The sequence below is a fragment of the Gorilla gorilla genome, chromosome 11, assembly GCF_029281585.2.
Source record: "Gorilla gorilla gorilla isolate KB3781 chromosome 11, NHGRI_mGorGor1-v2.1_pri, whole genome shotgun sequence".
Lineage (NCBI taxonomy): Eukaryota > Metazoa > Chordata > Mammalia > Primates > Hominidae > Gorilla > Gorilla gorilla.
This window is the reverse complement of record NC_073235.2, coordinates 32,601,842-32,743,085: the sequence shown is the minus strand read 5'-3', so window position 1 is coordinate 32,743,085 and position 141,244 is coordinate 32,601,842. Positions and strand designations below refer to the sequence as shown.

At 48.3% G+C, this 141,244-nt stretch overlaps 6 protein-coding genes and 4 pseudogenes across 13 annotated transcripts in view; 7 read left to right on the top strand and 3 right to left on the bottom strand.

Annotated features, from left to right (window-relative positions):
• The window catches only part of LOC101134642 (sphingomyelin phosphodiesterase 4), a 29,360-nt gene extending 1,038 nt beyond the window's left edge, over positions 1–28,322 (bottom strand). The window contains exons 1-20 of one of the 7 annotated variants that reach the window (XM_031008725.3): positions 27,813–28,322; positions 23,046–23,129; positions 21,407–21,493; positions 20,025–20,167; positions 19,790–19,865; positions 19,301–19,409; positions 19,140–19,192; positions 18,864–19,015; positions 14,975–15,107; positions 11,917–11,988; positions 8,730–8,816; positions 4,795–4,940; positions 4,131–4,221; positions 3,578–3,678; positions 2,645–2,808; positions 1,828–2,033; positions 1,253–1,486; positions 870–1,001; positions 594–722; positions 1–439 (exon numbers count right to left, since the gene is read on the bottom strand). The exon at positions 1–439 is cut by the window's left edge and continues 1,038 nt beyond it. In XM_031008725.3, the coding sequence (XP_030864585.1) occupies positions 110–439; positions 594–722; positions 870–1,001; positions 1,253–1,486; positions 1,828–2,033; positions 2,645–2,808; positions 3,578–3,678; positions 4,131–4,221; positions 4,795–4,940; positions 8,730–8,816; positions 11,917–11,988; positions 14,975–15,107; positions 18,864–19,015; positions 19,140–19,192; positions 19,301–19,409; positions 19,790–19,865; positions 20,025–20,167; positions 21,407–21,493; positions 23,046–23,129; positions 27,813–28,118 (2,835 nt within the window). In that variant the 5' untranslated portion in view covers positions 28,119–28,322 and the 3' untranslated portion in view covers positions 1–109. Of the gene's footprint in view, positions 440–593; positions 723–869; positions 1,002–1,252; positions 1,487–1,827; positions 2,034–2,644; positions 2,809–3,577; positions 3,679–4,130; positions 4,222–4,794; positions 4,941–8,729; positions 8,817–11,916; positions 11,989–14,974; positions 15,108–18,863; positions 19,016–19,139; positions 19,193–19,300; positions 19,410–19,789; positions 19,866–20,020; positions 20,168–21,406; positions 21,494–23,045; positions 23,130–27,812 lie in introns of those variants that run through there. The other 6 variants (XM_031008727.3, XM_031008728.3, XM_031008726.3 and 3 more) reach the window with 6 other exon arrangements.
• Positions 28,323–28,657: 335 nt separating this feature from the next.
• Positions 28,658–37,556, top strand: LOC109025979 (mitotic-spindle organizing protein 2B). 2 transcript variants are annotated; one of them, XM_019022431.4, is made up of 4 exons: positions 28,658–28,989; positions 29,168–29,316; positions 30,328–30,507; positions 37,312–37,556. In XM_019022431.4, the coding sequence occupies exons 1-4, from the start codon at positions 28,658–28,660 to the stop codon at positions 37,467–37,469; spliced, it is 819 nt and encodes a 272-aa protein (XP_018877976.2). In that variant the 3' UTR covers positions 37,470–37,556. The 2 variants fall into 2 exon arrangements, with proteins under 2 accessions (XP_018877976.2, XP_030864591.1); XM_031008731.3 differs by lacking the exon at positions 30,328–30,507.
• A 1,021-nt stretch (positions 37,557–38,577) lies between these two features.
• On the bottom strand, positions 38,578–45,340 carry LOC101135000 (tubulin alpha-3 chain). The gene is made up of 5 exons (XM_031008724.2): positions 45,192–45,340; positions 42,992–43,214; positions 41,921–42,069; positions 40,628–41,308; positions 38,578–38,960 (listed from the first exon to the last, which is right to left on the bottom strand). The coding sequence occupies exons 1-5, from the start codon at positions 45,192–45,194 to the stop codon at positions 38,664–38,666; spliced, it is 1,353 nt and encodes a 450-aa protein (XP_030864584.1). The 5' UTR covers positions 45,195–45,340; the 3' UTR covers positions 38,578–38,663.
• A 2,959-nt stretch (positions 45,341–48,299) lies between these two features.
• On the top strand, positions 48,300–51,639 carry LOC109025943 (uncharacterized). Its single transcript, XM_019021950.3, has 3 exons — positions 48,300–48,595; positions 49,180–49,294; positions 51,021–51,639. Exons 2-3 carry the CDS (start codon positions 49,262–49,264, stop codon positions 51,225–51,227), a joined length of 240 nt encoding a protein of 79 aa, XP_018877495.1. The 5' UTR covers positions 48,300–48,595; positions 49,180–49,261; the 3' UTR covers positions 51,228–51,639.
• A 6,240-nt stretch (positions 51,640–57,879) lies between these two features.
• On the bottom strand, positions 57,880–60,467 carry LOC129532216 (rho-related GTP-binding protein RhoQ-like). The gene has a single exon (XM_055380750.2). The coding sequence runs from the start codon at positions 60,347–60,349 to the stop codon at positions 59,972–59,974; it is 378 nt and encodes a 125-aa protein (XP_055236725.1). The 5' UTR covers positions 60,350–60,467; the 3' UTR covers positions 57,880–59,971.
• Positions 60,468–75,389: 14,922 nt separating this feature from the next.
• On the top strand, positions 75,390–78,167 carry LOC115933763 (nucleolar complex protein 2 homolog). Its single transcript, XM_055380720.2, has one exon. The coding sequence runs from the start codon at positions 75,429–75,431 to the stop codon at positions 77,655–77,657; it is 2,229 nt and encodes a 742-aa protein (XP_055236695.1). The 5' UTR covers positions 75,390–75,428; the 3' UTR covers positions 77,658–78,167.
• Positions 78,168–94,610: 16,443 nt separating this feature from the next.
• Positions 94,611–98,630, top strand: LOC115933753 (mediator of RNA polymerase II transcription subunit 15-like; annotated as a pseudogene).
• Positions 98,631–121,760: 23,130 nt separating this feature from the next.
• On the top strand, positions 121,761–122,421 carry LOC129532215 (cytochrome c oxidase subunit 2-like; annotated as a pseudogene).
• Positions 122,422–123,692: 1,271 nt separating this feature from the next.
• LOC129532088 (NADH-ubiquinone oxidoreductase chain 5-like) lies at positions 123,693–133,090 on the top strand (annotated as a pseudogene).
• A 5,266-nt stretch (positions 133,091–138,356) lies between these two features.
• LOC109025846 (large ribosomal subunit protein eL19-like) lies at positions 138,357–139,038 on the top strand (annotated as a pseudogene).
• The last annotated feature ends 2,206 nt before the right edge of the window (positions 139,039–141,244 follow it).

Sequence of the window (141,244 nt, the reverse complement as noted above, 5' to 3'; positions counted from 1 at the left end):
CCCGAGGATGACCGTGTTCCCTCCTGGAGGGGCTTCCCAGGTCTTCTCAGCCCAAGGGTGGGGCTGTGTGGCAAATCCCTCCAGCCTGCTCTGAAGGCAGCTGACACCTTCAGGGCTGGTGCAGCTTCCCCCGCTCGGTCAGCAGTGTCATGGCAGAGGCGTAGAGGACGTAGCCCAGGGTGAGCAGCAGCGTGCATGGGAGGGGCCCGACGCAGAACAGAGAGGCCACAAAGAAGGCCAGCAGCAGCGAGACCAGCGTCCGGTAACTGCCCAGGAAGCGCAGGCTGAGCCTGGGGCCGCGGGTATGGCCGGCCACCTGCCTCCGCCCCACAGGACTCAGCAGGTGCCTGCTGGCCAGCCCAGGTTCTGTGAGGTGGTAGCGACAGAAGCTGCCAAGGAAGTCATCCCGGGAACACAGAGCCGCCATCTGTCCTGCAAACTGAAGCACAGAGGCACGGGGGTGTGGGGTGGTGGCACCACAGGCCTCAGGACAGCAGTACCCCACCCTCACAGGCCACCCCAGGACTGCACCCCAGGCAGGAGCATCTAGAACCCTCTCTGAAGACGCCAGGCCAGCCCTCCTGCCCACTCACTCTGTGGTTGATGGCAGACGACAGCCTGAAGAGTGTGCGGACCAAGCTGGCGATCTCATAGCTCCGGATGGGCTGCAGCTCCGGATCCCCCTGGTACTCAATTTCAAACCTTCGCAGCCCATTGATGATCTAGAAAGCCAGGCCATGGGGATGGGTCAGAAAACACAGCCCCGCACACAACTCAGAGGAGCCTGATGGCCTCTGCTCACGAGGGAGGAGGGAGCTGGGGACGGGTCAGGGCCCAGCCCATGCGCCTCTGAGACACGGGCCTCTCACCTGGTACCGCCCCAGGGGCGTAAGGATGAGTCCGTCCTCACCCACGATGCAGTCGGGGAGTTGCTTTTTTCCATTCTCATCCTGGGTGGTGCCCAAGGCTAGTGTGAACTGCCTGAGCTGCGCTTCGCTGAGCTGCCAGAGAGAAATGCCACTGCCCTCAGCATCAAGATGAAGAGAGGGGACCAGTCTTCACCCCACCAGCCTACAACAGTGGCAACAAGGGGACCCAGATATGACGCTCGGGGTGTGGGCCTGCCTCCCACAACACTGGGTCCATATGTGTGGGGCCTGGGACTGGTACGTGGCTGACCACAGGCTGGGTGGAGTGGATCCTTCAGGGAAGGGGACCCTGATGGTGGTGGGGCAGGCCCCATAGCTCATACCCGGAATATCTGGCGCAGGTACTCCAGGGCCTTCTCCAGGTATTCATCTGTCTTCCGGACACTGTCTTGCCCCATCTCGTCCAGGTCGTTGGCTGTGTAGGAGCCATTGGTGTCCATGGAGCTAAAGCCCAGCCATGAGAGGAAGGAGTGGCCAGCCGGGCTCTCCGCACACTGGTCGGAGATGGACTTGGCTGTGTGTTTGGCCTGTGTGATGAGCTGAGCGAGGCGCAGGACCTGCAAGGGAGGCGTGGGCAGGTCACCAGCAGGACAGGCCTGTGCTGCCACCCAGGCAGCCCCAAGAGCAATGCACAGCCAGACTGCTGAGCATCAGGAGGAGTGGCTTCTGCCAGAGGACTTTTAAAGACTAAAGGATGATCTTCTACATTTGAAATTTCCCAACAAACACTGCCTTCGTTATCAGGAAAAAATTAGACTTTACTAAAACGGGGGAAGGAGATATGGCGTCAAATCTACACCCAGCCTCCCTCCTTCCTGCCGGATCACAGCACTTCCCGGGTTCTGCTCAGCCCCATGGCTCCAGGGGCCCTGAGGACAGGCACCGCCCACCCACTCACCAGGGTGCGGGCCTCGGGCCCAAACATCGGGGTGTACTTGCAGTCCTGGCCCTCCAGGCTGTAGACGTGGCTCTTCACCTTGAAGGAGGCATCAGTGACCGCTGGTGGCCAGGGTGACAGGAAGCTCCCAGTGAATGTGGGGGCCGTGAAGAGTCGGTGCTGGCGGTGGGGGATGACCAGCTCTGGCTCCAGGAATAGCTGCTCACCTAGAAGGCAGGAGACGAACTGGCACCCACTTCCCGGGGGCAGAGTACCCGACTGCTGCCCTTAGGATTCTGGGGTGTCTCTGAGGTGTCTGGGGAGCCCTGACCCAGGGGTGTCCTCCTGAGGCCCTGCCTGGCAGCATCTCCCACACAGTAGGTGGCTGACATGGGGAGGGCGGATGGGGGAGCTGCTGGCTCACAGAGCCCCTAGCAGTGTCTGCAGGAGGTAAACAACAGGAGGATCGACAGAAACCAACGCCCAACCCAGCCAGGATGAATGCAAGGCAGAGACCAGGCTCACCTCCTGAAGCGGCCACCAGAGTTGCCAGGGAGAAACGGCGGGGTCACGGGGCCGCAGCTTGGACCGTGCCGGCCCGCTCTGTGGGCACACCTGCGATCCCCCACCCAGTGCCTGGTGGCTGCAGGGCAGGCAGGATCCAGCCAGTTTCAGACTTCACTGCACAGATGTGTCCCAGGAGTCTCCACAGCACCCTTTGCCGGGGCCCACTCTGGACGTGTGGGTCCCTCTTAAAGACCAGCCACCCCCAGCCAAGGGCCTGGCCCTGGTCTGGCTGGGTCGACGTCTACCCGGCTGGCCCAGGCTGAGGACTTACCTTTCTGAATCATCTCAGCCAGGTTGGGCTGGGCAAAGACTTTGGCCACTCGGAACACCATGAGCGCGTGCTTGGGGCTGACCAGGTCTGTGCGGAGCGCGCGGTTCAGGAAGCCCACAAACAACTTGGTGTACATCAGCAGGTTCTCCTGGACAAAGGGCGCCCTGGGGACCGAGGTGGCAGGTTGGCGCCAGCCTTCCAACTGGAAGCAGGGTCTGTGCCGGTCCATGCCCCTAATGCCCTTGCTCACCCTTGGGCTTTCAGACTCTCCCTAGCCAAGGTGACAAGCTGTCACAGATGACAGCTCAGGGGGCCACAGGCAGGCAGGGAGGGCAGGACAGAGGCAGGTAAGACCCAGGCCCTCTGAGGACGCCACATCCTTAGCAATGCTGAGGCCCCTTTCCAAGTGGATGGAGGCCACCATGGCAGAGGCCAGCCCAGAGCCTGAGGGGGCTGAGGGAGGATCCCCCAGAGGGTCCAAAGGGGAATGCCTTGGGCAAGGAGGGGAGGGATCAGTGGCCATGCCAGGTGCCACGGAAGCCTGGGGTCTGCTGTGAGGATCAAGCAGGGGTGAGGGGAAGACAGCCTCCCTCATCCCCTGCTTGATCACCGCTGCTCTGTTCTGTGCTGATGAAGGTCAAGGGATAGTTTGGGGGTGGCTGAACACTCGTCTGGGACAGAAGGGAGAGGGGACAGGGCAGGATGGGTCACCCACAGCTTCCATGAGAAACCAATTCTAGGGCCTGGCAAAGTTGAGCCTAGGAAAGGCTGGTCTGTGTTCCGCTCGGCAGGGGCTGGGAGAGGACTTCAGGAGGCCACGGGGGCCAGGGCCAGGCTGGCCCCAGCACAGGCCGCTGGCTTGGCCTCCACCCACTGGAACAATATCCACCTGGGGGAGCCAGTGGCATGTCTGTGAGAGGGGCTGAGGCTCACCATTTCTCAGACACACACCGGGGCTGGGAGTCGCTGCCTGGAGCCTGTTTGTCAGGCGCGTACCGCCACGGCTGCAGGTAGCTCAGCCACATCTCCAGGACCTGTGGGGGAGGTATGTGCTGAGGGCTCAGTGGCTGGGGGCCAAATCCTCCGGTGGCCTGGAGCCCAGATACCAGGCGGCAGCTGGGTGGGACTGACTCTTCCCACTTCCCCCAGAGGGCGCAGGAGAGACATGCACAGCCCTGTGAGGTTTGGCTCTCTTGCTGGCCCTCCAGAAGCCAGGGTGGGCTTTTCCCAGCCCAGGGGTCAGAGTACTCCCTGGTCAGGTAAGGGTAGGAACCTGCCCTGCACCAGACAGGTGGGACAGGGCAGGTCTTTCCTGAGGGTTGGCTTTGGAAACTCAAACAGAAAGAACAATGTGGCCCTCCAAGACCCCCTCCTTGCCAAGGCCTCTGTGATAACACTTGCTCTCCTCCTTTATCTGCCCCAGAGGACCTCCCACCTCAAGGCACACAGAGGACACAGGCACACGTGTGACGGGGCCAACACTCACAGCTCTGAACGATGCGTCCAGGGGCCAGTGGCCAAAGCAATGCTGCAAGAAGAGGTAGAGTTTCTGCTGGACGAACCTCGGGACAGCAGCCCTGCAGGGGATGGGGAGGGTCACCTGCTGCTTGCCCAGTAAGGAGGCCCTGCTCACAGATGACCCCAGGGCTCCCATCAGTGAGGGTAGGCTCTGCCGGGGGAGAGCACTGGGCACCTCCGGGAGGTTCAGCCCCATTCTTCAGAGGAAGAAACCTAGGTTCAGAGAGGTTAGGGAACATCCCAAGGACACACAGCACGCAGGCGGCCGAGTCAGCACAGCTCCTGCACACACCTCACCCTCCGTGCCATACAAACAGCCCACTCTGCTGGCCCTGGTGGGCCTGGCAGTCAGGGCCACCCCAGCTCTTCTGACAGGGTTGAAGAATATGAGATGCAAGAGATGGCAGCACAATGGGGCCTCTCTGGCCAGTCTGGAGAGAGGATCTGGGAGCCAACTGGGCGGGGTGAGAGGACACCTGCCTAGGCCTGGAGAGGCCTCACGTGCTCTGTGAACAGAAACGGACTCCCCTCACCCTGCCCTCCATGCCCTGGGGAGAGGTCACTGTGGGCGACACCTTAGGAGGGGAAAGTGGGGAAGACGGCAGCGGTGGGAAGCCGCAAGGGCCACCCACCGTTTGAACTCCTCCAGGGGGCTGGTGGCGTGGGAGTGGGCGGAGGGTGAGGCCTGCTCTGGCTTCAGGCTGTTGGCAAAAGCGTGCAGGTGCTTCAGCAGCAGACGCACCACCAACACATGCTCCTCAGTAGGCGTGAACGACTCCTGGGTGGAGAAGGAGGGGTGAGGGCCTGGGAAGGAGCACGGCACCCATAGCACTCGGCCTCCAGGTCTGACCACATCCCGCCCCGAGCCAGTTGCTCTGCTTCCCCATGGGAGGCACGAGCCAGGCCGGGAGTGGGGCCACCCCCTGGGGCACCACTGTGTCTGGCACCCAGCGGACGTGCCTTGCACTGCTTGGTCTGAACTGTGACCAGCTTGTGGTAGGGAAGTGCTTGGCCCAGCGCCCACACAGCCCACCCTGGGGAGGCCTCACTAAGACAGACACATCTGCAGAGGGCCTCCCAGCCCTGCTTCTGCACCGCTGCAAATCCGCAGCGGGTGGCACAGGCTGTGCCCTTGGGCACTGGTGCCTGTCTTGATCCCCAGGGCAGGAGAAAGCCAGCATCACCCACAAGCTCTGGATCCAGGGTCTCCCACCTGCCTCCCAAGTGTGTGCAGAAAGCACATGGAACCCAGGTGTGGTGCCTCGGACCTGTAATTCCAGCACTTTGGGAGGCCGAGGTAGAAAGATCGCTAAGAAGTTCGAGATTAGCCTAGACAACATAGGGACACCCTGTCTCTACAAAAAATTTTTAAAAGCTGGGTGTGGTGGTGCACACCTATAGTCCTAATGACTCAGGAGGCTAGGGTGGGAGGATCACTTCAGCCCAGGAGTTTGAGGCTGCAGTGAGCTAGGATCGTGCCACTGCACTCCAGCCTTGGTGAGAGTAAGACCTGGTTCAAAAATAAGAACCCCACGGCTTCACTTTCCTCCCCAATTCCTTCCACCTGCTCCTCATCCTGGACACAGCCAGATGAGAACTCGGCCCAGTAGAAGCCCCGGGCATCACTTCCTCTGTTGCCCAGGGACCTGTGGTCAGGAAAACCCCAAGACAAAAGCACAGTCAAGCATATTAGGCCAAACTTTTTTTTTTTTCTTGAGACAACGTCTCCCTGTCGCCCAGGCTGGAGCACAGTGGCGCAATCTCGGCTCACTGCAACCTCCGCCTCCAGGTTCAAGCGATTCTCCTGACTCAGCCTCCTGAGTAGCCAGGACGACAAGTGTGTGCCACCATGCCCAGCTAATTTTTATTTTTCATAGAGATGGGGTTTCACCATGTTGGCCAGACCTCAAGTCTCCCAAAGTGCTGGGAATACAGGCGTGAGCCACTGTGTCCAGCCTAGGCCAAACTTTTGATTTGTAACATACAAGCAGGATCCTGGAGATCTAGCCGGAGAGGAAAGCCTTTTTGGTGGCCATGGGCTTCCTCTGGTTGCTTAGCATTGGGAGGGCAGGTGGGCGCATCGAGAGTAGAGGAGGGCAGGGAAGTGGGGGTGCTGAGGGCAGGACCCTGAGTCTGAGTGGACATGCTCGCCTCTCCACACTTGTCCCCTAGCCCTTTGGGCCTTAACACATCTGTGCTGCTGAGGCTGGTGCAGGGCCCGGCCTCCAGGTATATCCTGGGATGCTGTAGACCCCGCACGGGCCACTGCCCATATCGCTACCCACTCAAGTCTCCCCGTCAGGAAACTGTCCCCACAGGTCCAAGTGACACACCCCAGAGATCAGTGGCTGAGTCTGAAGCTGGAGCTATGGGGTGGGAGGCATTTTCTTTTTTTTGAGACAGGGTCTCACTCTTGTCACCCACGCTGTAGTGTCGTGGTCTCGGCTCACTGCAGCCTCTGCCTCCAGGGCTTAAGGGATCCTCCCATCTCAGCCTCCCAGGTAGCTGGGAACACAGGCGCACACACCATCACACCAGGCTAATTTTTGTATTTGTAGAGACAGGGGTCTCGCCATGTTGCCCAGGCTGGTCTCAAACTCCTGAGCTCAAGCAATCCGCCTGCCTCAACCTCCCAAAGTGCTGGGATTACAAGCATGAGCCATCGTGGCTGGCTATTTTTCTCTATCTGTATTGTTAAGTCTTTGGGCAATGAATTTGCATTGTTTTGGAAGAAAGGGCCAGGTGCGGTGGCTCACGCCTATAATCCCAACACTTTGGGAGGCCAAGGCAAGCAGATCACTTGAGGTCAGGAGTTTGAGACCAGCCTGGCCAACATGGTGAAACTACGTCTCTACTAAAAATACAAAAATTAGCCGGGTGGGTGACACATGCCTGTAATCCCAGCTACTCAAGAGGCTGAGGCCGAAGAATCACTTGAATCTGGGAGGTGGAGATTGCAGTGAGCCGAGACCATGTCACTGCATTCCAGCCTGGGCAACGGAGTGAGACTCCATCTCAAAAAAAAAAAAAAAAAAAAGACAGAAGGAGAAAAGTATGAGACATAATACCTGTACCTATACTGCCCAACTAGAAGGGCACCAGTGGGAAGTTAAACCAGGGTCTTTCTCCTCCTCCAGTCTCGGCCCAGGCCCTCCCTCCAATCCTGGCCTGGGATCCTGAGCCGTAACATCCTTCCTGCAGCTAAGGGGAGGGGAAGACCTCCACATGCGAACTGGAAAACTGCCTTCCCCTGCTGGTGCACTTGACCCACCTCACCTGGTCCTTCCAAAGGGTCTGGAGGGCCCACTGTCCGCCCCTGCCCCCGGCAGTCACATGGAACCCTCTCAGGCTATTTTCCCATAAGTTTGCTGAGCCAAACTTCTCCCTCAGCTCTGCACCCCCACTGGGCCATGTTCCCACATGGAGTCCCTGGTCACAGTCACCTGCTTGCTTCTTAAGGATGTGTCCCCAAAGCCGCACATTTCCCACTGGGCTGAGACTCACAGCACCTCAGCTCACCCCACCTGGGTCTCGCTGGTCACCTTCCCACCATGGGGTTTGCCAGATGCTTTCTGGACACTGTCCTCCCTCCCTGGCACAAGCCCTCAGGTCCCTCCTCTCCTCTGCAGTGGCTCCTGCGGAATGAGGTGCCCCCGTGTGCTGTGGCCACCATCCAGCCCACCAGCGCTAAGGGGCCAACACATTTTCTCATCTTGTGCTCAAATTCCTGTTCAATCATGTGTGCTCCTTCCCAGGTGAACGGGACAGATCACTGGCTGTGAGCAGAGCATAGCCCGTCTCCCCCGGCTCTCACAGATTCCTCTGTCATCCCTGAAGTCCCCTACAGGTCTGAACTCTGCTTCACTGACCTCAAATCCATCCACACACTTGTCATTTCTGCCTAGGCAGCTGCAACCTCTATGAGGTCACCACCCACTCTAATCTGCCTCTGGAGGTGTGTATGAGTGGCCAGGGCTCCCCAGGTGAAGGCCGGGTCCTGGCTGGGCTGTCAAGGACTGACAGCTTCTGTGGGCTATAGGGTCAAGCCCCAGGTCCTTCCCACCCCCCTGCCTCACACGCAGGCTCTGGGTCACAGCACCTCCAGGCTGGGTGACAGCTCTGAACAAGGCAGAACCCACACCACCCGTAAGTCCCAGGCCTCTGCGTCTTCAGCTCCTTCCTGAGCGCCAGACCCTGCAGAGTGCAGTGAACCCAGCCACTGCTGAGGCCTGAGGACTCCAGCTCTTCAAACCAGGGCCAAGCACGGGGCCTCCAACACTGGAGAGCTTGTGACACCTCCACTGGCCGGGAACCTGGACAGCCAGGGCCACATGCCCACATGCCTCGTTCTGCCACACAGTCACCACCCCCACCCCCAACCAAACTAGTCTACAAAGCCAGGGGCCAAGCCAGGCTGGAGGCTGACCCCTGCCTCCCCCCGACACAGGGGCTTCGTTCTGCTTGGAAATAGCCTCTGGGTCACCAGCGGCCGGCCCCGGCGGCCCCTTGCTTTGCCAGGCATGGACATGCACTCTGGGCAGGAGGAAGGGAACGAATGAGCCAGTACTTGGTAGGCGTGGAGGGCCTGGAGGCTGGGTTGGGCGGGGCTGTAGAGGGCGCTGGAGACACTGAGTCGGTAGTGCAGAACCTCCAGCTGAGACAAGGAACAGAGAGATGCCAGAAGAGGCAGAAGAGCAGAGGACAAGAGGATGGGGTGGGGAAGGGGAGAGATAGGACCAGACACGGGAGGGGGAAGCGGAGAGAGAAAGAAAGCAATGAGAACGAGCCCAGGAGTGAGGAGAAAAAAACAAAAACAAAGCACGGTCAGTGACAATCCAAATAATTGCAGTCCCAGCAGCCGCGGGCCAGCGCAGCACCCCCCTCCACAGCCAGGCCAGGGCTGTGGCCATACTGTCCTCGCTTTGGAGGCCCGGGCAGAGGGGCCTCCAGGTCACCTGGGTGGCCCCTCAGTATTGCTGGGGCCTAAAGGCCTCTCTAGCTCCTTGGAAGGGCCCAACTCACTGACCTTCAAGATGGGACCCACTCTCCCCAGTGACTCTGAGGTCACACTATGTGTGGCACATGCAAACCAGAGCCCTCCAAGAGCCCAGGGCCCTCGCTGGGACATGCTGCCAGCCACCAAGACCTCAAGATCCTGAGGCTCAGAAAAGAAACCAGCGGAGCATGTTCCAGGAGGAGGACTCTGCCCAGAAAACACGTGGAATTGACTGGATTTCCCTGGGTTGTCTTAAGAAATTTACCAAATTGGTATAAGACATGATTGATTCCTATGTGTCTAAAACTCAAATCAATGTCCCCTCCATGACTGGCTCTCTGAGAACTGAGGGCGAGGACAGGTCCCCAAGGGTAGCACAGAGACGAGGAGCACAGGCTCAGGCCACCAGGCCCTGCCCTCCACCCTCATAGTCTGGACATCAGCTAAGGTGGTGTGCACATCAGCTCTGACTCCTAGAGGCAGCCTCTCCTACCGCACCAGAAACTCCCACCCTCCAGATACAGTGGGTTCCCAAGGGCGGGAGCCCCTGAGGATCTGGCCACAGCCACACACACCCAGAGGCAGCAGGAACCTGAGGCTGAGCTGGCTCCTAGCCAGGACCCTCCGACCTGCTGCCCTGCAGCACCACGGACTGCCGAAGCACCCCTTCAGCCCAGTGCAGCCACAGCCGGCCTGGTGCACATCCTGCCCCGCCAGCAGCATGCCTCCTGCCCAAGCAGCACACCCACTGGGCTCCACACAGGAGAAATCAGAACACACGCCAGTCGCCATGACACACAGAGCAGGGAGTGAAGAAGCAGGGCAGGAAGGTGTTGCCCTCCACAGCCTTCCTCTGTGCCAGACCTGGGGCTCAGGGAGGAATCAGACACATAGTTCCCCAGTGTGGCTCTGCCCTTGCTTGCAGGAACACAGTGGCCTACAGCGCCATGGCCATCCTTACTGCCCACAGGGCCACTAGGGAGCAAGCACGCATCCTGGACTCAAGCAGGGTGAGGAGGATGACCCCAGGAGCCTCACTTCCTGCATCTGAAAATAAGGGCTAGTGGGGACGGGCAGGGATTTCTGCATGGCAGTACGTGTAGCACAGGCCTGGACAAGCGGCAAGAAGCCTTGGGAGACACAGACCTCCACAGCTGCCTTTCTCTGACTCCCACCCACCAAGTTTTCTTGTGTTTTGTGTTTTGCCTGAACTGGAAGAGGCGAAGAGTGGAGTGTCTCTGGGTACTTGGTCCGGCTACTGCAAGGTATTCTGGGCAGGCCCACCTACCCCAACGTCTGGCCAAGAGGAAGCAAACGTGGGGAAGAAGGGAACTGCACCTCCTGCCCTCCACAGGGACAGCCCCCTGCCCTTCCTCTGGCCCGTGAGGACACAGAATCCTCACAGGTGACAGCCTCAAAGAGCCTTTCTGGCTGACTCTTGAAAGTAGGTGTGCTTACTACACTCCCTCAGAAGGCAGAAGGAGCAACAGAAACACAATGCAGTGCAGTGGCCCCTGCCCCTGCCAGGCCACGCCACGCCACATGCACGAATGCTGAGTGAGTGTCCCAGAGCCCTGCGGGAGGAGCGGGCCCGGGGAATAACCAGGCCCCCAGGCACCAGCCAGGAACATGCAGCAAGTCTGCTTTGGAAGCAGGAAGGGCACTGCAGGCTCTTCGTGACTCAGGAGGCCCAAGATGGGGTCCTCAGCTTTTCCCCACTCTCCGCCCATGTGATTCTGAGGGTGAGGATTTGGGGGACCCTATGCTCTGAGAGAGCCTCCATATGGCAAAGCATGGGGACATGGAACTGGCTGCAGAGACTGTGGCAGAAGCAGACCCACAGCTCTTCGCCAGAACCAGAGGAAAAGTGACAGGATGCTCTTCTGAAGTTTAACTCCATCACCCACATCTGGAGGAAGCCCTCAATAATTCTGTCAGTGACAAAGCCAAAGTTTCCCAAGCATACTGATGCACAGACGCCATGGGCACCAGACTACGTGGCTGATGCCACTTCAGGCAAGGGCACGGATGGGCATGAGTCAAGCTGCTCCATGGAGATGACTGACTGGAGATCTAAGGTTCACCTAGCTGCTTTCTCACTCTGACCGGTCCAGGGGTGGTGCTAGCTCCAGGAACGGCAACAGCAGGAACGACCCAGGGCCTCCGCCACCTCCATGCATCTGAAGGCAGCGTGCTGCCCAGAGAGAGAGTGGGGAGAGGCGAGGTGGAGGGAGAGGAGGCAAGCCAGGCTGCATGCAGGGGGGCACCAGGTGCCACTCGCCACGAGAAGGGCTGCTTGCTCATGCTCTGGAGGAGGTGGGGGAGTAGGGGGAGCAGGCAAAGAAGGCTCCAGGCCACCCCTTCGTGGGAAAGCACAAAGACACTGCTGATGGTCGAGGAGACAGACGAGAAAGTGGCTCCCAGAGGCATCACAGCTCCCCCACCCCCAGAGCAAGAGCACCACAACCTCATCTGTTCCCGCTGCCAGGGAGGGGGCTCAGGACGCTGCCCAGGGAGGGCCCCGGAGAGGCCAGACTTCCAGGCCTCAAGTGTCTACACATCAGGGTGTAACGCCCCCTGCCCCCCACCGGAAACTAGAGAACGATGCCGACTTATGCGGCTTCTGAGTGACAGGTGGGTGGTGGGTTTCTGCTTCCCACCATCCTGCCTGTGAAAACTCACTCAGAGGCAGGATAAGAAGCAGCAGGCTGAGCAGGGTCAGAAGCAGGAGGTGGGAAGAAAAACTGTGGAAACATACCTTGGCATGAGGGGACTGCATTTTTTGATACATCTCCAAGGAATAGTGATGAAGCCACATTTCAACAAAAACCTGCAAAAAAGCATTAGCTAGTCAAACCATTCTTGACAATGGTGTCAGACCATCCAGTGGGGAAAGGACAGTGTCTCCAACAAGCAGAGCTGGGAACACAGAATACCCATGTGCAGAACAGTGAAGCTGGGCCCTTCCTTCACACCATCACCAAAAAATAACTCAAAATGGGTAAGCGACCTGAGGATAAGCACTAAAACCATACACTTCTCAGAAGAAAACATGGGAGAAAACTTCATAACACTAGATTTGGCAATGATTAATTAGATATGATGCCCAAAGCACAGGCAACAAAAGGAAAAAAAATAGACAACTAGACTTCATCAAAATCAACACTCTTGAGCATGAAAAAATACTATTGATAGAGTAAAAAGGCAACCAACAGGCATGGTGGCTCAACCCTGTCATCCCAGCACTTTGGGAGGCCGAGGTGGGTGGGATTACCTGAGGCCAGGAGTTCCAGACCAGCCTGGCCAACATAATGAAAATCTGTCTCTACAAAAAATACAAAAATTAGCTGGGTGTGGTGAGGCATCACACCTATAATCCCAGCTACTTGGGAGTCTGAGGCGGGAGGATTGCTTGTGCCCAGGAGTTTGAGACTGCAGTGAGCCAAGACTGCACCACTGCACTCTAGCCTGGCAACAAAGACAGACTCTGATTTAAAAAAAAAAAAAAAAGGGGGGCTGGGCACAGTGGCTCACACCTGTAATCCCAACACTTTGGGAGGCCAAGGCAGGTGGATCACCTGAGGCCAGGAGTTCGAGACCAGCCTGACCCAACATGGAGAAACAGCGTCTCTACTAAAAATACAAAATTAGCCGGGCGTGGTGGCGCATGCCTGTAATTCCAGCTCAGCTACTCAGGAGGCTGCGGCTGGAGAATCGCTTGAACCCAAGAGGCAGAGGTTGCGGTAAGCCAAAATCGTGCCACTCCACTCCAACCTGGGCAACAAGAACAAAACTCGGTCTCAAAAAAAAAAACAGCAACTCAAGTGTCTACTGAGAGATGAATGAATAAACACAATGTGGTACATCCACACAATGGAACACTATTCAGCCTTAAAAAGCAAGGAAATTCTGACACATGCTGTAACATGGATTAATCTTTAGTCCATTATGCTAAGTGAAGCATGCTAGTCACACACAAATAAGTACTATGTGCTACGCATACTCTGGGTATGAGATCTAGGAGTCAAATCCATAGAAACAGAGAGCAGAATAGTGGTTGCCAGGTGCTGGGTGGGGAATTGTTTAATGGTTTGATTTGTTTTTCATTAAAAGAGATGGGGTCTCACTATGCTGGCCAGGCTGGTCTTGAACTCCCGGACTTGAGCAATCCTTTCCTGCTGGGCCTCCCAACGTGCTAAGATTAGAGGTGTGAGGCCCCTGCGCCCGGGCTGGTTCAGTTTCAGTTTTGCAAGATGAAAAGCATTCTGGAGATTGCATGCACAACAACATGACTGTATTCAACACTACTGACTGTACACTTGGAAATGGTTAAGACAATAAGTTTCATGTTATGTATATCTTATAATTAAATTTTTTTCTTAATTAAAAAAACAAAAAGGGCCGGGCACGGTGGCTCACGCCTGTAATCCCAACACTTTGGGAGGCCAAAGCAAATGGATCACTTGAGGTCAGGAGTTCGAGACATGGTGAAACCCCATCTCTACTAAAAATGCAAAAATTAGCTGAGCATGGCAGTGGGCACCTGTAATCCTAGCTACTCGGGAGGCTGAGGCAGGAGAATCACTTGAACCTGAGAGGTGAAGGTTGCACGGAGCCAAGATTGAGCCACTGCACTCCAGCCTGGACAACAGAGGGAGACTCCATCTCAAAAAAAAAAAAAAAAAAAAAATGCTTTGGTCCAGGGAACAGCAGAACCTTCCAGTTCTGCCCTATAAGCCCTGTGTCATGATCTTCTGCCCTCTTCATGGCCAGCACAGCCTACGGTCCACACAGCCAAGAGCCATCTGGGCATCATGGTCCCCTCTGTGAACAGGGGCAACGGTTCTTACCATTCCACCCTGCGAGGATGCTGTGAAATGGTATGGAGGCTTCAAAAAGTGCAGCACCCCAAATACTAGGAGTTACATACAAGATGGGAGATAGAATCCTATCTTATCTACATGCCAGGCTGTAAAGCAAGGCTGTGGCTACCAAGTCAGCCCCAGGATCCAGCGTCAGAAGCAGCACCTGCTGAATCTCTCTGATGTGTGCCTAGAAGACACAGCCAGGACCTGGGAGTTGGCCAGCACTCAGGAAGTGAGCCAGCCCCTACCATCCTGACAGGCTGGAACCCCTCTGGGCAGACAAGGAAATCTGTCACCTACTACTTGGATCCCCTGAATCAATGGAAGGCCTGTGGAGGCTGCACAGACCCCTCACCATTCAGTGTCATGGAAACCAAAAGACTCTGCAACAATTATATCACCACAGGCAAAACGAAACAATTTCCATGGACAGGGGATCCTGGGATGAAAAGCACTATCAATGACATTCAAGTTAAAAGGGTGGGCAGATTTATTTTCATGTTGTCTAAATGTCACAGCAGGAAAATACCAACAATTTAGAATCAGCCCCAGGCTGAGGGGCCGCCTCTGGGACTCTGCCCCACATAGTGGAAGGTGGCAACAGTTTCTTTTCTTTTTCTTTTTTTTTTTTTGAGATGGAGTCCAGTTCTGTCACCCAGGCTGGAGTGCAATGGCACGATCTCAGCTTACTGCAGCCTCCACCTCCTGGGTTCAAGCGATTCTCCCGCCTCAGCCTCCCGAGTAGCTGGGATTACAGGCGCCTGCCACCATGCCCAACTAATTTTTGTGTTTTTAGTAGAGACGTGGTTTCACCATGTTGGCCAGGTTGGTCCCAAACTCCTGACCTCAGGTGATCTGCCCACCTCGGCCTCGCAAAGTGCTGGGGATTATAGGCATGAGCCACCGTGCCCGGCTGGCTGAACAGTTTCTTTTGACCAGCTCAACTCTCACCTGGAGCAGAGTTTCTGACCTCCAGATCTCGTGGGAGGCGGGGTCTGCATTCACAGACGTCTGATGAGAGATGTGTCGCTTTAGGAGGCTAGTGTGGTGGAGGCCATAGGAAGCAAAGGGTATGGCTGGTGTCCTGAGGGAGACACAGAAACAGGCTCGAGTTACAGGCTCCCGCTGTAACAGGGGCAATCTGGATATGCCTGGCTGATGTTTTTCTTTTTAGTAGAAACAAGGTCGTGCTATGTTGCCCAGGCACTCACTATTAATTTTTTTTTTTTTTTTTTGGTTGAGATATGGTCTCACTCTGTAGCCCACGCTGGAGTACAGGGGCATGATCTTGGCTCACTGCTACCTCCGCCTCCTGGGTGCAAGCAATCCTCCCACCTCAGCCTCTCAAGTAGCTGGGATTACAGGCGCACACCACCACACCTGGTTATTTTTAAATTTTTGGTAGAGATGGGATTTTGCTATGTTGCCTGAGCTGGTCTCACACTCCTGAGCTCCAGTGATCCGCCCACCTCAGCCTCTCAAAGTGCTGGGATTACAGGCAATGAGCCACCACGCCCAGCCTCATTACTATTTAATCTGGGCACAAAGTAATAATTTTACAATGGAAAAACCTGACCGGCACCTTTTTAACCCAGTGATAAAAGGGCACCTGGCAAGGACCAGGTGTCCCACTACGGTGCTCCTCCCAACAAAGCCCATGCTGGGCCTAGTCACCAGCAAATACCAGACAGCCTAAGGGGTGGCCGCATGCTCTGGAGGGGTCAAGGTCAGGAAAGACAGAAAGGCAAGGGACCATTCCTGACTGAAGGGGACTAGAAATATCACTATATACAGTGGGTGAGCCTGTGAAACATCACTGCACACAGTGTGAGGCCTGGTGGCAATACGAACTTCCTGGTGTGGTTACAGGCACTGTGACTATATAGGATAATGCATTCGCTTCTAGGAAATACACTGAAATATTAAGAGGTCAAGGGGTGCCATATCCTGTAGCTTACTCATATTGGCTTAGAGAAAAAAAAACACATACAATAGAGGTGGAAACCAACACATGCAGCAAAGTATTAACAGTTTGGAAATCTGGGTGAAGGGTCTATGAAAGTTTCTTTTTTTTTTTTTTTCCCGAGACAGGATCTTGTTCTGTTACCCCAGGCTAGAGTGCAGTGGCACGCTCACAGCTCATTGCTCCTGGGCACAAGTGATCCTCCCACCTCAGCCTCCTGAGTAGCTGGGACCATAGTTGCACATCACCGTACTTGGCTAATTTTTTTTTTTGTAGAAATGAGGTCTCCCGACGTTGCCCACACTGGTCTCGAATTCCTGGCCTCAAGTGATCCTCCTGCCTTGGCCTCCCAAAGTGTTGGGATTACAGGCATGAGCCACCGTGCTCAGCCTGCAAGTTATTTTTATTATGCGTGGAAACTTATCTGTAAATCTGAAGTTATTTCAAAATAAAAAGTTAGGTGTGGTGACTTGCAACTGTAATTCCAGCTACTTGGGAAGCTGAGGCAGGAAGATTGCTGAGGCCAGGAGTTCAAGACCAGCCTGGGCAACACAGCGAGGCATCCCCATATCTCCGCAAAAAAAAAAAAAAAGTTAAATTAGCTGGCTGTAGTGATGCATGCCTATAGTCACTGACGTGACAGGCTGGCTTGAGTGATGATTGTGCCACCAAGTGATGATTATGACACTGCACTCCAGCCTGTGTGACAGAGTAAGACCGTCTTTAAAAATACACAATGGCTAGGCCAGGAGCGGTGGCTCACACCTGTAATCCCAGCACTTTAGGGGGTCGAGGCAGGCAGATCACTTGTGGTAAGGAGTTCAAGATCAGTCTGCTCAACATGGTGAAACCCTGTCTCTACTAAAGATACAAAAATTAGCTGGGTGTGGTGACAGGCACCTGTAGTCCCAGCTACTTGGGAGGCTGAGCCAGGAGAATCACTTGAAGCAGAGACAGCGCCACTGCACTCCAGCCTGGGCAACAGAGTAAGACCTTGTCAAAAAAAAAAAAAAAAAAAAAAAGCACACAATGGACCAGTGTGGTGGTTCATGCCTGTAATCTCTGAACTTTGGGAGGCTAAGGCAGGAGGATCGCTCAAGCCCAGCAGTTCTAGAGCAGCCTGGGCAACATAGCAAGACCCATCTTACAAAAAAATAAAATAAAAGCTAGGTGTGGGGGTGCATGCTTATAGTACTAGCTACTTGGGAGGTTGAAGTGGGAGGATCACTTGAGCTCAGGAGGTCAATGTTGCAGTGAGCTGTGATCACAACACTGCACTCCAGGCTGAGCAACCCAGCCAGGCCCTGTCTCAAAAAAAAAAAAAATGCTGGGCGCAGTAGCTCACACCTGTAATCCCAGCACTTCGTCTGAGGCCAAGGTGGACGGATTGCCTGAGGTAAGGAGTTTGAGGCCAGCCTGGCCAACATGGTGAAACCCCGTTTCTACTAAAAATACAAAAATTAGTCGGGCATGCTGACCTGTGCCTGTAATCCCAGCTACTTGCGAGGCTGAGGCGGGAGAATCACTTGAACCTAGGAGATGGAGGTTGCAGTGAGCCAAGATCGTGCCACTGCACCACTTCAGCATGGGCGACAGAGCGAGACTCCATCTCCAAAAACAAAATAAAATAAATAAATAAACCCAAACCATATATATATAATTTTTCTTTTTTTTTTTTTTTTTTGGTGTGTGCAGTGGTGCAATCTCAGCAACCTCCGCCTCCTGGGTTCAAGTGATTCTCCCGCCTCAGCCTCCTGAGTAGCTGGGATTACAGGTGTGCACCACCATGCCCAGCTAATTTTTGTATTTTTAGTAGAGACAAGGTTTCACCATGTTGGCCAGGCTGGTCTCGAATTCCTGACCTCAGGCGATCCCTCCACCTCGGCCTCCCAAAGTGCTGGGATTACAGGCATCAGCCACCACTCCCAGCCTACGTATATAATTTCTAATAGAAAAAATTAAAACAACCCAAAAAGTTAAAACAAGCAAAAAAACCAGGCATCAAAAACTGCTTGGCAGCTGAATTCTGCATCTAAGAGGGTGTGAATCTGCCCCACCTCCAAGTCCTCCACAGGATCAGCAACATTTCAGGGTCACTGATCACTGCCGCCACCTGGGCAGCGTCTCCTCCTTGCCACTCCCTTTCTCCCCTCCACCCTCTGGGGAATCTGTCCACACGTGAATTGTAGGTAAAGGCCTGGCCTGCCTTACACATGCCAGCAGATCTGGGGTGGGCCAGCATCTGCAGGAAGGGGCCTGCATGCAGCTTCCTGGGGAAGGCGATGGGCCAGTGAGATTAAAGAGGGTCAGAGGTGCACAGGCAGCTGCTGCTGGGGCAAGAGGGTCTCCTGGGAAGTCGGCCTGCATTAGTGCCCACTGAGGACCCAGGACAGCCAGGCATGAGAGCCCCTGGTTCACACTCCCGACCTGTGCAGGCACGCATCAGGCTCAGCCTGTTTGGACTGGCAAAACAGGCTCTTTGGCCCAGGGCCTCCCCTTCAAGACCTGCTCCTGGGGCCCATAGAGATTCCTATTTTTTTTGCTCATAGGACAACCTTTCCACCCTGCTCACTGCCTCAGACACCGCCTGTGGAGACGGCTGCTCCATGCACAACACAGCCCATTCCCATGCAGGCCGTGGAGGCCTCCAGGGACCTGATAGCTTCAGTGATGGCCAAAGACACTGAACAGTAAGGATAGACTGCCCTCCACACCCCAATCTCCAGTCTGTGCTAAGACAGCTGGGGATGGGGAATGAGGCATAAGAAAAATTGGGGAACCCTGGACAAAGGGTGGCAACATTGTCCCCGTGGGCGATGCAAGTGACCAGGCCACTCCCTTATGGAAGGGCCAGGTCTTAACAAAGGGCAGCCTTACCTGGGAGGTGGTGAGGGGCTGGTCCCCCCTGGGCTGGAGGAGAGTGGTGGGGGCACACTGCCTTCGGTGGGCAGGAACCATGACAGGTACCTATCCACCAAGATGAAATAGGCACAGTCTGAAGTACGGACGTGGAGGGACACAGGAAGTGGCTGGAAAACCAAGCTAGTTGTTAGCGTGGGCTCTGGACACTGCCAGGCCACCAAGCACCGACAAGTGCAGGGAAGCCCTGGGCCGTGGCCCCACCTCTCCCAGTAAAAGGCATCCCTTCCTTACCTTCTGAGTGATGAGGCTCAAGGCAAAGAAAAATATGTAATACTCGAACGGATCTGAGAGCAGCGTCAGGGGCAAACACGCAGGGTTGATGAGCCACCCCCCGCAAGTGTCAAGTGCTGGGCCACCCACAGCCTCCCTACCTCAGGGCCACCAAAGGATACTCAGGGCCAAGTTCAGACCAAGGCCCCCAGTAGGGGTGAACTGGACCTTGTTGTGGTACAGAGGACTGTCAGGGAGGATGCACTCCTGGATGGACGCCTTCACAGGACCCTGCAGAGAGAGGCAGTGAGGCTTGCGGGCAGGTGCTGGTGCGTAGTGCCCAATGCACAGTGCCCCACATGCACAGCAGCACTTTGGGAAGGCTGCTGGGGAAGAGACCCACACACAGAACCCACCTGTGGGGACAGTGCCCTGCCTCTGAGCAGTGCCTGAACAAGAGTCTTTGCTTAGAACTTCTCCTACCATCTCATAAAAAGCTGCAGACAGCAAGGGTAGCAGCCTTGCAATACCCATTTCCTTTGCCTCTCACACCCCTGGAACGAATCGCTCCTCAATTTGCCCTCAGAGGACTGGAGGAGATTGCCCATCACCACAGGGCTGTGCAAGGCCCACTGCCCCGAGCACCACTCTCACCACTGTGGTTTACTTACAGGCAGGTAGGAGACAGGAAAGTCGAACTTATAGTCTTCAGCTTGAAGCTTATAAACCAACTTCATCATTGGGCCACTGAACACAAAATTGAACAAACAAACAAAAACAGGGCAAATGAACTGCGAATTATCTTGCTTTGATTGTTTCTTAATCTTGAGAAATTCAGAGAGTGCTTTAAAGGTGGAATCACCATGAGGAATCACCCAGCCTCTCTCCGGTGACCAACCTACCTACCCAGGGTCGAGAAATTCCATCACGATGCTGTACTCCACAGGATTCACGCGCCCCTGTAAGCAGCGGAGGTTCCAGCCAACGAGGACACCATCTAGGCTGCCAAAAATGCTCTCTACCAGCCATGGGAAGATGGTGTGCAGCTCCTGAAACAATGTGTGGTGAAGCCGCGGGCAGGACCAGCACCCACTCCTGCCCCGGCTCTAGTCCTGCACCACCTGCTGCCCAGCTCCCTCTGAGGAAGCCACTCCCTGGCTGAGACCTATGGGATCAGCCCTGCACCCAAAGGAAGCCTGGTGCCATGGTGCCAACGACAAGAGCAGCTTTACGTTCTTCCAGTGGGGTACATGGCATACCAAGCAGTGTTGCTTTAGACTTGGGCCAGTTAAGTAAGTCAGCCTCCGATCAAAATACATTTTTTGTGTGTGATAGAAGATTAAATTAAGAAAAATAAATTTTTAAAAAAAACAGAAACAAGAAAATAAAAAAATAAACAAAATACATATTTTTTGAGACAAGGTCTCACTCTGTTGCCCTGGCTGGGGTGCAGTGGCGCAATTATGGCTCACTGCAGCCTTGACTTCCTGGGCTTGAGCAATCCTCCCACCTCAGCTTCCTGAGTAGCTGGGACTATAGGCACATACCACTACACTCAGCTAATTTTTAAATTTCTTGTAGAGATAGGTTCTCAGTATGTTGCCTAGGCTGGTTTTGAGCTCCTGGGCTTAAGTGATCCTCCCACCTCAGCCTCCCAAAGTGTTGAGATTACAGGCATAAGCCACCACAAAAAAAGATTCTTTAAATAGTGATGGAAACTTCTGACTTGAAGGATGCTCTATCAGAAAGGAAAGCAACATCCTTTCCAGAGTGAAGCCCCTGAAACCTAACTGACCTATTGCCATTTGGTATTAACTCCTTGTCTAGGCCAGCTTCCTGGGCTTGACAATTCCAGGTGTGATTTAAATACATATTTTTAGTATTTACATCAGGGTTTCTCAATCTTGGTGCTGTTGACATTTTGGGCTAGATATTTCTTTGTCGCAGGGAGCTGTCCTGTGCTTTGCAGAATGTTTCCAGCAACCCTGGCCTCTACTTCTTAGATGCTAGTAGCACACACTCCCCATCTACCTCCAGATGTGACAACCAAAAATGTCTCTGACATTGTCAAGTGTCCCTGAGGAACAGAGCATCTGTGGCTGAGAACTCCTGATCTACAAGTTCACATGTTTAAATGTGTCCATAAACATAATGGTCATGATAATGGCCAGGCCTCTGTGCCAGGCAGTGCTCGGGGTTGGGGCAGGGAGGGAAATTAGGAATTATAATAAAGTTCTTCAACGAATGTATAAGACATGCTCCAAAGAGAGATGTTAGCAGAGCTATACCTTTGCTGGAAAGTCCTCAATGACTTTAACCAAGTCTTGGCACTGCTGTGCAAAGGGCTTATTTATAGAGTCAGCTTTCAGGCTAGCCTAGAAGACAGAACAAAGCGAAAAAATCACGAGGACATTCACTCTGCAGCTTTTAGTGGCACTCTGGCTTGAGTCAAACAGAAATCCAAGCAATAGGTTATGAGTCAGACCCATAACCACTGGCCTGGTTCCCCAGCCCCTCATGTGTGTCAGTGGCCCAAAGAGTACTACTAGGAGAGGCCGTAGTTCTGTGCTCTCTGGACCAGGAACTATCAGCCTTGTTTCCCAGTACCCCCTCAGAGTGCTGCACATGATCAGAACAGGATTGACTTCCACCAATCCATAAGTAGGGGTTGGTCCCAGAGTCAGCCCCAGAGCCAGAAGAGGATCTTGATTGTGTAAGGGCACCCCTCACAAACCACAGAGTACCACTGAGTTTGTACGCATCAACTGGAAATTTCCAGCCTGATGGACCACCGTGATTACACCATTGTGATCATCAGTAAGAACACCCAACAACATCACGGCTATGGCAGAAGCTCTCTTAAATGAGCTGTCCTTTATTCAGTAGACACTGAACCACTAAACCAATGATCTTAAAACACAGGGCAGACAAAAATTATAGACGGCTTCAGCCAAGTAGACACTAATCATGAAGGCAATGGAGAGGCCAGAAAAGACTCAGGACAAGGACTAATGAAATCTACCTAGTCGTAGGATGTGAGGAAAGCACCCTGACTACAAGGAGAAAAAGGGCGTCTGTGCGAATGGATTAAGATCAGGAGAAACAGCTAGAATTTCAACCTAGAGAGCTTTGCCAAAGGATATCTAAGGCCTTGTCTACCTCCAAACGAGGGTGGATTTCACAGTGATTGAGACAGAGATGGAGACCTGAGCTATCTGGCCATGGGCCAGACCTGTTGACTCTAGTGGGGTGCACTGAGGAAGAATGTCCTTCCACACAAATGTTTACAAAAACACCTCCTAAGAACTAAAATTAGGAACTTTTATCACCAATACTTGCCTCATATCTAACTTCTCACTTCTCAGTATCATTTTTTTTTTTCTTTTTGAGTCTTTACTATGTTGCCCAGGCTGGTCTCAAACTCTTGGGCTCAAGTAATCCTCCTGCCTCAGTCTCCTCAGTAGCTGGAACTCCAGGCATGAGCCACTGCACCCAGTTCTCAGCATCATGTTTAATAAAGTGCAACCTAGCAGCCCCCCGCACAACAGTGTCTCCATTTTTCACTGATGACAGTTATGACTGATTATTAGAATGCTTCGTATCTATTTAAGAATTTACAAGTTATGAACATTCTGATATACATCCTTCTCACTTGCTCCTCCTCCTCGTACCCTTGGGAAGTAGAGAAAATAGAATTTGAATGAACTTGTCTTGTATGAGAAAACCCAGAGCCCAGAGGTTGAGTAACCCCAAGGTCCTGTAGTAATAACGAGGCACAGTCAAGTTAAGGAGTCTTCCATTGTTTCCATCACATGCCCCTAAAAAACAACCACTACAGAGTTCTTCAAGTCAATGGGAAGAACACTCAAGTCCCACAGCTACAGAACTATGGCCACACTGACACTCATGCAAGCAGTTGATATTTACCAGTAGAAAGCTGGGCTGCTGCAGGTGAGGGAACGCCATAGCAGCCTCCAGTGGAGAGTTGAAAATGGCCTTCTTAGCAAACCACTGTGGAAAAACAAAGACAAAATCTCAACATCTGCAACACAGCAGAATCTTTTTATATTTTTCTTTAGAGACAGGGTCTCGTTCTGTTGCCCAGGCTGGCATGCGGCAGCACGATCATAGCTCACTGCAACCTCAAACTCCTGGGTTCAAGCAATCCTCCCACCTCAGTCTCCTGAGTACAGGCACGTGCCACTATGCCTGGCTAATTTTCCTTTTTTTTTAGAGACAGGGTCTTGCTATGTTGCCCAGGCTAGTTTGTCAGGCTGTGATGCCCAGGATCCTGGCCTCCACTGATCCTCCTGCCTTGGCCTCCTAAGTGTTGGGGTTACAGGTGTGAGCCACTGCACCTGGCCCTAACAAAATATTACATAGTTTCACAACACCCAGGAGAATATCACACATTACATTACCAATTCGCAACACACATTACATTGCCAATTCTCATGTCTTACTTATTGATTAGAGACAGGGTCTTGCTTGCTCACTCAGTTTGCAGCACAGTGGTGTGATCATAGCTCATTGCAACCTCAAACTCCTGAGCTCAAGTGATCCTCCTGCGTCAGCCTCCCAAGTAGCGGGAACTACAGGCAAACATCACCAAGCCCAGCTAATTTTTGCACTTTTTGTAAAGATGGGGGTTTCATCATGTTGCTCAGACTGCTCTTGAACTCCCAGACTCAAGTGATCTATCCGCCTCAGCCTCCCAAAATGTGGGATTACAGGCGTGAGCCACCACGCCCGGCCAGCAATTCCCATCTTTTATACAAATGCTGTTCTCAACCGGGCACAGTGGCTCCCGCCTGTAATCCTAGTACTTTGGGAGGCTGAGGCAGGAGGATCACCTGAGGTAAGGAGTTCAAGACCAGCCTGGCCAACATGGTAAAACCCCCGTCTCTACCAAAATACAAAAATTAGCCGGACATGATGGTGGGTGCCTATAATCCCAGCTACTCAGGAGGCTGAGACCCGAGAATCACTTGAACCCAGGAGAAGGTGGTTGCAGTGAGCTGAGATCACGCCACTACACTCCAGCCTAGAAGGCTGAGCAAGACTCTGTCTCAAAAAAAAAAAAGAAACACTGTTCTCCTGCAGCCCATAGTGGCCAGCTTCAGAGCCAAGTTTGTGGTACTGAATCCCTGGTAATGCTTGTACAGCATTTGTTATATACCAGGACTCACTCTAAATGCTCTCTATATATCTCCTCATTTAATCCTCAGTGGTAGGCAGAATTCTAAAGATAGCAGCCCAAGATTCCCAACCCCTGTTTGTTCAATCAAATACTCATCTAGGTACTGCTGTGACGGCATTTTGCACATCCAATTAGAGTCCTAAGTTAGTGGACCTTAAGTTACAGAGTAGTCCCCAGCTGACAGCCAGCAAGGAAACAAAGACCTTAGTTCTACAACTCCAAGGAACTGGATTCTGCCAGCAACCTAAATAAACCTGGAAGCAGCTTCTTCCCTAGAGTCTCCAGATAAGAGCAAAGCTGCCAACACCTTGATTTTAATCTTGTAACGCACAGCTGAGCTTGCCTGGACTTCTGCACACATAACTATGAGATAATAAATGCATGCTGGTTTAAGCTGCTAAGTTTGTCATACAAGAATAGAAAAACCAACCTCACAACAACCCAATGGGTACAGATGTACTATGACTTCAGGTCAGTACAGATGATGAAGGAGAAGCAGAAATGGGATAATTCACTTACCCCCACCCAGCTAGTAAGTGGCAGAACCAAGATTCCAATACAAAGACCGCCTCACAAAACTGAGACGGGGCAAATCCCCTCCATATTACCTGTGCACTATGCAATGAACGGAGGGGAAGAGCAAGCTCTGCCAAGGGAGCCTTTGAATAAGCCATGAGAAAACTAGGATCAAAGGCCAGGCACCACGGCTCACACCTGTAATCCCAGCACTTTGGGAGGCCACGGTGGGCAGATCACTTGAGGCCAGGAGTTCAAGACCAGTCTGGCCAACGTGGCAAAACCCCATCTCTACTAAAAATATAAAAATTAGCTGGGTGTGGTGGCGGGCACCTGTAGTCCCAGCAACTCGGGAGGCTGAGGCATGAGAAATGCTTGAGCCCAGGAGGCGGAGGTTGCAGTGAGCCAAGATCACACCACTGCATTCTAGCCGGGGTGATAGAGGGAAACTCTGTCTCAAAAAATGGAAAAAAAAAAAAAAAGAAAAAAAAAGAAAGAAAACTAAGATCAGCTTTCCAGATTCCTACCTCTCAGCTCACCCAGGTCAGAAATGAAAAATGCTCAGACCTAGACTTCACAGACAGGAAGTCTGCCAAGTCCCACTGTTGGGCTAGTTACAGTTTTCATGGCCCAGCTCTGCCCACTGCACAAGTAAAGGCACTGGGGTGACACCTGGCAGTCTGTGGAGGAAGAGAGGCTGGGTGTAAAGAGGCCATGTAGGCAGTTGTAGAGTGAGAGGAGACAGGAATCTCTGCCTCTCGGCAATAGGAACATCTCCCAAGTTTTTTCAATTCTTTTTTTTTTTTTTTTTTTTGAGACGGAGTCTCACTCTGTTGCCCAGGCTAGAGTCCTGTGGCGCTATCTTGGCTCACTGCAAGCTCCGCTTGGGTTCACGCCATTCTCCTGCCTCAACCTCCCGAGTAGCTGGGACCACAGGCGCTGGCCACCACACCCGGCTAATTTTTTTGTATTTTTAGTAGAGACAGGATTTCACTGTGTTAGCCAGGATGGTCTCGATCTCCTGACCTCGTGATCCGCCTGCCTCGGCCTCCCAAAGTGATGGGCTTACAGGCATGACCCACCACGCCCAGCCTCTTTTTTCTTTTTCTGACTGAGTCTCACTCCATCATCTCACTGCAACCTCCACCTCCAAAGTTCAAACGGTTCTCGTGCCTCAGCCTCCCGAGTAGGTGGGATTACAGGGGTCTGCCACCACAGGCTGCCTAATTTTTCTATTTTTAGTAGAGGCGGGTTTCCCTATGCTGGCCAGGCTGGTCTCAAATTCCTGGCCTCAAGTGATCCGCTGCCTCAGCCTCCCAAAGTGCAGGCTTTTTCAATTCTTTTTTGAGATGGAGTCTCGCTCCGTTGCCAAGCTGGAGTCCAATGGCATGATCTCGGCTCACTGCAACTTCCGACTCCCTGGTTCAAGCAATTCTCTTACCTCAGCCTCCCGAGTAGCTGGAATTACAGGCACATGCCACCACATCCAGTTAATTTTTGTATTTTTAGTAGAGATGGGGTTTCACTATGTTGGCCAGACTGGTCTCAAACTCCTGACCTCGTGATCAGCCCTCCTCGGCCTCCCAAAGTGCAGAGATTACAGACGTAAGTCACCATGCCCGGCCGCTTTTTCTTTTATTTCCTTTTTTTTTTTTTTTTTTGAGACGGTCTCGCTCTGTCGCCCAGGGTGGAGTGCAGTGGCGCGATCTCGGCTCACTGCAAGCTCCGCCTCCCGGGTTCACGCCATTCTCTTGCCTCAGCCTCCCTAGTAGCTGGGACTACAGGCGCCCGCCACAACGCCCGGCTAATTGTTTTTTGTATTTTTAGTAGACAGGGTTTCACGTGTTAGCCAGGATGGTCTCGATCTCCTGACCTCGTGATCCGCCCGCCTCAGCCTCCCAAAGTGCTGGGATTACAAGCGTGAGCCACCGCGCCCGGCCAGCTTTCTCTTTTTCTTTTTTCAGACGGAGTCTCGCTCTGGGCTCTGTCGCACAGGCTGGAGTGCAGTGGCGCGATCTCAGCTCACTGCAACCTCCGCCTCCCGGGTGCAAGCAATTCTCTGACTCAGCCTCCCAAGTGGCTGGGATTACAGGCGACTGCTACCACGCCTGGCTAATTTTTGTATTTTTTACTAGAGACGAGGGTTCACCATCTTGGCCAGGCTGGTCTTGAACTCCTGACCTCGTGATCCACCCGCCTGGGCCTCCCAAAGTGCTGGGATTACAGGCGTGAGTCACCGCTCCCGGCCTCAATTCTTAATCTAGCTATCAATTGCAGTGTTAAAGAAAAACGCCTCAGTCCTAAGGCACTTGGTCAAGAAAACGCTGCACTACTACAAAATGATCAAAGCAGCATTAAACTGTGGACTGTTGGGTAAGTGCGGAGCTCTAGAGACGATGAAGGGGAGAGCATCTCTGCTCAGAAGAAGCTTTCATGGGCAGCGACTGAAAGAATGAGGCCCAGAGGAATTTCTAGGAAATTTCCAAGAAAGGAAATTCAAACCCGAGAATTCCCAAGAGGTGTCTCCCACACCCCTGTTATCTGACTCTGCCATGGCCACCCTCCCCCATCACAGGTCTCTGCGTGCCATGAACCTAGAGTCCACTTCATGGCGACTCTCCAACACCTATTTTCTCCAGGAGCTGCTTCGGACCCCGTTTGTTTTTTGTTTTGTTTTGTTTTGTTTTTCTAACAGCGACAGCCCTTGGGCAACGCCAGTCATTCCAAGCAAATTCTGTCATGCCAACACCTCCCTTAGCAGCACGCGCCCACTTGTTCCCAACTCTCCTGCCAATTGGGCTTCGGGAGCCTCCAAAACCAAGGCTCGGAGATGTGGAGTACACAGGGGAAGGGTCGAGCTGGGACCCACACCCGGCTCTTCATCCCACACCGCCTGTCGAGCCCAAGGCTCAACTTCAACACAAAGCTCTCCTTCCCTCAATTCCTTCAACGACGGGTAACCTTCAACGAACACTTACCGGACCGGGACAGAGTGTACGAGCCGCGCGGGAAGGTGGCACAAAGGCATGGCCCAGAGGGGTGGCAGGAAGACTCAGCCGGGGCCCTCCACTCCCCAGCCTGCCCGGCCTGGGCAGAGCCGCCGGGCCGCCCGAGTCCTGGGGCTCGCGGAGGAACGGAGATGGCCTCCGCAGGGGCTCGGGGAAGCCCCCAGGGCGCCGGACCGTCTCACGCGCGCGTCCCGCGCCACTCACCTGTGGGATCCATAGCGTCGCTCGCCTCAGAGGTGGAAGCCGCCATTCCGCCACGGCGCCGAAAGTCGTCATCAAGCTGCGCGCAGAGCCACGCCCCGCGGCCGGGCGGGAAAAGCGCTTCTACCTCTTTGGGCCGTTACCTCAAAAGGCGCGTGCGCAAAGCGAAGGCCGGCCGGGCGGGAAAGGGAAATGCCGAGGCAGGAGTGCGGGAGGAGGGGGTGGTCCACAGCTGAATGCGCCTGCGTTTTGGCGGCCTCCGGCGCCCCAAGGTAGGGCTCACGCACTTTCTCCCCAGCAAGGAATCCGCGTGCGCGTAAGCAGCATTGTTGATTAGTGCCCCCCCTTCCCCCCGCCCGCCCCGAAAAGCGACACCTAGTGGTGCACTGGTGCGGACCAGAAAATTGCACGCTTTCTTGAAAGAGGCATTTACCGAGCGCCCAATGTATGCCTGGCACTGGGCTGGGTGCTGCCACCTAAGCGAGCACGACCAATGCAGTCTATCAGGGAGGCCCAGATCGCCAAGCAGCGGACCCCTGCAGTCCGCCATGCCACTCCCGGCTCCTAGAGCGCCGCTCAGCACACCGTGAGCGCCCAATAACTGTTGGGCTCCAATGACGCCGCGGAGGCGGCCCCGTCCCCGCGCTCCCGCAGCTCCCGCCCCTCCCGCCAGGGCAGCCCGGGAGGCCAGACGTTGGCGCTGCAGGGAGAGGGTGGTGGGCGCAGCCGCTAGGGGGCGCGGCGGGGCGGGGCGCACCTTTCCGCGGGCCGCGGGGATGGCGGCGCAGGGCGTAGGGCCTGGGCCGGGGTCGGCGGCGCCCCCGGGGCTGGAGGCGGCCCGGCAGAAGCTGGCGCTGCGGCGGAAGAAGGTGCTGAGCACCGAGGAGATGGAGCTGTACGAGCTGGCGCAGGCGGCGGGCGGCGCTATCGACCCCGACGTGTTCAAGTGAGCGGAGCGGGTGGGGGCCGCATGCTAGCCAGACACCCCCCGACCTCTGTCTGCTCTCCGGGTACGCCCGGCCCCCTGGTCGGGAGGAGCCCCCGCCCCCGTCCTTGTCGGGTCTTCAGGGAGGTGGCCGCGCCGGGCGGAGAGGGCTCACCGGCCCCGCGTCTGTCCCCGCCAGGATCCTGGTGGACCTGCTGAAGCTGAACGTGGCCCCCCTCGCCGTCTTCCAGATGCTGAAGTCCATGTGTGCCGGGCAGAGGCTAGCGAGCGAGCCCCAGGACCCTGCGGCCGTGTCTCTGCCCACGTCGAGCGTGCCCGAGACCCGAGGTCAGAGCTGGGCCCGCTGTCCCTGCCCCAGTGGCGGGGGTGGCGGGCGGGGAGGGGGCAGGCGCGGCACAGCGGCGGCGTGGCCCTGAGTGGCCAGGCCTGTCTGTCGGTCTAGCCCCAGCACCTGCAGGGCCCATCCGTGGGCTCTGCTCCTGGGCTTCGCTGCCAGCGTTAGGAGGCACGTCCAGGTCAGGTGGACGCAGAGTGCGTGCCCCAGGGTGGTCCAGGCTGGGTAGGGCTCCTCCGCTTAGCTCCCCTCCACGTCTTCACTCAGGCCTTCATCCTACAACGTCGGGAATCAAGACGGTTTGGGGCTGGGCGCCGTGGCTCACGCCTATAATCTTTGGGACCCCAGGGCGGGAGGATCGTTTGAGGCCATGAGTTTGAGACCACTCTGGGTGACAGGGTGAGATCCTGTCTCTAAATGTTTTTCAAAAGACAGTCTCGATCTCTGTCCTGTGGTATACAGCATCCAGGGAAGTGCCCAGGGACCAGGGCAGGCAGACGTCTTCCTGCCTTTACCCCACCTGGGCCCAGTTCCTGCGCAGGGGCTTGGCCAGTCCCGGTCAGCTTTCCCTCTGATGATTGCAGGAAGAGAGTCAGACGCGGAACTCCCAGGGTGCAGAGGCCTGCGGGGTCTGAAGGGCCTCCTCCCTCTCCAGTGTGGTGACTGGGCTGAGGAGATGCTGGGACTGAGAGTGTCATGGTGGAGCCTCCGTCCCTGCTCATCCTTTCCGCATGTTGCTTCTGCTCCTGATGGCTCTCTCTGAAATGCAGCACAACCCCCCAGGCCAATGGAAGGAGGCCCAGAGCTGGCTCCCTGCCTGGAAGCACGAGGAGACCTGCACAGGCATCCTGAGAAGGCGTGGAGAGCAGGCTGCCTTCATGGGGGGAGTGCCAGGGCCTGGGCACCCACACCCACTGACCCAAGAGGGCCCGGGCACCTGCGTGCTGGCCTCTTCACTGACCCTCGCTCTGTCTGCTCTCTTTGTGTGTCTCTCTGACCTCCAGAGGCCTCCTTTCTCTCTGCCAGGAACAGTAGCCCCCCTGCAAGGCCCTCCTTTTCCTCCAGCCCGCAGCCTGCGGCCTCTCCGGTTCTGCTCCACAGCCCGGCTGCCACACACTCGCCTCTCTCTCCAGGCCCCCCGGGTTCCCTCCGCCTCTCTTGCTGCCTGTTCTCTCCTTTTGCAGGTTGCGTTTATTGGCTTATCTCTGGGGGTTGGTGCTCTCCCTTGTTTCCATGGAAACTGCCTGGCCCCAGGAGGCCCAAGCAGCTTTGAGCTGCAAGGGCAGGACCGTGCAGGCCACCACTGCCCTGCCGCTTAGCCACAGGGCATGATTTCTGACTCGGTTTATTAGAGACATGGTGTGGCAGTCTCTAGACCCCACAGTCGGGCTGGCATCCGGGGACAGGACCAACACCCCCACACCCCAGAGGCGAACTGTGGTGAGTGTAAAGAGCCCCTCTCCAGGGGAAGACAGCCGGCCAGAGTGCGGTGTGCTGTGCTGGAGAGCACAGCCCCAGGCGTGACAAACACCTCGGCCTCTTAGAAGTTGTCCCTTATCTGGACAGGATGTCTGGAGGCTGAAACAGAGACTCCCACCTTCCCAGAGTCTCCTGGGCAGTGCCACACAGATGCCATGTGCTGGTCCCATGGCCACACTCCAGCACTCAGCCCCCTTGCCCACCTCACTCCTGAGTTAGCACACTTTCCAGGTATCAGCAGGTGTGATCAGGGGCCCAGAGCCAGGGTCCTGTGAGAGCCCAGGGGTCTTTGGTTGCACCTCCTGCATGCGCCTCCTGACAGCGCCCACCTCACTGCCACCCAGAGCTCAGGCCCAAGGGAGGGTGGAGAGGGGCTGAGGGACAGGCCTGGAGTAGGGGTGTATGCACTGCAGGCTGAGATGAGCAATTGAGGGGCAAGTGTCCAGCAGGAGGGAGAAACTGGGAACAGAGTCCTTGTCACTCCAGGGGATGTTGCTGCTCACTCAGCACTCACTCAGGGCTCTGGGTGCCAAGCCCAGCTCTCAGGGCAGAGGGCATGGCAGGGAAGTGAGATGATCACACTCAGAGCCCAGTGAGAGGCAGTAAGGAAAACCACCAGCGAGACCAGTGTGGTGGCTCACACCTGTAATCCCAGCACTTTGGGAAGTCAAGGCAGGTGGATCCCTTGAGCTCAGGAGTTCAAGACCAGCCTGGGCAACATAGCAAGACCCCATCTCTACAAAAAATACAAAAACTAGCCAGGCAGGGCTGGGCGCGGTGGCTCACGCCTGTAATCCCAGCACTTTGGGAGGCCGAGGCAGGCGGATCTCGAGGTCAGGAGATTGAGACCATCCTGGCTAACACGGTGAAACCCCGTCTCTACTAAAAATACAAAAAAAAATTAGCTGAGCGTGGTGGCAGGTACCTGTAGTCCCAGCTACTTGGGAGGCTGAGGCAGAAGAATGGCGTGAACCTGGGAGGTGGGGCTTACAGTGAGCCGAGATCACACCACTGCACTCCAGCCTGGGGGACAGAGCGAGACTCCGTCTCAAAAAAAAAAAAAAAAACTAGCCAGGCGGGCGTGGTGGTGGTGCCCATCTGTATAGTCCCAGCTACTTGGGAGGCTGAGGTGGGAGGATCGCCTGAGCCTGAGGGGGATGTTGCAGTGAGCCAAGAGCTTGTGACTGGACTCCAGCCTGGGCAACAGAGCAAGACCGTGTCTCAAAAAAAAAAAAAAGAAAAAAAAACGCTAGCAATGGAGATGGGAGGAGGCTTCAGAGCCCAGAGAGCAGCAAGGGTTACACAGGGGGGTTACAGGGGGTAACAAGGGTTACAGCAGGGGGGTAACAAGGGTTACAGCAGGGGGGTAACAAGGGTTACAGCAGGGGGGTAACAAGGGTTACAGCAGGGGGGTAACAAGGGTTACAGCAGGGGGGTAACAAGGGTTACAGCAGGGGGGTAACAAGGGTTACAGCAGGGGGGTAACAAGGGTTACAGCAGGGGGGTAACAAGGGTTACAGCAGGGGGGTAACAAGGGTTACAGCAGGGGGGTAACAAGGGTTACAGCAGGGGGGTAACAAGGGTTACAGCAGGGGGGTAACAAGGGTTACAGCAGGAGGGAGGTCGGCAGAGCCCCACACGTGTGAGCTGGGGCAGTGGGAGGGCGTGGGAGAGGCAGAGTGCTGTCCAGGTGCTGGTAGGCCGGGGGCGGGAGGAGGCAGGTAGGGGGGCACAGTTAAGATGTATGTGGGGGTTGTGGCACTGGAAATGCAGGCATAGAGGGGCCGGGAGGATTAGGGGGTGCTGTGTGAGCGAATGGGGGCTCCGAGAGAATTTACCCAAGGACAGGAGTGGCCTGGAGTGCTGGGCCCCTCAGGGTCATTTGTTCCTTGAGGGCTCTGTCCTGGAAGCATTGCCCAGGTCCTGTAGGCTGGGTGGCAGAAAGCCAGGACATGAGGGCACCGAGGCCCCGTGGGGATAGAGTGGAACCTGAGGAGGAGGTGGAGGGGAATGGGGCAGACGTGGGGCCACACCAGGAGTGTGCTGCTGAGTGAGAGGCAGAGGCCACAGATGGAATGCTGAGAGCTCTCTGAGGCCCACATGTTACAGCATCTGACCACACAGAGCTCCGGCTGCCCTGGTAATGGCAGAATCTGGGGTGGAGGACATAAGGGGGGTTGTTGGAGTGATCCGGCTGGGGGGGCGTGGAGGCCATAGGTTTCCCACAGGACTCGGGTGTGGAGTTCTCCAGGCTGTGGGCCAGGCCCTCTCAAGCTTGCCTCTGTGAGCTGCAGCAGGCACCCTGGGTCCTCTGGATGCCTGTCCCCCAGCCATCCAAACAGCCTGTGGGGACAACCACCACCAGATTCACTCATACCCACAGGGAAGGGGAAATAGAAAACCCCAGAAGCACAGAGGGGCAATGCTTGTCTTGGTGAGAATCTGGAGTCATTGAGGGAAAAATAAATTCAGTCAAGCGTTCTATTTAAGTTTAGGGAAACTATACGTTTCAAAAGTTGTCCAGAGCATGCATGTAAGATGACGTTTGGAGTGTGGAAGCCATCTCACCTGAGCTGTGCTGCCTCATACAGGAACCTCGAGCCACACATGGCTGGCATGGTCATTGCACTGCGTGTGGTATGCACAGCAGATGCCAAATGACCGGTACAAAAGGCAATGCAAAAAACCCACCACACCTTGGGAGGCCACAGCTACTGGATCTCTTGAGCTCAGCAGTTCAGGACTAGCCAGGGCAACACAGGGAGACCCAGTCTCTACAAAACACAAAAATTAGCAGGGCATGGTGGCACACATCTGTAGTTCCAGCTACTTGGGAGGCTGAGGTTGGAGGATTACTTGAGCCTGGGAGGTCGAGGTTGCAGTAAGCTGTGACTGCACCACTGCACTCCAGCCTGGGTGAGAGAGTGAGACCCTGTCTCAAAAATAAACAAAAAACCCCAAAGTGAATGAGGCTGGGCATTGGTTCACACCTGTAATCCCAACACTTTGGGAGGCTGAGGCAGGAGCATCACTTGAAGCTCGGAGTTTGAGACCAGCCTGGGCAAAATAGCAAGACCCCACCCATCTCTACAAACAAACAAGAAAAAGAACAAAGGTGAATGCAACATCTTATGAATAACTTATGTACTGATTACGTATTGAAATAATACGTTGGATATTTTAGATTAATTGAAGTATTTGAGCTAATTTTGCATTTTCTTTTACTTTTTATTTATTTATTTATTTTTGAGACAGTCTTGCTCTGTCACCCAGGCTGGAGTGCAGTGGCACACTCATAGCTCACTGCAGCCTCAACCTCGTGGGCTCAGGCAATCCTCCCACCTCCTCTTGAGTAGCTGGGACTACAGGTGCACACTACCACACGTGGCTAATTTTTTAATTTTTTGTAGAGATGGAGGTCTCACTATGTTGTCCCAGCTGGTCTCTAGCTTCTGACCTCAAAGGATCCTCCCGCCTTGGCCTCCCAAAGCACTGGAATTACAGGCATGAGCCACTGACCCCTGCTGAGCCAGGCTGTTTTCAACATTCAATGGTCATTGACTATCTTTGGCGCTTAGGAGGGCCCTCCAGGGACCAGGCGTAGGGGCATCAGTCACCCTGCCCTCACACCCCAACCTGTAGCCACACTTGGTTCAATCCCACTGTCTAGCCCGTCTGACTCAGTAGCCCCTCCCGAGGGAGCAGGGCTAAGCAAAGCTGGTTTCCCCACTGCAAGGCACTGCAGGCCATTCTATTCTGGGCCTTCTCATCCTTCATAAAGTGAGGAGGCCTGAACAGGGCTCCCCACTAGCTCCGAGAGCACGCAATTCCTGAAGATTTCCAGGATTTTCTTAGTATCAGTTATGGCTTAAAGTTATGTTGGTTTCACATTTCCAGGGTTTGTCAACCCTGTCAGATTTAAAGATAAGCATTATTAGCCAGGTGTGGCCCCATGCTTGTAGTCCCAGCTACATCGGAGGCTGAGGCAGGAAGATCCCTCCAGGCCGTGAGTTTGGGGCAGCAATGAACTGTGATTGCATCACTGTGCTCTAGCCCAAGTGACCGAGCAAGACTCAGTCTCTAAACCCCCCTCCCCCACCACTCTAAAAAAAAAAAAAAAAAGCATTATTTGCTCTTTTCTGCTTCGCTCTCATCCTTGTTTCCAGAAGGGACTGGGTCACTACTGAGGGGAGGAGAGGAAGCTCAGATGGCAGCAAGCTGAAGGGAAGCCGACTCTGAGTCAGGCCTAGGTCTGCGGCCTGCCATGCCGCATGGTGCGGGGAGCTGAGAGCGCATGGGCACCTAAGCACCCAGATTAGGCTGCGGCTACAGAAGATCTGACTCTGTCTGGCCTGGCCTGCGGAGGGACTGTGGCCTCAGAGGAGGATGCTGGCCCAGTGTGGGAGCTGCTGCAGGGTGGCGGGTCCCGTCTGCTCATGGAAGACAGAATCCTTGCCCCTTGACCAGTCAGTGGGGACTAGAATTATGGCAGTTTGTACCACAAGAGATGCGTGGTGGCTATTGTCTGCTTTGTGCCTTTTTCACGAGTCACTGCTGGGCTGAGGTGGCCAATCGTCACCCACCACGTGTTCCTGACTGCGCTCCTCCTTGGCTCAGGGCAACCCTGACTCCATCTTTGTTGAGTCAAGTGTGACAAGCTGACAGAGTTCCCAGCATGACACCGCTGTAACCCTCACCAGCACCAGGCAAGAATGAGCAAAGATCTCATTATCTGAGGAAGAACTCCCCGGAAACTCATAAGGAGGGCCATCCTATCCCTGCAGGGTATGGGGAGAATTTTGTGGTATTAGCATAGAAAGGGAGCTGGAGGTACCTCTGGAAGAGTGGGGTTCCACGGCATCTCAGACACAGGAGTCTCTGCTTGTTCAGGGTGACAGATGGTGAAACAGAAATGACCTAATGGATCTCTAGACACCCGGTTGCATCTTTTCTCCAGGAATCCAGTTTCCCATTGCAGGGTATTTGACTACACTTGATAAGAGGCCAGGGAAGGACCAGGATTGAGGCTGGGTGTTCTGTTGGCTGAACCCTTGTCTGGAGTCACCCTGAAAGTGATGGCAGGGGAGTTCCCGCAAGGGACTGCCCCAAACCTTTCCAGGATGAGAGCCAGTTGGGATTCCAAAGGAAGAAACACTTAATGCCAGGGTGGTCAGTCCAAAGCATTTGTTAGGGAGCTTACATACAGAGGGGGCTGCAGTGTACCCTCACGAGGGACAGCCAGGAAAGAGGTTGTGCCTAGGCACACCGCACTGAGGGGGTGGGGTGTGGAGTTTCTATGAGGGTGCAAGGAATTTGGCTGGGGTGGGACCAGTTTCCACGTGCTTAGCAACATGTCAGATCTTTCAGTGTTCCAGGCAACAACCTAAACGTGTATCAGTGTCTGGGAACATGCAAGCCCCAGCCAGGGTTTGAGCCTGCAGGGGGAACATGTAGCTGATTAGGTCAGAGTGGTCAAGGCACTTCCTCAGTCAGGACAAAGGAAACGCTGGGGGGATGAAATGGGGGACCCAACACTGAGTCAGGCATGGGACACATGCCCTGTTTAGAGCCCACGGGCCAGACCCCGCCAGGCCAGAGCAGGGGAGAGCCCTGGCCAAGGCACTCCGCATGGGGGGCTGTGACCCCACGGGCAAGCCTGCTACCCAGGCATGTTTGTACCTTGGAGGGTGCTCTCAGTCTTGCTGATGCTGTCAACACCCTGAGCCCAGGGAAATCCATCCCATTAAAATAAAGCTCTGGCCCAAGTGTGGTTGCAGATTTTTCTTGGCTATCTTAAAGAGTAAAGTAAGCAAATTACAAATCAAAGAAACTCTGAACCAGTGGTCTTCATCCGAGAGAGCCTCTGGTGTTCAGAAGGAAAGTCTCAAGCATTCAGACTGTGGCAGGAACCCTGTCATGGAATCTGGCAGCTAAACCCGAAAGCAAGAGGCTTGACCACTGCAGAACACTCGGGTAGGTAGGAAACAATGAAAGAGCTTCCAAAATCAAAATCAGAAACCCAATTCCAGGACTTGGTGACTGCAGTACTTCCTGCCTGTCACCATCTGGGGCAGCTCAGATGTGCAGTCCAGCGTGAACACACCTTGAGGATGAGGCAGCGCGTCCCTGCTGCTGCTGCCGCTGATGGCACCATCAGGGCAGACTAGGTTTGCTGACCAGGCTAGGTGTGGACCAGCACACCTACCTTTCCCTAAATGGGCCTGTGGCATGTGTCCTTTCAAAATGTTCCCTTGGCAGTGTGCTCCTTGCGTGGCTTCGCTCCTAGGACACATCCAAAAGGGTCCCCTGCACACTGCGAAGGGCTTTTGGGGCGTGACCTGTCTTTAGTGGTTCTGAGTCTCAGGACTTGGGGCTGATGCAGGGCCTCTAGCTGAAGCGACTTTGATGGAAATGTGTAGACACAAATGTTGCCCAAGGAGCACGAGTACAGCAGGTGCTGCAGTTACGGGGCACGCCCATTCCTAACATTGTGCTTTGTGTCTCCTCAGGGAGAAACAAAGGCAGCGCTGCCCTCGGGGGAGCATTGGCCCTGGCAGAACGCAGCGGTCGCGAAGGATCCAGCCAGAGGATGCCACGCCAGCCCAGCGCTACCAGGCTGCCCAAGGGGGGCGGGCCTGGGAAGAGCCCTACGCGGGGCAGCACCTAGGATGGGGCAGAGACTTGTCGCATCTTTGTCCCCAGCAAAGGCTACGTGTTACCTCCTTCAATTGATAATAAACCTTTCTGAGATGCAGAGGGTCCAGGTCAGATGCTCTCTACCGTTTTTTTTTTTTTATATTAAGGCACACTTAGAATGAAGTTTCTGTGCTGGTCCTGGTTGTGCCACAGTGAACTAACCAGGTCCCTTCACCATGGGTCAACTTCCTGAACCTGATTCGAGTTCTGAGAAAAGCCATCTGGATTGCCAGGTCTTTTATAAATAGACGTCAACAAGCTTCACTTGGAGTGAAATGTGGGAGGTTTTTTTGGTTTTTTTGAAACGGAGTCTTGCTCTGTCACCCAAGCTGGAGTGCAGTGGTGCGATCTCGGCTCACCACAAGCTCCACCTCCTGGGTTCACGCCATTCTCCTGCCTCAGCCTCCCAAGTAGCTGGGCCTACAGGTGCCCACCACCACGCCCGGCTGGTTTTGTTGTATTTTTAGTAGAGACGGGGTTTCACCATGTTAGCTAGGATGGTCTCGATCTCCCACCTCATGGGAGGTTTTCTACCAAGACAGTTGACAGTGCTGAGGGACAGGGTGGCTGTGTGTGCGCAGAGGGCGAACGCTGCCTTCCAGGTTACCGTGGAGCACTGGGGTCAGCATGGGTGTGTTGTGACCTTCTGTGGGTCACGAATGCTGTGCAGAACTCGGTTAATACTCTTTCCCCCTCTAAAATGTCCTGACCTTACACATTTGACCCACAGCTTTAGAGACTTCATGGACAAGCCCCATCACAGACCTCCAACACTTCTAGTCTCCCGTTTAGCCAGCATGACCCATCAATAAAGAAGCCCGAAAAATCACAGATTCAGCTGAAAACCCTGACTCAGCTTTCCTAGAGTTTAGGAAATCTATACATTGAACGCCTGGCTTTGAAGAAACACTATTTTCCCCTGGTCAGGTTACTTCCGTGGCAGCTGCTTATGTACAGTCCTGCTGCACCCAACCCCACGCCAGCAGCAGGGCAGGCTCGCACCCCACCGCTGTCCATGCAGGCTCTGGGGTCCCACCGGCTCCTGTAGGCAGAGCTAAGCTGCACGACACACAGAGGTCTTGGTTTTATACAGAATCTTTAATTGCAAACAACTTGGAAGCAGCCATCCCGGGGGTGGCAGGGGAGAACCCAGCACACCCTCCCCTCAGTATTCTTCGCCTTCTTCAGCCTCAGCTTCCACGGAATCCACGCCCACCTCTTCATAATCCTTCTCTAGAGCTGCCAGGTCCTCGCGGGCCTCAGAGAACTCTCCCTCTTCCATGCCTTCGCCCACGTACCAGTGCACAAAGGCCCGCTTGGCATACATGAGATCGAACTTATGGTCCAGGCGGGCCCAGGCCTCCGCAATGGCCGTGGTGTTGCTCAGCATGCACACGGCCCGCTGCACCTTGGCCAGGTCTCCCCCGGGGACCACTGTGGGGGGCTGGTAGTTAATGCCCACCTGCCAGAGAAGGGAAAGAAAGCAGTCCGTGAAGCTTATATCAAACCTAGAAGTGGTAGCTACTTTTCCTCAAACAGAAGACACCCTGTAGGTGACACGGAGAATGCTCAGTTCACCTCACAAACGTCACTAAGCCCTTCTCTGCACCAGGCAGGGTGATAGTTCCAGATGAGGAATAGAGAAAGGAACCTTGGAGGTAGCCACCCTGGTGGGATCCCAAGCTACCTAAAGGTCTGTGTCCTAGTACCTGTGACATGTGATAGGTGCCCAGGTGAAGACAGTCTTCCCTCTGAAAATGTATGCTGCTTGTCTTCTTTGTAGATTACAATTAAATTCTGTAGCTAAACTTTTCTCCCCCAGATAGATTCAGAGTACACAACTCTTCCCCATGCTATCACAAGGAACATCATACCCACTTCTGACCCACAGAACAAGCCACTGTGGATATGCAAAGGTAGCAGATCATGGGTCAAGAGTCATATGAATGCTGCTACCACAGCAGCAGGAAGTGGTCGAAGTGGTCCATGTGCCTGCATAAGTAGGGGGTGACATTCCAAGGTGGTAACCAAAGGGGAAGCATTCCAAGTTTCAGAACTCGGGAATAACATGACCTGAGGTCCTGGCAGCAGTGCACAGGGTCAACTAGAGCAGGGATCAGCAAACTCGTTCTATAAATGACAACATCAGGCCAGGTGTGGTGGCTCAAGCCTGTGACCCCAGCACTTTGGGAGACAGGCGGGCAGATCACGTGAGGCCAGGGGTTTGAGACCAGCCTGGCCAAGATGGCAAAATCCCATCTCTACTAAAAATACAAAAATTAGCCAGGCGTGGTGGCAGGTGCCTGTAATCCCAGCTACTTGGGAGGCTGAGGCAGAGAAGTGCTTGAACCCGGGAGGTGGAGGTTGCAGTGAGTCAAGATCGCACCACTGCATTCCAACCTGGACGACAGAGCAAGATCGTCTCAAAAAAAAAAAAAAAATTACCCGGGCATGGTGGTACATGTCTGTGTTCCCAGCTACTTGGGAGGCTGAGGTGAGAGAATCGCTGGAGCCTGGGAGGCAGAGGTTGCAGTGAGCCAAGATCACACTACTATACTCCAGCCTGGGGGACAAAGCGAGACCCTGTCTCAAAAAATAAATAAATAAATAAATAAACTCACCACAGATATATAGTGTGATGACTCAGAAAGAGAGTTCAAAAGACATCACTGAGCTGGGTGCAGTGGCTCACGACTGTAATCCCAGCACTTTGGGAGGCTGAGGCAGGCAGATCACCTGAGGTCAGGAGTTCAAGACCAACCTGGCCAACATGGCGAAACCCCGTCTCTACTAAAAATACAAAAATTAGCCGGGCATGGTGGCAGGTACCTGTAATCCCAGCTACTTGGGAGGGTGAGGCCGGAGAATTGCCTGAACCCGGGAGGCAGAGGTTGCAGTTAGCTGAGATCGCACCACTGCACTCCAGCCTGGTCGACAGAGCAAGACTGTCTCAAAAAAAAAAAAAAAAAAAATCACTGAATCAATTATCAACTCTGGTTCACTAACTTATGCCCACATGCCTAGCCCATGGAACAGGGATAATCTCCCCAAAGGATGTGGGCCTTCAGGGCCAGTGTTATTCTGTGCATCTGCTGCTTGCTGAAAGGCCTCCACATCACCCAGTCATACCTTAAATCCAGTCGGGCACCAATCCACAAACTGGATAGTGCGCTTGGTCTTGATGGTGGCGATGGCCGCATTGACGTCTTTGGGGACCACGTCCCCCCTGTACAACATGCAGCAGGCCATGTACTTGCCATGGCGAGGGTCACACTTGACCATCTGATTGGCTGGCTCGAAGCAGGCATTGGTGATCTCGGCCACAGACAGCTGCTCGTGGTAGGCCTTCTCGGCTGAGATGACTGGGGCGTAGGTGGCCAGGGGGAAGTGGATGCGGGGGTACGGCACGAGGTTGGTCTGGAATTCCGTCAAGTCCACATTCAGGGCCCCATCGAATCGCAGGGAGGCCGTGATGGAGGACACGATCTGCCCAATCAGGCGATTGAGGTTGGTGTACGTGGGACGTTCAATGTCCAGGTTGCGCCGACATATGTCATAGATGGCTTCATTGTCAACCATGAAGGCACAGTCAGAATGTTCCAGGGTCGTGTGGGTGGTCAGGATGGAGTTGTAGGGCTCCACCACGGCTGTGGAGACCTGGGGGGCTGGGTAAATGGCAAACTCTAGCTTGGACTTCTTGCCGTAATCCACTGAGAGCCGCTCCATGAGCAGAGATGCGAACCCAGAGCCAGTGCCGCCCCCAAAGCTGTGGAAGATGAGGAAGCCCTGCAGTCCTGTGCACAGATCCGCCTGAGAGAAACCACACAACGTGAGCCAATGCCCGTGGAAGCCACACCACCAACCTCCAACAAGCCAGGGCCGCTTCTCTTTGCCTCTAAAGAGTTGATATGGATTCAAATCATCCATAATAAACATGCAGTACACTTTGAAGCAAAGAAAAGCAAAGATCTACGGACAAATCACCACTGCAGACTCAGTAGGACTCAAGATGCTGGTCTAAGTTTTTGCCTGTTTGTTTGAGACGGAATCTTGCTCTGTTGCCCAGGTTAGAGTGCAGTGGTGCAATCTCAGCTCACTGCAACCTCCGCCTTCCAGGTTCAAGCAATTCTCCTGCCTCAGCCTCTCAAGTAGCTGGCAGTACAGGTGTGTGCCACCACACCCAGCTAATTTTTGTATTTTTAGTAGACATAGAGTTTCACCATGTAGGCCAGGCTGGTCTCAAACTCCTGACCTCAGGTAATCCACCCGCTTTAGCCTCCCAAAGTGCTGGGATTACATGTGTGAGCCACCGCGCCCGTCCAAGATGCTGGTCTAAGTGTTGATAAAATGACTTCCCTTTCACATTCCAAGAACTACCCCTCCCATGCAAGACAATGGCCACATGAAACCTTCTCTTCTTACCAGTTTGCGGATCCGGTCCAGGACTAGGTCAACAATCTCCTTGCCGATGGTGTAATGGCCCCTGGCGTAATTATTGGCTGCATCTTCCTTCCCGGTGATCAGCTGCTCCGGGTGGAAGAGCTGCCTGTAGGTCCCTGTGCGCACTTCATCTGCAAAAGAGACAGTGTGTGCTGTGAATTTTTAAGGCCTGTACTCACCAAGATGGACACATTCCAGGACTGTTCACTTCTACAGAGCACACGCTGTTCAAAGTACATGACCTACATGTCATAGGTCAACAGTGGCAGTGTCTGGTAGAAAATGTCTCTGTGTGATAACCAAACTGCATATGCAATTTATGACTCTACGAAGTTAAACTCAGCTTGTGGTATAAATGTCAGCACGACCAGTTCCCAGTGAAAGGAAACAAGCTCTTGCACTCCTACACAGGTACATAATTCTTTCCTACGTGTAGCTACATCAAAGGCTGTAAGTTAAAAACTCTTACAACCTGGGCAGTCACCAGGTCAGTGTGACTTCTGCAGGGCAGTCCCATCAGGGCACCCTGGATGACCTGGGTCCCACAGGCTTTCAGGTGACGCTGTCATCTCCTGGGGGGGCCACTGAAAGGTGCTGCCTCTTTGTAGCTCTCCTTGGAAACTACCTCAGGCTGCGAATCTGAAGGAAGCAAATGACTGTTCTGTACTTACCTTCTATGTCTAAGATGCAGGTCAAGACTCTCGTGCACCAGCATAAGAGAATGCACAGCATTCGGGAGGGAACCAATGCCACTGCACCCTGCAGGCAGGGCCACCTGAGCAGGGCTGAGGCAGCCATGAGGGAATCTCTTCACAGCCCATCTTACTGCTGGCAAAGCAACTTTTCCCTGTAGGTCAGGTTTTCCTAAATTAGGGGCCGAGTCTCACAGACACTTTCATTATGAACCTTTCAGTTTCTCTCCTAACAATACCATGGGCATATGCCTGTCTAACCCATCCTTTCAGCAGGAGGATTCAAAGGAGCCCACACGGGGCTTTACCAATGCTCTCCCACCCTCTCAGGAAAGCTGCCATCCAGTGCCCAGGCACCTACCAACCACAGTGGGCTCCAGGTCCACAAACACTGCTCTGGGCACGTGCTTGCCAGCTCCAGTCTCACTGAAGAACGTGTTGAAGGAGTCGTCCCCGCCACCAATGGTTTTATCACTTGGCATTTGGCCATCGGGCTGAATTCCATGTTCAAGGCAGTACAGTTCCCAGCAGGCATTGCCGATCTGGACACCCGCCTGCCCCACGTGGATAGAGATACACTCGCGCTGTGAACCGGAACATAAATGTGAACCCATTCATTTCAAGGCAACTTGAAACTATATGGCATGCAAAATATTCTAATTTAATATTTATATACTGCTTCAGTATCTGGCACTTTCACAATCGATATTTCCTAGGAGGGTTAGTGACTGATCCCTTTATCGCTGTGAAAACTAATTGCTGTAAACCATACTAGCTAGTAAGTTCTAGAGGTAGCCCTAGAACCTGTTTGCCACTACACAAAACTTAGGTTATTTTAAAACTTGGAAGCCATGTAATGTCAATAATCAACCCCACATTATAGCCCGTCACAGTAATTCTCTGAAGAATATGTAGCAGTTTTTGATTATGTCCTGATCAAAGGATAAGGTAGTCGGGTTGGGTAAGGAAATACAGAGTAGGTCCCAGGTCACCATGGTCCAAGCCCAGGTGCTCAGTGTGTGTCCTCTCTCTGCCCCCCAGTTCTACCCCGTCCATCATTCACCACCTGCTCTGTGCTCTCGAAGGCTGACCCTTGAGAACAGCATGAGAGGCCTTCCTCGCCCTCTGGCTTCTTGCTGGTTTGGTCAATGGCAGGCAGCAGTGGGATACTGGGGGGCTGGAGGAAAGCAGTGCCAGGGTACTCCGTCCTTGGCCCCTTCCTGCTCAACTGCTGTGGGTGACCTGAATCCCTCTCAAGGCCACACTTTTGGCAGGCTGCCCTCTTCATAAAACTACCCTCCCAATTTCTTATAGCCACTCCCTCTCTCTACCCCTTGAAGCCTACGGGTGTAATGGCTCCCAGACATCATCAGTGCTGGGACACTGCACCGTCCTTTGGTGGTTTCTTTAAACTCTGCCAAGCCGGGTGTGGTGGCTCATTCCTGTAATCCCAGCACTTTGGAAGGCTGAGGCGAGAGGATCGCTTGGGACCAGTTCGAGACCAGCCTGGGTAACATAGTGAGTCCCTGTCCCTATGAAAAATTTACAAATTAGCCAGGTGTGGTGGCACACACCTGTAGTACCAGCTACTCGGAAGGCTGAGGCGAGAGGACTGCTGGAAGCCAGGGGTTCAAGGCTGCAGGGAGCCGTGATCTTGCAACTGTGTTCCAGCCTGGGCAACACAGCATTTATTGAGTGCTGTCTCAAAAAAAAAGAAAAAAGAAAAAAGAAAAAGAAAGGAAAAAAAGGATAACTGACAAACCACAGCTATTCAGACTTGGGACTTGGGAATCTGCTATGTTAATAGGCTGCTTTTTTTGTTTGGTTTTTTGAGGCAGGGTCTCTGTGGCCCAGGCTGGAGTGCAGTGGCGCCATCACGACTCACTGCAGCCTCAAAGTTCCAGGCTCGGTTGATCCTCCCACCTCAGCCTCCCGAGTAGCTGGAAACACAGACCCGCATCACCATGCCCGGGTAATTTTAGTATTTTTTTTGTAGAGACTGGGTTTCGCCATGTTGGTCAGGCTGATCTTGAACTCCAGACATTAGGTGATCCGCCCGCCTCCACCTCCCCAAGGGCTGGGATTCCAGGCGTGAGCCGCCGCGCCTGGCCTAACGGTTGCCTTTAGGTGAACGAGGCAATGTTGCAGCAGCGTCTGAGCCTTAATTCCTCATCTGACCAATGTCCACAGCCCCAACCCCCGTCAGCGAAGGCTCCTGGGGCTCCTCAGTTGTTTCGAGTAGCACAAAGACGTGTGAAGCGGGAGCAGCGCCCTCCTGTCTTCAGGAGGCGACGCCACTATTTGCTTTCTGGGGGACGGGACACCGTCAATGGTCCCCGTCCACTAAAGGCCGGCAGCTTCATCTAAAACAAAAGCCGCCGTCCCTGCCCTGGGACCTGCAGATCCAGGAGACGATCCCATGTCCTCCTGTCCCGCACTAGACCCTGCGTCCTTCTCTGGCCTCCTCTCAGCGCCCAGGCCCGCAACAACGTCCCTCTGTCCACCCGAGGCCACCTTCGTCTGCCTGGGCATCTGCGGGGCGGGAGTGACCCGGGTCTTACCATGGCGAACTCCGCTGCTTCAGCCCAACGCTACTTCCAGACCTCAACCGGCTGCCACAGCTGCTGAGCGCCCAACTGCAACGCCCTGCCCGTGTGCGCCGCACAGGATTGGCCCGCCGGTGCCAGGCCGCCATTGGCTCGGAGTTCCTGGGAGGCAGGCCGAGGGCCGGATCCCAGTTCTGATTGGCCGTTGCTCAACACGTGTAGTGGGGATGCTCTCTGATTGGATGCAGGATTGGCGGGAAGGCAGCGGGGTCATCAAAGGCTGCACGGTTGCTGAGGCATTTCCGGGGTGTCTTCCGACCAGGGTTGGAACAGCTACTGCGCTGCCTCTGTGGGTCGCGGAACATTGCCTTGCTCCCAGTGTGCCACTGCCCCTCCCTGATTGCCCCAGGCCTGCTCCTCTCCCTGCCTAATTCAGATCTTTGCAAACAAGGCCACCTCTGAGAGGCCTTGCCACCATCTACCCAAGTCACAGCAGCACCGCAATTATCCTCCTCTTCCCTGTTCCCACCCAGCACCCGGGAAGTGGCAGGATTCAATCACTTTTCTGACCCAAAGGGAGAAAACGAGCCGGGCACGATGGCTAACGCCTGCAATCCCAGCACTTCGGGAGGCCGAGGCGGGTGGATCACCTGAGGTCAAGAGTTCCCGAGACCAGCCTGGCCAATGTGGTGAAAACCCATCTCTACTAAAAACACAAAAATTACCCTGGCTGGTGGTAGGCACCTGTAATCCCAGCTACACAGGAGGCTGAGGTAGGAGAATCGCTTGAACCTGGGAGGCAGTTGTTGCAGTGAGCGGAGATTGGGCCACAGCACACTCCAACCTGGGCAACAGAGCCAGACTCCGTCTCAAAAAAAAAAAAAAAAAGGAAGAAAGGAGGCAAAATTAACGTAAGTGGAGAGGTTGGGCCAGGCACACCAGCTCATGCCTGTAATTCCAGTGCTTTGGGAGGCCACGGCAGGAGGATTGCTTCAGGTCAGGAGTTCGAGACCAGCCTGGGCAACGTGGTGAGTCCCACCTTGCCTGTTTCTACAAAAAATACAAAAAATAAAATTAGCAAGGCATGGTGGCTTGCGCCTGTAATCCCAGCTACTCAGGAGGCTGAGGCAGGAGAATCCCTTGAACCCGGGAGGCAGAGGTTACAGTGAGCTGAGATCACGCCACTGCACTCAAGCCTGGGTGACAGAGCAAAACTCCATCTTGAAAAATAAATAGTTTATTTGGGCCAAGTTTGAGAAGTGCAACCCTGGAGATGCAAGTTGTCTTAAAATACTAGCAGCAGTTATAAGTGGGTTTTTAAAGGAAAAGAAGAGGCAGTTCCTAAGTTGTTTACCAAGAATTTTGAAATTAGAGAGGAAGTCTTGCTGTGTTGTCCAGGCTAGTCTTGAACTCCTGACCTGAAGGGATCCTCCCACCTCAGCTGGCCTAGCCTGAGGAATTTATATTAAAATAACGTAAGCTATTTATTGGGCCAGGCGTGGTGGCTCACACCTGTAATCCCACCACTTTGGGAGGCCAAGGTGGGAGGATCACTTGAGGTCAGGAGTTCGAGACCAGCCTGGCCAACATGATGAAACCCTGTTTCTACTAAAAATACAAAAATTAGCCAGGCATGGTGGTGAGCACCTATAGTCCCAGCTACTTGGGAGGCTGAGGTAGGATAATCACTTGAACCCGGGAGGCAGAGTTTGCAGTGAGCCAAGATCATGCCATTGCACTCCAGCCTGGGCAACAGAGTAAAACTCCATCTCAAAAAAAAAAGAAGGCAGGGCATGGTGGCTCACGCCTGTAATCGCAGCACTTTGGGAGGCCAAGTCAGGCGGATCACGAGGTCAGGAGATCGAGACCATCCTGGCTAACACGGTGAAACCCTGTCTCTACTAAAAATACAAAAAATTAGCCGGGCATGGCGGCAGGTGCCTGTAGTCTCAGCTACTCTGGATGCTGAGGCAGGAGGATGGCATGAACCCAGGAGGTGGAGCTTGCAGTGAGCCGAGATAACGCCACTGCACTCCAGCCTGGGCAACACAGCGAGACTCTGTCTCAAAAAAAAAAAAAAAAGCTATTTATTGTCTCTACATTGTCTACATTGTCTTTGGTATCACAAATTCCAGGAACAGGAAGATAATGGGTTGAGCTAGTCAGGAACAAAATGCCTTTAAACAGTCACCCCACGGCATGAGTACAAGGCGTGTGACTGAAGTCCATATTGCTGTCTCTCTGGGCCTGATAAATTCTGCACAGCCTCACATAACTCAAAGTGCTGTGAACACTTTTTCTTATTTCTTTAGTGAGAGGGAGTGGGTTTATGGACAACAGGAAAGGGGAAGGCACACCCCTGTCCCGGGAAGAGCAGAGTCAGGACCCAATACCCATTTTGGAGGAGTTTGGAACAGTCACCTGATTCTTCCTTTTTATTTATTTATTTTTTTGACATGGTTCTCACTATGTTGACCAGGCTGGACTCAAATTCCTGGGCTCAAGTGATCCCCCAGCCTCAGCCTTCCTTGTAGGGTGGGACTACAGGTGTGTGATTCTTCCCAGTTTGATTCTTCCATCCCTAAAGATCATCTTAGTGTGTATTCGGTTCTGGGAAAAGCCCTGGAGGAGACGTGCTGGCTTACCCCCAGCTCATCACCAGGATGCAGCATCCCACCATGGCATCTCCCTGGAGGGTGGCCAAGCAGGCCCTTAACTTTCCCTCCTGAGAGGAGAGCAGAGAAGAGAGAGGGAGCTCCCCCAGTGGGATGGGACTCATGAGGTCCAGGAGTTGAGACTTTTCTGTGGCCTTTGGGGACCTCTGAACAGTGCAATCAGGTCTTCCCTTAGAAAGATGCTTTGGCAAAAGGAGGAGGGGCAGGGACGGAGTTCTGCGGACAGCCGGGAAAATCAGAGGAGGCCACTGGCCCCTTCTCCCCAGGAGGGTGAATCCTTCTGTATTAGCCCCAGGCACCCTAAAAAATACCACTGACTGAGTGGCTTAAACAGCAGGGTTTTATTTTCTCACAGTTCTGGAGGCTAAAAGCCCCAGAGGCCTCTCTTCCTGGTTTGCACACAGCCACCTTCTCACCATGTCCTCCCACGGGGAGGTAGCACCCAAGCTCTCTGGTCTCTTATAAGGACACGAATCCTGTTGGATCAGGGCCCACCCTTATGACCTCACTTAACCTTCATCATCTCCTTATAGGCCCTGTCCCCAACTACAGTCACATTGGGGATTAGAGCTTCAGCGTCTAATATTGGCGGGGGGGACACCATTCAGTCCATAGCCCCCCCTTCCTCAGGGCTCCAACCACATCATGCACAGAACTCAGCTGTAGCCCGCATCACACAGTGCTCTTCAGTCCAGCCACGCGTCCTTCAGCGGCTGGGATACGTTCTCGACAATGCATCATCAGGTAATTTCGTTGATGTGAGAACATCACAGAGTGTTCTTAGACCAACCAAGGTGGTGCAGCCTACTGCACACCTAGGCCACATGGTATAGCATATTGCCCCTTGGCTACAGACCTGTACAGCGAGGATTTATGTATCTAAACACAGAAAAGCTACGGGAAAAATATGGTATTATAACTTTATGGGACCACTGTTATATATATGCTGTCTGTTGTTGACTGAAACATCATTATATACTACATGGCTGCAATATTTATTTTTCTGATTATAAAAGTAACACATATTCCCAGTAGACAGTGTAGAAAATTAGCAACAAACTATTTATTCTACTGTAAATGACAAAAGAAAAATTGAGCCTTGGACATGCCCATGTTTACTGTAAGTTATGATTCCATAATTGACTTGTAGTAAACAGTGTTTCTGGCCCCTAAGTATTGCTGCCTTGTGTATTTTATTTAGTATACAGCAATAAAAAGAGTCCTGTGAATTATTAAATCATTTCAATAAGTCAGCTAACAACATTTACATATAGTTGCTACACAGAAAGTAACACAAATTATTTCCTCTTTTGCTCATATTCAAACAGGCTTGAGTGACAACTTGAGGACAAGGCGGCGCCTCGACAAGATTTCACACAGCAGCTACAGGGGCCAGAGAAGCAGCACCGCATGGTGTGGCAGGAGAAGGAGGACCTGCACAAGGTAGGCAGTTCGGTTCTGGGTGAGAAAGGCTTAAGAGGCTTTGCAGAGTTTTGTAAGGTTCAGTTCATACGGATGTTTAAAGACCTCCTTGGGACTCCCGCTCATGGACTGTCCCTGCTGCACGCAGGACACCAGGGCCAAGCCTGGTTCTAGGGCCCCTGCTGTGCCCAGTTGCTACACAGCCCATGTCAGCTAGCTGGGCTTGGCTCCCTGCCATGGGTGCCTTTCAGCATGCTGCCTGCAGCAGGCACCCACTTCACAGTCATCATCTGCCATCTCCAGTTCAACCCCGCAGAGTAAGCAGCAACTCCCCCAGCCCCGCCCATTCTGAATGAGGAACGATGTCCAGAGGGCACTGTGTTATCTGCAGTGACACGCTGCGCCTGACACCAGTGACCTCGTCCTTCTCTCTACACCATGCCCCCTGCTCTTAGAAGGGGCATCTTAGTAAGCACAGGGAACTGCAAAAGAGGACATATGTTAAAATGTGGCTGATTCCCCCATAACTCCTTTATAAATTTGGTTTTTAGTAAGATATGTGAACTTTATATTCAAATGCCATTAAGTATAGTAATAACACAATTAGGTTCTTTTTTCTTTTCTTTCTTTTTTTTTTTTTGAGACAGAGTCTCTCTCTGTCACCAGGCTGCAGTCATGCGATCTCAGCTCACTGCATAGGCTCTGTTTTCTAAAATACATTCATTTATACACTGAAGTCCTTGGACCTGTAGGTTGTGATCTGTCCTCTAAAATGGGGCAGATTTTAAACCCAAATTGCTTCTTAAGATCATCTGTGGTATCATCCCCCTGCATGACTTGTCTGGGAGTGCAGTGTGGGCTGGGCGGCGTCTCATTGCTTGACACAGTCACAGTGACTCTGAGCTGGACCCAGAGAGGCCTGGGGAGGCCTTTCCTCCCCATGTGGGAGCCGCCCTGCCAGCTTGCTCCAGGTCTCGTCACTTCCAGTCTTAGTCCAGCAAGTGTGACAGTGACTAAACAGCCAGACTGTTGGCCAGATCAGCTGCAGGGAGGTCAGGGTCATCAGTGCAGCAAGTGGTAAGGTTGGGTTGTCAGTGCAGCTGAACTTGTGGTAAGTCCTACTTGTGGCCCTCCACCCAGGGAGTCTTTGATTTAAATCTCTTTCTTCTTAATTTTCTTTTCTTTCTTTTTTAGTTTTTTTAAGAGATGAGGTCTCACTATTTTGCCCAGGCGCTGGTCTTGAACTCCTGGGCTCAAGTGATCCTCCCACCTCAGCCTCCCAAAGTGCTGGGATGACAAGCATGAGTGCCTGGCCTGATTTAAATCTTCAGCACTTTGCCTATGTATTTTTTTCTGCTTCTGCTTCTGCTTCTTCTTGTGTTTAAGTAACTAGATTGAGTGCCCAAATGCTTTATTCACCTTTGCAATTGTGTAGAAGACCTCGGGCAGAGGTTGGCATTACAGAGCCAGCTGTCCTGCTGTAAGTTACTCCATGCAGTTGCAGGGTCTTTCTTGGTGTGGGGTTGTTGCTCAGCACCTGAGCCCAGGTGGTCTTCCCATTGAATGTTTGGCTGGGGTGAGGTGAGCACAGGGCTTTTTCCAAGCAGGGGATTTCTCCCATCTGTGGCTTTAATCTGTAACCAGCATTGGCTGTCACTTGTAACTCTTTAATATAGTGTAAGACTAAATGTGCAGCCTTCCATGCCTTTGTTAAGCAAACATAAAACATCTGTAATTTTTTTTTCAGCAATTGGTTGAAGCTTCAGAGACATTGAAATCCCAAGCCAAAGAACTGAAAGATGCCCATCAGCAGCAAAAGCTGGCCCTGCAGGAGTTCTTGGAGCTCAATGAGCTCATGGCAGAGCTCTACTCCCAGAAGCAGAAGGTGTGGGACAAGGAGGAGGAGATGGAAGTAGCCATGCAGAAAGCTGACATGATGTGGCAGGAGATCTGAAGATCCAAGAAGCTCAGAAAGAGGATGCTGTTTAGCCAGATGCGGTGGCTCACGCCTGTAATCCCAGCACTTTGGGAGGTCGAGGCAGGCGGATGGCCTGAGGTCAGGAGTTTGAGACCAGCCTGGCCAACATGGTGAAACCCCGTCTCTATTAAAAATGCAAAAATTAACCAGGCATGGTATTGGGTGCCTGTAATCCTAGCTACTTGGGAGGCTGAAGCAGGAGAATTGCTTGAACCTGGGAGGCGGAGGTTGCAGTGAGCCAAGATCATGCCACTGCACTCCAGCCTGGGCAACAAGAGCAAAACTCTGTCTCAAAAAAAAAAAGGGGGGAGGAAGCTATTTAGATATTTCAGCGATGATATTGATTGGACTTTTGTATGACCTTAATAAAACATCTTTGAAAACTTGGGCTGCATTATGTAAATTACTTTAAAATCATCTTAAGTTTTATGTGAACCCAAGTAAGTTGATCTGCCAAGCATTTATTTTATGCTCATCCCTCAATATCTATTTGTGAAATTATTAAAAGAGGTTCCTATTCCTAAGTTTTTAAAATTCCCTTTTAAGTAAGTAGAGGGTATTTATGCTGAGCCGTGATATGGCCTGGCTTAACTGAATAAGAGCACCTGCAGTCCATAAAGGGCCAATGGCAGTAGAAAGGCAAATCATAGTCTAGGACGCTTCAAGCCACTTGCTTTAGACCAGTGCTTCTGAAGCGTCTTGGCCTAAGCACTCCTTTACACTCTTGCAAATTACTGGGGATCCCAAAGAGCTTCTACTTAGGTAGATTACAGCTCTCAATATGCACCACGGCAGAAATTAAAACTGAGAATTCTTTCAATACAACAAAAACCCATTACATGTTAACGTAAAGTTTGTAATGAAAAGTAACTATTTCTTTAAAAATCTAGTGAGAAGAATGGCATTTTTGCATTTTTTTTTTATTTTATTTTAAGATGGAGTCTTGCTCTGTCACCCAGGCGGGAGTGCAGTGGCACAATCTCCGCTCACTGCAGCCTCTATCTCCTGGGTTCAAGCGATTCTCATGCCTCAGCCTCTTGAGTAGCTGGGATTACAGACATGCACCACCATTCTCGGCTAATTTTTGTATTTTTAGTAGAGATGGGGTTTCACCATGTTGGCCAGGCTGGTCTCAAACTCCCGACCTCAGGTGATCTGCCCTCCTCAGCCTCCCAAAGTCCTGGGATTACAGGCGTGAGCCACCGCACCCACCCGCATCTTTACATTTTTTTAATGTTTCTTTAATATCTGGCTTAATAGAACGTGCTCGGGTTCTCATGTCTGTTTCTGCACTCAATCTGTTTTGATACACTGTTCCGGATGAAGTACATGAAGAACTCCTGGTTCCCACAGATAGCTAATTAATTATTAAAAGAGATTCCTGTGGTACTAGGTTTTAAAAATTCCCTTTTCAGTAAGTAGAGGGTATTTATTCTCTGACAAAGTCTCAGGATCCCAAGGTTCTCAGCCCACAATTTGAAACCTGCTGCCCTAGGTATTCTGAATGTTCTGCTGTTGATGAGTGACATGTTTTAAGCAATGCTTACTCTAAAATTCGATTAAAGGCCAGGGGCTGTGGCTCACACCTCTAATCCTAGCTCTTTGGGAAGCTGAGGTGGGCCGATCGATTGAGCTGAGGAGTTCAAGACCAGTCTGGGCAACATAGTGAAACCCCATCTCTACCAAAAATACAAAAAGTTAGCTGGGTGTGGTGGCATGCACATCTAGCATGAAGTACTCAGGAGGCTTAGTGGGAGGATCACTTGAGCCTGGGAGGTGGAGGTTGCAGTGAGCCGAGATTGTGCCACTGTACTCCAGCCTGGGCGACAGAGTGAGAATCTGTCTCAAAAAAATTCTATTAAAATTTACTTAACGAATCCCACAAATGAGAAGGTCTGAAAGCACATGCTCAAGTTCAGGGCTCTTTGCTGTTTAGCCACAGGATATCTGTTTGTTTTCTTCTTAGTTTATTTTGCAACCTAAATATATTTGTAGTTGCAGCCAGTTACAACTCAAGTTAATGAAACCCCTAACTAAGGATTACCATTCCACATCGGATGCAGTGATACGTTGCCTGGGATTTGTTCTCAAGCGGTTTGTGCATAGGCAGAGATGAAGCAAGCTCAGCTCAAGCTGCTCACTGTCAGCCGACTACGGTGGCTTGCCTGTAATCCCAGCACTTTGGTGAGGCTGAGGTGGGCGGATCACCTGAGGTGGAGTTTGAGATTAGCCTGGCCAACAGGGTGAAACCCCATCTCTACTAAAAAAAATACAAAAACTAGCCGGGCGAGGTGGTGTGTGCCTGTAATCCCAGTTAAACTGGAGGCTGAGGCATAAGAATCGCTTGAACCCAGGAGGTAGAGGTTGCAGTGAGCTGAGATCACACCACTGCATTCCAGCCTGGGCGACAGAGCAAGAATCTTGTCGAAAAAAAAAAAAGTCCTCTCCTCAGTGTCAAAGCTGAGGTGCCAGGCACAGGAGGTTCATTACTCTCTCTTCTTCTGTTCTTCTGTGTGTGTCTGAAATTGTCCATTTAAAAAATGAATCAGTGTTCTACAGAAATCAGAAGTACTTGTTTTCACAAATCAGTACCCTTTCTTGAAATCTCATCTCAAAATATCAACTTAAATTTACATTTAAACTTGTTTTATTACTAACCAACCACTTCAGCTGAGCCCTGCGGTGTATTTCTGAAACTTTAATTTGTGATAAGATTGATAAAGGGTGAAAAAATACAAAGGTCCTTTAAGGTCTTGCTCTCTTACAAGTCCTTTGGGGAAGATCTAACTGGTAAGGCCGTGCTTCCTTTGTGTTAATGGCAAGTGCGTCTTCGTTTCGTAGCTGGAAGCTCAGCTCAAGGACACTGTTGCTGAGGCCTCAAAGGAGTGCAGACGTCGTGAGCACATCTCGGACTTCAAGCAACAGAAAGTGAGCCTGAAGCCCTCGAGGTGGTGCTGGGTTAGAGTCTTTACTCTTACCCCAGACAGAAAGCTCATCCTTGCTGATCCCAGCACGTGGACATTGCCCTGTGTAATGTGCTGGTCCCGGCTGAGCGTTACCCAAGGCAGCTCCAGACAAGACAGGGATGTGGGGAAGTGGGAGGGACCCTGTCTTCGTGATTGTTTTCATTTTCATAGCCAAGTGTATTAGTCCATTCTCGCACTGCTATAAACAACTACCTGAGGCCGGGCGCGGTGGCCGACGCCTGTAATCTCAGCAGTTTGGGAGACCGAGGTGGGTGGAGCACCTGAGGTCAGGAGTTTGACACCAGCCTGGCCAACATGGCGAAACCCCATCTCTATTAAAATACAAAAATTAACCAGGCGTGGTGGTGGGCGCCTGTAATCCCAGCTACTCGGGAGGCTGAAGCAGAAGAATTGCTTGAACCTGGGAGATGGAGGTTGCATCGAGCCGAGATTGTGCTACTGCACTCCAGCCTGGGTGACAGAGCAAGACTCCATTTCAAAAAAAAAAAAAAAAAAGAACTACATGAGACTGGGTAATTTACTAAAAAAAAAAAAAACCAACAGGTTTAATTGGCTCACAGTTCTGCAGGCTGTACCGGCTTCTGTTTCTGCGGAGGCCTCAGGAAACTTAACAATCATAGCGGAAGGGGAAGCAGGCACATCTTACATGGCCAGAGCAGGAGGAAGAGAGAGAGTGGGGAGATGCTACACACCTTTAAACAACCAGATCTCATGAGAACTCCTGACCTCGGGTGATCCACCTGGCTCGGCCTCCCATAGTGCTGGGATTACAGGCGTGAGCCACCATGCCCAACCCTATATTTTAATTTTCAAATGAAGTAATGTATTTGGTCTTTTACATAGGATGTTTTTACTCAGTTAAAAGATGCTAATTAGGCCAGCCCGGTGGCTCACCCGGGTAATCCCAGCACTCTGGGAGGCCAAGGCAGGTGGATCACCTGAGGTCAGGAGTTTGACACCAGCCTGGCCAACATGGTGAAACCTTGTCTCTACTAAAAATACAAAAATTAGCCAGGCTTGGTGGTGGGTGTCTGTAGTCCCAGCTACTTGGGAGGCTGAGGCAGGAGAATCACTTGAACCTGGGAGGCAGAGGTTGCAGTGAGCCAAGATTGTGCCACTGTACTCCAGCCTGGGCGACAGAGCGAGACTCCATCTTGAACAAAACAAAACAAAAACAAAAACAAAAAAGAATTAATCACCTGAAATCATTAGGTCTATCAGTTTTAGATTTAGATTTGAATTGAAATGTCACTTAAATTAGATACAATTTAAAAATCCATATCATGAACTTAGTTTGGAAAAATCTCATGACAATTAAACTTTCAAAATCTTCAAAAGAACTTCCAGTGTTAATAATGCTAGCATACCACAGGATGCCGCGTGAGCAAGTTATGTAGTGAAATTGTCTCATCTCAGCTTTGTTCCTTGTGGATAAACTCACATGCCAGAGGGTGTGGTCAGGGCTGTGAATTACAGGTGAGGCCAAGTGACCTCCCACTGCTGGTGGTCACTGTGACTTGTCAGACTCCACCTGCCCATGCAGTCACCACTTTAGCCAAGGATGCCAAGGGCAGTGGTGCTTGGGTAGGCGGCCAGCTGGGAGTGGAGTGGGGGTCTGTGTAGAGACAAGAGGGGTGATAGGATCCAGGAGTAAGAACCACGGGAACCTCTGGACCAGACAGAGTGCATTTTTTTTTCTTTTTCTTTTTTTTTGAGACAGTGTCTCACTCTGTTGCCCAGGCTGGAGTGCAGAGGCGCTGCCTTGGCTCACTCTACCTCCCAGGTTCAAGTGATTTTTCCTTCCTCAGCTTCCCAAGTAGCTAGGACCACAGGCACGTGCCACCATGCTCGGCTAATTTTTTGTATTTTTAATAGAGATGGGGTTTCACCGTGTTAGCCAGGATGGTCTCGATCTCCTGACCTCGTGATCCTCCTGCCTCAGCCTCCGAAAGTGCTGGGATTACAGGCGTGAGCCACCGCGCCCGGCCCAGAGTGCACTTTTTAAGTAAAGAACTTGTAAGTAGAGTCTGAATCCTGTGGAATATGTCTTCATCCCACTATTCATTTCTTTGTTATTACAGACCAGCTGAGCTAGTGAGCAAGAAACACAAGCACTGAAGCTGGAAGCGTCCCCATCAATTTCTGTGGCTGCCAGCACAGAACCGCAGGAAGTAAGACAGCGTTGTCCTACTGATGCTCTCACCTGGGGTCTGCCCTCATGTCCAGGTGACACAGCTGCCCTTGGTGACCAGAAGCCACTCAGCTGGTCCCGGTGTGCCAGCTTGCAGTGAGGACATCTGTCCAGGCACGAGAGCCCACCTTCCATTTTGAGAATTACTGTCAGTACCTCAGTTAGATAAGCTAGGCTTCTGCAATCATACTGAAGTGTAACATCCATACAACAAATTGCACAAATCACAGCATGTAACTTGGTGAATTTTTACAAAGTGAATATGCCCCAAAAACCAACACCCAGTTCTGGAAATAGAACATTAGCAGCCCCTCAGAAGCCCCTCAGAAGGCTGCTTTCTCCTTTCCTGACACTAGTATTCCTTGACTTTATTCTGCTTTCTAGCACTGTAGGTTAATTTTACTTGTTTTTAAACTTTATGTAAGTGGGGTTGTAAATTATATGTTCTGTGCCTGTCTTCTTTTGCTGCAACATTAGCAGTCATCCACATTATTGTATCTGGCAACACTTTGTTCATTCCCATAACCTATGATATTTTACTAGATAAATATGCTACACTTTACTTATCCATTGTACTTCTGGTGAATGTGGCATTTCAAAATTTGGGATATTACAAATAATAAAGGAATAAGCATTTTTACATGTCTTTCGGTGGACATATGCAGGCTTTTCACACACTTTTAAAAAACCGTTTAATAAACACCCTGTTTTGCAAGAAGTTCACATGCCAATTCATGTAGAGTTGCTTGAGTCTGTAACAACTGAATAGAGGTTAATTGTATGATGTCTTGTAATATGTTTCCCTGTTGGTCATTTAGTCATGTGGCAGAAACCACTAGTTGTTTGCTAAAATTCATTCTCTGTTTCCTCTATGGTAAGGACCCTCCACATTTTAAGCTAGGCAGATGGCTGCCCAGAATAAAGACTACCAATAAAGGTGCAATCATGTTCCTAAGTTCTTAGTAACAGGATGTAGTAGAAATATGGCATGGCAGATTCCAAGATCTTTCCTAAAGGGACACACTTTGCTTTCCTATCTCCCTTCCTCATTGCTGTGTATAAACATATACTGCCATCTTCCACCTTGGGGTTGCGGCTCATACAGTGGCCACAAGACAGAAGGAACCTGGGCCCTGATAAAATCAAGTGTTATATTTACCTTAGACTGCCTATGCAGGTTTTGATAAGAGCTACAATGGTTTTTCTACCACTCATAACTGACATAAATTATAACATACAAGTTAGTTTCCAATTTTTGATATTGTACACTATATAGCAGTGAACATTGTGCAATATATCTTTTTTTTGGAAATGTATAATAGTTTACTGTTGTAATTCATTTATAACATGTGTTGGACAACTTAGCTAATATGTTAATTGATTTATACAATTCCTTTCAATTTTATCTAAAAATAGCAGACCAAAATTAAATTAAGAAACTTACAAAAGATTCCATTTGAGCATACATAAGGCCATGATACTTTAATGTGAACCACCATTTCTTGGAAGAAAGAAGACATCCAAATGTCCGATTCAGAGAGAAAGTTCCTGGCCAGTCATCCAGTAGACTCTCTCCACTCTTCAGTGCGAAGGTGATGCTTATATTTTTAAAAATCTCTACAAAGCTCACATACAACAAGACAGTACATCCTAGATTTCTGACTGATATGAGCATTTAAGGCTGTCATTTTCAAGTATAAAAGTTTAGTGTTCCATTACCCAATCTGTGCAGTAGACATAGCTATAAACTCAAGTCATGTGAATTAACAGAAGCCCACCAAAGACATTTAAAAAATTATAATTTAGGCAACAGCAAGTTTACATGTAGGAAAGGCTAGAAAAAAATGTGTAGATGAGATTGTTTCTCTAAAATGCATTAGGTTGTTCACAATGAAGCTTTGTCTAACACCATTATCTGATGCATGGCATATGCAATAAGGCAGATCCACAGCAGACCAAACAAGGAAGCTGAATCAGGTAATAGAACTAGTAATTAAGATGGTTCACCACTAACACAGTTCTGCGGCCTGTTCCCCCCAGAGAAAGATTAGAAAAGGCTCCAGTGTACCAAATAAGCTTCACAGAAGAACATGAAAATTTTTCTCCAACTTTTTTTTTTGAAGCAGAGCCTGTCACTTAGGGACCAACTGCTTGTAGATGAAATAAATCAACATTAATTACTTCTAGCCTAATGTAATATGGCTGGAGAAAATGGGTCTCCGGAAGCCGGTATTTTGTTTAACTTACATTCTAGGTGTGTATGTAAGTTGTCGCTCTATAACTTCTGCTGTGGTTCCAACATCTATATCTGAAAGGTGGAAGCAGCTGCTCTGTTACAATTTTCATGTAACATGCTTGGATTCTAGGTCTTTCCTCTTTAACACAACTTAAAGAAAGTTTCTTGTGGTTTGGTCAGCATACACACTTCTCATTTCATACACAGCCAAAGTGGGAATTAAAAAAAAATTACCATCTAGTTCAGAGAGCTAAATTGAGTCCAGCATTATGGCAAAGTCTGACCCAAAATTTTTATTTGTAATTTTAGCATGTGTCTCATGCACTTTGGGGAGCGTCAAACTAAATCTACAATTGCCCGAAGCCTTGTTACAGTTTAATGCACATTAACTAAAATGTGTACATTTTTAGTGTTCATGATAAATGCAGTCATGACCTTATTACACTTTAGGCATTCTTTAAGAAAGCACATTAAGCTTTAATATAGAAATATTTAGGTTACACTTGTGCTCAAGTAATAATAAAACATTTGTTCTTTTTTGATCTCACACATTCTCTCCTCAGGTATGGCCCATCTCCTCTACGCTTGGAGCAACCTTTGGCTATGTGGCTGGCCTTGTTATTTCACCATTCTGGATATACTGGAATAGAAAGCAACTTACATACAAGAACCATTAACTGGAACAAAGGGAGATATTTCTTTGTGCAGATTCTGTAAGGGCTGTGCAGAAATGTGTATGGTCAAAGCCAAGCAGTTCCATTTACAGCTCTGTTTTTTATGTAGTTACAACATGATGTGATTGTAGCTTTTTAAACTATGAAACCCCTGAGAGATTGTACCTTCTAGTTGAAATAAAGTATTTATAATAGATTGTGGCTTCAGATACTGCTTACTGCTTCTTAAACCTTTAAGGAACATTCTTAATAAACTTTATAGAATTCTGAGGACAGGTTTTGTTTTCTTTCAAGTTTTGAACTGCTTCATTACCTATAAAAGGTCTGGGTATAACTGTAGCATTTCATTTGCTTTCTCAGAGAAATGGCCAGTTTCCTTGGCCACTGAAGATGTTTCTCACGTAAACAACAGTTTATACATCTTGATCCTATTCTTTTTTTAAAGTGTGTTTCTTTGGAGTTAAAATGGCTATGACAGCCTCATCAAAAACAGTCTTCATTCCCTTCTGAATGAAAGCTGAACATTCCAGATAGCAGCATGCTCCTATCTCTTTTGCTAGTTTCTGTCCTTGTTCCACACATATAGGTTTTTCTTTCATATCATTCAGTCTTGCTAAAGTTTTGGGGTCATCTCAGAGATCAATCTGAGTTCCTATTAATAAAAAGGGTACATTTGGTGCGTATTCCTTAAGTTCCGGTACCCACGCCTCTTTCACATTTTGAAATGAGGCTGGATTTACCACCGAGAAGCATATAAGGAAGACGTCGGTCACTGGGTAAGATAAAGGCCTCAGACAGTCATAGTCTTCCTGTCCGGCCGTGTCATAGAGTCCTAGGAGGTACTGCTTGCCCCCCACGGTGACGCTGACTGCGTAGTGGTCGAAGACCGTGGGCACGTACTCCTCCGGGAAGGCTTCGTTGGCATAGCTCATGAGTGGGCACGTCTTGCCCACCGCCCCGTCGCCGACCACCACGCACTTGAGCATCAGCGCGCCGGGCCCGTGAGCCATGCTGCTGCCCGCCGGCCTCCGGGCATGGTCCCCCCGGAGCCCCCGCCCCGGCCCCGGGCTCAGCCCCAGCCCGCCTGGGGAGTCCGCCGCCGTCGCCGCCGCTCTGCGCCGCAGGGCCGCCCCCGACCGGCCCCATGCAGCGGCTCCCCTCGCCGGAGGGGAGGGGGCGGCGGGCCCGGGGCGCTGCCGCCGCCGCGGTCGCCGCCAGGATCCCCGCCCCGGCCCCGGTCGCTGCGCCCGCCCGCTGCGCCCGCCACTCGGCGCCCGCGCCCTCTCCCCGGCCTGGCCAACCCAGGAGGATCCGCCGGATCATAAGCATCTTTTTTTTCTTTTCTTTCTTTTTTTTTTTTTTTGTGGAGTTTTGCTCTTGTTGTCCAGGCTGGAGTGCAATGGCACAATCTCGGCTCACCACAACCTCCGCCTTCTGGATTCAAGCGATTCTCCTGCCTCAGCCTCCCAAGTAGCTGGGATTGCAGGCATGCGCCACCACGTCCAGCTAATTTTGTATTTTTAGTAGAGATGGGGTTTCTCCATGTTGGTCAGGCTGGTCTCAAACTCCTGACCTCAGGTGATCCGCCCACCTCAGCCTCCCAAAGTGCTGGGATTACAGGCATAAGCCACTGTGCCCAGCCTATCTTTTATCTTTTTATATGTCTATTTTATATAAAAAAAAATTCTACAGGTGGAATTGCTAGTCAAAAACTAAGAACACTTTTGGCCAGGCACGGTGGCTCACGCCTGTAATCCCAGCACTTTGGGAGGCTGAGGCAGGCAGATCACCTTGAGGTTAGGAGTTCGAGACCAGCCTGGCCAACATGGTGAAACCGTCTCTACTAAAAACACAAAAATTTGCCAGGCGTCAGGGTGTGCGCCTATAATCCCAGCTACTGGGGAGGCTGAGGCAGGAGAATCGCTTGAACCCGGGAGGCGGAGGTTGTAGTGAGCCGAGATCGTGCCATTGCACTCCAGCCTGGACAACCAGAGTGAAACTCCATCTCAAACAAACAAAAAAACTAAGAACACTTTATAGATACAGCCCAATGTTTGTTCCTCCAAAATTACATTAACACTGACATAAGTGACATTTCTGTCTTAAAGACACTGGGTGTCAAATTGTTAAACCTCTTATATGTAAAAGAGAAACCAACAAAACAAAAGAACCAATGATCAAACCCTAATTATCTGTTTCACATCTTTGTTGTGGGAAGAAAGTTGAGCAGCTTTTCATTTGAAGAGCCTACTTTTCTCTCTTTTTTTGTGACTTGTCTGTTGAAATGCTTTGCCTACTATTCCATTGCAGAAGGTTTTTATAATGATTTTAATCAATATTTATAATATAGCTTTTCCCTTAATTTTGTTTCGATTAGCTTTACATTTTTTGATACATAGTAGAGCAAATCTTTTCACATTCTTATCGAATATAAGGTATTCATATACATTTTTCTTTCAAAAGAAATCTGAAGTCAAGCACTGACGTTCCAAAAAAAACACAATAATTTGATTAAAATTTTATTAAACATATTTAGTTTGGAGGAGGCTGAGATAATCAAGATATAAATAATGCTGGATATTCTCATCTAGTCAGATGATGTCTCTCCATTAATTAACTCTTGTAGTCCAAGTAACATTCTGTAGATTTATCTGCATAGGGAATACTCACTTTTTCTAAGTGTATATCAAGATATTTTAGAGTTTTCAATGTGAATAGAAACTTTTTGCTTGTACAAATTCAATTTGATTCAGTTTGATTCATGAGAATTCTTTTGAGTTTCATTTTATCTTTTATCTGTCCTCTTAACTCACTGTTTTTATTAATTTTTAATTTCATTTTCTGAAAATTATATCAGTGGCTGTGTAATTGATGTTTAATTCTAATATGTATATTTCATTTTTCCTGTCATATTGCACTGGGAATAAAACCTGAACAGTACTGAATACTCTCAGTGAAAGTAGTCATGCTTTTTCTCTTACCAACAGAAATTCCTTTAGTAATTCATCAAGATGTTTAATGTAGAATTCTTTAAAAAATCAAAACCACAATGAGATACCATGTCACGTCAGTTAGAATGGCGATCATTAAAGAGTCAGAAAACAACAGATGTTGGAGAGGATGTGGAGAAATAGGAACACTTTTACACTGTTGGTGAGGCTGTAAATTAGTTCAACCATTGTAGAACACAGTGTGGTGATTCCTCAAGGATCTAGATCAAGAAATACCATTTGACCCAGCAATCCCATTACTGGGATTATAAGGATTTACATTTCCAAAGGATTATAAATCATTTTACTATAAAGACACATGCACATGTTTGTTCATTGCAGCACTATTCACAGTAGCAAAGACTTGGAACCAACCCAAATGCTCATCAATGATAGACTGGATAAAGAAAATGTGGCACATATACACCATGGAATACTACACAGCCATTAAAAAGGATGAGTTCATGTCCTTTACAGGGACATGGATGAAGCTGGAAACCATCATTCTCAGCAAACTAACACAGGAACAGAAAACTAAATACTGCATGTTCTCACTCATAACTGGGAGGTTAACAATGAGAACACGTGGACACAGGGAGGGGAACATCACACACTGAGGCCTGTCAGGGGGTGGGGGGCTAGGGGAGGGATAGCATTAGGAGAAATACCTAATGTAGATGATGGGTTGATGGATGCAGCAAACCACCATGGCACATGTATACCTATGTAACAAACCTGCACATTCTGCACATTTATCCCAGAACTTAAAGTATAATTTTTAAAAAATCAAATTAAGATATTATAAAGTTTTTAGATGTTTGTCTCACTTCAATACTTTTTTTTCTTTAGTTTAGCATGTAACCATCCAAAACTAAATAATCCCCCACCTCACTTAGGCATCTTAGCGTAAGTCCAGTTACTCAGAAGTCTCAGCTTTGCTTCCTCTTCCCCTACAACCCACTTTTAGAATGTAAGCAAGTCCTCTCATGGTTTTCTTTTCTTCATTCCTACATCTTAGTTAAAGCTTTTACATCTTCACCATGCAGACCACAAAGACCACTAAAAATGAGATAGATAATAGACACAGGCTCCCATTTCTGGGTTCTGGGACCAAAGTTGAAATCAGAAGCACAGCATAATGCTATTAATTGGTAGCGTGTTTGGGCCTTATTGAAAGAGCCTACCTCAAGTGTTCAGACAGAAATTGAAAATAATCATACAGGAAAATACTGTAGAACTCAGTAGTCCAGAAAGCTCTATTACAGGCCGGGCACTGGCTTATGCCTGGCTCATGCCTGTAATCCCAGTACTTTGGGTGGCTGAGGCAGGTGGATCATCTGAGGTCAGGAGTTTGAGACCAGCCTGCCAACATGGTGAAACCCCATCTCTACTAAAAACCCCAAAATCAAGCCAGGCATGGTGGCATGCACCTGTAATCCCAGTTACTCCGGAGGCTGAGGCAGGAGAATCATTTGAACCCAGGAGACGGAGGTTGCAGTGAGCCGAGATAGCACCATTGTACTCAAGCCTAGTCGACAGAGGGAGACTCTGTCAACAAAGAAAGAAAGGAAGAAAGAAAGGAAAGAAGGAAGGAAAGGAAAGCTCTATTACAGAAAGCAATGTGAATTGGAATTGCTTTATGGTCATAAAGGAAATATTTTGGCCACTCTGAGGGATGTTCCAGGCAATAGTTTCAGTCTTACTCTAGCTATATAACCCTTTCAGGTCAGCAAAAAGGGTCAAAAAAACCAGCCAGTGTTCAGAATGAACATGCATTTGAGATTTGTGAGAAGGAGAACTCACATCTAAAGTCTAGAAGAACAGGTCCTAGGTGTTCTGGCCGTAATTCATTGGTTACTGATACCATATGATTGCAATGACATTCTATGTTGTAAGGGCAATGCTTGCTGCCAAGACACAAAACCTTGTACAAAGCTTTCTGGTTTTGGCCCCTCGTTTAACAAAGATATAATTCTGGTTATTTTCTTTCTTTTGTTTTGTTTTTTTCTTTTTATTCCTCCCAGAGCCTTGCCATTTCTTCCCTGCCCCGTCCGCTTTTTTTTTTTTTTTTTTTTTAAGATGGAGTGTCGCTCTGTCACCAGGCTGGAGTGCAGTGGTGTGATCTCGGCTCAGGGCAACCTCTGACTCCCTAGTTCAAGCGATTCTCCTGCCTCAGCCTCCCGAGTAGCTGGGATTACAGGCACACGCCACCATGCCCAGCTAATTTTTGTATTTTTAGTAGAGACGGGGTTTCACCATGTTGGCCAGGATGGTCTCAGTCTCCTGACCTCGGGATCTGTCTGCCTCGGCCTCGCAAAGTGCTGGGATTACAGGCGTGAGCCACTGTGCCCGGCGGCCATTTCTTCCTTTAATCTCCAGCTATTTCACCCCAAGATGGTCAAAACAACTTTTTTATTTTTATTTTTTATTATTATTATTTTTGAGACAGAGTGTCGCTGTTGCCCAGGCTGGAGTGCAGAGGCGCGATCTCGGCTCACTGCAAGCTCCGCCTCCTGAGTTCACGCCATTCTCCTGCCTCAACCTCCGGAGTAGCTGGGACTACAGGCGCCCGCCACCGTCCCCAGCTAATTTTTTTTTTGTATTTTTAGTAGAAACGGGGTTCCACCGTGTTAGCCAGGATGGTGTCGATCTCCCGACCTCGTGATCCGCCCGCCTCGGCCTCCCAAAGTGCTGGGATTACAGGCGTGAGCCATGGTGCCCGGCCAAGATTGCAAGAAGACAGGAAGTAACACTTTGTCCTCTAATTTATCTCATAGGTGAAACTTTACTTCTTTCTTTTTTCTAAGAAGTACCACTAGAATATAATCCTAAAATTTAATGGTTGAGAGACTTGACTATAGAATTTGCTTTCTGTTGATGTTATAGGGGCTTCCTTCTAACTCAGATGAATTTACTCTGAAAATGGCAAATGGTTCCCCCACTTACCCGAGGATGGAAGAACAAGTTATAAGTTGCATTCACTTGCTGAAGATAACTTAAGTATTTAGAATTGCGATGATGTGCTGAACTCAAATAGTTGAAACAAGTAACTTCTGGGGCAGCAGGTACTTATGTCAGCAATTGGCTTATTCCTTGACGCCAATGTTTTGGCTTTGTTTGGTGAATTGGTGGTTGACTTGATCCTTACTTGCTATTCAGACTGCCTCTGATCTTTCTGAGAACCAGAACCATCTGGATGGCTCATTTGACATTGGCCAGAAAGGTCCTTAATCTTTAAATACACCAGTTCAAGCACAGAGTCATAAGATGAGATGGGGAGATGAAAGGTGGCTCACTTTGGGAGGCTGAAGTGGGTGGACAGCTTGAGCCCAGGAGTTCAAGACCAGCCTGGGCAACATGGGGAAACCTCATCTCTATGAAAAACTACAAAAAATTAGCCAGACTTTGTGGTGCATGCCTGTATTCCCAGCTACCCAGGAGGCTGAGGTGGGAGGATCTGAGCCTGGAAGGCCGAGGCATCAGTGAGCTGTGGTTGCATCACTGCACTACAGCCTGGGCAACAGAGTGAGACCCTGTCTCAAAAAAAAAAAAAAAAAGACCAACAAAACAAAAAAAAATTCAAATAGGCCCCTCCAAGGATCAACCATTTGTGTACAAGGAGTAAGGAGATTTCTACATCTTGGCAGTACTTGAAGACGGTGGGAAATTATCACGTCACATTCTGTTACAGTTTGGGGGCTACTCCAAAAGAAATTTCTTAATGCAACACTTTCACAAGAAAAGATAATGTGCTACTAGTGCTACCATTGTATGAGTGAGAGAAGGGGAGTGATTAATGTGTTACAGCTCTTCTCACTAGTATCTAAGGACATGAAATCTATGCAGCACACCCTTCCCTCTCCCAGCCACTTGGAATCAGTCCTTCACCATGTCCTTATTCACTTCACAAATTATCCATATGCATTGTGGTTACAACAGAAAGTGTAGATAAGAAAAGATACTTTACTGATGTCATAACTCATATAATTTCAAGTGTCTTACAGGGTCAAGTGTTCTTGTTCCAGTTATAATTGCTGCATAACAAACCAGCCCAATCTCAGTGCCATACAATTGTATTAAAATAACAACATTTGTATTCCCAGATTTTATGGGTCAGGAGTTTAGTCTGGACACAGGGCAGACTGCTTATATGTCTGCTATGCCACATCTGGGGCATTTGCTTGGAAGACTCAAAGTTTAGGTGTGACAGCAGTTGGGAACAGGAATCACCTGTGTGTATCTTCAGTCACATGCCTGGTAGTTGATGCTGATTATTGGCTGGGACCTCAGATGGACTACTGGCCAAACTGCCTCTGCACAGCCTCTGCACACGGGTTATTCTGTCCTCCTCACAGCATGTATAGCAGATGGGTTCTAAGAACAAATGTCCTAAGTAGGCAAGGCAGAAGTGCAAGGTGTTCTTACCATCTAGCTTGGAGGGCACCATGGTATTACTTCCATTATACTCTATTGGTCAAAATAGTTACAAAATTCTGCCCAGCAAGACACCACAGGTTTTTCTTTGGGGGCTCAGAATAAAAAGGCAGAACAGCCTCTGCCCGTTTATCTCTTATTCTTTTGCAGGAGTTTTGTGTTACATACAAATAAATATTTAGAGATATTGTCGCCAGCTACCGAAGTCAACTGTGAAGAAGAGGCATTTACATCCCTCTATAGCAGTACCAAGAAGAAAGCTATCCTTGACTAAATAAGCAAGGCAAGATTACTCTTTCCAGACTCTGATTTGGGAGTTAGCAGATAGAACATCAGGCAGAAGTTCCTCTGTTGGTGTCACCCACAAAGCAACAAGCTTGAGAACTCTGTGTTCCAACTTGGGAACTAGTCAGTCTCCCAGATGTGGGGGTATTTGGAGAGCAGGCTTGTGAAGAAGGCCAAGGAAACAGAAAGGACAGCTCTTAGGATACACTTTACTGAAGATCTATCACTCAGACAAGATGCCCAGAAAGTTCAGGATTAACAAAGGTCTAGAGTCTTGTAACTCACTTCCTATGGAAGTTTATTGTGAACAACAACAGTAACAAAGCAGCCTCAATTCTCTAATCCTGCAGAGGGCTAAAGAACACCTATTACTCCCTGGAGCTTAATAGAGATGAAATCTTAGGACATAACTGCAGTATACATGCTGAGGATGACCAGGAAGATGGTTATAATTGTTATACCCTAGTTTAGGTGAAAACTACATGTAAGATATTGTGAGGTCCTTGAGTGGTTAGATGACTAAGGTATTAGTCATCCTGGAAGAAAATCTGGATCGATTAAATGTCAGATGAATTAGATGCACTAAAAATAAAAAGAGAAGCCAGAAAGTTGTCCTAGTAATAACCGGTCCATCCTTGCTTAGCACAGCTCCAGTATTACGCAGATTTCAGTTACCACAGTTTAGTCCAATGACACCAGTCCCCCAACAGCACAGTTCTGATATCAGTTGCTATGGTCTATTAACTATGAATAACTATGGATAAAGGAGAAACTTCACTGCTAGACCTTCAACCCATAAATTGCTGCATGTATACCGGAGGCGCATTATGATCAGTGACCAATCATGTCACTTCTTTCAATATCTATTGGTGATTGGTCACCACACATCTTTTTTTTTTTTTGAGACGGAGTCTTGTGTCTCGCTCTGTCGCCAGGCTGGAGTGCAGTGGCACAATCTCGGCTCACTGCAACCTCTGCCTCCTGGGTTCAAGTGATTCTCCTGCCTCAGCCTCCCAAGTAGCTGGGACTGCAGGCAGGTGCCACCATGCCCAGCTAATTTTTGTATTTTTAGTAGAGACAGAGTTTCACCATGTTGGCCAGGATGGTCTCGATCTCTTAACCTCGTGATCCGCCCGCATCAGCCTCCCAAAGTGCTGGCATTACAGGTGTGAGCCACCGCGCCCAGCCCCACATCTTTTATTCAATTCACACACTGGCAGCAAACCATGCAGCTGTGTTTTTTCCTTTTCTTCCAGTGATAAACCTGCATAACATTTTCAATAATGGCTAATCAAAAGAGAAAACTGGCCAACAGTGAAGTGTCAGAAAGATAAAAGCACAGCAAATAAACAAAAATAGAGAACTCTGAATGCTAGTTAATTTTATGCATCAACTTGGCTAAGGGATGTCCAGACAGCTGGTAAAACATTAGTTCTGGTGTGTCTGTGAGGGTGTTTGCAGAAGACATTACCATGTAAATGAGTAGACTGAGTAAAGATCAGATCACCCTCACCAATGTGGGCATCATCTGATAGAACAAGAAGGTGGAGGAAGGGCAAATGTACTCCCCCTGTTTGAGCTGGGATATCCATCTTCTCCAGCACTTGGACACTGGCACTGTGGTTCTCCAGCCTTGGACTTGGACTTTGGACTGAATTATTCCACTGGTTTTCTTGGTTCTCCAGAATGCAGATGGTGGAACTTCTCAGCCTCTCTAATTGTGTAAGCCAATTTCCATAATAAAATAAATCTTTATATATACTTATATAAATCTTTATAGATCTTATAAATCTTCATATATATAAGATGAAATAAATATTTATGCCTCTGTGTGTGCGTATACTGTTTTCTGGAGAACGCTGACTAATATACTCTGAAAGTGAAATTCAAATTGAATGTAAATGGAGTTATGGAAGAAATAGCTATTGGAGGTAATTTGCCACTGTTTGAGGCATTCCAGAGGAACTTAGGGAAGGCAGACTTAACAACATAAATGAAAATAGATGTGTTCATTCATTTTAGGATAAAGATGTCCCAGGAAAGTGACACTGGCAAAACAAAACAAAACAAACAAAACTCACATTAACGGAATTATCAGAGGTATTTCATGACATTGAAAGCACAAAGAATAAATAGTTGGAAGCTGATTCAAACTTAGACAGGAGAATGACAGTTTGTGAAGGTATAGCTCACTCTGCACTGTAAGTACTACAAGAAGAGGAGGGCCAGCTTCATTCAAACTATACTCCATAAGACTTTTACAAAGAAATAAAATATTGATTCGTGTTTCTGATGTTTTAAATTACACTATACTAAATATTAGTTTTACTATTTTTGAAAATGTTCCTGTACATTTATAACCTACAATAGTTTTTAATGTTTTGACAACATATTTTTAAAAGTCACAGAACAGTCAGAACATTCCCCTTTGATGCACGAGATCGCGTTCCATTCTCTGTTTGCAGTCATTTCTGTGGTCCCTCATTAGCATGCAAAGCAGGGCCTCCCTATATATCTGTTCTAGGAAGTGACTGTGGGAAGGGAAATGAAATGGTGTATGTGGAGTGAAGCAAAACTGCAAGGACCACGATTGAGTGGCTGTGAAGAATAAGGCTGGAGATGGTAATCATTGTGCCTAGCAGAGAGAAAGGTAAAAAGCTCTGAATCTTTCAGATTGTGCTGATTTATGCATGATCTTTTAAAGACGGGTTAATCCTCACAAAGGAACAGTATAATTATTTAAGAAAAATCAGATGTGTGACAAATGGGATGCGACGGTGCACCAAGATTTGATAATTGGTGATATGATCGGAGAGGCAAGCACACAGACCATTGTGGGTCTGCCTCAAAGGAACACTTCTTAGTCTCATGCCATCTCATATGCCAGTTACTCATGATCTTTTAAAGACAGGTTAATCCTCATTGAGGATTTGCCTCTGATGACAAATGTCTTCTTTAGGAGATGTTAGTTCAGTGATGTTATTTCAGCATTCAGGCCAACAAAGGCAGTCAGAAGAGGAATGCATGCCAGGTGTCCTAGAGGTCAGTAAAAAAGAAGAACTTGGTCTAGGGGAAGAATTATGAATGAGAGACTGCAGCGGAGCTAGAAGATGGTGCCCAGCAGAAGATAATTGGAACAGATAGATTCCTGCTCTTTTAGAGCTTCAATGATGAAGCCTATTGTTCTGTGGTTTGAGGAATGCTCATCATTCACCATAGCTGGTTAACATAATTTATTAAGTTGAGTCAAGTACAAAAGGACAAAGTTCTTTCTAATAGGCCAGATTCCATGAGTGGAAATTCCTTGGAGTCAAACAGGGAGAAAATACATCTCAGTGTTAAAGACTTTCCAGAGACTTCTTCCATTCCACTTTCCACCCCTCCTTAAATCACTTGCCAAAGAAATGCTTTGTTGGACACTAAAGTGGCCACAAATGTGTTCATAAGAAAACATCAGAATATAAAATTAATCATTGTCTCTTTTAGTTAACTTTTTTGGAGTGTGTGTGCAGAGTTAAAGGACAGATGCTATTAAGATGATAAACATCAGCCAGGCACGGTGGCTCACACCTGTAATCCCAGCACTTTGGGAGGCCAAGGCAGATGGATCACCTGATATTGGGAGTTCGAGACCAATCTGACCAACATGGAGAAACCCCGTCTCTACTACAAATACAATATTAGCCGGGCGTGGTGGCACATGCCTGTAATCCCAGCTACTCCAGAGGCTGAGGCAGGAGAAATGCTTGAACCCAGGAGGCAGAGGTTGTGGTGAGCCAAGATCGCGCCATTGCACTCCAGCCTGGACAACAAGAGAAAAACCCCATCTCAAAAAAAAAAAAAAAAAAAAAAAAAAAGATGATAAACATCACTGAAAAGTTTGGAAGTACTACCAGTTTCTATGACCAAGAGCTTTCCAAACAGCTGTAATTATTTGAAGGTCAATGAACTAAAAATGTCCATGTATCGGCTTTAGGCAAAAAGGTCATTAATGCTTTAGGGGACTGTAATAAGTCTGGAAGAGGCTAACTTGACTCTCACCTTCTGCAGTTCTCTATCTGATCACCCTGAGATCCTCTTCAACTGCCAGGCTCCTGGAAGGTCAGAGTCAAGCCAGTGACTGACTCCCTGACCAGCCACACAGAGCCTAAACTTACAACCTACCTGGATTGGCAAGGTCTTCTACAACTTATGTAGCCCCATCCTTGGATGAGGTTGCCACCCACCCAATTCCCCCCCAAAAGATCAGTCTTCTATGCTAGCTATGAAAAAAGAGAGGCAATGACAGTATTTTATTCCAATAGTGTTTGAAAAAAGTCTGCAACTTCTATGCAGGTATCTCAAAGCATCTAGGATTCCAGGGATGGACAGAAAGTCCTTCAATCACAACAGAATTCCTGTTTTGCTCTTTAAAAAAGGAGAGGACAGGCTGACGGATGCTGTGGGTGCATAGACTCACATGTTGTCCATGAACTGGGGACTGTCCTCTAATTCTAAAGGAATAGCTTTGGTGACCGTTTTGCCATTGGTGCCATCTCTCAGGAAACTGATAATAAACTACAATGTTTTAAACTTGTACTATATCCAAGAGACATGTAGATATATAAAATATTGTTATTTAAATTCCACAAGCGTACAATGTAGGTATTATTTTCATTGCACAAATATGATAAATGAGACAATAATTTTCTCAAAGACACCCAATTAAGCTGCCTGACTGCAAAGAGTTTCAGGCAATAAGATTTAGATTCCTTTAGTTCATCATCTTCTAAAGACGATGCTTTAATCATTGTTTAGCTGGTTACTGATCATACTCTTCTTAAAGCCCTTCCCCATGGGATTTGAAAAATCTGCTTCTAAGCATATCTGAAAGTTTTTGTAATTTTCAATTTTTTTTAGAGATGGGGTCTCACTATGTTGCCCGGGCTGGAGTGCCACGGCCATTCACAGGAGTGATCATAGTGCACTATAGCGTCAAACTCCTCAACTCAAGAGATCCTCCCACCTCAGCCTCCTGAGTACAGGCTACAGGCATGTGCCACCGTGCCCAGCCATAGCTTGAGGTTTTCACCTACAATAACTGAAGTTCCTACCTTGCCACTTCAGACCATCTGCTAAGAAGTCATAGATATTACTTCAGGGAAAAAAATGCCTGGCTGCAAATAATTCCCTTCAATGGACTTGAAGATAGTTCTGTTAGTGTCTTCCAAGCATAGTTTTCAACTCAGATCCAGTGCTCATGCAATACTCCTTATCTACTGTGTCTTTGTTTCCAGTAGCAACAACCACACCCAGCTAAATTTTGTATTTTTAGTAGAGACGGGGTTTCATTATGTTGGCCAGGCTGGTCTCAAACTCCTGACCTCATGATCCACACACCTCAGCCTCCCAAAGTGTTGGGATTACAGGTGTAAGCCACCACGCCCGGCCCTTCATAACAATGTATTATCTCTGAAATTCCCTTTCACAACAGTGACCTTGATTTGAAATTTTTAAAAAATCAGGCAAATCTATTAAGACATAATAAATAGAGAGTGGCTAAGAAACTGGGAAAACAGATATCAAGGACCTCAACTTCTAATGTTTATTTTTAATCATTTTAACAAATAAGCAAACTTTACAAGATTAGTGAGGTTCTGTTGTAAGAGATGTTTTCATAGTCCCTGAATGAGCCTCACCAGGCTTCCCACTAAAATGTGGCAGGGATGAGAGTGCACCTCACCACTGCAGAGCCCAGAATGGAGGCTCCCCTAGTTTCAGAACTTGGGAACAGTTTCCACCACTTGGCCTATCAAACACTCAGACTCAACGAAGAAACCCAATTGGTGGCTCAGACCTAGAAATGGAGTAAATCTGTTGGCCTGAATAAAAGGTCAAAAACATTTTGTACATTTCTGCAGAAAACTGGACTTTTCATCTATTGCAGGCATTGTTTTTACAGGCAAACAGAATGAGGTCTTCTATCTCTTTCTGTTTCCCCAGTCACCTCCCCAAATCCTAAGTCCTCTCTCATACATTATATGTTCTATTTTTCACCCCTCTATAACAGTCTAAAAAAGGATAACTGTGGAAGTAAGATATGCCTATTAGGGAACATCTGGAAAATCAGAAAACTACAAAAAAGAAATAATCACCAGAGACACCTGATGTTCCTATTTCAGCCACTTCACTGCTCGGGCTATTCAGCAGCCTTTGCGCTGCCTGCCAGTTCTGGTCTCCTTGCTTGCCCATCCTCCTAGACGACCATTCCGTATTCTTCTCTTCTTCAAACCTCAACATTTCCTCTCTGCTTCTCACTCTCACCTGAAGGCTTCAATTTTGATACAGGAGAAATCAGAATGGATCATTCTACAAAATGCAGCAGGCACAGACATCTGTCTCCATGCACTCGGCTTTCCCTGGCTCCTAGGGCCAACCCCCCACTTTGCACTGGATCCTGTTCCCCACTCCTCCTAAAGGACTTTGCTCCTGGAATTATTTCCATTCCTGCCTCATTAGTTTTTTCTTCTTTTTTAATGAGTCATTGCCAAGAAAAATGATGTACCGTAACATCTTGAATTGCAACTTCTAAAAACTTCCCATTTTCCCGATTCCTCAGTATCTCCACAAACAAGCTGTGGGCACCTTTCCCAGATGACCAGGTACACCAATGTGACAAGGCTGGTCCCTGTCACAAGTCCCCCTTCTTGCTCTCCCCTGACCATGGCCTAGTGACATTTAAGCACACCCATGATATCCCCTCCTGCCTTTGCTGGTGAACCCCACCCTGATGCCCAATAAGGGTAACTGTCCACAGGAACCTGTTTGCCCTTGGCTCCCCACCTGCTTGGCTGAGCCCGCTTTGTTGGTGCTCTGCCCAGGTGATCCCCACAAGGTATGTCGTGCCTCCCTCTTTGGAACCTGCGAGTACAGTAAATCCTTTATTCATATGCCTTCCCAATGTCATCTCCACAGCCTATTGGAATGTTCCTTAAGGACTCCACAAGGGGTATTTAATCCCTCATTTATAACACATACCTCCATCTTAAAAAAGCCCTCTCTTGAACCTGTATCTTTCTCAGCTCCTACCCAATTTTAAGCTTCCCATTTCCAAGAAAAGTGACTGCAAGAGTTGTTCACATTCGCTCGGCGCCGCCCGCCCAGCCTCCCGAGAGGCTTCGGGGACTAGACCTTGGACGCGGATCCTTCCAGCGCTGCGCCCCGGGTCTGCATCCTCCTCCTCCGGGAAGCCCCGCCCCCAGGCCTAGCCCTCCTCCTCCTCCGGGAAGCTCCCCCCTCAGGCCTAGCCTTCCTCCTCCTCCGGGAGGCCCCCCAGGCCTTGCCCTCGTCCTCTGAAAAGCCCCACCTAGGCCTCGCCTTCCTCCTCCTCCAGGAAGCCCCCCCAGGCCTCGCCCTCCTCCTCCTCCGAGAAGCCCCCCAGGCCTAGCCCTCCTCCTCCCCCGGGAAGCCCCCTAAGCCTCGCCCTCCTCCTCCTCCAAGTCCCCTAGGCCTCGCCCTCCTCCTCCCCCGGAAGCCATCCCCGCTCCCCCGACCCCCTAACTTGCTCTCCTCTGGGGAGCCACGGGGCCCCGCGGCACCAAGAGGCCGAATGGGACCCTGAGGCCACTCTGCCCGCGTCCGCCTCACGCGCCCCCTTCAGCGCCAGGTCTGGGGGATCCGCGCCTGTGCCCCGGGGCGACCCTGTCGCGGGGTCTGGCTGTCCAGGCCCGGGGGCCCGGGTGTCAGGCTGGTAGCAGGAAGGAAGGCGCCGGCCTCCCCACCGCCTTCGCCCCATGCGGCGTCCCTGAGAAAGGCCGCGGAAGAGCCGCCTCGGCACCCAGAGGGCCATGGACGGGGAGCGCCCTGCGTGGTGTTCGTGGCGCTGGCCTGGTCTCTGCGGATCGGAGGCGAAGCCAGCCTGGCTCTCGGGTCGCCCGTCTTCTGTCGAGCTGGCAACATTAGTGCGGTTCCCACCGCCATTCGCGCTTTCTACTGGACCCTCTGCTTTTTATTGTTGATTTGTGGGATCTCTTTGCATAGGGGCCCCGCCGTCGCAGCCTGGCGTTCTCGCAGGCGCGTGCCCTCGGAACGCCGGGTGGGCTGCGGGCGCCGCGGGACTCCTGGTCTCTCTTCCCCAGGACGGACACCGGCGTCGCCGCGTCCTACGAAGCCGGGCGCCGAGCGGGAGGCGCATCTGGGCCCCACCGGGGCTGCCCGCACCGAGCACGCGAACGCGCCCTCCCGCCCGGAGGCCGCGGGCGCTGCGGTCGGAGAACCGTAGAGCCACTCGGCTGGGCGAGTCGCGGCGGGGCGGGGAAGGGGGCGGGGCCTGGGCGACGGAAGTGCGCCGCCGCGCGGCATTCTGGGGCCGGAAGTGGGGCGCAAGCGGCGGGCTGGTGTCATGGCAGGTGGGCGGCGCCGCAGGAGGCGCCTGGCGGAGCTGACGGTGGACGAGTTCCTAGCTTCGGGCTTTGACTCTAAGTCCGAATACTCTCCAGAAGCGGAGACGCGGGAGGCACGCGAGGCTGCCCGGAGTCTGGATGAGCCGGGCGGGAGCCCCTCGGCCAGCCGGCGTAAAGGCCGTGCCTCTGAGCACAAAGATCAGCTCTCTCTGCTGAAGGACAGAGACCCCGAGTTCTACAAGTTCCTGCAGGAGAATGACCAGAGCCAGCTAAACTTCAGCGACTCGGACAGCTCTGAGGAGGAAGAGGAGCCGTTCCACTCCCTGCCAGATGTGCTGGAGGAAGCCAGTGAGGATGAGGATGGAGCAGAGGAGGGGGAAGATGGGGACAGAGTCCCCAGAGGGCTGAAGGGGAAGAATTGTGTTCCTGTGACCCTCGCCATGGTTGAGAGATGGAAGCAGGCAGCAAAGCAACGCCTCACTCCAAAGCTGTTCCATGAAGTGGTACAGGTGTTCCGAGCAGCTGTGGCCACCACCCAAGGGGACCAGGAAAGTGCTGAGGCCAACAAATTCCAGGTCACGGACAGTGCTGTGTTCAATGCTCTGGTCACCTTCTGCATCAGAGACCTTATTGGCTGTCTCCAGAAGCTGCTGTTTGGAAAGGTGGCAAAGGACAGCAGCAGGATGCTGCAGCCGTCCAGCAGCCCGCTCTGGGGGAAGCTCCGTGTGGACATCAAGGCGTACCTGGGCTCGGTCATACAGCTGGTGTCCTGTGTGGCGGAGACGATGGTGTTGGCGGCCGTGCTGTGGCACATCAGCGTGCTGGTGCCCTGCTTCCTGACCTTCCCCAGGCAGTGCCGCATGCTGCTCAAGAGAATGGTGGTCTTATGGAGCACAGGGGAGGAGTCCCTGCGGGTGCTGGCTTTCCTGGTCCTCAGCAGAGTCTGCCGGCACAAGAAGGACACTTTCCTTGGCCCCGTCCTCAAGCAAATGTACATCATGTATGTGAGGAACTGCAAGTTCACCTCGCCTGGTGCCCTCCCCTTCACCAGTTTCATGCAGCGGACCCTGACGGAGCTGCTGGCCTTGGAGCTGGGTGTGGCCTACCAGCACGCCTTCCTCTACATCCACCAGCTCGCCATACACCTGCGCAACGCCATGACCACCCGCAAGAAGGAAACATCTGTGTACAACTGGCAGTACGTGCACTGCCTCTTCCTGTGGTGCCGGGTCCTGAGCACTGTGGGCCCCAGCGAAGCCCTCCAGCCCTTGGTCTACTCCCTTGCTCAGGTCATCATTGGCTGTATCAAGCTCATCCCCACTGCCCGCTTCTACCCACTGCGAATGCACTGCATCCGTGCCCTGACGCTGCTCTCGGGGAGCTCGGGGGCCTTCATCCCAGTGCTGCCTTTCATCCTGGAGATGTTCCAGCAGGTCGACTTCAGCAGGAAGCCGGGGCGCATGAGCTCCAAGCCCATCAACTTATCCGTGATCCTGAAGCTGTCCAATGTCAACCTGCAGGAGAAGGCGTACCAGGACGGCCTGGTGGAGCAGCTGTACGACCTCACCCTGGAGTACCTGCATAGCCAGGCACACTGCATCGGCTTCCCGGAGCTGGCGCTGCCTGTGGTCCTGCAGCTGAAGTCGTTCCTCCGGGAGTGCAAGGTGGCCAACTACTGCCGGCAGGTGCAGCAGCTGCTTGGGAAGGTCCAGGAGAACTCGGAACACATCTGCAGCCGCCGCCAGAGGGTTTCCTTCGGCATCTCTGACCAGCAGGCAGTGGAAGCCTGGCAGAAGCTGACCCTGGAAGAGGGGACCCCCCTGACCTTGTACTACAGCCACTGGCACAAGCTGCGTGACCGGGAGATCCAGCTGGAGATCAGTGGCAAAGAGCGGCTGGAAGACCTGAACTTCCCTGAGATCAAACGAAGGAAGGTGGCTGACAGGAAGGATGAGGACAGGAAGCAATTTAAAGACCTCTTTGACCTGAACAGCTCTGAAGAGGACGACACCGAGGGATTCTTGGAAAGAGGGATACTGGGGCCCCTGAGCACTCGGCATGGGGTGGAAGAGGATAAAGAGGACGAGGAGGAAGGCGAGGAGGACAGCAGCAACTCGGAGGATGGAGACCCAGACGCAGAGGCGGGGCTGGCCCCTGGGGAGCTGCAGCGGCTGGCCCAGGGGCTGGAGGATGAGCTGGAGGATCTGCAGCTCTCAGAGGAGGACTGAGGCAGCCCATCTGGGGGGCCTGTAGGGGCTGCCGGGCTGGTGGCCAGTGTTTCCACCTCTCAGGCCTAGAGGCTGGCGTCTGTGCAGTTGGGGGAGGCAGTAGACAGGGGACAGGCTTTAATATTTATTTTTCAGCGTGAACGACCAAACCTACCAAGAGCTGGGCTGGGCTGGCGTGGCTGCTGAAGCCCCACAGTTGTGGGCTGTTGAAGTCAGCTCAGCGGTGGAGCTGACCTTGACGTCAGCAGACCGGGTCCAGTCCCAGTTCCAGGGGGAGACCTGCAGGTCCCTGGCCCCTTCCACCACCTCTGCCCTCCGTCTGCAGACCTTGTCCGTCCACACCAGGCTCTGCATTCACTCCCCCAAGTCTTTGGAAATTTGTTCCTTTCCTTTCAAGTCACATTTTCCTTTAAACTTTTTTGTTTTGCGTCTAAAACTGAAAGAAAGAAAGCTGTGGGAGGCAGGGCCATTGTTAAAAAAAAAAAAAAAAAAAGAGTTGTTCACATTCAACATTTTTTCTTTTCTTCTCTCTTCAACCCACTCCAACATGGGCAACAAGCACACCCAAGTTGCTAAATCCAATGATTGATGTTCAGTCCTGAGGTAATTTGACCTTGCAGCATCTTTTTGAGTCTGTGGGTCATGCTGTCCATTGTCACACAATTTACTCCCTTGGCTTTTATGACACCTCCTCACACTTGCTTGGTTTTCGGTCTACTTCATTGGCTCTTTCTTTGGCTGGATCTTTATGTTCCCAACTAGAACCCGTTACATAATTTGCAGGGTGCAGTGCAGAATGAAAATGCAGGGCTCTTATTCAAAAATTATTAAAAGTTTCAAGATAGTGAGAGCAGAGCACTCAACAAAGCATGGGGCCCTTCTGAGCAAGAGGTCTTGCATGATTGCAAAGATCTTGTGCCCATGAAGCCCTGTTCCCATCCTCAGAATGCAGCAAAGCACCTGCTCAGTGCTCATCTATAAATGATCTCGTCCAACCCAATTGGCTTTAGATGCCACATTCAGCAACAAGCTTCACATCTTACCTTCAACACCAATCTCTCCATTTTACTTCAGATTCAAATATTCAACTATCTATTCTCCATGTGCACTGAATATATGAAATGCACTCAATATGTCCAAAATGGAACTTTCATTTCCCACCCAAATTCTTCCCATAGTTTTCCCCATGTCAATAAATACCAACTCCATTTTTCCAGTTATTCAGGCCAAAATCATAGCCATCCTGAACTTCGCATTTTTCTCTCACATTCTACATTCAATCCACCAAATCCTGCAAGCTCTACCTTCAAAATATTTCCTAAATCCGACCAGTCACGACCTTCACCACTTGCAACCCCGGTACAAGTTTCTGTCCTGAGTCACCTAGTCTTCTAGTGGCTTTCACTTCTGCCCTTGACAGTCTATTTGCCACACAGCCATCAGTTTTCTTTTTAAAATGTAAGTCATAGTTTGTCACTTTCAAATCGCAAAGTTGAAACCTTTGAATGCCTTCCAACCTCACTCATAATTTTTTGTTAAGTCTTCAAAATATGGCCTAAAAAACCCTATGTAGCCAGCTTCTGGCTACCTCTCCACCCTCAGCTCCTATCACTACCCCCTCAGTCACTTCATCAGCCATATTGGCTTTCTTGCTTCTCCTCACTTTCCTTTGCACTGTGGTTTTCTCTGTCTGGAACACTCTTCACTCAGATATTTGAATGACTCACTTTCTCCATTCAATCAGAAATTTACATGGCACCTCCTCAGAAAGCCTTCTGTACTGAACATAAATCTCAGCTTCCCTTGACTGTTTCCTTTGTTTAAAAGGTGGCACCCCTCTCCTGAACGAGGACCATGCCACACCACTGCCATCTTTGTTGAGTCCCCAGAATTGTCAGTAATCTGCAAAAGTCCCATTAGTTCCAAGTCTCCACTCACTTCTGATGAAATGTCCCATAACAGAGAATGGGATCTGCCTTCCTGGCCCACTGTCTAAAAGCCCAACAATGTATTCCTAAAGAACAGGGCATTCGCTCTTCATGAGCAATAGAAGACAGGAGCCACAAAGAGCCAAGCAGCAAAGGGCAGAGAATAGATCTAGATAGATGATGAAGAATAACCAGTGTACACTCTCTGTCCTCTTAATCTGTTTTGTTGCAGACTGATGTTTTACTCTATGTCTATGCATATGCACATATGCATGTACGTATACATGCGTGCAACTTGATGGCAAAGATCCCATCTTGTATGTTCCTTGTCATATCACCAGCTCCTACAGCAGTAACTGTCACATAGTAAATATTCAGCAAATATTCTTTTGAGAGAACGAATGAAGATGCAATACTATTAAATACATTCACAATTTCTCACCTTGTTCTTTTCACTCAACACAATCACTTTGGGTTGTTTTTTGGTGTGTGTGACAAGTATTCTTCTAAAAGAAATTATGATTTCTTTAAGGAATCTAGTCTACATATGAAAGGAAAGGGACTACTGAACTAAATTATTTCAGCAAGACATTTAGAGAGTATTAGTGATTTTATAATAAATAATGCTATCATGTGATTTAAGTGTTCAAAGAAAAAAGTGGATGCTTTTCCTATTTGTAGTTCAAAAAAAAGATTTCATCAATCACAATGTGAGTCAAACCCAAGGATGATTATCGATGACTAGAAAGATTAGAAAAAACATTCGACAGGTAGGCAGTAAAGAAGGGTGGGAAGTTCAGAGTAATCACATAAACAAAGAAAGGAACTATCTAGAAGGCAGACCCATCAGGGGAGGGAAATTTCAAGGGAAGAAGACTGGACCCTGTTACCTGGGAAATAAGTAAGGCCACAGCGCAGGGAGAAAAAAAGACCTGATACTTTTCAGAGAACAAAAAGTCTGTCTTTGTTAATGCAAATGCATGTAATGCACAGTAGTTTGAGAGATGCTAATGGGTTTTTTTATTGCTTTTCTTTGTCAGTTACAAATTGCTCATTCCTGAAGATGAAACTAAAATGAGCCATTGAGTAAATTACTTCCAAAACAAGCTGGTGGAAAACGTGTAAACCTGTAAGTGAGTAATGTTAAATCCTTACATGTTTTATAGGCATTTAGACTCCAGGCACACGCAATGTTTTATACCGATAATGACTATACATTTTTTAACTTATTACATAAAATTATATGTGTTATCGTCCAGGCACAGTGGCTCACGCTTCTAGTCCCAGCACTTTAGGAGGTCAAGGCAGGAGGATCACTTAAGGCTGTGAGTTTGAGATCAGCCTCGGCAACATAGCAAGACCCTATCTCTACAAAAAATAAATAAATAAATTAGCCAGGAGTGGTGGTACACACCTGTAGTCCCAGCTACTTGGGAGGCTGAGATAAGAGGATCACTTGAGCCCAGGACTTCAAGGTTGCAGTTAGCTATAATCATGCCATTGTACTCTAGCCTAGGTGACAGGGCAAGATCCTGTCTCTTAAAAAAAAAAAAAAAAAAAAAAAAGGACTGGTTGGGCACAATGGCTCAAGCCTGTAATCAAAGCACTTTGGGAGACCTCATGATCTCTTGATCTCTTCAACATGGTGAAACCCTGTCTCTACTAAAAATACAAAAATTAGCTAGGCATGGTGACACACACCTGTAGTCCCAGCTACTTGGGAGGCTGAGGCAGGAGAATCGCTTGAACCTGGGAGGTGGAGGTTGCAGTGAGCCGAGATCGCACCGTTGCACTCCAGCCTGGCGACAGAGTGAGACTCCATCTCAAAAAAAAAGGCATTATTGAAAGTTTAGAACATAGCAATAAACAAAAGAAGAAAATATAAATCAAAACAAAAACAGCCACTGTAAATGCTTTAGTTTATAATATTTCAGATTTTTTCTACTAAGTAAATATATGATTATGAAAAGTTGTACTCATTACTGCTTAATATCCTGTTTTGTTGATGAAATAATTTTTCATGAATATTTAGCAGTGTAATTATATTATTGTCTCTTTTAAGCCAATACTATAACATAAATAACACATTATTAAAAATTAATCCATCACTGCAGTTTAAAAGTTAAAGAAAAAAAACAAAATTCAACTTGGTCATAGCATATTAGTATTTTAATCTGAGACTGGATGGATTTGCTAATATTTTACTCATAATGTAACTGTAGGTTTCTTATTGTGGGATATTTGTCAGGTTTTTATTTCAAGGCTAAGCTAATTTATAAAATAAATTAGGATATTATACGTTATACATAAATTAGGATTGTTTTCTATGCTTTAAAACAATGTTTTTCAAATTATCTGTGCGAAATCCTTTTTTGCAGTTTCCCATCCATTATGTACTGCTATTATGGTTAAAACAAAACAAAAAGAAATTAGTAGAAAATTAAAATAATAAGCCACAATCGAATAAAAGTTTAATTTCTTTCTGATTACATTCAATAGACACTAAATTACTCTACCAAATTGCTGTAAAAGTCTCTAAATGCTGACTGTCATTGCCATATTTATCATGAACTTGTAACAAATAGTTCATGACCACCAGAAGCCCATGGACCACACTTTGAATAGTGCTGCTTGAAAGAAGATGCTTAATATGTTTAATGATGCACATTTATCAGCAAAAAAATGCTGTTGAAATATTACCACAATATGTGAATTTTCATTTATTTACAAATCATATCTCTAATTAAAATTATTTTAATAATATTCTGGATGCTTAGATTTTAAGTGCTCAGCATCCTAAAGACCTCATCTTTTTTTTTTTTTTTTTTTTTTTGTGATGGAGTCTCGTGTCTCGCTCTGTCGCCCAGGCTGGAGTGCAGTGGCCTGATCTCTGCTCACTGCAAGCTCCGCCTCCCGGGTTCACGCCATTCTCCTGCCTCACCCTCCCGAGTAGCTGGGACTACAGGTGCCTTCCACCATGCCCAGCTAATTTTTTGTATTTTCAGTAGAGACGGGGTTTCACCATGTTAGCCAGGATGGTCTCGATCTCCTGACCTTGTGATCCGCCCGCTTCAGCATCCCAAAGTGCTGGGATTACAGCCCTGAGCCACCGCGCCCGGCCGACCCCATCCTTTTATTAGTTAATTCGCAGGTACAATATCCAATTAAGATAAGGTTTGCTATTGCTGATACTGTGTATGGATCTCTATTTTCTGGTAACATTTCTGATCACTTAAAATTACTGAGCCAATGCTTTTCATATCTGATTAGATCATCCTTGTGTTTGACTCATAATGTGATTGATGAAATCTTTTCCTTGAACTACAAATAGGAAAAGTGTCATCTAGTAGTGCTCTGTCTTCAATCTGTGGCTTCTCTTCAGGAATATAATCATGCCACTTGTTCATTTTGTGAGGATTCCTTTAGTGACAACTATATGGTATAACCCACATAATTGGAAATTGCCATGCAGTGCTTAAAGAGCAAACACACTGGTGAGGGGACCAGGTGGCACCTACGCTTTCTTTCAAGAATATCTGTTGGAGGCAACCTACAGAATGGGAGAAAATTTTTGCAATCTACTCATCTGACAAAGGGCTAATATCCAGAATCTACAATGAACTCCAACAAATTTACAAGAAAAAAACAGCCTCATCAAAAAGTGGGTGAAGGATATGAACAGACACTTCCCAAAAGAAGACATTTATGCAGCCAAAAGACACATGAAAAAATGCTCACCATCACTGGCCATCAGAGAAATGCAAATCAAAACCACAATGAGATACCATCTCACACCAGTTAGAATGGCAATCATTAAAAAGTCAGGAAACAACAGGTGCTGGAGAGGATGTGGAGAAATAGGAACACTTTTACACTGTTGGTGGGACTGTAAACTAGTTCAACCATTGTGGAAGTCAGTGTGGCGATTCCTCAGGGATCTTGAACTAGAAATACCATTTGACCCAGCCATCCCATTACTGGGTATATACCCAAAGGATTATAAATCATGCTGCTATAAAGACACATGCACATGTATGTTTATTGTGGCACTATTCACAATAGCAAAGACTCGGAACCAACCCATATGTCCAACAATGATAGACTGGATTAAGAAAATGTGGCACATATACACCATGGAATACTATGCAGCCATAAAAAATGATGAGTTCATGTCCTTTGTAGGGACATGGATGAAGCCGGAAACCATCATTCTCAGTAAACTATCGCAAGGACAAAAAACCAAACACCGCATGTTCTCACTCATAGGTGGGAATTGAACAATGAGAACACATGGACACAGGAAGGGGAACATCACACACCGGGGCCTGTTGTGGGGTGGGGGGAGGGGGGTGGGATAGCATTAGGAGATATATCTAATGTTAAATGATGAGTTAATGGGTGCAGCACACCAACATGGCACATGTATACATACGTAACTAACCTGCACATTGTGCACATGTACCCTAAAACTTAAAGTATAATTAAAAAAAAAAGAATATCTGTTGGACCATGTGTGTGAATTGGCCATTTGACATAAGAACTCAGAGAGGGGGCCAGCTCAAGCAGTTAAATGCTATTAAAGTGAAACTGAAATTTATTATTTTATTAGGAAAAATAACTAAAGTTCTATTTCTTTAATACACCCTAATGAATTTTTTGTGCAAACTTCGTATTTAAAAAGACTATGGCTTTAGAACAGGTTTCTCTAAGGACAGTATGGTTCTCTAAGCATCTGTTTGTTTAAAATTCAGATTCCCAGATCCCATCCCATAACTACTATATCAAAGTCCCAAAGAGAAGATGGGGAGAGAGGAGAAAGGAATTCATATGTTTAATAAACTCCCCAAGTGATTATTGTGCAGATATATATTTATTTATTTGAGACAGAGTCTTGCTCTGTTGCCCAGGCTGGAGTGCAGTGGCACAATCTCAGCTCACTGCAACCTCCACTTTCCAGATTCAAAAAATTCTTCTGCCTCAGCATCCCAAGTAGCTGAGACTACAGACGTGCACCACCACACCCAGCTGAATTTTGTATTTTTAGTAGAGATGGGTTTTCACCACGTTGGCCAGGTTGGTCTCGAACTCCTCACCTCAAGTAATCTGCCCACCTTGGCCTCCCCCAAAATGCTGGGATTACAGGAGTGAGCCACCATGCCCAGCCAATATTTTGAAAACCAATGCTTCAGAGCAATTTAAAAAATAATCATAGGCATTACATATAATCCTCAAAGGCTACATGCATAAAACTGGGCATCTCTATTATGAAATAGTTGAGTACTTTGACATCTTTTTCAGCTTTTTTTCTATCATTCGAATTAGGCTTTTCTTTTTTCTGTTTATTCTTGAGTCCATTTTAGTAATTTTTATCCTCCTAGGATATCATAATTTTAGTTAGCTTCTAAAAGAATTATTGTAATAAATTATATTTAGAAAATAATTCAGTATGCTTTTCTTTTCCATACCTGTCTGATCATGCATGTCCCTATATAGGGATACAAACTGCTAGTGATATCTTTAGTTTAAGGGAAATGAGAGAACAGAAGTTTAAAATTTATTTAGCTCAAACACAAAGAGAATGCAAACTGTTAAAAGATATTTTTAAGGGGAATGTGAGAACAGAGGTTTAAAATGTATTTAGTCAAACACAAACAAAAAGAGAGTCGGCTGGGTATGGTGGCTCACGCCTGTAATCCCAGCACTTTGGGAGGCGAGGTGGGTGGATAACTAGGTGAGAAGTTTGAGACCAGCCTGACCAACGTAGTGAAACTCCATCTCTACTAAAAATACAAAAATTAGCCGGCATGGTGGCTCACACCTATAATCTCAGCTACTTGAGAGGCTGAGGCAGAAGAATTGCTTGAACCTGGGAGGCAGAGGTTGCAGTGAGCAGAGATCGTGCCATTGCACTCCAGCCTGGGCAACGAGAGCAAAACTCTGTCTCAAAAAAAAAAAAAAAAGTAAAGAAAAAGAGAGTCAATATTTTGAAGTCCACATAAAAGATGATAATTTGGAAAGCTGTTAGTTTACAAGAACCAAGATTTTTGAAAGAACAATTTTTGAAAATCAAAAGGCAAAGATTTGAAAGATAAAGGTATAATATTAGCCTACAAACAAACAATTAAGGTTGCGGTTTTCCAGGGAGTCAATAGGATGATAGAGAACCTGACAAGAATGAGGTCAGGGTGACCTGCATGGCTTCCAGGGATCACACAGAGAAGAGCAGAGATCATACTTGGAAAGAACTCAGTTTCTGCCCTAAAGAAGACCAATACAGCCAAACCAAGGGCAGTCGGGCAGGTGATGGAACCAAGCCACGTTGAAGTCTGTCCACTACTGTTCAGGGGAGTGCTGTTGCCCATCCCGCCAGGAGAACTGCTAGCATTGCCTTCATTGCCCCCCGTGAAGGTCTTCCTTTGATCGCTCTTTGCACCTCACTCCATGAGCACCCAGGAGAAATGTGACCCTTATACATCCTGATGTTTCAGTCAGCCCATCTCAACTCTACTATAAATATTTTTCAATAACGCAGCACTTTTTAAGGCCCCTAAAAGAAAGGGTAGAACCGTGGATGCCCGACGGGACTGGGTAGTGCAGAGAGAACCAGCAGCTCAACTTGGGTGGTTTCAGAAAAACAAAAAACAAAAACCAAAACAGTTCAAAACTTCACTTTGAGCCAGGACAGTGGAAACAGCCACAGCTGTTCTATTAGTATCAGTATTTTTAGCAGAGTCTACTTTCCTCAGGCTGCAACTTTTCGTACTGGAAAAGTGCAACCGCCTCTTAACTGATCTCCCTGAAACTGTTCTCTCCACCCTGCAGTCTTTTCTGTACATTGCTTGCAACAATTACCTTCCAAAAAATCAAATGTGGTCATGTTTGCTCTCTAGAAATCTGTATTATCCTGTTGTTGCATACAAGAGGAAGGCCAAACTCCGCAGCATTAACTGGACTGCCCTTCAAAACCCAGTCGCAGTCAAAATTTTAGCCTCAACCTATGCCTCTGCCAGTGTTTGAACTTAAATGTTAGCCATTTCAAACAGGGCAGAGCTTTTCCATACGGTTGAATATGTACTCACTGGTTCTTCCTCCTAGATTATCATGAACTTGGTTCTCTGCCCAGCAAACTTCTTCCCAACTCAAATCCTATTATGACCCTATAAAAAGTTACTTGCTTTCTCTCTCATTTACCGAGGTGCTTTATTCAGATTCATCTAAAAGCATCCATCAGATTCTTTTTTTTTTTTTTTTTTTTTTTTGAGACGGAGTCTCACTCTGTCGCCCAGGCTGGAGTACAGTGGCATGATCCCAGCTCACTGCAAGCTCCGCCTTCCAGGTTCATGCCATTCTCCTGCCTCAGCCTCCCGAGTAGCTGGGACTACAGGTGCCCGCCACCATGCCCGGCTAATTGTTTGCATTTTTAGTAGAGACGGGGTTTCATCGTGTTAGCCAGGATGGTCTCGATCTCTTGACCTTGCGATCCGCCCGCCTCAGCCTCCCTAAGTGCTTGGATTACAAGCGTGAGTCACCGCGCCCAGCCCCATCAGATTCTTTGATCATGATTTCCTCTTGTCTCTTTCCCTACTGGACTGACAGCTCCTTGAGAGCAGTGACTTCCTTCCACTTGCTCCTAGGAGCCACCCTATACATGTTTGTTGAATGACTCAGTCCACAATGAGTGACACAGCTGACTAATATAAAACTAAAATGACCTTTGTTCACACAACAGGCTACATTACTTTGTTATTGTTCTTATCCAGCTTTTTTTTGTACTTGGAAGTTTATTTGCTCATCGCGCATCATTTCTCTATGTTTGGTCAATCATTCCAGCCTGACAAGGTAGTTTTTTTTTTTAATCATTTTTTAAACATTCTGAGTCTGTTATCCAAGGAATAATGTTGCCTCTTCCAGCTGCATCCTCAGCACCATTTATAATTGTGCCATCAATTCCCTCATCCAAGTTATAAATATCAGTTCTGGACAGAGCGTTTTACATGGCAGTTACCCTATCTTCTCTAGAATTATACTTATTTCTTCTCTTGTTTTGTCAACTTGAATGTGAACTCCTCAAGACAGGCATCATGGACCTCTCATGTTTATATTCTCTTAATTTCTTGATTTTAATAAACACTACAAAATATCCTAGTGTCCCTTGATGGTGGTGACAGAAAGCTGGTTCTGGAATCAGATGACCGAGGATCAGACCACAGCCCCCCACCTGCAGGTCAACTTAGGCAAGTTTCTCAAACCCTTCTAGCCATCGATGACATTTTCTCATATACAAAATGTGGAAAAAAGTAGTACCTACAGGACAGAATTGTCTTGAGAGAATAAAACAGATAATGTATGTAGAACGTTTCATGCTATACTTAATCCAGAGTAAGTGTTTAATATAATAATAGTTATTAGAGGTATTAGTTGAATAAAATAAATAATGGAAATATCAATGTCATCAAATCTACTAATTTATTACTCAAGTGTATACTTTGCTAGGGCTGCCATTACAAAGTACCACAGTCTGGGTGGCTTCAGCAACAGAAATCTATTTTCTCACAATTCTGGAGGCCAGATCTCCAAGATCAAGGTGTCAGCAGGGTTGACACCTTGAGGCCTTTTTTTTGTTTTGTTTTGAGGCCTTTATTCTTGGTTAGTAGGTGGCCATCTTCTCCTTGCACCTTCACATGGTCTTTCCTCTGTACCTGTCTGTGTCCTAATCTCCTCTACTTACCAGAGCACCAGTTATATTGTATTAGAGCCCACTCCAACAAACTCATTTAACCTTATTTACTTTTTTAAAGACCCAATCTTGAAATGCAGTCATTCTTAGACATTGAGAGTTAGGATATCAAACATAATTTTTTTTTGGAGAGGGGACACAATTCAGGCTATGATAATTAGTAATAGCTATCACACCCATTATAAGTAATATCTAAGTTAGTCATGATCAGCTGTATAACCATCAACAACAACTCACTGACCCTTCTTTTGTCTTTTTTTTTGAAACAAGGTCTCACTTTGTTACCCAGGCTGTAGTGCAGTGGCACGATCTTGGCTCACTGCAGCCTCAATCTCCCAGGCTCAAGTGATCCCCCAACCTCAACCCGCTGAGTAGCTGGGACTACAGGCATGTGCCACCACACCCAGCTGATTTTTATTTTTATTTTTTTTGAGATGGAGTTTCACTCTTGTTGCCCAGGCTGGAATGCAATGGTGCAATCTTGGCTCACAGCAACCTCTGCCTCCCGGGTTCAAGCCATCCTCCTGCCTCAGCCTCCCAAGTAGCTGAGATTACAGGCATGTGCCACCACGCCCGGCTAATTTTGTATTTTTAGTAGAGACAGGGTTTCTCCTTGTTGGTCAGGCTGGTCTCGAACTCCGGACCTCAGGTGATCCACCTGCCTCAGCCTCCCAAAGTGCTGGGATTACAGGCATGAGCCACCGTGCCCAGCCTGATTTTTCATTTATTTATTTTTTGTAGACACAGGGTTTCTCTATGTTGTCTAAGCTAGTCTCAGCTGAAACAGGGCTTAGCTCACACAGTTCAAAACTAGCTGAAGGCCTGACTTTCCCTGGTGACCATACCAGATACAATCATAAAGCAGGGAAAAAAGAGAATGTGCCTGGCGACTCCTCTTCTGGAAACTCTCTGGGAAATCCGTCCTTTTGGCCACTATCAATGCCTGGGGGCAGCTTAGATTGAAAACTGCGGTGCCCCATTAGCAGGCAACTTTCCTCCAAGAAAATGTTATTTTTCTTTCCTTTACTGAATTACTGGCTTCATTATTTGGGGGTTTATTTGGGAGGGGAAATTTCTGTCTTCCTTGAATTAAAACCTGTGGTTAGACATGGTTCTTTTGTACATATACTGTTTCGTAGGGTTTTGAAAAAAGGAAGGGATGAAGGAAAAGAAAATGATGAGGATAAAACCACCAGTTGGCTTAGTTCTCTGTAAATATTTTCTTTTTTTTTTTGATTGACAAAGATTACGCAAAACTTTATTTTTACTTATAAAGTGAACATATTTAGAAATGTTATTAATCCCTTAAAATAACCAAGATGTTGCTTATCAATAGGTATTAACTATATTATATACAATATATGAATATTTTATTATATAAAACATATTTATATAAATACAATTTATATAATATATAAAATAAGCTTTGGTAGTGAATAATAATGGTTAGCTTAATCAGTATAGTAATGATAATTTTTTGCTCTCCTGTGCAAATGACACTAGGATGTTCTTGTAACTTTTATGTGCTCATCTATAATTTCATCTGTCTGTATAGAATCAGGAAACTTACTATCTTGTTCTCCATTCTACTTTTTGCACTTAGTCTCTGTCATGTAGTAAGAATTTGATAATCACTGTTAATTGTTTTAGTTATAAAACCAAAGATTTGCAAGAAGTACATATTTATGCTCATTCCATATTTGTAGAATTTACATTGATTGATTGTTTTTTGAAAAGATAATATTTCATATGGTTAAAATTTATAAGGGAATATCATGAAGTATCTCTGTTTCCAACTCCCAACTTCCATTCCTGGTCTCAATCAGTGTTATTAATTCTATTTTTTTTAATTTTATTATTATTATACTTTAAGTTTTAGGGTACATGTGCACAATGTGCAGGTTAGTTACATATGCATACATGTGCCATGCTGGTGTGCTGCACCCATTAACTCATCATTTAGCATTAGGTGTATCTCCTAATGCTATCCCCCACTCCCCCCACCCCACAACAGTCCCCAGAGTGTGATGTTCCCCCTTCCTGTGTCCATGTGTTCTCATTGTTCAATTCCCACCTATGAGTGAGAACATGCGGTGTTTGGTTTTTTGTCCTTGCGATAGTTTACTGAGAATGATGATTTCCAATTTCATCCATGTCCCTACAAAGGACATGAACTCATCATCTTTTATGGCTGCATAGTATTCCATGGTGTATATGTGCCACATTTTCTTAATCCAGTCTATCATTGTTGGACATTTAGGTTGCTTCCAAGGCTTTGCTATTGTGAATAGTGCCACAATAAACATACGTGTGCATGTGTCTTTATAGCAGCATGATTTATAATCCTTTGGGTATATACCCAGTAATGGGATGGCTGGGTCAAATGGTATTTCTAGTTCTAGATCCCTGAGGATTCGCCACACTGACTTCCACAATGGTTGAACTAGTTTACAGTCCCACCAACAGTGTAAAAGTGTTCCTATTTCTCCACATCCTCTCCAGCACCTGTTGTTTCCTGACTTTTTAATGATTGCCATTCTAACTGGTGTGAGATGGTATCTCATTGTGGTTTTGATTTGCATTTCTCTGATGGCCAGTGATGGCGAGCATTTTTTCATGTGTTTTTTGGCTGCATAAATGTCTTCTTTTGAGAAGTGACTGTTCATGTCCTTCGCCCACTTTTTGATGGGGTTGTTCGCTTTTTTCTTGTAAATTTGTTGGAGTTCATTGTAGATTCTGGATATTAGCCCTTTGTCAGATGAGTAGGTTGCGAAAATTTTCTCCCATTTTCTAGGTTGCCTGTTCACTCTGATGGTAGTTTCTTTTGCTGTGCAGAAGCTCTTTAGTTTAATTGGATCCCATTTGTCAATTTTGGCTTTTGCTGCCATTGCTTTTGGTGTTTTAGACATGAAGTCCTTGCCCATGCCTATGTCCTGAATGGTAATACCTAGGTTTTCTTCTAGGGTTTTATGGTTTTAGGTCTAACGTTTAAGTGTTTAATCCATCTTGAATTAATTTTTGTATAAGGTGTAAGGAAGGGATCCAGTTTCAGCTTTCTACATATGGCTAGCCAGTTTTCCCAGCACCATTTATTAAATAGGGAATCCTTTCCCCATTGCTTGTTTTTCTCAGGTTTGTCAAAGATCAGATATTTGCAGATATGCGGCGTTATTTCTGAGGGCTCTGTCCTGTTCCATTGATCTATATCTCTGTTTTGGTACCAGTACCATGCTGTTTTGGTTACTGTAGCCTTGTAGTATAGTTTGAAGTCAGGTAGCATGATGCCTCCAGCTTTGTTCTTTTGGCTTAGGATTGATTTGGCGATGCGGGCTCTTGAAAAATGATTTTCTAAATGCAGAGTTCTGATAACCTCAAACGGTCCCTTCCTTGGAGGGTTATTTTGAAGAATAAGTAAGGAAGTATACACAGCATATTGCCTGACTGGTATTAAGCATTACATATTCTTTCAAAAAGGTTGGGCAGCTGGAGGGATGAGGCATGGCCCCCTTTTCCCAGGACCTTCTTTGGGCACATGGATGCCTAACCCTAAGCTGCAAAAATATGCAGCCCAACCCCCAAAGGAGAAGAAATGTCTACTTCCTATTTCTCTTTGTGCATGTGCTTTGCTTGGCCTTCTCAGGGTCTGTCCGGCACCAGAGCAGCCAAGCTGCTGGCCCACCATGGGCCCAATGTCCTCACGCCTCCCAAGCAGACACCAGAGATTGTCAGGTTCCTCAAGCAGATGGTGGAAGGTTCTCCCTCCTCCTGTGGACGGGCACCCTCCTGTGCTGGATCGCATGTGGGATTCAGCACTCCCAACAGTCCCTGGACAATATAAGTCTCCTGAGTGTCCCCTCCTGGTTTTGCTCAGGCAGTAACAGCGAGAACAGAGGCTGTCACTGCATGGGTGTGGGAAAAACAGTCATTTCCTCCGCTGTAAAACAGAAATGGTATCTGCCTTTCCAATGTCTCACAGGCAGTTTGTGCATGAATTTTACAAAAGAGAGAGACAGACATGAAGCACCCTGCATTTTTAAGAGGAAGAAAATCTGCATCCATGTGAAGTATCTTTGGGCTCTGTTTCCTCCAAGCTAGCCTTTCCCTTTAACATGGAGAGCATGTGTGCCTGATGAGACCTGGGAAATCAAATCACAAAATTGAGTCCTCCGCATGACACTGACAGACAGAAACCAGAGGCAGCCAGCCACATGTCGCAGGATTAAATTGACATGAAATGTGCAGAATAGGCACATCCACAGGGCAGGAAGCAGATCAGTGCTGCCAGGACTGCGGATGGAGCAGAGGGTACTGCAGAGGGGCAGGGGGCATCTGCTGGCAGCATTGAGATGCTGAGGCTGGAGTGCAGGATGGTTGCACAACTCTGCAAACTTACAAAAAAATCAACAAATGGTGCACTTAACATAGGTGAATGCTGTGGCCTGTAAATTACACCAGGTCACAGCTGCCAGCATCACATCCTCCTATGGAGAGCCCCAGCCTCCAGGCTTGGGTCCTTGCTGCTGCCTATTTCTCTGGCTGATGCCCCTGCTCCTCACCCAGGTGTACTTGGCTATGTACTTGTCCTAGTTGTCATTTTGATAGGGATCTTTACTTGTTGGCAAGAGATAAAAAGCACTGACATAGTGTCCACCTCTTTAAGATGATCCTCAGGTGGATGCCAGCCACCACTCCTCTGGTCTCTGGTGACTCCCAGGTGAGGAAGCCTAAGGAGAGTAGGAGCTTGGGGCCCCAGGAGCCGAGAGTCCCTGCTCAAGCTCCAGCCTGCCCTTCCCTGTCTGAGAAAGCTTGGGCAAGTTACATCTCTCTGAACCCTGTTCCTCACAGGATTTTGATGATCAAGCGTGTTCCCATCCAGGAAAATGTGAATCACTGTCCAACATCTATGCCTGCTCTCAGCATTTGTGGACAGTTATCTGGGGGCTTCTGGAAGGAGCCTGTAGAAGGTCAGGGAGTTTCTTAACCAACAGCAGAGGAGACCCACCTGGGATTGTTGATCTGTGACTGTTCTGAGACAGTCTGAGTCCCAAAATGCACTCAGCCAGGGGAACTAGCACTCCCCTCTCCCCAGGAACCCTGACAGGTGTCCAAGGCAGGAAAGCCATGCTGGCCCTGGGTCAGGCAGCTGCCGGCTGGAGTGAAGTTTCTAGGTGCAAAGGATGCCTCCTGCCGAGCTCAAAGCAGGAGAACGCCTTGTTAGAATTTCCCTGACCCTCACGAGATTATTAACACCTTCAGTGTTCTTCCCAGATGCCCAGCCAGTATAGCTCACCCTTGTTTCCCTTTCTATGAGGCCCAGGGCTCTTGCTTTGCTAGATCTGCCTGACAGCAGCCTTTTCTGGTTCCGAGAACATCTCTTTGAGCTTAAGAAAGAATAGTTCTTAGAGTCTTCAGCTCCTAGGTCAAACCATCTTCAGTTGTATTCTTGCCAATGTGACAGCTTCAGATTCCAAGGTCTCCATGCTGGGGTTTGCTGCAGCACAGATTGGAGAGGAGGGCTGGGGTCCTTCTAGGATCTGAGGCACCTGTCACAGCTTTCTTCTGCAGCAAGCTCTTGTCATCTCAGATTCTAAGGAGATCATCGCTGCAGAGCAGCTGTGGTGTGGACATTGTGGAGGCTGAAGAGAAGACCAGATCTCTGCAGATATCAAGGTGCTGCCTTCCCGGGGGTGGCAGGCAAGTGGCAGGGGCACCAGCCCTGGGGACTGTGCTTAGAGCAGCTGGTGTTCCACCTTTCCCTACCTCAGTGTAAGAGGCAAGGAACAAGGTGCCTAATTTTGATCTGTTTTCCACATTTCTTCTAGGTGGGTAACTCACCTGTCGTGGGGGAGTCTGAGCCCTAGGCCCGCTCCTCTGAGTTGCACACGAGACCCTCTCGGGAACAAGAACATCTGTTTCTCTTCTCCAACCTGTCTGGAAGGTGAGGCTGCTAGCTCTCGGGCTGCATGCCCACCCACACCCCTTGTTACAAAGCTTGTCGTAGAGGAAGCATGAAACTGAAGGGTCTAGATGACACATGCTTGGTCTTCGTAACATCACACGCTCATGGATCATGCAAGCGCTGAGGGAGGGCTACAAGCTGGCTGTGTGCCCCTCATAGCTAACATCCCTGGAATAAAATGTCTACTTCCCTGGTAGGCATCGCCACGGCATAGCGATCGGCACGGTGACCGCACACCACTGGTCATATTGCCTCCTTGATCTCAGGAGTTGGAAATGAGAAGACGCCATTGCCGCTGAGAGGTGGCACTGTGTTGGTTTGTGGCGGGAATGGCCATCTCCACCGGCACCCTTTTCTTCATCATGGCAGTGTCCCTGCAGTATCACATCCTGGACTCTGTTATATTCCTCACTGGCATCATTGTGGCCAATGTGCCCAAGGTGTCCTGGCCACTGTTACTGTGAGTCCCTGCTGTTAGGCAGCTGCACTCAGCCCTGTGGACACAGCATTGCTGCTCTCTCCACCAAGTCCAGGGCACCAACCCTCCCTGCCAGGGACAATCACGGCACCTTCTGAATAGACTGTTTCTTAGAGGGACAAAAGGAATTGTCTAAAATTAGACAAACTTACTTTAAAACAACAACAAAAATATTAACAGAAATAAGGATATTTTATAACGACAAAGGGTAAATTAATCAGGAAAATGTAAAACTTATTGACATGTATGCACTCAGGGAAAGAGTACAGAAACACAAGAAGCAAAACTTGACAGAAATGAAATAATTCAGCAATGATAGTTGGAGACTTTAATACCCCACTTACACTAATGGGTATAACAACTAGACACAAGATAACAAGGAAATAGAAAATATGAACAACATTATAAACCAAATACACCTAACAGATACATATGGAAAACGCCATTCAACAGCAGAATCTGTATTCTTCCCAAAGGCACACAGAACATTTTCTAAGACACTATGCAAAGCCATAAAATAAACATCAATTAAATTGAAGGATTAAAATAATACAAAGAATATTTTCTCATCATGATAAAAGCACATTAAGGATCAATGAAAGGAAGAAATCTGGGAAACTCCTAAAAATGTGAACATTAGCAGAAACTTTCCAAAATAATAAAAGGTCAAAAAAGAAACCACAAGTAGTATAAGACAGCATTTTAAGATAAATGAAAAAGTAGACAAAACCTAAAAAAAAACTTACAGGATTAATTGAAAATCATGCTCTGAAGGAAGCTTACAGCAGAATTCCATCAATGAAAAAGCAGAAAAATCTCAAATCAAGAACTAAATGCCTGTTAAAAACATTTAAATGGAAATGGCTGACCCCACTCATCTGAGAAAAGGATATCAGTTGGGGCAAAAATAGTCTTGCTGAAAAACCCTAGGAAGGAAGACTTGGAAAGGGCACCCTTTGGAATTTAGGGCTGTGACAATAGTTTTGGAAATCTAGAAGGCAATGTGGATGCTCAGGGCCAGGCACGTGATCAGGAATGACCCAGGAAGACCCTAAGCTCTCACCTCTGACCTTCAAACTCTGCAAAAGAAGAAGGTAAAAAGAAGTTGTCATTAGATTAAAATAATTGGTTATAAGATGTTCTATACAAGCTTCATGGTAACCAAAAACCAAAATCCTATGATAGGTATGCACAAAATAGAAAGCAAGCAGTTAATACATACTACCAGAGCAACTCACTTTTATACAAAGGAACACAGGAAGCACGAAAGAAAGGAAGAGAGGACCAAACAATCAACTAGAAAACAAGTAGCAAAATTGCAACAGTATGCCCTTACCTATCAATAATAACACTGAAGGTAAATGGACTAAATGATCCAATCAAAAAACACAGAGTAGCTCATTAATTAAAAGACAAGGCCAACTATCGGCTTCCTACAAGAAATCCACTTCACCTATAAAGACACATATAGATTGAACATGAAGGGGTTGAAAAAGACGTTCCATGAAGTGAAAACCGAAAAAGAGCAGGAGTAGCTACACTTATATGAGATAAAATAGATTTCAAGACAAAAACTGTAAAAAGAGACAATAAAGTTTATTATATAATCATCAATTCTTCAAGAGAATATAACTATTATAAATAGATATGTACCCAGCATTGGAGCACTCAGATATATAAAGCAAATATTATTAGAGTTAGAGAGACAAACACCAATAAAATAAGAGCTGGGACTTTAACACTCCACTTTCAGCACTGAACAGATCATCTAAACAGAAAGTCAACAAAGAATCATCAGACAATCTGTACTGTAGACTCAATGGACCTAATACATATTTACAGAATATTTCATCCATCAGCTTCAGAATACACATCCTTCTCCCCAGCACATAAAACAGTCCCAAAGATTGACCATATGGTAGACCACAAAACACATTTCAAAAAAATTTTTTTAAAACATGAAATTACATTAAATATGTTTTTCTGACCACACTGGAATAAAATGAGAAATAACTAAAGAAACTTTGAAAACCATACAAACACATGGAAATTAAACTACATGCTTCTGAATGACCATTGAGTCAATGAAGAAATTAAGAAGAAAATGTTTTAAAAATTTCTTGAGACAAATGAAAATGGAAACACAATGTAACCAAATCTATGGGATACAACAAAAGCAGTACTAAGGGGGAAGTTTATAGCAATAAACACCTACATAAAAAGTAGAAAAACTTCCAATAAACAACTTAATGTTGCATCTTAAAGAAATAGCAAAGCAAGAGCAAAGCAAACCCAAAATTAGTAGAAGAAAAGAAATAACAAAGATCAGAGCAGAGGCCAGGGTGGTGGTTCACGCCTGTAATCCCAGCACTTTGGGAGGCCAAGGCAGGCGGACCACCTGAGGTCAAGAGTTTGAGACCAGCCTAGCCAACATGGCAAAACCGAGTCTCTACTATAAATACAAAAATTAGCCAGGCATGGTGGCTGGTGCCTGTAATCCCAGCTACTTGGGAGGCTGAGGCAGGAGAATCGCTTGAACGGGGGAGGCAGAGGTTACAGTGGGCTGAGATCGTGCCATTGCACTCCAGTCTGGGTGACAAAGCAAGAATCCGTCTCAAAACAAAACAAAACAAAATCAGAACAGAAATGGAGACTAAAAAAAATAGAAAAGACCAATAAAATTTCCAGTTATATTGAATCATCAAAACCAGCAACAGACGCAGCAGCACAGGGCACAGCTGTAGCTACAGGAGCAGCAGCAACAGGCTTTGCAGGCCCAGTGCCAATACAGCAGCCACCAATGCAATGTCTGCTGCAGCCTGCCCCCTCCTAGGTCCTGCCCCAGCAGCTGCAGCAGATACATCAACCACACCACCACTAGCAGCTGCCGTAGTCCCGGCAACCTCCAGCTGCTCAGAACCAACCATTGCAGCTCCCGCCACAGTCAGTCACAGACCCAGCCTTTGGTGTGGCAAGTGCAAGCATTCCCTGGACAGATGTATGCCCAACAACAGCTGCAATTTGTCTGAGCTCCAAGGGTAGTTCAGCAGCTGCAAGTGCAGCCCCGCTGCAGCCGGTGCAGTCCCAGATGCAGTAGCTGACAGTGGTGCGGACCGCTGAGGCTCCCCAGGTGGTGGCTCCCGCAGTCCGTGGTAGCCAGAGCAGCCTCCCCATGCTGTCCTCGCCGTCGCAGGGCCAACAGGTGCAGACCCTGCAGTCGAAGTCCCCTCCCCGACAGCCGTCCTCACAACCCGACCAGCCCCGGTCTCACAGCCCAACTCCAACATCAGCTCCGGCCCTGCCCCAGCGCCCAGTGGCTAGCTTCCTGCCCAGCCCCTCACCGAAACCCTCCCAGAGCCCAGGGATGGCGCACCGCCAGAACTTCAGAGTCCCATGACCCGGATCTTTAAACGCCCCTATGAAACGCGGCTCAGTCATGAGCCCAGCGGGCTCCAACCAGGCCGAGCAGCAGCAGTGCCTGGAGAAGCTAAAGCCGCTGCCCAAGTACAGGGAGCCCCTGCGCCGCCTGAGCAACGGGATCCACGGGAACCAAGACAGCAAAAGGGCTGCGGTAAGACGAGCCTTCTGGACGCTCTGACAGTCGTCTCTCAGCTGTGTCCCCTGGAGACCTTGTGGACGCCTGAGATCGCCCTGGAGAAACGCAAGCATGACCTGGAGGTGCCCACGCCCCGACTGCCCCTGGTGCCGCTGACCACGCAGCAGCACTTGCGCCTGCCGCTCCTGGACACACAGTCCTGGCCCGCATCTGCTCGGAGTCCTGAACCGTTCCCTGCACCGCGCCTTGGTGCTGCCCAGCACAAACACCTTTCCAAAGGAGGCAAATCAAATATGCCTCTATCTCAGTGAGCAGGAGAAGCAGGGGAGTGACTTTAAATAAAATGGGAGGCAGGTTTGTCCTAAGCAGCTCCCAGCTTAAGTTTAATTTAATGATTTTGGGGGGCCTAAAATATTTTCCTTTCACAGGAGCAATGGGAGCTCAGGGTCTCCTGAGAGCATCTTGTGTGCAGGCTCGAGGCACCTCCACTCGCTTCCACAGGGGAACACGGAGGACACAAGAAACCCTTCACACACACGATTCTCTGACCGCAGTTTTGGGTTCAGGCTCCCTGCTTTCGGCATCTGGACGCCGCAGGCGGAAGCTAGGGTCAGGGTGGAACGCTGCCTCTGGAGGGAGCCCGGGCCTAGAGGCTGCCGGCTCCCCGCCCCCAGCTGGAGCTCAGCCCTGCGGGCGCCCGAGGAGCAGGGGCATCGGAGATCCTGTCCTACGCACCCCCGGCCCGCTCTCGGGTCAGGGCCGCACCCACGCTGTGCAGGATGCCCCGCGATGTCTGGGGGCCCTGCGCTCAGAGCACCCCGGGCGCTCTGCGCCACTGCAGAGTGTGCGGCCCTGGCAGGAGAGCCGTGCCTCCCTCTGCTACCCACACTCGGGACCCAGAGCAGCTCTCTGGCCCCAGGATCCCCCTTTTTAATGTGCGCTGCCCCATCATCCGTGATTTTTTCTTTTCTTTGTCTTTTTTTGGACACAGTTTCGCTTTGTTGTCCAGGCTGGAGTGCAATGGCGCGATCTTGGCTCACTACAATCCCCGCCTCCTGGGTTCAAGCAATCATCGTGTCTCAGCCTCCTGAGTAGCTGGGATTACAGGCGCCGGCCACCACGCCCAGCTGATTTTTTGTATTTTAGTAGAGGTGGGGTTTCACCATCTTGCACAGGCTGGTTTCCACTACTGAGCTCAGGCAATCTGCCTCTCTGGACCTCCCAAAGCGCTGATTACAGGTGTGAGCCACAATGCCCGGCCTCGTGATTCTTACAATTGTATCACTCCTGTGTTTGTCCGGGGTTTATCACTGCAGCACCCCTTCTCCGTCCATCTGGGGCCCGCTGTCCCCTCAGGATGCTGTCAGCCTTGGAGCTGGCAGAGACCAGTCTGGCCCTGGATGCCCAGACCTTACCTCTCCTCTGTCGCAGGGTCCTCTTCCTACACCTTGTTCGCCCCCCAGCTTCCTGGCACAGTTCTTGCTCCCTGTAGCAGCAAGAGACTGAGCTTAATGCCAGGAAATGTGGGCTGTGGGACGGGAGGGTGGGCTGCCAGTGAGGGTGGCACTGAGCTGACCACCTAGGACAATGGTGGCACCTGGGGCTATGGCGATGGGGGCCACATGGGCTGCGCATGGCACTCTGGAGATGGCTGCCCAGGAGGATGATGAACTGGTAGGACCAGGCCTAAGCGGCCCTGTGTGAGGCAGGAGAGGCCAGCAGCTTGCCCCCAGCAGTGTGCTGTGTTTGTGAGGAAGCTGCCGGCCCAGGCAGTGCACCAGGAAAGCCCTCCGGTCTCCAAAGAGGGCCTGCACAGCTTTGCCAATGGTTTTTTTCCAGGGTAGCTGCCAGGTCCTGGAATGAGCAAGACTCAGCTGCCCAGAGGGGTCCCTGCAGACAGCAGGGGCTGGGATGGGACACCTGATAGCCAGTGAGAAATACAAGCATGACTTGGGAGAAACACAAGCCTTATTTTCAGTCTTACAGATAAAGTGATCCTCATTTTGTCATGTGCATTTGTGTACCCACTGAATAGCAAAATAACAGCAAGAAAAGATGACAATTTATATTTTCATAGACTCAGAAAAAGTAACAGGCAACACTGTGTTTCAAATTTTCGATTAGTTGATTTTACAGTGCAAACATGGAAGAAACTGCAGCATGGTAGGACAAAATAATTTTATTAATTTTATAATTTTACTGAGATTGCTATTTAAAATAATTAGATGTGGGGATACTACAGGAAAATAGGAAAACGTTCATGCTGCAGATGAGTTTTTCAGATGAGTTTTAACAAATATTTTTGAATCTTGAATCTTTGAATACGATGAAATTATTCTGAATATGTGTGTCTGGGTGATAACAGTTGCCAACAAAAATATGGCTCATAACACCAGTTTCATTTGATTGCCTTCGGTACATTTTAAAAAATGCTACACTACTTTACTCCACATTAGGTGAAATTTATTTTTTCTTAAAGTCAGATTTTATCATGTAAAAAAACATTCTGGATATGTAGGTAAATTTGATTTATTATCTGATTATAGGAGTTTCTGATTGTAACTGGCATTGTTTGGATACAGGAGAGTTAATTAATTATCATTAATGAATCACAGTTAATATGTCCATTACAGTTGAGTGCTACATCTTTACACTGGAAGAAGCAGTGGATGTGTAGCAGAAACTTTGGAGTAAAATAGTTCTGGGTTCTTAATCCCTTCTCTGATATCTACCAACTCTGTGTCCTTAGGCAAGTTAATTACCATCACTTTCCTGATCCATAAAGGGAATAATACTAATATCTACAAAATACGGTTAGACTGAAGTTTCATGAAGTGATGAATGTAAATAACCTGGCAGAGTGCCTGGGGATACAGCATGATTCATCACGATAACTACTAATATTAATACTGTCCAGTTAGAAAATTATTTAGATAAAATCATCTGGGTAATCATCACGGTGTATTAGCAACACAAAATCAATTTATAACCTCTTTTTACTCCTTCTGCTGGAGAAGCTGTAAAGCCTAAACATTTGCCTTCTCAGTTTCCTTCTGGCTAGAGCTAGTCATAAGACCTTGTGGCCAGTGGAATGATACCAACATACAAGACTTCTGGAAAAACCGGACAGACTCAGGTGATCTAGATTTTAGCTGTTTGCCCCTTCTCTTTTCCCTTGTCTTTCTAATATCTGGGATGTGGGTGTGATGTTTGAAACTGTTCCAGCTGCCTTCAAACTGTAAGAATGGAAAAATAAAGAAACCTGAATCACTGATGAAATTTTTGAGCTACAATGTGAGAACCAACACATCTGCATCTAAGTGACTTTACTCAGTGGAGAAACTCTTGCCCCAATAACACTGAAACTTACATTATTGTTAGTTTCAGGAACATCCCCTAATCTGTTTATCTGAACAACAGACCACTCAACTAATCCTCATTTCTCTCTTCTCAGGACAGCAGATTATCCAAACCAACTAATCAACTGGCTATCTACCCAACAAGAGTCCCTTCCAAATCCTTACCTCCCTGTGTTCACTAACCCTTAGCTATTGTACCTTGAAGTTTACCCAGTCTCAAGCACACCTCACGTTAACAAAGCCATGTTAAACCAGACACCAAATATCTCACAACCGTCCTGCCTGTGGCCTCCTTACTATAAGTAGCTAGTAAGATGCTCTGCAAGTGGTGGTGTCCCATACAACAGTAAGCAGTAAACTTGCCTTTGGTGGACTTTTCAGGGACTTAATCAACAAATACTAGGGCTTGATTACATAGGATAAGATTCTTTTTCTTCCTTTTTTTTTTCTTTCGAGACAGGACCTCACTCTGTCGCCCAGGCTGGAGTGCCATGGTGCGATCATAGCTCTCTGCAGACTCGATCTCCCAGGCTTAAGTGATCCCTCCACCTCAGCCTCCTGAGTACCTGAGACTACAGGTGCGTACCACCATACCCAACTAATTTTTAAATTTTTTGTAGAGATGGGGGTCTCGCCATGTTGCCCAGGTTGGTCTCAACTGCTAGGCTCAAGCGATATTCCCGCCTCAGCCTCTCAAAGTTCTAGGCTAACAGGTGTGAGCCACTGTGCCCAGCCAAGATTCTTGATACAGGTAAAATGAACCTCTTTTGTTCAAGCCACTGAATTTTGGTTTCTTTTATTCCTGAGCATATCTCTAACAAATTGTGCAGCTATTATTGTGCATAAAGTAATTTATGTAAAGACTATACTAGAACAGTATTTACTATACTATATTTGCATAGGATTTAGCAGAGAAATCATCAAGTAATGGTAGTTTTCCTTACTTTATGGCCAGTCATTAAATGTTAGTTCACATAATCTTCATGAAAGGATTTTGAGGGACAATTTTTTTAAAGTACATTCTGTCTGGTCAGTCACAACTCAATTCAAAACCCCATTCTGCTATCTGCTCACTATGTGACCCTGGGCACATTGATGAACTCCTAATCAGGCCTCAGTTTCCACACATGTAAAATTGTCATAGCAACCTTACTAGATTTTTTAAGGAAAATAAAAATAACATTATTGATAAATAAATGTAAACTATTTAGGAGAAACTTAGTTCAATTATGAAGCATTCGATGTGTTATGCTTTCCTCAAAGCTTCATGTTGTTCATGGTTTGCCCCTGCCTTGTGAAAGCTCCCTACTGAAGTCTCAGCCCTCTGTTCTAAACTGCTCTCTTCTTTCTCCACCCTAAAAACAACAAGATTTTTAAACCTCTGTTAAATCTCTAAAAATTCTAAGATTAATTCCTATTAAAATGGTAACAGCTATTAAAATTTAATACAGGCTAAGGATCCCCTTACCTTGGGACCAGAAGTATTGTGGATTTGGGTTTTTTTTTTAAGACTTTGAAATATTTGCATATACATAATCAGATACGTTGGGGATGTAATCCAAGTCTAAACAGAAAGTTCATTTATGTTTTGTATACACCTTATACAAATAGCCTAAAACTAATTAGATAAAATATTTTAAATAATTTTATGCATAAAAACAAATCTGACTGCATTTTGACTGTGACCCATCACCTAAGGTCAGGTGTGGAATTTTCCACTTATGGCATCATGTAAGCACTCAAAAAGTTTCAGATTTTGGAGCATTTCAGATTTCAGTATTTTGGATTAAGATGCTCAATCTGTATGTTATCCTGCCTAGGATTTTTCTGTATCTAATGGTAGAATCTAATGACTTTGAAAAGACAAGGCAATCATTTCCCCTTTGTCAGTGAAGAATATATTTTTTTTCTCTCTGAAGTTGAAATCACACTAGGTAAACATTTACCCGTCCATGTGTAACTCTAACATGGCCACATTACTGAGCACTTACATGCCTAGAGTCAGCTATTGAATAAGTATATTAAGTCTGCACAAGGCCGAAATACACACATTTAGATGGACTAGGGCTACAGGGCAATGGGCTTTGGACATTTTGCTTTATAAAGGTAACAGATTTGACTCTGCAATTTCATCACTTTCATTATTTCCCTATTGTCTGAAAATATCCATTTCTGCCGATTCCTTTTACTTACATCAGCAACACTGCAATAATACAACTCAGAGAACCTTTCAAAATATTCCTTTTCTTGTATAAGGAGTGGAATCTTTCAAAACAAAATAATAACTTTAAATTGCAGAAGTTTATGTACTTAACTTCAGATGTTTTCAATTATAATGACTAGTGATATTCATAGTAGAAGCACATAGTTTAAGGGCTAAGAATTGATTTGAAGTATGTCAGAATTAGAAAGAAAGGTTAATTTGTTTTGAACCAACGTGTCGTGGTTTAGGTAAGTGTTTCTCAACCTTGGCACTCTTGATGTTGGGGCTGAATGATTCTGTCACTAGGGAGCTGTCCAGTGCATTGTAGAATTGTGGCAGCGTCTCCAGCCTCCACTCACTACACAGCAGTCCACCAGTAGCAGCACCCTTTTGTGACCACCAAAAATGTCTCTAACTATTGTCAAATGGTACCTGAGAGTGAAATTACTCGTTGGTAACCACTCATTTTGTTTTGGCATGCTTACAGTTGACATGTATCATTTTCTTGCTCAGTATTAGAAGCTTCTTGTACTTTAGGAACATGTTACATACTTCTTGTCAAGTTTCCATTTTTTGAGTAATCTTCAATTTAATTTTTTGTGAATCCTCTTGCACTGTTACAGGAGTCTGTATTGATGTAAGGACACATGCCTGGTACTTAGAGAAGAGTCATCCTAAGGAGACTTGGGAAATCATTCAGGCCACAATGGCTTCCAATGACAAGAGTGCACTTACCACGATTCTTATTTCTCTGTTCCTCTTCATGTGAACACCTTCCTTATTTACCACAGGAGGATTTAACAACCTTTATGAGGTCACAATGACAGCAACACTTAACAGGCAGCTGCCCTTGGCAGTATTCCTTCACTGAGAAGAATAAATGGGAGCTGCCCCGGCTCCATCTTACTCTTATTCTCCTTTTCTTCTACTCATGCTAACTTCTTTCGACTACTTGCTCACCCTTCATGGGATAGTTCCTATTTATTCATGGATTCCATTGCCTAATAGCTTCTGCTTCAGTCCTTCCTACTCTGAGCCATTATTCTTAACTTTGCTATTTATCTCACTAAATTCCCCACTAGATAGTGCATTTGTCTTTACTGAAGACACAGAAAATTCTTACCAGGCCACTCCACAGACTTCAGGTCTGCCTTTAGAGGAAGGTCCTTCAGAACAAAATCCTGTTTGACTGGCTGAAGTCATTTTTAAGAAAACTGTTGTCATTTCTTTTAATATGAACCGAGGTCAAGGAAGGCATGCTGAGTTGTGGAGGTATAGGATGTTATTCCAGGCAGGCACCTTCCCTCCGTTATGTGATACAGATGAGATTTGAGCATTACCTTTTTGTCACTTGAAATTATATCTTACAAAAATACAAACAGAGCATATCCAGATACACATTAGAAAGGGTGAGGGGAACAGATACAGAGGAAGGAGGAAGAGAGACAGAGAGGGAGGGAGGGGGAGAGAAAGTGGCTTTGTGTGGAGCCAAGATGGTAACATGCCCTGAACTGAGAGGCATGAGAGAGAGAGACAGAAAGACACAGAGACAGAGAGAAACAAACAGACACAGACAAAGAAGGGGTTCCAGGAAAACAACAGGGCACTAAGACCTCAGAACTTTCATGCTACAGAGAAAAGGGGTCAATGCTGGCTCATTATCCAAATCCTGATTTCAAAGCAAAATACAATTAAAGTGGATTCAGAGAACTCGTGACCGGAAACATGAAGGGACCGTCTAACACCTTAGCAAGCCAAGACCACCACAATCCTGGAACATAAACACAAAGAACTCAATATATGCTTGTTGCAAGAAGAAAGTTAAAAAAAAAATTGTGCCAAGGCCTGTGCTGAGAAAGAAGGTGGACACACCACCATCCTCAGGGAGCTACTTCTGAACACTCCCGGCAGAGTGAAACAGTCACTGTCAGTGATCAGATTAAAAATTACTTCATTATAATAACTGGACTTGTACCCTCCTCAACTCTTCTCCTTTGTGAATGCAATCCAGTTCCTGGACTTGCCTCATTGCCTACAAAGAAAACAAAAACGACAACCTCCTCCAAGTCCCCCACTGGGTACAACGTGCGCTCTGCAGCTTGGCTTTCTGAAATCACACAGGAAGGTACCTGCATGCATGTTTTTCTAGAGTCAGCCCACGGCTTTCCTTAGGTTTCCCAAAGGATCTACGACCTGACCCCAAAGGTTCAGAATCACTACTTTTTAAAACACCCATTTGTGAGTATGTGCGGGAATGTTGTTGCTTCTCTTTTCTTCTTTGTATGTTTGCAATTGTCAGTGATGAAAATAAAGAAATGGTTTCTAAGGAAAAAAAAATGATCCATATTCTCTAACAAGGAGTGTTAAAGGAGACCCCCCCAGATATTAGGACAGCAATGAGGGACCATGTGTGAAGTTGACAGTTGGATGCTGTCCACGAGCATGGGGCCAACACTGACAATCACAGCAGGGAGGCTTCCCCAGAAGAACTCCCTTCATCTCTAACTCCTCCCATATATGCAAACTCCCAATGACAGCTGCCCAGAATCCTGCTTCAAGGCTATAGTGGATGCCACGGTTGACCCCTTCCTTTCCAGCCCTGACCACTGTGCTGTCACCTTACAATGTGGGGCATGGGGGTGGTATGGAGCAAACCTGACCTCAGCTCCAGGTGTGGACCCTGATGGGTTCAATTTGTCTCCCCTGCCCATAGTCACTGGTTCAAATGACCCAGGCTTAACCTGATGAAAAGTTGGCAAAGTCCTGGACAAAGGGATTGATTTAGCTTTGAACATGGGGCTCAGTTTGGGCCAATGCGACTTAAGGGGAGGAGTATGGGAAAGGGGATTTTACAATGGGAAACAGGAAGTGTTTGGCATGTAAGACTGAACCTGCTGCAGCCATATGCCCATGCTCCAGGAAGCCAGGCTCAGGATGAAGTCAACACCAAGGCAAGCAGAATCACAAAATTCAAAGAAACTGAGGTCTCAGTGATACTGTGGAACCACTGGTCAAACTGACCCTAAACCTGCTCTGCTTTTCATCCTTTATCTGAACCCAGAAATGTCCTCCACTGTTTACCCAGGTGGAAGCGGTTTCCTATCATTCACAAAGGAGTCACAAACAATATGAAGTCCTAACTAAAACAGAAAGGATGTTTGTGTTAAAACACAAAGTTGAGGCCGGGCATGGTGGCTCATGCCTGTAATCCCAACACTTTGGGAGGCTGAGGTGGGTGGATCACTTGAGGTCGGGAGTTCGAGACCAACCTGGCCAACATAGTGAAACCCCATCTCCACTAAAAATACAAAAAAATTAGCTGGGCGTGGTGGCGGGTGCCTATAATCCCAGCTACTGGGAGGCTGAGGCAGGAGACTTGCTTGAACCAGGGATGCGGAGGTTGCAGTGAGCCGAGATCGTGCCACTGCACTGCAGCCTGGGTGACAGCCACGAGACTCCATCTCAAAAACAAACAAACGAACAAACCCACAAAGTTGATCCTTTTCCCTACAGCCATGCCAAAAGGAACTAAAGAAAAATATGGAACTAACGTGTATTTAGCACATAAAAGCTCAACAGTAACGCACTGCCCTGTGTTGACAGAAATGAATCCAGCTGTCAGATGACTGGCTTGGCTGGAAACCCTTATGACTGCTTCTCCTCAAGACATTTTTAAGATAGTGTATTAAAAAAATACCCCAACAACTAACCTTACACGAAATGAATATTTTCCACTAAAAAGACTTAAAAGCGGCACATTAAAGTGAATAAGATTCTATAATATAAAACTATTCTGACCATCATTTGGGGGCAATTCATAATCTTCCTATTCCTGAACGGTTTTGTTTTTTACCCTATACCACACCTAGAATGGATGGAATGATGAAACTACAATTTTCCCTCAACAAACCATTTCAGTTGGGTGCATGATAAAAACTCTGCCAATAGCCACTTTGGCTACATTTAAAAACTTTTGTACACAGGTCCTGAACCTAGTTCTCAATTGGTTGGGTCTTTTTGGTTTGGGGTTTTCTCCCACGTTGGGAATCTCTCTATCCTGAGACATTTTCAAACACCTGACAGTGACCTGGCTTCCCAGTGCTCCATTCTCCTAAACACGGCTGACTCGGCTTGGCATCCTGTCCCCTTCTCTCTCCTCACCAGGCAGCTATATGGATGGTAGCCTGCGTCCGCCAGAAATCATCAGTAGCATTTGTTGAGTACCTGCTAGGTACCTACTGGAGAAACATCACTAATCCTTCCAGAAATAGATTCTCTCAGCTTTATAGATATGGAAACTGAGGTCCAAGTCTCACCTGGCAAGTAGAAGAGCCAGCTTCGACCCTGGTTTCTCTGACTCCTCCACCCAGCTCTCTGCCAAGCAAAGTGCAGGAAAACAGCTGCACAGGGAAACAACCAGGCAGCCGCACTGAGCAGCCTTTTGATACAGTCCAGATACTCCCAGGCACAGGCAACGTGCAGAGGGGTCCCAAATGGCAATCCTGCACTTCCAGAATGGCCTCGATGTCAAGTAGCCTCCCACATTAGGAACTCCTTTAAAATAAATGGAAATGGGTGGAAAACATCCACGAATATGCACATTGGAAATAACAGGCAGGACAGACACAGCACCTGTGCGGGGCTGTAGGGTGGGCGGGAAAGCCAGGCCTGTGTCCCAGCCTAAGGGGCAGTTCACCCCCACAGGGCTCTTGAGAAGCCAGGAGATGGCTCTGCTTCCTCCTGAGCAGGAGAGGGTTCACAGTATGCCTGGCAGTGGGAGAAAGGGGTGTGCAGGGCCTCTCGCTGTGAAAACAGGCTTGGGGCACTTCTTAGAACTGCGAAGAAGACTTTCAGCTGCTCCCCTGCCCTGTGTCTGACACGTGGCTGCTGGCATAGGGCCCAGCCTCCCCAGTGAACTCCCCTGGGACTTGCTTATGTGGTTGTTTTCCAGTGCCCCAAGGCAGCCACCTCTCCTGCTTCCTAACCACCTCCTCTTCCTGGGTCTGTAACATGGGTTTGCATCAAGGTTCCAGGCCCTCTGCCCTCCTTTCCCTGCACATTCCATCCAGGCTCCATTGTCTCCCATAATTACCTCTTCCCTGTCGGCAGCTCCCTGATTTCCAGCTCCAACCCTGAAACCCAGCTCCACTCTAGCAGCCACCTGCTGGCAGCTGTGAGGTGTCTTCCACTCCAGAACCCTCTCTCACCCTTTCCTGGGGTACCCACTCCTGGCTCAAACCTGACTGATTTTTGATCCCTTGCACTTCTCTAATTCCAAATTCTACAGACTCTTCCCCAAAACCTTCTAAACAAATCCATCCCCAGATATGACAAGATGACCTAACGGCAGGAATCAGGGGTGAGCCACAGGCAGCAGTGGCCTCCAGAATCATAGAAGGGTGCACATTCCATACCCCACCAGCCCAGAGAAACTCATCCACAGACAAAAACACCATGCTGGTCAATCAGGATACAAGCCACAGTTTTCAACCTCTGCTCAAAAAAGTAGAATCCAAACTCCCTAGCCTGCCATTTAAAAATTTTTCCATGAGCTGCTCTCACCTTAAATTTCAGTCCTTGCTGCTCCACTGGGAGCGTCTGATCTGGTGAGACTGGGCAAGGAATTTTCCCTCATGCTTGGGGCATCATCTTATCTTCCCATCACTTGCATCTGTCCATTCTTTGAGGGCAGTTGAAATGCCGCTTGCTCCCTGAGCCTGCAGGGCCAGCGCTCTCCTTTGACAGCACCCGTGAGAGCCACCTGGCCAGGCTGTTGGGACACGTTCCTCACTCATCTCCCTTCTCCATCAGTGGCCTTCAGGGAAAACTATAGCAGTGTGGGAACCCCACCTGTGGTGGTGACACAGGCCCCATGACCCAGGGCCCTTCAGTGGGTGGGGACAGGTCCCTGAGCTCAGGGCTGCAGGTTACCTAGCTGGGTCCTGCCCTTCCCCCTTTAGAAACCATGCTCCCAGACAAGACCCCATCCAGGGTGGAAGAGCAGCCCAGCCCCACCCTGCAGCTGCACTCACTCCCAGCTGTTCCAGGGCCTGTGCAAAGCAATTGCCTCCTGAGCCCGGGCTGCAGCTGCAAGCGCACATGTAGGAGGAAGGGAGGCGGGGGCCAAGCAGCAGATGAGGCTGCAGCCTGCAATTACAGTGGGCCAGTGGGCCAGCTCAAGTATGGCTGGGCAGAGGAGGCGAGGCTGGGGGCTGATGTGGTTCTCGTGTCTCTTGGCCTAAGAACTTACATCTGGGTGCTGAGGGAAAGGGCAGTGCCGCAGGGGCACAGAGCGGGTGTCCCAGGGGCTGGGAATTTATGCCGCTGCTAGGGTGGAGGCTTGGGTCCCACTGTCTGTAGGATGTGGGAAGGGCTGAGTGTGGATGGGGCCCACATCTGTGACACTTCCTGAATGTCTGCATTGCACACTAAGCTCTTGCATCCAGCTCTGGACTCAGGCGTTCAGAAGAAGCTTCCACAGTGGCACTGGGCCTGAGGAGTCAGGAGCCCATCCCTGGTGCTCAGCAGCCCCCGGGTCCTTCCACGTGGTGACCCTTGGTGAGTGAGGCCTGAGGCTCAAGGCAGTCAGGGTTCTCACGGGCAGGCTGCAGCTGCTGCTGTACTGCCGGGCCAAAGGGGCAGCTCCATCGCATCCCCCAATATGCAGACACCATCTTCACATAAAATCACACTCAGAGGCTCTGAGCAGATGTGAATTTGGGAAACACTTCAGCTGAGGACAAACACCAACTTCAGGAGGGGCAGCTTCCCGGGGCAGCCCAGCTTGACTCACATCAAGGCCTGGCAGACCCAGGGGGCACATTCCACCTCTATGCAGTGGGGGCTCAGGCAACTTCCTTGGGGAGTCTCTGACCTGGGTTCTCCTGTGCCTGGGACCAGTCAAGGAAGGAGCTGCTCCCTGTCCTTGGAAAGGGTGCGCTAGGCCCTAGCATGGGGCCTGGTGCTGGCAGGGGAGGGTTTCAGAGCCAGAGGAATGTGTGTGGGCTGAAGGTGGCAGCGCTGGGGTGGCGATGGGTCCAGCAGGAAGCATAGGGTCGGGGGACATGGGTGCCAAGGCCCAGAAGCCAAGAGGAGGCAGGAGGGACAGCATTGTGCCTAGAACCTGGGAAGAGACAGAGGGGATCCCCAAGGTGGGTCTCCAGTTTAAAGTCGCAGGTGCCCTCTGCTGTGGCCACAGATGGCCAGGGAATAGGAAAACCCCACAGTGGAGTTGGCCCAGGCAGGGCTGGACACACATTGGGAGCACCCCAAGTGCAGGGTGGGCGACTGGGAGCTGGCCTGGGGGTACAGCTGCTGCCCGGCTGACAAAAATTCACCAATGGTTGCCATGGTTCAGATGTCCCTCTCATGGCCATGACTGGGGGACACAGTGGAGAATGGGCACAGGCTCACAGGTCAGTGAGGACAGTGCAGGTGTCGGGGACTTGAGGGAGGGGAGTAGCACTGGGCAGGCCCCTGGCCAAGCCTGGATGACGGGGCAGGAGGAAGGGCAGGGAGTACCATGTGCCCGGCCGTGCGCTGTGGACACGGGGGCTTCCCTGCTCCCGTCCTGGTGGCCAGAGTGAGGATGTTCTATGCTCCTTCAAGGACATCAACTGCCTCCCCTTCCTGGGACCTTGGACAAGGTGCACTGTCCGGGTTCCCCCCACCGGCCTCACAGGGTCTGGTGAGTACGGCAGTGGGACAGGGCCACTCTTGGCCCAGGCAGCAGTGAGCACTCAGCCAACCTGGCCACAGTCTGGTCACTGGGGACCTGGTGTCTGCTGCTCACAGGCCTAAGGACCCCAACACCCGTCCCAGCCCAGGCTCCCCAAGACTGGGCAGATGAGGGTGAGAGGCCCCTGCTCGCTGGGACCCGTTCTTGACAGGCTGGGCTGGGCTGTGCAGGGGCACACCTGCTCTGGGGGGATGTGGGGTGGGGACACTTCTGCGCCTGGTTCTGTTGGCCCCAAGGACAGACATGGCATCCCTGGCAACAGCTACACTAGAGGCTCAGGAGCCAGGAGACAGAGCCCAGGCCGGCTGGGCCCCTACTAGGGATGAGTTACAGGGGCTGCAGATGCGGAGGGACTCTCTGGGGGGGTCAGCACCAGGGGACAGACAGAGGCTGCAGTCCCCCTGCCCCAGGCTGGGACAGAGGATGAGCCAGCCCCCACGTTCCCCACCCAGCATTCCCCAGGGGCTGCTGTCACCCTGCACACAAGAAGCTGTCCCAGGCTGTCACCATCTGACACTGCCCAGGCTCTCCCCTCAGAATCCCTGATTAGCAACTATGGCCACCCTAGTCCCTCCCACTAACCTTGGCCAGAGCACAAGGACCCTGATCTCATCTGCACTGCTGCCACCTCCACCCCCAGTATGGTGCATAACTGGGCTGGGAGGGGGTTCCCAGGACGGTGCACGCTTGGGGAGCCCCAGCACCCAGGCAGTGGGAGGCCAGGGAGGAGCTGTCCCTCTGGGCATAGCATGGTCACTGCAGACCATGGGTCGGCCTCAGCGCTGAGGACCCACCAGCACACAGGAGGCGCTCAGTAAATGCTGGAGGAGTAAGTGACGGTCCACGTGGTGTGAAACTCCTGTGCCCTGGAGCCCTACCCAGACTCCAGCACTGTGACGTTTATTTCTCCCACTCCAAGCCCCCCTCAGTGACACCCTGGGACCCTTAACAAATGCCTTTTTCTTCCAGGGTCCATCTGGACCTCAGGGCCCTCTAGGATACCCAGGACCTCCAGGTGTCAAGGTAACTGACCTCCAGGCTGGGGATAAAGGACTGTGTTGAAGGGAGTGAGATGGGGTCTCAGGAGCTCGCTCCTTCCAACCCACCTCCATCCCCTGGCCACTCTGTCATCCTCTAATTTCAGGGTGCAGATGGAAATCGGGGTCTGAAGGGCCATAAGATGCAAAGGTGAGCAGAATTTCCCAGCACCTCACTCCTGCCATTGCCGCTCCTCAGCCTGCCCCTGGCTGCCCTCCAGCTCCTGATCCCACCCTTCCACCCATGTTCCCAGAATCCTCCATTAGAGATCCCGGCCCTCTATCATCTGTGGGGTCATCTCACCTCCACCTTTCTCAGGGGATGGCTTTCTGAGGTTCAAAGGTGACGTAGACGTGAAAGGTGTCAGGTTGAGTAGAGACCCCACACTGGCCCCAACTCCATGTCCTAATGATTCTCCACTCTGGAGCCCCCAAGCACCGGTTCATTCCATGGAGGCCCCGGGTTCCTCAATTCCAGTGCTGTGCATCCTTGAGGGCCTGGTCCCTGCAGGACAGCAAACCCACGATCTGCATCGCGCTGGCCGTGGATCACCACACTCTCTATACCCCACAGGCTCCCTCTCCTGCAACAGCTCCTGGGATCCGCCAGCCCCACTCGGCCTCACTGGTGCCCCTTTCTCCTCTGGGCCCAGACCTCATCCCCAGGCCTCCACACTCACCTCTCCCACTCTCTCACTCACGGTGAGGCTGGAGCCCTGGTTCCAGAGGAGAGGATGGTCCCAAGGAGCAAAAGGAAACAATGAACTGACTAGAGATCCTGGGCTTCCCAGGGCTCGCAGGCAAGATGATGATGGGAAGAGAGGTCTGTGCCTGGACCCTCTAGGGATGTGGGCACTAGGTCAGGATGGGCATGCAGGGTGCCCACAGCTGACATCAGCCAGTCAATTGAAGATGGCCGTGCCTTAATTATGCTCCTCTCTCTGTAAACGGCACCTTCTGGCTGCTGATGGGTTGAGGAACCTATAGGAAAAGTCAAGGAAAAGCCACTGTGTGAAGAGTTGATTGGAGATGAGGCACAGAGTGGCTGCAGGTCCCAGGCAAAGTGAACATGCCCAGGCTCAGAGCAGTGGCAGCTTCGAAAAGGGAGTGTCCAACAGCAGTGAGACCTGTGGTCTCCAGGGCTGACTCCCCCCAGCCCTCGCCATGTGCAGGCACTGTGCTAAGGTGTCCTCTCCATCCTGTGAGGTGGGCGTGGATGGTCCTGTTTTGCAGATGAGACTCTCCAGAGGCACAGGAAGGCTTGGTCATCACACCGGCAGCGACGGGCAGGCCAGGGGCTGAGTCAGGGCAGTCTGGCTGCAGAATTGCTGCTCCCAACCCTTGCTCCACCGCATCCCGGGCAGGAGGAGCCCTGGAGCATCAGGAGGAAGGGGACAGGTTGGGGAGTTGGGGTGTTGTGCCACGTGGGCAAAGGGCAGGGGACCTGCAGGGTGACTGGTCTTGGTGGATGGAGCAGGAGCGGGTGCTGGGACAGATGGTACTGAGGTCGGCAGATGGGCTGCAGCTGGATCACAGTGACCCTGAGGACTTGACAGGGCTGCAGGCACAGGAAAGCAGGATCCCAGCACTAGAGTTGGGGAAAATTCGCCCTCTGGAAGGAGAGACTGCAAAAGGCAGCCATGGGGCAGGAGAGAAGGGGCTAGGAGCTGGGGTGTGTGGGTGCACTGGGGGATGGGGCATGGCCCTCACATGTGAGGGTCGGGGTCTCCAGAAAGTAGCACCAGGGCCTCCTCTCACTCCTAATTGCTCCCTGTCCCTCCACAGGGCAAGCTGGGTGTTCCTGGTCTGCCTGGCTACCCCGGATGCCAGGAACTCAGGGTGACACCGGGTGTGTGCCCCTCCTCCTTTTCACTTCCCTGACTTCGATTCCAGGGAGCACAGACTAGCAGAGCAGTGGGGGGCCCTCAAGAGTGTTTAGCGGCCCCCAATCTACAGATGACAGAAAGGCCAAGAGCAGCAGGGGTTTGTCCCAGGCCCCCTCATTTTTGGCAGGACCCAGGTCTCCACGCCGCTGCCTGCATGGCCTCTGCTGGCCCCCTCTGCTCCTTCCTGAGCCTGGCCTCTCATAACTTCTCAATTTCCCCGCTTCTCCTTCCTCACCAGGGACTCCTGGGATTTCCTGGCTTTCCTGGAGTCAGTGGGGAGAACGGAGCCTGGGGAAGCTGGGGGTAGGGAGAAGGTGTGGAGGAAAGGGCTGGAGGGGTGTGCAGGGGCTCTGCGGGGAGTCACGCCCCGGGGGATGTCCACTCCATTCCCACCAGGGCCTGTCAAGGAAGTCAGGGCCTCGAGGACAATGGGCCTCATGGCAAGTGCAAGGGAGAGAAACAGGCGGCTCAAGGTCCAAACGGGTTTGGGTTTTTCTGACAACAACACTTCCCTCTCTAGGGTCCACAGGGTCAGCGGGGTCCTCGAGGTGCCACTGGGAAGTCTGGAGCTAAGGTGAGTGGTCTCTGCAGGGCTCCACTTGCCCCCTGCCCACTGAGCCCCAGCTCTCCCTCAACCACCTGACCTTGGCGACAACTGAGGAGCAGCTCCTCCCACTCTGTTTCCCCCATAGGGAACATCGGGGGTGAAGGCCTCCATGGGCCCCCCAGAGAGAGGGTGTGTGTGGCATGAGTGTCCTCTCTCTCCATGCTCCCAGGGAGCCTGGGTGAGCCAGTTCTTTCCTCACCCCAGCGAGGACCCCAGCCCCTGCCCCCATTCTCCTGACTCAGCCCACCTCTGTCCCTAGGGTCTTCCTGATTAATGTGTCTGGTCCTCTGCCTCCCTTTCCCCAGGCCATAAACTCTAGTCTTGTCTCAGGGGCCAAGAGAAGCCCCTTTCCCCAGGAGGCCTTCACTGTCTCCCTGTAGTGACCTTGGAGCACTTATCCTGGCCTCTGCCCCAGAAATGGGCCCACCTCCCTAAGCAATGACCTCTATTTCTGCTCCTCCTTCAGGGCCCACAAAGCGCCCCAGGAGGCATTGGGAACCTGGGTCCCCCTGGAGAGATGGTCACTGGGAAGGGGGTGAATGGACAAGTATTTCAACTGAGGGATGAAAGTTGGTTTTCTGACAATTTTGACTGCGGAGACATAAAAGAATGAGATGTGAGGAATACCAGGATTTTCTGATGGGGAAAATAGGTTTTTGACCTCAATCTCTTTGCAGGGGGAGCCAGGACATTCAGGATCTCCAAGGATCCAGGGTGAGCCAGGTGTCAAGGAGAGTGACAGCTCCAGGGCCCTACTTTCCAACCCCTTTCACCCCCCTCACTGCACCCCACTTTTCCTGTGACCTCTTTGAGCTGGAGCTCCTCTGTGGCCAGGAGTATCTGCTCTGGACCATACTCTGAATGAGCCCTTCCCCTCTTACCTCCAAGGGAAAGAGATCAGGGTCTCCCCTTATAGGCTGGACTTTCTGTGTCTGTCACATTGTCCCTGAGGGAAGTAGCGGGTGGCTGAAGGTGTCTTTGAAGCAGAGGCTGCATCCCTGATCTTCAAGACCCCCCAGACCATCTGTGCCCTTCACTTGTTCTGCAGCACCCATGTGGGGAGCATGGGGAGAATACAGTAGAGTTGGGGCAGCTGGGAGAGGCAGAACCACCAGGGCCTAAAGGACACTCAGGTCAGGTGACAGCCCCAAAGGGAACCCTGCAATTTTGGGGGCATGGAGGCTGAGGCCTCTCAGCCCTTGTGAATGACAGCCCTGGGATCATGGGTGACTGTGAGCAAGGATCTTGGAGTGTGGGGAGCCCAGGAGTGGGGGGATGCCTGGGAGGGAGGCTCTGGGAATGGGATCTCCTGGGAGGATTCTTGGGGTCTGGGACCCAAAGAGAAAGTGAGAAAGGCCCTGTGGCTAATACCCTAAAGCATTAGATGGCATGCAGTGAGTGCATGAAGTGGAGAGGGGGCACTTCGATAAAATCACTTTTCACCCTTCCTATACAATCAAAGATATCCTAGGTTTAATTTTTCTCCTCCTCCTTTTAATAATGTTAGTACTATCTTCACTTGACCCAGATAATTATGCCTTAGCCAACCCCTCAAAATAGTCGTCTACTTTATTTTATGATCAGGATGAGCAACCTATTCAAACTATGACTAATCGGCACATTACAAGCCATCGCCTAATTTCATACGAAGTTACCCTAGCCATCAGCCTATTATCAGTTCTACTGATAAGCAGCTTATCGGGGGAAATTCAGCCAGATATCAGGCGAAATTCACCCCCGATATTTCACATAGGTTCTTTTCTATTTTCCCTAAGTGTTGGCTAGTCTGAGAAATAAAGGGACAGAGTACAAAAGAGAGAAATTTTAAAGCTGGATGTCGAGGGGAGACATCACATGTTGGCAGGTTCCATGATGCCCCCCGAGCCACAAAACCAGCAAGTTTTTATTAGCAATTTTTAAAAGGGGAGGGAGTGTACGAATAAGGTGTGGGTCACAGAGATCACATGCTTCACAAGGTGATAGAATATCACAAGGCAAATGGAGGCAGGGCAAGATCACAGGACCACAGGATCGGGGTGAAATTAAAATTACTAATGAAGTTTCGGGCACGCATTGTCATTGATAACATCTTATCAGGAGACAGGGTTTGAGAGCAGACAACCGGTCTGGCCAAAATTTATTAGGCGGGAATTTCCTCGTCCTAATAAGCCTGGGAGCACTATGGGAGACTGGGGCTTATTTCATCCCACAGTTGTGACCATAAAAGATGGCTGCCCCCAAAGCGGCCATTTTAGAGGCCTACCCTCAGGGATGCATTCTCTTTCTCAGGGATGTTCCTTGCTGAGAAAAAGAATTCAGTGATATTTCTCCCATTTGCTTTTGAAAGAAGAGAAATATGGCTCTGTTCCGCCTGGCTCACCGGCAGTCAGAGTTTAAGGTTATCTCTCTTGTTCCCTGAACATTGCTGTTATCCTGTTCTTTTTTCAAGGTACCCAGATTTCATATTGTTCAAACACACATGTTCTACAAACAATTTGTGCAGTTAATGCAATCATCACAGGGTCCTGAGGCGACATACATCCTCCTCAGCTTACGAAGATGACGGGATTAAGAGATTAAAGTAAAGACAGGCATAGGAAATCACAAGGATATTGACTGGGGAAGTGATAAGTGTCCATGAAATCTTCACAATTTATGTTCAGAGATTTCAGTAAAGACAGGTGTAAGAAATTATAAAAGTACTAATTTGGGGAACTAATAAATGTCCATGAAATCTTCACAATCCACGTTCTTCTACCACGGCTTCAGCCGGTCCCTCCATTCGGGGTCCCTGACTTCCCCCAACAGCAGCTCATTCAATTTATATAAACTTATGACAACACAAGAATCCCTCTGGCTACTCCTACCATCATGACCCCTAGCCATAATATTTATTTCTGCATTAGCAGAAACTAACCGAGCCCCTTTTGACCTAACAGAAGGAGAATCAGAGTTAGTCTCAGGTTTCAACATCGAATATGCCACAGGTCCATTTGCCCTCTTCTTTACAGCAGAATATATGAATATTATAATAATAAATTCCCTAACTACTACAATTTTCCTAGGAACAATTACACTCTATGTATTCACCAGAACTCTATATTACATATTTCATTACCAAGACCCTCCTCTTAACCTCCCTATTTTTATGAATTCGAACAGCTTATCCCCAATTCCGCTATGATTAACTTATACATCTCTTATGAAAAAACTTTCTACCACTTACACTAGCATTCTGTGTATGATACATCTCAATACCCATCATAATCTCCAGCATCCCACCCCAAATGTAAGAAATATGTCTGACAAAAGAATTTGACAGAGTAAACAACAGAGGTTAAAATCCTCATATTTCTAGGACTATAGGAATTGAACCCATCCCTGAGAATCCAAAATTCTCCATGCTACCTATCACACCATGTCCTAAAGTAAGGTCAGCTAAATAAGCTATCAGGCCCATATCCCAAAAATGTTGGTTACATCCTTCCCGTACTAATTAACCTATTAGCTCAGCTTATCATCTACTTTACTATTTCTACAGGTACCCTTGTCACAATGCTAGCCTCACACTGATTTTTCCTCTGAACAGGCTTAGAAATAAATATACTAGCCCTCACCCCAATCTTAATTAAAAAATAAATCCCCACTCCACAGAAGCAGCCACTAAATATTTCCTTATACAGGCAACCGCATCTATAGTCCTCATAATTGGTATTCTCTCCAATAATCTGTTATCCGGACAGTGAACAACAATAAATACTGTTAATCAGTTTTCATCCCTAATAATAATAATAGCCTTAGTAATAAAATTAGGAATAACCCCCTTTCACTTCTGAGTTCCAGAAGTAACCCAAGGAACTTCTCTAACATCTGGCATACTTCTCCTCACATGACAAAAACTAACCCCTATTTCAATTCAATTCAATCAAATTTTTCCATCAATAAATATGAATATTCTCCTCTCTATCTATTTTAGTGGGCAGTTGAGGAGGACTCAACCAAACACAACCATGTAAAATTTTAGCCTACTCCTCAACCACTCATATAGACTGAATAATAGCAGTACTCATGTATAACCCAAACATTACCATTTTTACCCTAATTATCTATTTCATCCCAACAATTACTGCATTCCAAGTACTCAACCTGAATTCAAGCACCACAACCTTATCACTATCTCACATCTGAAACAAATTAACATGATTAATATCTATAATCCTATCAATTTTATTATCCCTAGGAGGTTTACCCCCATTAACAGGGTTCCTACCTAAATGAATTATTATCCAAGCATTTACAAAAAATAACAGCCTTATTATCCCAACCATCACAGCCATCATAACTTTACTCAACCTATATTTTTATATATGCTTAATTTACTCCACTTCAGTGACAATATTCCCCACATCCAATAATATAAAAAGAAAATGACAGTTCGAAAACACAAAACCCGTATCATTCCTCCCCCTACTCATCATCTTCTCTACCTTCCTCCTACCAATATCTCCACTGACACTATTTATAATCTAGAAATGGAGATTAAGTAAGACCAAGAGCCTTCGAAGCTCTTAGCAAGTACATTATACTGAAGTTCTGCAAAAACCTAAGGACTGTAAAATTCTACTCTGTATCAATTGAACGCAAATCAATCACTTTAATTAAGCTAAGCCCTTACTAGATTGATGGGACTTAAACCCACGAACATTTAATTAACAGCTAAACACCCTAATCAACTGGCTTCAGTCTACTTCTCCTGCTATTGGAGGAGACAGGAGGGAGAAGCCCTAGCAAGATTGAAGCTGCTTCTTTGAATTTGCAATTCAACATGAAAATCACCTCCGAACTGGTAAAAAGAGGTCTTGACCTCTGTTTTTAGATTACAGTCTAATGCTTACTCAGCCATTTTAGCGTTTTCTCACTTCACTTATGTTCACCAACTGTTGACTGTTCTCAACCAACTATAAAGATATCGGGATATTCTATCTACTATTCAGTGCATGAGCAGGGATAGTGGGTCCAGATTTAAGCCTCCTTATTCAAGCTGAACTGGGCCAACCAGGTACTCTTTTAGGAGATGATCAAATTTATAATGTCATCATTACAGCTCATGCATTTGTCATAATTTTCTTTATAGTAATGCCAATTATAATTGGAGGCTTCGGCAACTGATTAGTTCCTCTGATAACTGCCCCCCCCCACCATATAGCATTTCCCTGCATAAACAGTAGGAGTTTCTGACTCCTCTCACCCTCTTTCCTACTATTATTTGCATCCGCTATAGTAGAGGCAGGTGCTGGAACCGGCTGAACAGTCTACCTGCACCCCCCCCAACCCCTTTGCAGGAAATCTAACACATGCGGGAACCTCTGTAGATTTAACCATCTTTTCAGTCCATTTGGCAGGTGTTTCTTCTATTTTAGGGGCTATCAACTTTATTACCACAATTATTAATATAAACCCCCAGCCATGTCCCAATATCACACACCCCTCTTCATCTGATCAGTCTTAATTACAGCAGTTCTTCTACTCCTTTCTCTCCCAGTCCTAGCTGCTGGCATTACTATATTGTTAACTGACCGCAATCTTAATACTACTTTTTTCGACCCAGTTAGTGGAGGTGATCCTATCTTATATCAGCATTTATTCTGTATCCTCATCTTACTGGGCTTCGGATAATTTCCCATATCGTAACATATTATTCTGGAAAAAAAAGAACCATTTGGGTATATGGGCATAGTATGAGCCATAATATCAATTGGCTTCTTAGGGTTTATCGTGTGGGCCCACCACATATTTACAGTAGGAATAGATGTAGATACACGAGCATATTTCACCTCTGCTACTATAATTACTGCTATTCCTACTGGCGTCAAAATCTTTAGCTGGCTAGCTACACTTCATGGCAGTAGTATCAAATGATCCCCCACAATGCTCTGAGCCCTGGGATTTATTTTCCTTTTTACAACAGGAGGCCTAACTGGCATCGTACTAGCCAATTCATCACTGGATATTGTACTACATGATAGATATTATGTTGTAGCCCATTTCCATTATGTCTTATCAAAAGGAGCCATATTTGCCATTATGGGAGGCTTTGTTCACTGATTCCCTCTATTTTCAGGTTATACTCAATCAACTCACTTTGCTAAAACTCACTATGCTAAAACTCACTTTGCTATTATATTTGTAAGTGTGAATTTAACTTTTTTCCCACAGCACTTCCTTGGCCTATCTGGTATGCCTTGACGTTACTCCAGTTATCCTGACGCATACACCACATGAAATATTATTTCATCCTAGGCTCATTTATTTCCCTAACAGCAGTAATACTAATAATTTTCATGGTCTGAGAAGCCTTCACTTCAAAATGAAAAGTTCTAATAGTTGAGCAACCATCTACCCACTTAGAATGACTACATGGCTGTCCACCAACCCATCACACATTCGAAGAACCAACCTACATGAAGACCTAAGTGAAAAAGGAGGGAATCGAACCCCCCACAGACTGGTTTCAAGTCAATCCCATAACCTCTGTGACCTTCTCAATAAGATATTAGTGAAATTATTTCATAACTTTGTCAAAGTTAAGTTATAGGTTAAGCCGTATATATCTTAATGGCCCATACAGTTCAATTAGGTCTTCAAGATGCTTCATTTCCTATTACAGAATAACTACTTACCTTCCATGACCACACCCTTGTCATTGTTTTCCTAATTAGTTCCCTGGTTCTATACGTTATTTCTCTAATACAATAAAATTGACTAACAATAGCACCATAGATGCCCAAGAAATGAGACTGTCTGAATGATCTTGCCTGCTAGCATCTTAATCTTAACTGCCCTCCCATCCCTACGTATGTAATATATAACAGATGAAGTCAATAAGCCTTCTCTCACCGTTAAAACAATCGGACATCAATGGTATTGAAGCTACTAGTGTACAGATTATGAAGAGTTAAGCTTCTATTCTTATATGCTTCCAACAGCAGACCTAAAACCAAAAGAACTCCGACTCCTTGAAGTCGATAACCGAACAATCCTCCCAATAGAAATTCCCATCCGCAAGTTAACCTCATCTGAAGATGTCCTGCACTCATGAACTATCCCCTCATTAGGTTTAAAAACAGATGCAGTCCCTGGACGCTTAAACCAATTTACCTTAACCACTACACGACCAGGCTTCAACTACAGACAATGCTCAGAAATCTGTGGATCTAATCACGGTTTTATACCTATTGTTCTAGAATTAGTTCCATTAAAAACTTTTGAAACTTGATCTATATCCACACCATAATATCACTGTAAAGTTACCCCAGTGTTAACCTTTTAAGTTAAAGATCGAGAGAAATCATACCTCTCTAGAGTGAATGCCTTAGCTAGATACTTCCACATGACCTATTATTGTATCAATAATCGTAACTTTATTTTCCATTATTCAATTAAAAATATCAAATTTCATCTACCATACACCCCCTTCACCAAAAACAGTTAAAGTGCAAAAACATAACAACCCTTGAGAACTAAAATAATCCAGCCCCTACAAATGCGGATTTGACTCGTTATCCTCTGCCTGCATTCCTTTCTCCACAAAATTATTTCTAGTAGCCATCACATTCCTCCTATTTGACTTAGAAATCACCCTACTACTACCCTTACCATGAGCCCTTCAAACAACCTGACACTAATAATTAGTACATCCTTTATGCTAGTTATCATTTTAAGCCTAGGTTTAACTTATGAATGAACTCAAAAAGGATTAGACTGAACTGAATTGGTAAGTAGTTTAAGCCAAAATAAATGATTTTGACTCATTAGTTATGATAGAACATGTTTACCAAATGCCCTCTATTTACATAAATATTATATTCACATACACCATGTCACTTCTGGGGGTATTAATCTATCCATCCCACCTAATATCATCCCTACTATGCCTAGAAGGAATAATATTATCATTATTCATCATAAATACCCTTTTAACTTTAAATATACATTTTACCCTAGCAACCGTAGTACCCATCACCCTACTAGTATTTGCTGCCTGTGAAGCCGCAGTGGGCCTTGCCTTACTAGTTTCGATTTCCAACACATGTGGCTTAAACCATGTGTATAACCTAAATTTACTTCGATGGTAAAAATTATCATTCCAACAATTATACTGCTACCAATAACATGACTCTCTGATAATCCTATACTCTGAATCAATATAACCACTCACAGCCTAATTATCAGCTTTATTGCCCTATTATTCTTTAATCAATTCGACAATCTATTCAACTTCTCATCAACTTTCTCCTCTGATCCCCTAACATCACACCTTCTAATCTTAACAGCCTGGCCATTACCTCTTGTAATTATAGCAAGTGAATATCACCTCTCCAGTGAATCACTCCCATGGAAAAAGCTCTATATTTCCATATTGATCTCCCTACAGGTTTTTCTAATTACAGCATTTACAGCCACAGAACTAATTATATTTTATATTCTCTTTGAAACTACACTTATCCCCACCTTAATTATTATTACCCGCTGGGGCAACCAACTAGAATGCCTCAATGCAAGCACATATTTCTTACTTTATACACTAGTAGGATCTCTCCCCCTACTTATTATACTTACTTACACCCAAAATATCCTAGGCTCACTGAGCATAATAATAATAACATTTAATACCCAAGAACTATTGATTTCCTGATCCAACAACTTTATATGGTGTGTATAATGGCTTTTATGGTTAAAATACCCCTATACGGACTTCACCTATGACTTCCTAAAGCCCATGTAGAAACCCCTATTGCTGGCTCAATGGTACTTGCAGCAGAACTCCTAAAACTAGGCGGCTATGGCATAATATGACTTAACCCTTATCCTCAGCCCCCTGACAGAATATATAGTCTATCCCTTCCTCATGTTATCCTTATGAGGTATAGTTATGACAAGCTCTATCTGTCTATGACAAACTGAGCTAAAGTCACTTATTGCATATTCCTCCGTAAGCCATATGACACTTGTTATTATGGCTATCCTTATTCAAATCCCCTGAAGCTTTACCGGTTTAATTATCCTCATAATTGCCCACGGACTTACTTCGTCCCTACTTTTCTGCCTAGCAAATTCAAACTACAAGCGAATCCACAGCCGAATCATATTACTCTCTCGAGGGCTTCAAACATTATTTCCACTAATACCCTTTTGATGGCTTATAGCAAATCTTACTAACCCTGCCTTACCCCCCTCCACTAATCTAATGGGCAAACTCCTCGTAAGAGTGGCTTCACTCTCCTGATCAAATATTACCATTATGCTTATAGGACGTAATATATTAATCATTGCCCTTTATTTCCATCACATGCTTGTCACAACACAACGATGAACACTTACTTATTATATTAACAGTATTAAGCCCTCCTTTACATGAGAAAATATATTAATATTTATACACCTTTCACCTATTCTCCTATTATCTCTAAACCCTAAAATTATTATACAGTCTATACCCTACAAATACAGTTTAATCAAAATGTTAGATTGTGGATCTAATAATAGAAGTCTGCTGCTTCTTATTTACCAAGCAAGTGTGCAAGAACTGCTAACTCATGCCCCCATGCCTGACAACATGGCTTTCTCAACTTTTAGAGGATAAGAGCTATCTGTTTGTCCCAGGAACCAAAAATATTGGTGCAACTCCAAATAAAAGTAATAATCACGTATTACCATAATAACCTTAATCTCCTTAATCTTACCAATTATTATTACCTTCATCAACCCTTACAAGAAGAACTCATACCCATATTACGTAAAAATAGCTATCGCATGCACCTTCACCATTAGCCTCATTCCCACAATGTTTATATATACAGACCAATAACCCATCATCTCAAACTGATATTGAATAACAATCCAAACCTTTAAACTCTCATTAAGCTTCAAACTAGACTACTTCTCCATAATGTTTATTCCAGTAGCACTATTTGTCACCTGATTATAGAATTCTTAATATGATATATAAAGTCAGATCCTAATATTGATCAGTTTTTCAAATATTTACTTATTTTCCACACCACAATATTAATTCTAGTTACCGCCAACAACTTTTTCAACTTTTTGTTGGATGAGAAGGCGTAGGAATTGTGTCTTTTCTACTAACTGGCTGATGACATGGCTGAGCAGATGCTAATACAAAAGCCCTGCAAGCGATCCTACATAATCGCATTGGTGATATTGGCTTCATTTTTAGCTATAGGATGATTCCTCACATCCTCCAATACATGAGAGCCTCAGCAAATATTTATCCTAAATCCTACCCCCCATCTTCTTCCATTAATTGGCCTTCTCTTAGCAGCAGCAGGAAAAACAGCCCAACTTGGCCTCCACTCCTGACTTCCTTCCGCCATGGAAGGCCCGGCCCCTGTCTCAGCCCTACTCCACTCTAGTAATATAGCTGTGGCAGGGGTTTTCCTACTTCTTCGTTTCTACCCCTTAATAGAAAATAATGTGTTAATCCAAACCCTTACACTATGTCTAGGGGCTATTACCACTTTTTTACAGCAATCTGTGCTTTAACACAAAATGATATTGAAAAAATCGTAGCATTCTCCACCTCAAGTCAACTAGGCCTTAGAATAACCACAATCGGCATTAATCAACCACACCTAGCATTCCTACACATCTGCACCCACGCCTTTTTCAAAGTTATATTATTTATGTGTTCAGGATCCATCATCCACAGCCTCAACGATGAACAAGACATCTGAAAAATAGAAGGACTATTTAAGACTTTACCCCTTACTTTCTCCTCCCTTATTATTGGCAGCCTAGCACTTACGGGTATGCCCTTCCTCACAGGCTTTTACTCTAAAGATCTCATCATCGAAACCGCAAACACGTCATATACCAATGTCTGAGCCCTCTCTTATTATTTTCATTGCCACTTCCCTAACAAGTGTCTACAGTATGCAAATTATTTCCTTTGCCCTAATAGGACAACCCCACTTCCCAACCCTAATCAACATTAATGAAAATATTCCTTCCCTAATAAATCCAATTAAACACCTTATAGTTGACAGCATCGTTGCTGGGTTTCTCCTCACCAATAGCATTGCCCCTGCTTCATCCCCACAAACAACAATAGCACTTCATCTAAAACTTGCAGCCCTAAGCGTAAACATCCTAGGGCTTTTACTGGCTATAGAACTGAGTTCTATAACTAATAATCTTAAAATAAAACACCCATTACAAATATTCAACTTTTCTAACATATTAGGATTTTACTCAATCACAATTCACTGTATAACCCCTCACTCAAGCCTATCTACAAGCCAAAACCTGGCATCACTTCTATTAGATCTAATTTGACTAGTAAAGTCCATACCATAAACAACTTCACAAACCCAAATCACAGCCTCCGTTACTATAAGTACTCAAAAAGGCCTATTTAAATCTTATTTCCTCTTTTTTTATTCCATCCTTTTTGACTTTACTCTTAAGTATTTAATCTGTTGTCCTGAGTAATTTCAATTATAACATCAACACCAGCCAACAATTCAACCAGCAACCACCACCAATCAACACCCACAATTACAGAAAGCACCCGCACCCACAGAATCCTCACGAACCAACCCTGGCCCCTCACCCTCAAAAATTACTCAACTTCCCATACTATTAAAATTAACTACAGTCACCAGCCCATCATACTCAGCTATTCATCAAATTAACACCAACTCTACTGCTAAACCCAATAATAACGTTCCTAAAACCACAATGCTTGATCCTCACTCCTCTGGATATTCCTTAATAGCCATCGCCGCAGTATAGCCAAAAACAACCATCATCCCCTACAAGTAAATCAAAAAGACTATTAATCCCATAAAAGCCCCACCATAATTTAGTACAATAACGCCACCCACAGCACCACTATTAATTAACCCTAAGACCCCATAAATTGGAGGTTTAGAAGAAAAACCTACAAATCCCATAACCAAAAGAACACTTAATAAGAACAAAGCCTATGTCATTATTCCCACACGGATTATAACCATGACTAATGATAAGAAAAACCATTGTTGTATTTCAACTATAAGAACACTAATGACCATAACACGTAAAACAAATCCACTAATAAAAATCATTAATTATTCACTCATCGACCTCCCCACTCCATCTCATATCTCTATATGATGAAACTTGGGCTGACTTCTTGGCACCTGCTTAATCCTTCAGATCATCACAGGGTTATATCTGGCCATACATTACACACCAGATACCTCAATTTCTTTCTCTTCAGTCGCCTATATTAACCGAGATGTGAACTACAGCTGAATTTCCCGCTTTTTTCACGCTAACGGTACTTCAACATTCTTCATCTGCCTCTTCCTACATGTCGGCTGAGGCTTATATTATGGCTCATTCACATATTTGGAAACCTGAAACACTGGCATTATTCTCTTGCTTACAACCACAGCAACAGCGTTTATAGGCTATGTGCTTCCATGAGGCCAAATATCACTCTGAGGCGCCACAGTAACCACAAACCTAATATCAGCTACTCCATATGTCGGGACTGACCTTGCCCAGTGAATCTGAGGTGATTTTCAGTTGACAAAGCCACTCTTACACGACTCTTCACCTTCCATTTCATCTTACCTTTCATCATTATAGCCCTAACAATTCTCCACCTTCTATTCCTTCACGAAACAGGGTCTAATAACCCCTCAGGAATCTCATCACACTCCAATAAAAGAGACCCTCTTCCTAGGGAGGCAGTGTGGGGGATTGGTCAGAGTGGTGGGAAAAACTATAGGGAAAGGACACAAACCTTCTGAAAGGTGGGAAGGTTCTACAGAGCCCCAGGAGGAGAATAGCTGAAGGCAGCTGTTCTATAACCCTGAGGTAGAGGGCAAGGAGTAGCTACAAGAGAGTGTGAGGGAATTTTTCTTAAATAAGATTGTTCACTTACGTCAACCAGGAACTGACCTTTGATCATCCGTGCGCCTGACGTTCCCTGAAAGGGGAACAATAAATGTTAATTATCTACAGGTTGTGTTGGCTCCAGGTTTTCACCATTGTGCTTGCACTGAATAAAAGCAAGCAGCTCCAGCTTCTCACAGCTGTTCTCTGGCCACTGGAGCCAGGCAGTCACCTAGCTGCCTTACACTGCATACCTGTGTCTGAGTACTCATTTCATCCATCAGCCACGGTCTGTGGGACAGATCCAGCAAGGTGGCAGGCACTGTCTGTACAGAGGGAGAGGGTGGCGTGTGCCTGTGGTAGTCTGTGTTGAGCAGGCTTAAGGGGCTGTGACCTTGATTCTTGTTCTCTCTTTGGATCAGGGTCTTGATTTTCCTGGAGACCCTGACCCCCCTGGAGAAGGTGACTTGGGTGTCTTAGGGAGGGGGAAGGGGAAAAGAGGGTGGGGCTTCTATGAGGAGCCTCCATGTGGCTAATGGGCTTGGGTACTGGGAAGCTGGAGATATGGCAGGACAGGCAGGGGGATGGGAGGATTGGCAGTTTTAGGGGTGATGCCAGCCAGGTTGGGGCCTCCTCTGGCCTTGCTTCACCCCTGCAGGGCCAGGACAGTGCTAAGGGTGACTGTGGCAAGGATGGCGAACCAGGACAATCTGTGAATGACCAGTGACCCCACCACCCCCACTGAGCCCCAGCCTTCAGCCCTCTTCTATGCCCACTCCTGAGAGGTCCCTTGGCTGGAGGCCAAACACACACCCATCCCAGTTCTTCTCTTCCTAGGCATTCCCTGGTCCCGCTGGGGAGAACAGACCCCCTGGGCCACTAGTCAAGTGGGTGAGTGAGGTGGGCTCTGGGACCCTGGGAGGCAGTCCCTGGGCCATGTGGTAGAGATTGGGCAATGGCTGGTGGGGCGGGCAGGGAGATGTCTGCTATCTGTGCTGTCCCTGATGTGTGCATGGGGCGGGGGGGCATGAGCACATGGGTTTATGAGTCTGTGACCTCCTGGGTATGTTGTTCCTGAGGTTTGGTGAACATGTTGTCAACAGCGGTGGTCATGTTTACTGACCAATCAATGGACACTGGTGGAGGGACTGGCCAGCTTTTCTGCTGGGCCAGAGGTTAACCTGGGCCACCAGGTGGGGTGTGGGCAACTGGCTCTTCCCCAAATGCACAGACGCCTGTGCATTTTCACAACAGGACCTCTGCATCTGTGTGTGTATGCCATGTGTGTGCAATGTGTCTATAGTATGTGCATGTGTGCAGTGTGTGTGTGTGTGTGTGTGTGTGTGTGTGTGTAGCACAGGAAGGGGAAGACTGTCGCCTGGCTGCCTAGGCCTCGTGTTCTCTCCCTTCCCGTCCCATTTGCAGGGTCTCACTGGCATGCCTGGTCCCCAGAGCCGATGACAAGTAAAGCCCAGGTGAAAGAGACGCTGCCCCTGGGTGCTGGAGCCTCCCCTCTGCCTTCCTGCCCCTCAGGTGCCTCGTCTCCAGATGTCTACCCACCCCCATCCACGTATCCCATGTTGACCCCTCCTGGGGACAGGGGTTTCCTATAGTTATTGCTGCTCTGGGGCTCCCAGGCTTCGGGCCCTCCTCCCTGCCTCACCCCTTCCACTTTGAACCCCTGCTCCAATTCACATCCCCTCTGCTGCCTTTCAGGACACGTTCCTTGTGTGCATTTCAGGGCCTCCAGGTGCTGTGGGTGCCTTGGGTCCCACAGGCCCAGCTGGTGCTGATGGTCTGAGGGGCTCTGGGGTCCAGTGTGAGTCACTGCAGGCAAGGGCTGGGCTTGGGGAGGAGGGTGAAAAGCCCGGAGAGGAGTGCAATGTGGGGTGCTCCTCCCCATCCCTGGGGTCCCCTCAAATCTGCAGGGTCAGCAAGGCCGACCTGGAGCCACAGGCCAGGCTGGGCCTTCCAGTCCTGTGGTGAGTGACTGGGATGGGGCTGGTGAGGGGTGAGGGTGGGCGCCCTGGGGCAGCCAGCTAAGGCCCTGCAGGAAGTGGGAGGCGATGGGAGAACTGAGTTACTGCCTCTCTCTGGAGAGAGGGACTTCCTGTCTCCCCAAAGGGACCCCCAGGGCTTCCTGGCTTCGGGAGCGATGCTGGAGCCAAGGAAGAGGTGAGTGACAGACACATGGCCAGGTGTGTCTCCCATCACCCTCAGCCCTGAAGCCTGTGGGACTCTGAGGGGCCTGCTCTGCTCCAGGCCCCCAGCCGCCAGGCCCCGGGGTCCCTGCTCAGTGAGGGCCACCCACAGACCCTGTGCCCAGGGCATTCTCTGTGTCTTGGCCTTTCTCCCCCATCCATGTGACTCCTCCTGTGTTCCCTGACCACCTGCTCCCTTCTCTAGGAGCCGCTCAGGTCTCACTGGACTGATTGGGCCCCCTGGGGGAGCAGGGAGAGAATGGGGATCAGGGTCTTCCTGGCCCTCAGGGCTCCCCTGAACAGAAAGGGAGAGGTGAGTACAGGGCCTGGTCCTGGAGGGTGGGGGGAGGGGTGAGGTGTGGGAGGATGGGGTTAAAACTCAGCTGTGGGTGAGGGAGCAGATGCTCTGGAGTTTCGCGGGAGGAGGGCCCAGTTGAGCCAGGTCCTTCCCTAGGGTACCCCAGGAGCATCCACCCCATTGGTCCTGGAGACTCTCTGGCCTCCCCGTGAGCACTGCCTCTGTTCCTCCACTAAATCCTGAACCCCACTGTTCCCTCCCTTGACTTCCAGTGTAACACGCCAAGTCCTCAGGGTCCCCATTTGTCCTCATGCCTCCAGTGCTTCCTCCCCACACTTCCAGAGCTCCAATGTCCCCGGATTTCCTCAGGCCTGCCCCTCCTGTGTAGGAACTCGAGGCTGCTGTGGCCTTGGGACCTGGCCTCTGCACTCCTGAATCCTGTCTTTCCCCTGCCGTGACTGGCTCTTTCTTGTTCTTTGTGTCACAGGGACACTGGCTCAAAAGGAGCCAAAGGAGGCGCAGTGAGTGACCCCTGTTGGACTGGACACTGTCTCTTCAAGGCAAACAGACTCCCCCAGGGAGCCCCTGATTCCCAACCAAGAGACTGACTTCACCCTTCACACTTCACCTTAATCCCATGTGTGACATCTTGACCTCTCCATGACCTCATTTGTCCTCGCCCGACAGGAGAGGACCACAACCCCAACCAGGGCTGTGCTTGGGAGGCCTTCTGGATTTTCTGCCACTTGGCAGCAACAGGGGAAGCTTGTGGGACCCCCTGAGATGATGCCACAGAGGTGCGAGCTGGTCTCTGGCTGCCCCTCCCTGCCCATAGTGCACCCCGTCAGGGCCCAGTGGTTTGATGGTCGTGGAAATGGAGAGAAGCCTTTTGGAATTCATACTGGAGAAAGGATAGACAGGACTCAGTCATGGGTCGTTTAGGACACTGGGAGATACAGGATGAAGAAACTCTCCCAGAGTCTCAGACTAATTCATAAATTAAAATACAGGCTCCAGCTCTGGCACTATGGCTCATGCCTGGAATCCACGTGCTTTGGGAAGCTGAGGCAGGAGGACAGCTTGAGACCGGAGTTGGAGGCCAGCCTGCGGACACAGCCAGGAAAAGAAAGTGGCTGCCAGAAGGTGCCCGACCACCAGGCCCGAGGCACCCTGGAGGGATCCGTGGGGAGGGACCCGCAGACCGAGGAAGGCATGCAGCTGCCCCACGGGTGGCCCGGCCTCTTCCTGGCCCCCTCACGTACATGTGCAGAGACCGTTCCTTGTCTTCGGAAGGTGAACTTGGAACAATTCCCACGGGAAACTGCGAATGACGGCGGCTGGGCTTGGGCTCCCCTCTCCATCCTCAGAGCATGGCCAGGCCCATGGCTGCTGCTCTTTGCCCAAGAGCATGGGAGATTGCCCCAGGGGGCGCGCCCGGCAGGGCCCTGCTGTGCTACCTGGAACCAAGAGGCCTGGCTGCAGTCTCTGACCCCACTCCTGCAGGGGACTGCGCAGGACACAGATGCAGAGGCCGGCGTGGTGGCTACGCCTGTGGTCCCAGCTGCTCGGGTGAGGCGAGAGGAGCGCAGGAGCCTGGGAGGCCGAGGCTGCAGTGAGCCGAGAGGGCCACTGAGCCCCAGCCTCGGCGACACAGCTAGACCCTGTCAAGGAAAGGGGAAGGAAGGAAAGGGGAAGGAAGGAAAGGGAAAGCAAAGAAAAGAAAACAAAAAAGCAGAAGCAAACGGGCAAGAGGCCAGCGTGTGGTCCCGGGCTGGCCTCAGCAGTAAAGATGCTCGGAGGATTGATTGATTTGCTGGATTCTGCGCGGTTTCCCAGCCTGTGCCTGTTTGCAGTGCCCTCCCTGTGGTCGATGGCTGCCCGGATCCATACCCAGCCCCACGCCTGCCCTGCCCTCTTCCCAGCCAGAGTCACGTGAAAAGACCCGTGGAGGTACAAGAGGGCGGCCCTGTATCTGTCTCATCCCCCAAATACCTTGCCACTAGGACCACGTTGCCTGAGATGCCCATCCCATCTCTGTCCTTAAAGGCGTCACTTTTTTTTTTTTTTTTTTTTGAGACGGAGTCTTGCTCTGTCTCCAGGCTGCAGTGCAGCGGCGCCATCTCGGCTCACTGCAACCTCCGCCTCCTGGGTTCAAGCGATTCCACTGCCTCAACCTCCCGAGTAGGTAGGACTACAGGTGTGTGCCACCTCGCCCAGCTAATTTTTTGAATTTTTAAGTAGAGAGGGGGTTTCATCATGTTGGCCAGGATTGTCTCCATATCCTGACCTCGTGATCCACCCGTCTCAGCCTCCCAAAGTGTTAGGATTGCAGGCGTGAGCCACTGCGCCAGGCCAAGGCTTCACCTTTTAACAGGTCCTACTGGAAGCATGTTCAGGACTTTCATGTGGTCCTAAACTTCGTGAGGGAGAGTGAGAAACTGCCCCCCATCGCAGTGATGAGATTACGGCGTGGAGGTGACTTGGAGGTCCGCCCGCGCCCTGGGATGGAGCCTCGGCCAAGCTCCCGGGAAAGTACTTAAAAAGGCCACTAGGAAGTGCGCGATGAACGGCGCAAACACCTACGGGACGGCTCGAGATCGCAGGCTGGCGAGGGCCATCGCAGCTGCCACCCGCACGCCCGACACCGTCCGGGTCCACCTGGGATCGCCGTCCCGGCCCGGGTGGGCGGAGGGGCCCTGACACCACCCCAGAACCCCAGCTTTGGAGCTCCCCAACGCCACAGCCAGGCACAGTGCGACCCCGGCAGCAGAGGGGGCACTTGGACCACTTGTTCATAGTCTGGGACCTCCGGTCCCACGAGAGCGGCTGCGAGAAGGCGACCGACTCCTCTTGCAGCTCCGGGGCCGCGCCTGCGGGGTCGCAGCTCCGGAGAGGACAGGACCTTGCTCCAGGCGAGGAGGCTGGGGGCGCCTGGCCAGGACTTGCACAACGGGTTCCTGGCAGGCATGGACCTGAAACCTGAAACCAAGAAAGGACTGCGAGAGAAAGTGGATGAGTCCCTTTTAACGCCACCATTTCCGAGTGCAGTTCTTTCTAAACCTTAAAACAAAGCCCAGAAGCCTTGGACATGGCTGAGAAGCTGACCACGACATTCACACCAAATTTATCTTCTGCAGTGCGACCAAGCCAAAGGACAACAAATGGGTGTGGGCCGCAGTTGTGCAAATATTTGTATAAGAGCATCCATTTCAGGTGGGCTCAGTGGCTGCGCCTGTAATCCCAGTGCCTTGGGAGGCCAAGGCAGGAGGATCGCTTGAGGCCAGGAGTTGGAGACCAGCCTCAGCAACATAGGGAGATCCCATCTCTTAAAAAAAAAAAAGAAAGAATGTCGATTTCAGCATTACTTACCATAATAACAAAAAAAGAAAGAAAGAAGAAATAATAGGCATTAAGAGGGACCTACTTAAATAAATCCTAGTACATCCATACAACACAATACTATGAATTTATGGAGTTTTTAAAATAAGGTATATGTTGATGAACTGTTAAATGAAATACTCTTTCGCCTCACCCATACAAACTAACTGCAAATGGGTCACACACTTAAATGTAAAACATAAAACTATAAAACTTTAAGGGAGAAATTCTAAAAGAAAAATGGGGGACCTAGAGCTGGATAAATATTTTAGGCTTGATACCAAAAGCATGACCCATAAAAATTTGGATAAATCAGAGTTCATCAAGATTTAAAACCTAGGTTCTGTGAAAGACTATCTTAAGAGGATTAAATGATAAAATACAAACCAGTAGAAAAGACAGACATTCCTGGGCGACATTTCAGGTTCTGTTCCAGACTACCACAATAAAAGCAAATAGGGAAATAAAGCCAGTTACACAAGCTTTTTGGTTTTCCAGTGCATACAAAAGTAGAGTTTACAAGAGTTTACATATATTATTTACATATATTATAGTCTATTAAGTGTGCAATAGCATTGCCTCTAAAACAATGTACATTCCTTAATTTTAAAATACCTTATTGCTAGCCAGGTGCCATGACTCATGCCTGTAAATTTCACTTTGAGGGTTGAGGTGGGAGGATCACTTGAGCCTAGGAGTTCAAGACAGCTTGGGCAACATTGTGAGACCAAATCTCTACCAAAGAAAAGTTTCTTAAATTAGCTGAGCATGGTGGCACACACCTGTAGTCCCAGCTACTCAAGAGGCTGAGGTGTGAGGATCACATTAGCCTAGGAGTTAGAGGCTGGTGTGATCTATGATTGAGCCACTGCACTACGGCCTGGGCGACAGAGCGAGACTCCGTCTCAAAAAAAAACACTAAATAAATATTGCTTAAAAATGCTATAGAAGATCTGAGCCTTCAGTGAGTCCTACATAATCTCTTTGCTTCCTTGATGCTGATGACTGCTGACTGATCAGGGTGGTGGTTCCTAAGTGACCAGCAATTTCTGAAAACAAGATTCATCAATGAAGTTTGCCACATTGAAGAACTATTCCTTTCACAAAAGACTTCTCTGCAGCATGCAGTGCTGTTTGATATTTTACCCACAGTAGAACTACTTTCAAAATCATCTCAAACCCTGCAGTGGCTTTGTCAAGTTTCTGTGCTATTCGGAGTCCTTTTTGTCATTTCAACCATGTGCATAGCATCTTCACCAGGAGTAGATTCCTTCTGAAGAAGTCATTTTCTTTCCTCATCCATAAGAAGCAACTCATCTATGCAAGTTTGATGCTGAGACTGCAGCAATTCAGTCCCATCTTCAGGCCTCAATTCTTTTTTTTTTTTTTTTTTTTTTGAGACGGTGTCTTGCTCTGTCGCCCAGGCTGGAGTGCAGTGGCACAATTACAGCTCACTGCAACCTCCGCCTCTCAGGTTCAAGCGATTCTCCTGCCTCAGCCTCCTGGGTAGCTGGGACTACAGGTGTGTGCCACCATACCTGGCTAATTTTTTTTCAGTAGAGACAGGGTTTCACCGTGTTAGCCAGGATGGTCTCAATCTCCTGATCTCGTGACCCACCCACCTTGGCCTCTCAAAGTGCTGGGATTACAGGCCTGAGCCACCGCACCTGGCCACCTCACTTCTAATTCTAGTTCTCTTCCTATTTCCACCACATCCACAGTTACTTCCTCCACTGAAGTCCTGAACCTCTCAAAGTCACCCATGAGGGTTGGAATCCACTTCTTCCAAACTCCTGTGCATGTGGATATTTTGACCTCATCCCATGGATCACACATGTTCTAGATGTCTAACTACACCTAGGATGGTGATTCTTTTCTAGGTTTTGAATTTACTCTGCCCAGACCCATCAGAGGAATCACTATCTTTGTCAGCTATAGTCTTACAAAATGTATTTCTTAATAAGAATTCGAAGTCAGAATTACTCCTTGACCCATGGGCTACAGAATGGATGTTGTGTAAGCAGACATGTAAACAACATTCATCTCCTTGCACATCTCCATCAGAGCTCTTGGGCGACCAGGTGCATTGTCAATAAGCAGTAATATTCTGAAAAGAAGCTTTATTCCCAAGCAGGTCTCACAGTGGGCTTGAAGTGTTCAGCATATCATGCTGTAAGTAGATGTGCTGCCATCCAGACTTTGTTTTTCCATTTGTAGAGCACAGGAAGAGTGGGTTTAGCATAATTTTTAAGGCCCTGGGGTTTTTGCAGTGGTAAATGAGCACTAACTTCCACTTAAAGTCACTGGCTGCATTAGCCCCTAACAAGAGTCAGCCTGTCCTTTGAAGCTTTGAAGCCAAGGCATTTACTTTGGTTCTTTATCTATGAAAGATCTAGATGGCATCTTACCCAGTAGAAGACTGTTTCATCTGCATTGAAAATCTGTTGTTTAGTGTAGCTGCCTTCATCAAAGATCTGAACTAGGTCTTCTGGATAATTTACCACAGCTTCTCCATTATCACTCGCTGCTTCACCCTGCACTCTTATGTTATGGAGATGGCTTCTTTCCCCTTAAACTTCATGAGCCAACCTCTGCTAAGCTTCAAACTTCTATTCTGCAGCTTTCTAGCCTCTCTCAGCCTTCATGAAATTGAAAAGCCTTATGGCCTTGCTCTGGATTAGGCTTTGGCATAAGGGAATATTGGGGCTGGTTTGATCTATCCAGACCACTCAAACTTTCTCCATGTGAGCAATAAGGCGTTTTTTTCTTCCTTTTTTTTTTTTTTTTTTTTGTTTTTTTTGTGAGATGGGGTCTTCCTCTGTTGCCCAGGCTGGAGTGCAGTGGCACGATCTTTACTCACTGAGGTCTTGACCTCCCAGGCTCAAGCAATCCTCCCACCTCAGCCTCCCGAGTAGCTGGGACTACAGGCATGTGCCACCATGCCCAGCTAATTTTTTTATTTTTTGTAGAGACAGGGTTTCACCATGTTGCCCCCAGGCTGATCTGGCCAAACTCCTGGGCTCAAGTGATCTGTTCACCTTGGCTTCCCAAAGTGCTGGAATTACAGGCATGAGCCACTGCACCCAGCCTGTTTTGCTTTCTTATCATTTGTGCGTTCACTGGCTTAGCACTTTTAATTCCTTCAAGAACTTTTCCTTTGTATTCACAACTGGCTAGCTGTTTCGTGCAAAAGGCCTAGCGTGCTGGTCTGAGCTTTCCACATGCTTTCCTCGGTAGCTGAGTTTGGGATTTAAAGTGAGAGATGTGCAACTCCTCCTTTCACTTGAACACTTAAGAGCCCATAGCAGGCTTACGGATTATTGTATTTTCAATACTGTTGGGTCTCAGGGAATAGGGAGGTCTGAGGAGAGAGAGAGAGACAGCTGGATAAACAGCTGGCTGGTGCGGCAGTCAGAGCACACACACCATGTATGGATTAGGTTCACCGTCTTATGTGGGTGCTGTTCATGGTGCCCCAAACCAATGACAATGATAGCGTCAAAGATCACTGATCACAGATCACCATAACAGATATAGTAATAATTCAAATGTTTGAAATATGGTGAGAATTACCAAAATGTGACACAGAGACCCAAAGTGAGCACATGCTATTGGAAAAATGGCAGTCTTTTTGGATGCAGTTTTGCCATAAACCTTCAATTTGTAAAAAAAAAAAAAAAAAAAAAGAAAGAAAGAAAAAAGAAGAGCAATATCTGCAAAATACGATAAAAATAAAGCAATAAAGTAAAGTGCAATAAAATTAGTCTGCCTGGATTTGCAAATTCTGTCTCCAACCAGTGCTGGGATCCATAATATGCAAAGAACCCTCAAAATTAAACATTCTGTGAATATCAAATTCGAGAATTTGGTATAAAAATGCATCTACTTCTAAAAGTGAAAACTACAACAAAAAGAAGGAGTTGCTTTGCTTAGAAACTTTTGAAGCACACTGCATTATTTTTATTTATCCACATGATTGCCAGGTAATCTGCATATCAAAATAAGAGGTTTCAGGTGCCATAAAATTAATTACCATTGAATTTCTGACAGAGCTGAGATTTGGAGAATATAGGCAACATTAAATATAAGAGGAAGTTTGGTAAGTTTAAGAACTATGACCACAAAAGCTTTTTGGATGTGGCAACTTTCAATTAGAACTGATTGAAAGTGAACAAACTTTGAGAAGATTTTCTACCACTCTGTGGGTTGTCTGTTTACTCTGCTGATTGTTTCCTTTGCTGTGCAGCTTTTTAGTTAAGTCCCATCTATTTATCTTTTTGTTGCATTTGCTTTTGGGTTCTTGGTCATGAAGTGTTTGCATAAGCCAGTCGTCTAGCAGGGTTTTTCTGATGTTATTGTCTAGAATTTTTATGGTTTCAGGTCTTAGATTTAAGTCTTTGATCCATCTTGACTTGATTTTTGTATAAGATGACAGAGCTCTTTCCTTCTGCTGCTGCGGCTGCAGCCATGAGTACTGCTCAGGCTTCAGAAGAGGCTCGCCTCTAGTGTCCTCCACTGTGGCAAGAAGGAGGTCTAGCTGGACCCCAGTGAGACCAATGAAATTGCTAATGCCAACTCTCATCAGCAGATCCAGAAGCTGATCAAAGATGGGCTGATCATCCACAAACCTGTGATTGTCCATTCCCAGGCTCAATGCTGGAAAAACACCTTGGCCTGCCGGAAGGGCAGGCACATGGGCATAGGTAAGCAGAAGCGTACAGCCAATGCCCAAATGCCAGAGAAGGTCACACGGATGAGGAAAATACTGCACCGGCTGCTCAGAAGATACCGTGAATCGAAGAAGATTGATGGCCACATGTATCACAGCCTGTACCTGAAGGTAAAGGGGAATGTATTCAAAAACAAGTGGATTGTCATGGAACACATCAACAAGCTGAAGGCAGACAAGGCCCACAAGAAGCTCCTGGCTGACCAGGCTGAGGCCCCCAGGTCTAAGACCTAGGAGGCACGCAAGCACCTTGAAGAGTGCCTCCAGGCCAAGAAGGAAGAGATCATCAAGACTGCCCAAAGAGGAAGAGACCAAGAAATAAAAGCTCCCTCTTTGTCTGTACATACTGCCCTCCGTGATTACATAGATCAGCCATTAAAATAAAACAAGCCTTTAAAAAAAAAAAGATGAGAGATGAGGATCTAGTTTCATTTTTCTGCATGTGGCTTGCCAATTGTCCCAGCACCATCTGTTGAACAGGGTGTCCTTTCCCCATGTTATGTTTTTGTTTGCTTTGTCTAAGATCAGTTGGCTGTAAGTATTTGGTTATATTTCTGGGTTCTCTATTCTTTCCATTGATCTATGAGCCTATTTTCATATCAGTACTATGCTGTTTTGATGACCATGGCCTTATAGTAGAGTTTGAAGTTGGGTAATGTGATGTTCCAGATTTGTTCTTTTTGCATAGTCTTGCTTTGGCTATGTGGGCTCTTTCTTGATTTCCTATGAATTTTAGGATTGTTTTCTCTAGCTCTGTGATGAATGATGGTGGTATTTTGATGAGAATTGCGCTGAATTTGTACATTGTTTTTGGCGGTATGGTCCTTTTCACCATATTGATTCTACCTACCCATGAGCATGGGATGTGTTTCCATTTGTTTGTGTCATCTATAATTTCTTTCAGCAGTGTTTTGTAGTTTTCCTTGTAGAGGTCTTTCATGTCCTTGTTTAGGTATAAACCTAAGAGGGTTTGTGTGTGTGTGTGTGTGGCTTTTTTTGCAGCTATTGTAAAAGGGGTTGAGTTCTTGATTTGATTCTCAGCTTGGTCTCTGTTGGTGTATAGCAGAGCTACTGATTTCTGTACATTAATTTTGTATCCTGAAACTTTGTTGAATTCATTTACACATCTGACAAAGGACTAATATCCAGAATCTACAAAGAACTCAAACAAATCTGCCAAAAGAAAACAAACACTCCCATCAAGAAGTGAGCAAAGGACATGAACAGACAATTCTCAAAAGATACACAAATGGCCAACAAACATAAGGAAAAATGCTCAACATCACTAATGATCAGGGAAATGCAAATCAAAACCACAATGTGATACCACCTTACTCCTGCAAGAATGGCCATAATAATAAAAAATAGATGTTGACATGCATGTTGTGAAAAGGGAACACTTAAAGCATGAGGCATGAGATATAATGGACTTTGGAGACTTGGGGGAAAGTGGGGAGGGGAGCGAGGAATAAAAGACTACACATTGGGTACAGTGCATACTGTTTGGGTAATAGGTGCACCAAAAGCTCAGAAATCACTACGAAACAACTTATTTATGTCATCGAATACCACCTGTTCCCCAAAAACCAATTGGAATAAAAATATAAACAAAAACAAAAAAAGAAAGTGAACAAACTACCATGAATAAAGCTAATAATTAAAGTTATTTTAATTATCCATCTAGAAGACTTATTGGCTAGTGTTACCTTCCAACAGCTATGGTTATGTGCCACAGTTTGTAACAATGGGATATGAGTGGAAATGATCACTGACTTTACTAAATCTTGGCCTTAAAACATGCACTTCATCTTCTACCCCCTTCCCCTTCCCATTGCAAAGGCATGGTGATAAACCAGGTTTGTTCATGCAGATGACAATACTTTTGGAAATGATGGCAGAGAAATAAAATGAAAGGAATATTGTTATGGGAGAATGACGGCTGGTGGTGTAGGGGTAAAAGAATTTACAAAGAGAGTTGTAGGTAAAGAAAGGCAGATTTATTAGAGAAAGTAGAAAAATATGTTACCAGGGAGACAACGGGCAAGTCAGCAGAAGCTCAGTGCAAGGAAACAAAAGCTTGCCAGAGATTTTATAGCACGGTGTTCATGCTGTCTATTGAAGAAGGCTTTGTGTAGAAGGTTGCAGTGAGCTAACTTGCAGGTGTCTGGTGATAGCTGGGCACAGGAAGACAGTGAGCTATTTGTGCAGGACAGCTATGAGTCCTGGACCATGAAGAAAGGCAGATTTGTGGCTTATCTGCTTTCTCTTTTTGCTTTCCCTTGCTCCCACCAGCCTGACTTCTTTTCCCCAATTAGGACTCCGCAAATATAGTTCACTTAATGATCACGTAAATTGGAGTTTATTACCCATGTGACTTTTGCATATATCCAGACTAATATGTGACAATATATATTTCTACTTTGTCTGTGCCACAGTATTTGTATATCTTTAGTTGTCTGATCTACAGTATTGTATGTCTTGTTATGGAACAACTTATACTAGTATAGAATTATTAGTTGTGTTTTAAAATTTTTTTGTAGACATGTTGTGTGTTCTCATATCCAATAGAAGTGTGTAACAGGTTATC

Bases quoted from the DNA above. Each gene is read 5' to 3' on its own strand.
- LOC129532216 (XM_055380750.2), bottom strand. From the start codon at position 60,349: ATGGCTCACGGGCCCGGCGCGCTGATGCTCAAGTGCGTGGTGGTCGGC.
- LOC115933763 (XM_055380720.2), top strand. From the start codon at position 75,429: ATGGCAGGTGGGCGGCGCCGCAGGAGGCGCCTGGCGGAGCTGACGGTG.
- LOC109025979 (XM_019022431.4), top strand. From the start codon at position 28,658: ATGACGCCGCGGAGGCGGCCCCGTCCCCGCGCTCCCGCAGCTCCCGCC. The intron at 28,990-29,167 runs GTGAGCGGAGCG...TGTCCCCGCCAG, and splicing joins ATCGACCCCGACGTGTTCAA to GATCCTGGTGGACCTGCTGA. The intron at 29,317-30,327 runs GTCAGAGCTGGG...TCTGACCTCCAG, and splicing joins GAGCGTGCCCGAGACCCGAG to AGGCCTCCTTTCTCTCTGCC.
- LOC109025943 (XM_019021950.3), top strand. From the start codon at position 49,262: ATGGTGTGGCAGGAGAAGGAGGACCTGCACAAG. The intron at 49,295-51,020 runs GTAGGCAGTTCG...TTTTTTTTTCAG, and splicing joins AGAAGGAGGACCTGCACAAG to CAATTGGTTGAAGCTTCAGA.
- LOC101135000 (XM_031008724.2), bottom strand. The intron at 42,070-42,991 runs GTAGGTGCCTGG...TCTCTTTTGCAG, and splicing joins CCTGGAGCCCACTGTGGTTG to ATGAAGTGCGCACAGGGACC. The intron at 38,961-40,627 runs GTATGACTGGGT...CTTCTCTGGCAG, and splicing joins GGTGCCCGACTGGATTTAAG to GTGGGCATTAACTACCAGCC.